The 144,179-nt window shown below is 37.6% G+C and overlaps 4 protein-coding genes across 6 annotated transcripts; all 4 read right to left on the bottom strand.

The window, feature by feature from the left end:
* Positions 1–5,272: 5,272 nt before the first annotated feature.
* On the bottom strand, positions 5,273–10,624 carry GJD2 (gap junction protein delta 2). The gene is made up of 2 exons (XM_036384789.2): positions 10,094–10,624; positions 5,273–9,394 (listed from the first exon to the last, which is right to left on the bottom strand). The coding sequence occupies exons 1-2, from the start codon at positions 10,162–10,164 to the stop codon at positions 8,551–8,553; spliced, it is 915 nt and encodes a 304-aa protein (XP_036240682.1). The 5' UTR covers positions 10,165–10,624; the 3' UTR covers positions 5,273–8,550.
* Positions 10,625–28,914: 18,290 nt separating this feature from the next.
* On the bottom strand, positions 28,915–33,955 carry ACTC1 (actin alpha cardiac muscle 1). Its single transcript, XM_036384376.2, has 7 exons — positions 33,897–33,955; positions 33,196–33,344; positions 32,099–32,423; positions 31,296–31,457; positions 30,992–31,183; positions 29,577–29,758; positions 28,915–29,237 (listed from the first exon to the last, which is right to left on the bottom strand). Exons 2-7 carry the CDS (start codon positions 33,322–33,324, stop codon positions 29,094–29,096), a joined length of 1,134 nt encoding a protein of 377 aa, XP_036240269.1. The 5' UTR covers positions 33,325–33,344; positions 33,897–33,955; the 3' UTR covers positions 28,915–29,093.
* A 31,712-nt stretch (positions 33,956–65,667) lies between these two features.
* Positions 65,668–112,706, bottom strand: AQR (aquarius intron-binding spliceosomal factor). Its single transcript, XM_036383966.2, has 35 exons — positions 112,580–112,706; positions 111,637–111,693; positions 110,787–110,827; positions 109,748–109,783; positions 108,583–108,703; positions 107,194–107,334; positions 105,559–105,627; positions 104,979–105,079; positions 104,249–104,325; positions 102,973–103,037; positions 100,985–101,101; positions 99,411–99,524; positions 98,539–98,642; positions 97,929–98,031; positions 96,791–96,911; positions 94,892–95,033; positions 94,008–94,186; positions 92,062–92,229; positions 91,464–91,633; positions 88,112–88,353; positions 86,467–86,610; positions 85,878–85,947; positions 84,846–84,956; positions 83,587–83,696; positions 82,032–82,167; positions 80,131–80,340; positions 79,183–79,320; positions 78,242–78,313; positions 76,616–76,803; positions 74,829–75,000; positions 72,400–72,570; positions 71,575–71,660; positions 70,596–70,770; positions 69,189–69,302; positions 65,668–66,191 (listed from the first exon to the last, which is right to left on the bottom strand). Exons 1-35 carry the CDS (start codon positions 112,673–112,675, stop codon positions 65,946–65,948), a joined length of 4,407 nt encoding a protein of 1,468 aa, XP_036239859.1. The 5' UTR covers positions 112,676–112,706; the 3' UTR covers positions 65,668–65,945.
* Positions 112,707–122,548: 9,842 nt separating this feature from the next.
* Positions 122,549–139,698, bottom strand: ZNF770 (zinc finger protein 770). 3 transcript variants are annotated; one of them, XM_036384626.2, is made up of 2 exons: positions 139,681–139,698; positions 122,549–126,560 (listed from the first exon to the last, which is right to left on the bottom strand). In XM_036384626.2, the coding sequence occupies exon 2, from the start codon at positions 126,416–126,418 to the stop codon at positions 124,223–124,225; it is 2,196 nt and encodes a 731-aa protein (XP_036240519.1). In that variant the 5' UTR covers positions 126,419–126,560; positions 139,681–139,698; the 3' UTR covers positions 122,549–124,222. The 3 variants fall into 3 exon arrangements, with proteins under 3 accessions (XP_036240519.1, XP_036240517.1, XP_036240518.1); XM_036384624.1 differs by lacking the exon at positions 139,681–139,698 and adding an exon at positions 131,309–131,484; XM_036384625.1 differs by lacking the exon at positions 139,681–139,698 and adding an exon at positions 131,330–131,484.
* Positions 139,699–144,179: the final 4,481 nt, after the last annotated feature.

Raw genomic sequence — 144,179 nt, 5'->3', positions numbered from 1 at the left:
GGGACATTTCTAAGAAAAACTCTAGTTTGAGTAGGACTGGTATTCTAAACACAGTTCCATTTTTGTATTTTCGTATTTTTATTCCAGAAGCTCTCACATTTGCTAAGGAGACAGCCTGGTCAAGGACCTCCTGACCAATAATATTGGCAGAATTCCTTTCTTTCTCCTTTATTCAAAGCAAGGTCACTGTAACAAATATTCATAGGCTTTTCAGTACTGAAAGGAATCAAATATCCAATGCTGCAGAGTTCCTTGGCACACTGTATTGCTATAAACTCTAATACTGCAAAGTGTAAGGTTCTATTCCAATGGTGCCACAGTTTCAATGTATCAAATTTGACACCTTTTCAATAAAATAGGCTAAATTTAGATAACCATATGCTCATGCTGACAAACTAGCTTCTCCCTGATATATGTTTTCATGAAAGAGTACAAGAGGGCCTCAAAGTTTAATTAGTCTTAAATTAATTCAAAATATTGTATTAATTTACAGTAGAAAGGTCAAGTTGTTGAGCAAACAGCAGGAATGAATATTTTTTACTCAATGCACAAAGATTCAGCTGTAAAAATTCCATTAATGTTAATAGGAGTCATGCTGCCAAATTCAAGAATCACGCTATAAATATTTTATCTGTCTATGCTCTTACTGCGGTCTAATAAAACTTGTACAATTAGGGCCCCTTCTCTCTTGACTACCTGCTAAGCAAAGTTGAAGAGTACACATATATGAACAAAGAAGCACTACTCTGCACAGGGGAAGCCTCACCTTGAGTCCTGTGTGCAGTTTTGGGCACCACAATACACAAAAGACATAAAAGGTTGTTAGAGAGTGTACAAAGAAAGGCCACGAGGATGGAGAAGGCTCTGGAGGGCAGCTGTATTAGGAGTGGCTGAGGTCACTTGTTCTGCTCAACCTGAAGAGAAGGAGACTCAGGGGAGACCTCATTGCAGTCTGCAGCTTCCTTGTGAGGGGATGAGGAGGGGCAGGCACTGATCTCTTCTCTGTGGTGACAGTGACGGAACCTGATGGAATGTCAGGAAACTGAGGGGAAGTTCAGGTTGGATATCAGGAAAAGGTTCTTCACTCAAAGGAAGGTTGGGCACTGGAACAGGCTGCCCAGGGAAGTGGTCATAGCACCAGCCTGACAGAGTTCAAGAAATGTTTGAACACTGCTCTCAGGCACAGGGTGTGACTCTTGGGGGGTCCTGTGCAGGGCCAGGGGTTGGACTGCATCATCCTTATGGATCCCTTCCAACTCAGCATATTCTGTGACTCTGTGAAGTATTTTATCAATAGAGATGTATTTATAGTTTGTGCTTCAGCAACTTAAGATGGGCAAGTGTCACAGTTACATTTCAATCTTTACATCATTTTAAGAGATTTTTAAACAACTATTTGAGAAACTAAAAATGCAATGATTTTAAAAAAGTCCTTCTTATTAGTAACACTGGCTTTTTCTTAGTATGACTCCCAACAATATACAATGATAATGTATTCTAATAACACTTATGTGTTATTAGGCCATAAAGACTGATTTAATTCAGTGTATGTTATATATAAGATCAACGTCACTCTAAAATTCACTTCTTGTTCAATGTGCCTCATTAAGCTTTATTATTCTCTTGATTGTTCATGCTCTGTGGTCCTATTGGTTCAAAGTAAGCTGAAATTAGAACTATAGATCACATAGGTGAAGGCAGATAAAATTTTCAGTCTCTGCTAACATAAAAATTACATTAATAAATGCAGGAGATATAATTTCTAAAATTGGAATAATAATTAAATTAGTTTTAATTTTTAAACAAAACTCCCACAAACTAAATAAAACATAATTGGATGCCTTGTACATGTTTTTTGAAAAATTCTATATTTGCTGATACTTTAAGAATTATAATACTTTAACATATGTGCAGAATCTGAGTTAATAATAATAATAATTTAAAAAGAAAACCAGAAAAATTACAGTTCCCTGTAGTTGTATGAGACACAATCCAAAAACCAACCAGAATATTAAATTGAAGAATACATCAAGAAAATCTGCACCACACAGAATTTAAAAAAATAAATAAATAAAAACCCAAACCTCAAATTATGACACTAATATAAACATGTTATTTTTTTTTTAATGTGCTTCAACCTTTTTATAAACAGAGGAACTTTAGAAGTTTCATGAGAGATAAATATGAAGAATTTCACTTTTGGAAAATTAGCACAAACATATATAGCAAAATTAACAAATTATTTCCTTGTTCCTACAAATTATGTTTCCACTTGCACGTGAGAAAATGGTGGTAAAGAGTTGAAGGTGTTATCTTTCTGTATATGCAAACTAAATATTGCTCAATTAACACTTGCTGGTGGGCATTTAACAATGTCAGATGTGGACTCCTCTCAGAGTTGTACGTATGTAGAATTATACATGTTCTTACACAAAGAACATTGCTAGAACAGGTCTTGTCTTCTTTTTTCAAAGGAGAAAGTAAAGAAATTCCTACATCCCTTCTCTTCTTCAGAACCCCTGAATCTCTTGCACCTGATTATCACATGCAGTGCAAACGTGGAAGCTCCTTTATTTAAGTTGTTTTGGCCTTGCAGTAACTCCATTCATAACATGCTCATCACAAGTCACCCTTTAATGTGCAGCTTTAAGTCTGGTTGCTCCTCTAAAGCCTGCTTGATATCCATGCCAGGTACCAACTGTTTTCTGACAGGCAGGTTTTCTGGTGGCAAAATGGTTTTCCTTACAGAGCAGTGGTACATTTTCAAAAAAACCCCAGAAATTAGGGGTGAAGCTAGGGACATCACTATTCATGATGGCTTTGGACATTGTAATGCACTATTTAAATTATTCAAAGTAAAACTGGAAAATAGTTGGAAATAATTTCTAGAAACATTTTGCTTACATAAGAGATAATGCAAAGAATCTTGTATATTTGCTCGGAATATGTTCTGAATATGCTTTAATACCTAAACTATTAATAAGTAGGGGAAAGTAAGTCCATAGCACACCTACTTTTCTCTAATGCCCACAAATCCTTACTTTTTTCCCCCAATTTTGCTGTTATACATTTCCTTAAAGTTATCTCTTCACAATATGTACTTCTAATATGCTAAAAAAATCTCTGCTCAGTGCAAACTTAAAAGTATAAAGGATTTGACAAACAAAGATCCTAATTGAAAAGGAAACCATCTCTTCCAAATGTAAGGTTGCTTTACGGGTACAAATAATTTTCTATTTTAGCATTCCTCAAACAAAAAAAATGAAAACATCAATTACGATTTCATTGGAAACTTCACAAAATATTTCAAAAATTAAAGTTACACTTAATTATGTGCCATGAAATATATTTATAGATAAATCATATGGAGAAAATGCTGTCTCCAGTGAAAGAAACAAAAGTCAAGATTTGTGTCATCACTTTACGGTGTATTAATCATTATCCAAATACTGGTAACCCTTCTATGTCCTTTTTTGCCACACTATATATGCAAAAAATAGGTGGATTAATACCTTACTTTCACATTCTGTTGAATACAAGAGTAATTCTCACTTTGAGGGAATATCAGAAAGTCATTTTATACGTGAGTCTCCATAACCTAGAGATCAGATTCATGCTGTGTTTCAGGCACCACCACAAAAAAGCTGATAGATTTTTCTGTTGTGAAGACAAGCCTCTTAAAAGCTGTCACTTGGAGAGACACCTGCTCAGCAAAACTCTCTAAAGCAATTGGTACAGCCCATAGCCCCAGAAAGCAGAGGAAAAGGGTGATTGTTGGGGGTTTTTGCATGGTAAATACCCAGTCAGGTCACTGCATCTAGTTCAGTTTTTAACTGTCTCTGGATATGGGACTTCTGTATCCATCTCTGCAATTCAATCTGTAACACACTAATTCAGCTTAGGCAAAATCTTTTAACGATCTTGCAAACATTTGCAAGATATACATATCCATATGCATGGTTTATTTTTAATGCAGTGCCAGGGAATACTCCATATCTGCACCTATTTAATGGAATGCTGACTCCTGGTTGACTTCTTCAGTACATTTTAATAGACATAATACAAAGCATTTCCTAGCCCAATTTTTCTTCATAAAGATACTATCAGAATTTCATTGAGAGAATGGTGATGTTTAGGATCTGGTATTAGTAGCTGATACTAACTTAGTGTGTTTTCTGAAAGCTTACAATAAAATAGAATTTCTGGAAAGAACATTCCAAAATACTGAGGGATAGGTGTGCAACACAGAAATGCTGTAATCTTTCCTGTTAATCTCATGAAATAAAAATGTTTCACCCAGCTGGGAATTGACTTGGTCCCACAGAAAATGAAGTCTTGTCATTAAATTCATGAAGTGCCAGACCAGACGCTAAGTACTGAAAACATATGCCTGTGTTCTCCTCATATGACCCAATTTTTTAATTCCCATTTCCATACTTGTACACCAAACAAAGGCTTCTAACCTTTTTTGCTGAAGGAGCAAGGTGAAACAGTTATATTCAAGCAAAATAAAGCCAAAAGAAGGCAGGCACGATGTCCACCTGATCCACCCTCTTGCCCTGAAAAAAAATGTAATCTTTTAAAAATGCAGGAAAATAATTCTTCCTCACATTTAACATTTCATGTACATCTTTTCCTGCGGTTCTCTACATAGCAGCAGTTTTGTCCTACCCTGTTAGGTATAATGCCAGGAAAACATTGCACCCACTCTGAAGATTCTGACTGTTTCATACTTCTTTCGTGGAAAACAAAGTAAAATCCATCTGACCACTTCTGTAATTCATTCATCTCAGTTGATCTCTCTGTTCTTCAGTTTTCCCTTGAAAAAGATGAAAACCCTTACATTTTTTCAGTCAGAGGTCTCTAAAACTAAACTCTTTATGGGACCAGTGAATTCAACTTCCCTGTGCAAAAATGCTACACATAAAAATGCAGCCAGTTTTCATTATGAAAAAAAAATTCCTCTTTTAAAAAATATTTTAATCGACTCTCCTTGTACCTTATACATATCTGGTGAAATGATTCATAGCTCCTATGTAAATAGTTTTTGAAATTCACACAGGTGTGGAATGCACAAGATCAAGTCTATATAGAAAGGAAATAATTTCATTACTTTATGTACATTTTAAAATTCCTTGAAACTAATGGTTTATTACATTCTGTTGCAATTTTCCATAGGAGCTTAGTGAATATGCATTAATGTTTGCACTTATCATGACACATAATGTTGTCCACGAGTGCAAAACAATGTAAACAATGAAGAAAACAAACATTAACTCAATTTTCAATTTTAATGTCCGATCCTTACAGAGATGCCAATGGTGAGACTAACTTATTTCACTGAGGCAGGAGCAAGACCTAAGTAGTCAGCAATGTGCTCTTCAGCTTCATGTTCACTCAGTTCTGTTCAGTTAACACACTTTTCCATTGCTGTGACAATTTTAAAGCATTTATTCTGTAAATGAATAGTCAGCTTTCATGCAAACAGTCCATTAGCATTAATCATATGATTCTCACATACATTGACAAAAAAAAGTGTTTGCTATGTTTCTCTTGTCCATGACAAATGAGTAGTTGGTAAGAAATGAAAAATAACAATTTAAAAGGAAGGTTAGAATAACTGATCTCTTGACACATTTAATCTCTCATTTGAAATATGAAAAGCCATATTCCAAGTATGGTGGATGATGTTTCTGTTGATCAAAATATAATTCTTTGCCTACTTCATCACTGATCCTGTTACATAAATCAGCATTTACATTTCCTGATATTCTTCTCTTTGGACAAATCCAAAGAATCTCAACTTACTGGATTACAAATGTGCAACTACATTAAAAAAATTTAAATTAACTGATTCACTTGCATTGACTAATATAAACAGATACTTTCTATATATTACCTTAGAATTTTAAGGTATTAAAATCGTATCGCTTTCAAGACATGCACCTTCACTAGAGTTTGACTGAAAACTGCTATGCAGCCACTGGAAAAAACTTGCATTAGGGCTTCTGCCTAACAGGAAAATATGCTGAACCTGAAGCAAAGCCCACTGAAGTTGTTTTTTCAACTTTAATTTGCACTGGATCAAGCGCTTTGTACACAATCTCTCATTTCTTCAAAATTAAAGGAGTGTTTATGACTGTCAAAGAATATTTTCTCTTTCAATATCTGTTCAAAATGAGATTTTGAAAACCATCCCAGGACTCTGCAAAATAAAAATCAGACTTGGATTTGTGAGTCAAATAATAATCTTCAGAAGCTTGTTATTTTGCAGATGGAGATTTTAGCTGCCATGTTGTCCTTCTAAAAATAACATGCAGTTTTCCAGTGAGCATGCAGTCAACTAGCAATATCAGTGTGCGTTTTTATCACAAAGAATTTGAGAAATCCATCTTTAGAGGTTTCTATAATCAAATCAGGAACACTCTTAAATTTATACATAAGGAAAAATATATTTAAAATCTTTAAAAACATGACACATCTTTGATGCTTCACAGTGGGAGAAAAAAGACAACAGATGAATGTGATAATGGATAGACTATCTAAGAATTAATCAACATTTTTTAAAGTGACAATGCTGGCAAATGACAAGAATGGAATGTTAAGGTATTTGTTGTAAGCCAAGAGGAAAAGATTTATATGCATCATCTCCAAGCCAATATATAATAAAATCCATTTTCAGGCTTGACAAAAAATACAATCAAAAGGCCATTTGTGACTCTGAGCCCATGTCTCCTTCTTATGTTATAAAGTACCCCCAGATTTTCCAGCACCATTTTGGCCCTTTTCTTTAAAGGGCAGATACTATTTAGTTAGAAATGCACTTGTATGTTTTTTAGTCCTGATCCAACTCCTACTGTTGCCAGAGAAATATTTTCTGTTGAATTCGAAGGAATTTTAAAAATGTTAAAAAAAATCATTAAGTAAACCTTAGTATTCTATTCTATATTAAGATAATTGCTGTTAACAGAGATTCATTTGGGACTGCCCCAGTGGCTTACCAGTAAGTTGATGGGACATGAACAACATATTTCTTAAACCAGCTGTAAGGCAGAAAAGCTGAGGTTACTATTTGGATTCCCTGATGAAAAGCTGCAATTGTTCCATTTATGGGTAAATGTATTCTGGCTATTCCTAGAGTGACCTTGGCAGCCGACTGTGTTGCCCTAAGTGTCAGCAGAAAGAAGGCTGTTGGTGTCAGTGGGCTTTGGATCAGGCTTTAAAGACAGAGGAAGCTTGCTTAAGGAGGAAAACAGGCATAAAAAACAGTCCTGATTTCCCAGGTTTTGTTGCTTAGAGTTTAGAATACCAACAAGACATTTTAAACCCTGAAGAATAATTGTTGTAAGTCAATTATTTTAACCCTGTAAGTTTTTTTACAATTGTATACAAGAATAAAGAACAAATTTCTCTGGCTTACAAAAAAAAAAAAAGGCAAGTATTTATTTATCAATAGATACTTTAGCTGCTTTTTACACCATTGCGATGACTGAACAAATAGCATAAAATAAACAAAAGAGAGTATAAAATCGATTCACTCCAGCTGGTATCGCAAGACAACCTTTTGACTAAGTACAGAGTTAGATGTTTCAAGTATGGCACTTATATAAATAAGAGCAGAGAAAAGATGATATATTCACAGTTAAATGCAATGAACTCTCTTCCTTTGGTATGTGTGTCATCATAGGTGATTGTAGGTAAATGCATAACTCAGCTGGCATGAACCAACTCTATCTTATTCATGCACATATTAGGGAATCAATCAAAAAGTACTGATATATTCTGCAGGTCACAACTAATGCAAGATGTTTAAGGTCTCTGGTGTGTGTGTGTGTGTGTGTGTGTGTGCGCACATGTGTGTGTGCATGTGTGCGTGTGTGTGTGTGTGTGTGTGTGTGTGTGTGTGTGCGGACAGGCAAAGAAAAAATGGCAAAATTATATTCAGCATTTATTTTTAGCATGACTAATTGATGCACAAACCATGATAGAAAATAGCTAGTAATACACACCAGGAATAAAGTCTGTGATTTAGACAAACAAAATAAGACATCTGTGAGATACGTGAACGCAGATATCCTGACTGAGCTGTGGTTAGGTTCCTTACAGTGTGCTTATCCTCCTTTTAAAACATGCTTATGCCTGCACATTGCAACAGTGTCCCCCACCCCACCCCACCCCATATAGAGTATCCTTGCAGAGTTTTTGATATGAACATTCTACACATTTACGACAATTAGTCAGACAATTCAAACTGTAAACATCCTAATGACGACCAAAAAGCTGCTTCACTGACAGATAAAACCCAATCATTAGAAAGAAAAGTAGGAATAATAGTAGCTGTGCTGTAAGGCTAGGTCAAGCATGGTTTTATAGCTGTTTTTTCAGTCTTTTATATAGCGCTGCATTTTGCAGCTAGTTCAGTATGTGGAGATCCAATACCTTAATGGCTTTCTTGGTGGTTTGATAAAATGCTTGCCTAAGCAATGTACCTTTCTCTAATGGTATCTGGGTCTGTTCCACCTGGCACAGTGTTTCAGTTCTGTCACAGCCTCACACATAAGCTGAGTCACTTGACTGAGTCCTGCCGAAGTTAGGCATGCTCATTCTTGGCAGGTCCTTATTTCTGATTTCATATATGGATTTCCTTTTTGCCTGTACTCCTCTCACTGCCATTTTGATCTTTCTCCAGCCCAAGTGGTTCAGTTCTGCCAAATTAAGCACCACACAAATCCCACTGACAGCAAACATGAATACCAAGAATACAGTCTTCTCAGTGGGTCTAGAAACATAGCACTCTACTTCTTTAATGCAAGGGTATCTGTCACATTCGTACATGGAAGGGACATTGAATCCGTACAGAAAATACTGTCCCACTAAGAATCCAATCTCTAGGGCATTTCGAAAGACCACTTGGATGATATAAAATCGAGAAATGCCTTCTTGCCTCCTCATCTTTGATTTTGTAGTTCTGATAGCAGGATTGGGGATTTCCTTCACTTCTAAGCAGTCTGGTTCTGCCTCTTTGGTGGAGTTCTCAGTGTTTTGCAGCACCCCATTGACAATCGTGTTCTTGATTTTCTTACTGTCCTCACGCTTCATTGAATCCTGGTCCCTTTCCAAGGTAAGGAAGACAGTGGAGTACCTCCGTTCCCTTTGTTTAGCAGACTGGTGAACGGAGTACGTTATGAAGCACAGGCTGGGAGTGCACACCATGATGATCTGGAACACCCAGTACCTTATGTGAGAAATGGGGAAAGCCTGGTCATAACAAGCCTGGTTGCAGCCTGGCTGCAGCGTGTTACAGACAAACATCGTTTGCTCGTCATCGTACACCGTCTCCCCTACAATGGCCACAATGAGAATTCTGAAGATCACCACCACGGTCAGCAGGATCCTGCAACAGAGAAGCCCGTCAGTGCGCGCCGCCGCCGCGCGGCCGGGAGCTGTCCAGTGCTGACCGGGCCCCGGCCCCGGCGCGGGCACCGGCCCCGGCGCCGCGAACCTGCCCCGGCACCTCGATCCGGCCCCGGTTCCGCGCGGGGGGCGCGCAGGCTGCGCGGCATCGCCTCGGGGCCGCCGTGTGCCACAGAGCGCGGCCGGCGGTCAGCGCTGGCCCCCGCCTGGCCCCTCCGGCCGAAGGGCGGCCACACGGCCCTGGGGCCCCCGGGAGCGCGGTAGGGAAAGGAGCGGGGTTGCGCCGGCAGCGGGACCCCGATGGCAGTGGGGTCTCCCCGACGACCACCTGGTGCCCCGTGGCTCCTCGGGGACAAGGACGGCTGCGCTTGCGGTGTCCCCGCGCCTCCGCGCCCCGTGCCGCATACCAGCCTCCCCAACACACACACACACACACACACAGAGAGCATACACACAAACACAGAGCACACACACACACAAACACAGAGCACACACACACACAAACACACTCTCACACACACACACACAAACACAAACACACTCACACACAGAGCACACGCGAGCTCCAGTCACACCCCGAAAGAGCCCGGCCGAAGGGCACCGCGCACCTCCCGGGCGGCCGGCTCGGACAGGAGGGGATCCCCTCCCCTGCTCTCCGGAGCTCTCCCGCGACCCTTACCTCCCTATCATAGTAGAATGCTGCTGCACGGCAGCTTCCAGTAGCCTCTCTAGAATAGTCCATTCCCCCATCGCTGTTCATCCGGAGACAAAGACTTTGGCAAGCGTAGGGGATCTCTTCACTTCTGCCTTTTTCACCCCTCCTATTTTTTTTATTTTTTTTTTCGGGGGAGGGAAAACAAACCGAAGAGCAGCTCGTCTCTACTGCCCTCAGTCCGGTGGCGGGAGTGCGGCTGGAGGCGGCAGCCCTGCCGAGGGTTCCCGGCTCGGCTCGGCTCGGCTCTGCGGGGCTCGGGGCCGCTCGGCAGCGGCCACCGGCCCGGCCCGCTCGGCTCGTGGCGCGGCGCGGCGGGCGGACCGGCGGCGTGGAGGGAGGAAGGTTGGCTTTAATGTCTTGCTGCCTCTAATCTGCCTTTAAGTAGTCTCCGCTTGCGTCACTGACAGGTTGGTGGAGAGCAGCCAAAAGCAGCGCTCGGATTTTCTCATTTTTATTATTCCGGTGAATACAAACAAATAAATGCAATAAAAATAAATGAAATAAATAAACGGAGGAGGAGGAGGAGGGAGGGCGGAGGAAGGGCTGCCCCGGCAGGCACGAGGCTCACTGTGCAGCCTCCTTGCCGGAGCGCCCCGGCCGGGCGCCCGCTGCCCCTCCGCCCCCGCCGGCCGGCACAGCCCGCTCCGCCCGGGAGCGCAGCCCCGCCAGCACCGGGCCCCGCTGCCCCGCGGCCCGTCCCAAACGCTGCTCCAGGGCGGGAGCGCTACACGGCGCCCTCTCCAGCCATGGGGCCCTGGCCGGGGGTCCCTGGGGTTGCTGGGCTTTGCCTCACTCCTAGAGATCAGAACAGCGGTGGAATACAGCAGTGACCTTACTTGTTAGAACTGCTAAGCTCTGGAAGATATCTGACTTCAAGTTGCATCTTTATTCTCGCCTGATTACAGTTATAAGAATCACTGCGGGGAAATGAAGCTCATTTATACCCATTTCAGAGAATTCTGAGACTAAGGTTGTATTTATGCTAGAAAAGACACCAAATCTTCATGCAAAGCATCTCTAAACAGTACAAGAAAAAAGTATCTTGAATAAATCCCTGCATTATAGTCAGTCTGCACACTTTGTTCTCATAAACTGTGTTTAAAATGTATTTTTTTCATCTTACAGATACCCTTACAGACTGTACCTGAAACATCACCAAACATTTCCACACAAAACATTGGTACCAATTGGAATTGACTTCTCCAGTGAAGCAGTGTAAAATATATTCTCGTATTCTGTATATTTACAAAATAATCAAGTAAACCTTCACACCTGCTCAACTAATCTCATTAAAGAACAACATAACAAAAATTCTTATTGGTCTTACCATAATATTCCTACATTGAATTCAGTAAAATCAAATTCTTTCTAAAGCAGAACTGCATAGGTAATAATAAATAATGTAGTCCTTTTTTTTTTTCCAGTTCATGAACCAATTTCATGTTATGTTAAAGATGTTAAGTGTTTTCTGAATAAATGGGACCATGCTTCATCTGTGCAAGAAGGCATCTGTATGCTTTAGACTCCCCAAGGTTTGTTGTCTTTTCATTAGGACTATGCAGATGGTCTCTGCTTCACGTGATACTGGGTCAGTTGACTGATTGAATTAGGAAAGTATCAAACAAGAGAGGATCGGTGAATACACAGAAATTCTGCACAGAAATTGAGAGATTTTTATTCTCTCCCAGTCAAGAGTCTTTTGACTTTTGTATATTGTTTCTAAAAATTGCTTCTGCAACACCAAAGCTAAAAAGAAGAGGTTGGAGTTTGGTTTGGTTGGTTTCAAGAGGACTGTGTTATCTATCCAGCTATGCTGATAACTGAGTGTCTCATATAGACCAAAATTTTCTGTTTGCAGATGGATCTGAAAAAGAGAAATCAAAGCAGTAAGGGAAGCAGTAAGGCATGTGTAGAAGGAGAGAGGGCAGGGAATATGCTAAGAAGCTAATGATGATAATCCTATTTAGCACACCAAACAGAGGGGAAACCCATGATAGAAGCTACTGAAGAGAGCAGAGAAGATTTTTGTTCATAGACAAATAACAGAATTTCTACAAAGGAAAGCTGTTCCCTGATACTGGGATAGAAAACTCTTTTATCTGAGCTTTTAGGACCCTTAAATGAAAAGGAATTACATTCTGATCATATCGAAAACTGGCCTATTAATTAACAGCTATTCAGTGTTTCCTGTGTTCCTGATAGCCCAGTCATGAAGACAAGGAGGGGAAATATCATAAATGAATGCTGAAAACATATAAACATTGTTATTCAATTGCTTTTGATTTAAAAATAGTTTAAAGTCAAATTCTTTCAGACCTTCTTTTACAGGAGTGGCATCTCATTCTGGAATACCTGATATCTCTTTTTTCCACAGTAACCTCATATACCACCCTGCAACCACATTCACACATAGCATACTTGGCCTTCCTCTTGAGAAAATTTACAGGACTTCAGACCTTGGTGAGTTTTGAAAAAAAAAATTCAGTGAGAAGGCCAACATTCATTTTACATGGCTAAAAATTTAAAAGGAAGTTTCTATACCTCAAATTTACATATATGATTTCTGAGGCTTTGAATTTCTGTCCTTTATCTGAGGCCTGACTTGCTGTCAAAATAGAAGTAATAAGAATCAACGTGATGTTCTCTGAATGTTTTACACAACAGTGAAAAGTGTATGAAGAATGCAATTAACTGCATTTCCATTATCCTTTATATGAGACAGCAACCTCTGGACTTAGCTTGCAAATTGTCTAAATCAAAAAGTGCTCAGACTATGTATAGTCATGAGTGTAAGTTGTAGACATAAGAAGATTTTCAGCTTCTAAAGGTTCATCTTAGTTTTTACACCATTCCCCTGAATACTTCAGCCAATGGCAAAGCCAGGATTTGCAGAGCAGCAGGCTGCCAAAGATGCTGTGGATGTATATTGCACAGTGTACATATTCAGATTGGAAACCCATGCCTACATTTCATTAAAAAGCATTCAGGATTATCAAAACTTTATGTCTCCTGTTTTATGAAGAACTGTTTCCTAATAAAGGAGCAATAACAGTTTGCAACAGGGCTAAGCTTGTCTTGTTCAATATTTTTATCTGTTGCATAGAAAGGAAACAAAATCAACTTGCTATTCCACACATAGGCTTTTGGGTGGTAGGGTGTATTTTTGTTCCTCTTGGTTTGCATTCAAAGACAATAAGTATTCCTGATCCATCCAAATTCAGCATAAACTCTGTCATTCCTAACAGGATCTCAAACAATCTTTGCAAAAGGAAATTCAGTCTGCATGTGTTCAAAGACACCAGTGCCGTGATATTAATTTCTGATGAAGTAATGTAGACTAAGTTGATCTTGGATTAGGTCTGGAGAATGAGACTTGAATGTGTCCTCAGTTTGAAGCCAAACTGAGGTTAATCTGTCTGTAAGAAGCTGTAGGCCAGATTCTCTCTAAGAAATCCAGCCCTTTTGCCCTGATCTGGTTTTGTAAAGGGTCTGGAGAGCAATCAAGTCTTGCAGGATGCACATTCCTCAAGGAATATACATACTGAATATAGATACAATATGCATAACAAACTGAGAGCAGAACTGATACATTTGGCTTGTCTGTCAGACCCCCTGCAACCTGGACATGGAGAACATGAAAGGGTCAGGATGAGGCAGCCACATGGCCAGTGCTGTAATACAGTGTGCTAAACAGCATTATTCCCCTGCTTCCCTGCTCTCTCTGCTGAGCTTTACTAATGTAAAAACACAATACAGATCTTACCTGAACCTTCCACACTCACTGCCTCCTTTTAAAGTTACACATTCATCCTAAATTTACACTAAATATTTTATCTTAAAATGAATCAATTATTAGTACTATGCCAACAATCTCCCTCAATGCAATTTTTTGCAGCTGCTTGCAGTGGATCCATCATCATAGCATATGAATATATGTCATATTTATATTCTAAAATTGCATGGCAAATGACGGTATTTCATTGTTACACTGGAAACCACTATTTCCACCATTTGTAGCAAACTTGAAGCAAATTACTTAAATAAATTTAAATTAAATTAAATAAATATAGGATAATAATAAAGAAAATAATGGAGTTTTCTTTTCGCAGTTTGTGTGAAAAAATTACATTGCTCTATAGCTATATAATGTATAATGTGACTGCATTTTCTAACTAGTGTCACAAAAGAGAGATTTTTCAGCATTACTGTCATAAAGCTTTAGAACATTCTTTGGAAGATTCTACAATAAATGTTTCACTTCTGATAGTATTTGGTGTAGTCCATGAAATATAAGTCATTAGCTACTAAACTGAAAATGTCTTTTTAAGACCTCTCATAGCCATCTGCTATGCTCTGTTTTCATTTGGTGCCATGTGTGTATTAATGAAATGATTGCATCAGATTAAATCTTTTATTCATAAAATCATCTAGGTCATCTGCTTCTACCTACACTTTCTCTCTCATTAAAATAAGCATTTGTGTGTACATTCCCTCTCCACTGTATGAGTACAGCTCTAGCTACAGTTAGCTGCTGAAAGTAGATCTTAATAAGAAATCCCTCTCCACGTCTTTTTCTCAAATGAAATTCCCTCAAAGGATAACTCTAGTATATCACAGCAGAGAAAGTGTATTTTTCCCACAGTTTTGAAAGTAATGACTTCCCAAAAGGTAAAAGATTTGGATGTGCTAATGACTTCAGTCCTTGACATTGCAAGAATATTATTTTTGCTGCCATGAAATGGGTAGCACACTCTTCCCATCAGCCAGCAGTGTTTGTGTCAAAGCTGTCAATTGCAAGGTGGGCTCCTGTGGTCCTTGTTGCGAGCATGGAATAGAGCTTGCATTTATATCCTTCATGCTTGACAGTAGTTGTGCCAAGTGCACAGAATTCAGGGTTTCCTGTAATGCATAAACAAACAAAACACTCTGATAACTTAATAATCAAATTAAGACTCTATTATGCATCAGTCCATATCTACAAATGAAGATTGCAATAAATGAAAAGCTATTCAAGAAAACAAATAATGTAATCAGTGAAGAAGGAATAAATCTATGAATAGTCATTAACTTTGAAAGTGAGAGTTCATAAGTCATGTTGAAGCTCCATAACTATTCTTGCAAGAGGGTAAGGGGGCTATCATAAGAAACATTCACAATGGGGGCAGGTACTAAGTAAATATTCCACAATCTTGTGAACTAAGGGGATTTAAAATATCAAAATAGAACTGCTTTAAAGAAAACAAATTAAGTATCATACTTTCTAGTTACAGAATATTTTATTTCCTGACAGAAAAAAAAATCACCTAAGTTTTATGGGGCTCTTGTAAGCTGTCCACAGGGACCTTTCTATGCACAAATTAACAGCTCAAATCAATTTCCTAGGAAATAACTTGGACCTATATAGTGAGTTACACTTGCATTTACTTCTGGCATATTTACAGCTCCTAATGCAGCAGCATTTGCACTTCTTGCAAACTCAGATTTATTTGCAGGTAGGATGCAGCCAGGAGAAGGAAAATATCTTTGGAACAAATACTTATTACTAGACAGGCTCTGCAAAGAAATACAAAAGTAAAATATTCTATTGACCAGATCATCTGCTGCCAGTCTGTTGAGTTTCCTTTTTGACTCTCACCAATCTCAAAAAAGCACTCACATTGTGCTAAAGCATCCAAACATCCATTAATGCAATTTCATGGATTATGATGACTTAAGTGTAAATTTGTAAGCCAATCTTATGTGAGTTTTTGTTTCAGTTTTCTTTTTAAGTTTTCATATACACTAATAAAAGAGCCTTTCAAAAATACCTTGGACAGAAAAGAGTATGAAGTATTCCTCTATAAACAGATTTAGTACACATTTTAAGGATGAAAAAGATATCTACATACTGATATAATAATTAATTCAATATGGGAGTGAAAATTTTTCACTATTGAACAAATGATTTTATTCCTAGAGTCTATCATCTTTCAAAGATACGTATTACGAAATAAATGTAGCCTAATATAACTGATTAGGGCATTGTGGCAAAATACCAGCCAATTATACCAGTATGCCAGAGCCAATGCAGAATATTGTTAGACTCAGTTTGGCAAACCTTATTTTTTTCTTTTCCATCAAAAAGAGTTACAGATTGTCATCAGAAGAAACATAATTTAATTTAACTTTAATAATACCTTTAAAAATGTATATTATATCATAATATCTTCATTCTGTGGTAGTAAATTTTCATTGTACTAATAGTAATTCCCACTGGCTTCAGATGAGCCAGAATTTTAAAACCTTGAAGATATTTGTACCAGAACATTTTAAAAATTTTTATGGCAGAATATGAGTTATGAGAAAGTTATTGAATGCTTCAGAATATCCAGAACAACAGAAAAATAAAATCCAGTAATAAGAAAAGAGTCCTCTCTACTGGAACTCCTGGCAGCATTTTGATGCTTTTCCTATTCCATACCAAAAATAAAACAAAAAAAAAAAAAGAAAATAAAGGTTGAGAAATCATGCTTCAGTATTTCAGCATGAATGCATTACATCAAGCACTTTTTTTCAGACCTACTGCTTATCTCTGCCCTGTCTACATTCGCCTTCAACCAAATGCTGAATCTCTGCACTCCCAGCTGCTTTCAGTTCGATGACGTGGTTTACTAAGGAGTTCTTTTCCTTTGTTTTGATCACTACACCACCATATGTCTTCAGCATTCCTGGTGCCCCCACTCTTGTCCTCTCCCTCCCCATCTCACCAGCCACAGAATGGAATTCACGTTACATTAAAGCTTCCCTTCAGAAGCCAGGCTGAAACAATCCCTTGAAATAACTAGGGCATTCAAGTGATTGACTTGAAAGTAAACTATGTCAGTGAACGGGAGTGAAAAGCAGGAGCTCAGTAAGAAATGCAGATGGTTTTTAATCCTTCTGTCATTCACAGATTCTACAGTTGTAACAAAAATTTGTGAAATATATTTGATATTAATTCTATTCCAGATACATAAGGTATAAATACATATTCCAGGGTGAACGAATGTATGTATTTATGCATGTGTGTCCTGGCTGGGGAGTTCTATGTGGTGAGACAGAAACTGTTGAGGGGTAAGGTGGATCAAGCCAGGTTGTCAAGCTGGGCCTGGAAAAGCAAGTACTATGTAGACATGGAACTCCAGAAAGACTTGAGCTGGACAATGGGACTCATTTTCAAAATAACCTCATAGACACCTGGGCCAGAGAGCACAGTATTGACTGGGGGTGTCATATTCTCTATCATGCACTGGCCTCTGGAAAAATTGAGTGGTATAATGGAGTGTTATAAACCACACTGAAAGTAGTGGGTGGTGGAACTTCCAAACACTGAGATTTACATTTTGGTGAAAATTGGTTAACACCTGATTAGTTAACACCTGATTAGTTAACACTGCAGGCTCCACCTCTTGAGCTGGCCCTGCTCAGTCAGAACCTGCTTACCACAGAAGGGGATAAAGTCCCCCATAGTGCACATGAGGAATGTGTTAGAGAAGAGTGTCTGGATTAAGCAAAGGCAAACCCATCCATAGGAATTATCCAGGAATCCTCCTCTATGAGATTACTGAAGTGAGTTAAATTGGTTCTGTGGGGAAAATATATTTGAATTTCACAAGATTTTAGACTTTGTCCCAGGTAAGATCCTAGGTAAAAGCTATTGAATTTTGGCTTTCAGTGACATTAGTACATATGGACCAAGAATATATAGTCATGGATTTGAGAAAAGAATCTTACATACTTTGTGGAGGTCATTAATTTTTTTAAAAATTATTTTCAAATTAATGCGAGTTTATAAATATTCAGTAGTATCAGTTTTTTAGTCTAGAATCTTTAATCTAGTATATAGAGCTAAGCACTTTTACTGGAAATTACCAATTTATAGAGCCAGAACGTTTTCTCAGACCCATTCCAATCATGCACATCTGAAATTTCACAGGTGGTGATTAAAACTGGCATTTTTGTGAGTTCCACAACTGTTACTAACAAACAGCATCTGCTCAATGCTGTGCAACATGCTTTGTTTTCATAACACCATTTGTTAATCTTTCCTAAAGAAAAAGATTTCCAGGATGAGTATTTAATTAAATTTTGTAATGTTTCCATTTCAAAATCGAGCAAAATCAAATTCAGAATATCAATTTCTCTTATGTCACAGGAAGTTGAATGCTTACCTATAGATTTGCAAAATATTTCATGTTCTGAAATATTCAATTCATAACTATATTTTTCAGAATCTATAGAAATGGTGTACTTTCAACTATAATGCAGGAATCTGTGACACAAGAGAAAAAGATAAATTCAATCATTCATGAAACATTGTAGGATAGCTGCAAATGTGTGTGATTTATTTATGTTTTTAAGAAAAGGACAAATCAGCATTATGTGTAATGACACTATAGATTGGAAGTTACAGTTTATTTTTCTAGATGACAGTGAAACTCATAATTTCTTGCATAGGTTAGAGTTGCTCAAGGGCTGCACTGATTTATGAACATCCTATGCAAATCTGTCCTTGTTTGAATCAAGTATTTACTTGGCATTTTAGATTTAGAAATTCTGCTCTGCAGTGTTTGCAACCTCTTTCACACTTTTCCTGCAAGAACCTGAGGATTGTTTTCCTCTGATCAACTTAACCAAGCTATCACTGATTTATAGGGGAAAAAAAAAGGAAAGGGGCTGCATTACACACCCTACATTACACACCTCTTGTGTGGATAAACACCTAAACCAGAGCCTGAACCACAGAGTCTTTAAAATATTTGTCAGTTGAACTTCAAGGGATGCAACAGAGTGTGAATGTCATATATTTATATTTATATGCAAATGGATAAATATTTTATATTGTAAACATTTTTACCAACTATTGATTTTTTTACCAGTTACTAAGATGTATTGCCAATAATAGATCAGGTTTTACCTATGTTTTCTGGGTTTTTTTCAGGTTTTTCAGGCATCTCTTACACCTGTAAGAGTGTAAACACACTATGTGTTTGTATGTCTATACCTGACAAAACACAATAAAAGAAATCTCTTTTCTTCAATAACCCTCTACATAATATCTCCATTTCACACACAAATTTCTCAAGACAGAGTCACTCAGACTGTATTCAAGCCCATAAGGAGGTCATACCTCCTAACATGGGACAGTAACTCTCCCTTTCCCCTTCCTGATTTTCTACACAGAGGCTGGATGAAACACATTCTTCCTTGTGGAAACTTCTAAGAATGAATCTGTGAAGGACTTGTTGCATCCCAGAGACTTCCCTTTGCCTAAAAAGAAAAGAGGTTTTACAGTGAATTAAAAAGCCAGAAGGACTAGGGCCCTCAAGCTTTTGATTTAATTAAGATTTTTCAGTGCTTAAAATAGATGAAAATTACACACAGCTTTCAGATGGGAGTTTCAAGATGCCATGGTGAGACATAGCTCCCCACTGCTTTCTCAAAATGGACCCTCTCCTGATCTTAAAAGATAGAAATCAGTTGATTTCCAGCCCTGGTTTCACTGTGTAAGTATATCCATCCTACAGTTTTAGTGGACAAAAATCAGGCAAGGTGATTCAAGTATTTTCTGATAAGCACTTAAAGGCTTCATCTCTTTAAAATGCATTTCAATCAGTAATATGTAAAAAAAAAAAAACCATGGATAAATTATTGGTCTGCTTTGTTTCATTAGTGTTTTTTGATACACTTCATCATTTTAACTATTTCCTTGACTTGAGGGATCAGTCTTGGGACAGAAACTGTATTACAAAGGGAAAAGGCTCACAGGAATGCTAGTGCAATGGGGAAGAGAAAAAAATGTCAGCCAGTCTCACAGGGTTTTAATAAATATTTGTGAAGCATATTCAGTTTAATTACACCAACTAGTTATCAAAGTCCAAAGCCATGCTACCTGAAATGTCAGTGCAAACTGTACCTTGGGCTTGAAGGCACAATGCACAGCAAAAATAAATGTGTGAAATCCAAATATGACTGCCACAAAAACAAACAAAATATGAGAGAAAACATGAGCTCAAAGATAGATCAATTAATCCAAAGAACACCAACTAGACAGGTGGATGAGTCACACACACAGCGTAGGCACAGCTTCTGCTGAATGGAAAATACAACTTAACACCACATGTTTCACTCTGAAAGACAATGAGGCCAACAGGATAAACTAAATTGGGTGGCAAGACTCCCACCTGCACCATGACTGCAGAAACATTCTTAAACAGGGAGCTGGGTCTGAGTTTCCCCTTTTGAAAGGTCATGTTTCTTATGATCAACCCTTCTCAATAATGTGATTTTCTTCAGTTTTTAAGATTGGGGTGGGGGCGGGAGCAAGTATAATGTAAAGACATTGATTTTGACATCATAAATAAGATGCTATGCTTTCTTTTCACTGGGAGGATTGTTTAGAGAAATATATCAAGTGTATATATCAAAATAATTAAATTAAAAATATTTAATTGTTCTTTTCCCAGCAGCAGGGGAAAACAGTCTTTCCAGAACTGAAAAATGCCAACATACTTGCTTCACAAGGCATGATGATTGTCCTGCAGAGACCTATCACAGCTGCCTCTGAAACAAATCAAGCATGCTGCTACAATGGCTGTAATTAACTTGTTAAAATATTTTTATTTTTCATTAAGTGAATGTGTAGATAAGAAAATCAAATACACACAGAAAAGGCAAAGTTAAAGAAGTACATAACCCAAATTCTAAGTGGACTTCTGTGACTGGGTATTATTACCTTCTAACTTAAGAGAGCACAAAAGTGTTTCTTATTTATGATATTTATTATGATAATCATTTCCTCAGAAGTCAGAGAGTATATTCAGAGGTATGCATCAGGTTGCACTAGAATCTAGATTGAATCACACAGTGTGAAATATCCACACAAAATGCCCTTTCACAGAGACAAATATCCACTTGATTATTTTTAGCTGCTATATTCAGTGGTTGATTGGAAGCATGCACTGGAGATTTACAGCATAGGAAGGAATAAAAATGTTTTGGAAAATATCCATACCCTCACCTACTTTAGACAGCCCTACTAGGATCATCAGCTTCTAAACAAGAGCAGTGTTTAGATTTATCTGACCTGAGATTTTGGCCCTCTTTTTTTTGGCCCTTTTTTCTTTTCTCTCTTTTTTTTTTTTTTTTAATGGACCTAAGAATATAGTGCAGCCTTTTTGTTCCACATTTAAGGTATATCTGAAGTTCTAGTCCTCCAAAGAAATACTTACTGAAGCAAAATATATTAGACTCTTCAAAAGATTTTTCAAAAGGTAAATTTGTAAATTTTAAATCATTACAGAAATGGCTGAAGTTTGATACAGTACCCTCTTTCCCTAGCTGCTTCCCTCCGTTGCTTTCACCAGGCAAATTGTGGTTTTAGAAAGACCAGTGAATTGGGAAGAGAATAGCAAATGAACGGGAAGAGTTCATGCCATGAATTAACAGCAGGAGTGACTTGTGACACACAGGTCTTGCTGATAGCCCAGGAATTTCATTATATACTCTTCAGTGCCATCTGCTGTAACCAGATGCATTCAAAAATTTCAGAGATAATCAAATAGCCAGTCTCAATAGCTGCATGGCAGGGAACTCTAGGCTTAGGGTTGTTCTATGAGGCTAGAATCCCATTAAGGAATCAAGCACACATCATTGTAAAAGATGAACAACTTGGTCTCAACTATGAACACATTCTTTCAACTTTTTGCCTCAATTTCTTAAGCTGTAGCAAAACACCCTTTACACAATTTAGGAAGAATTGTTGGTTTTGGACCACAACACCACCACCAGCCAAGCAGGGACAGAACTGCACCTGCTGGTGTGACTTGAGAGCAGCTGTCCTGAGAGCTTGGGAAAGAGAAGTCAAGAAACAATACCTTCCAAGGTACAAGGTGGATTTGGGTGCCTGGACTCCATAAACCTAAACTCATAAACTCATAAGACAACAGCAAAGCCTTTATCTCCTCTACCACCAACCATCAAAGCTGCTTTGTTAGATGAAGAAAATATAGCTCCGTTAAACACTAATCTTAAGGACATCTTAATGTCCTTTCTGCAGTTATTGCAAAGAAAATAATGATGACTTTTGTGTGCTTCTTAGAGCAAGTGTACAGTGTGATTGATTATATTAATTCTGTCCTTCAGGATTTAGACAGAGCTCTAAAGCTCAGAGTCCTAGAGAACAACTATCTGGAGAAAAGTAATTTTTTCCAACAGGAATTCCACAATTGTTCATCACAAGTTATATAATGCATTTTCCAATAGAACATTTCATAAAATTCATGTACTGTCATGTATATTTTGTCTTTGTAAATTATATGCCACAGCATCATAGAATCATAAAGTTCGGAAATGATCCCCAAGATCATCAAATTTAACCTTTGCCCAAATATCACCACTAAACTACAACACAAAATGTTACTCCATGATCTGTTTTATGTTAGCTTTAGGACACTAAAACTTACATAGGGACTTCATTTCTCTGGAGGCTACAGACAGACACACAGAAAAATTTCCTATACCTAAGACCTTTTAATCTAACTAGTCAAAACAAAGGAAAAGAAAATCAAACCAAACATCTTTTTTTCTTTTTTCATACAGAGAAATTCCAGCCAGTAGCACCTGCACTGCATTTCCAGAATGGGGAGTGCTGTAGATTTAGGAAAGAACCACCAGCAGTTTGTTGGGTTTTGCATAGCAGTATTTATCTGTTCTGTGGTATTTGTGATATTCTCTATACTTAGATTGGCAAATGCCACAAATTCCATGATAAATTTAAACACTGTGAGTGATAAATGTCAAGCTTTTAATAGCACCCACTGTCCCTCTGTCACCACATGACCCTATTAGGAGATTGCACAATCACTATCTCTGTATAATTTCTTATGCAAGAAATAGCCTCACAGCACTTTCAATGGCAAGATATTTGCTTTGTATGAGCAATGGAGCTCTTCGAATATCTCCTGCAAAAAGAAGAGCCTGCAGGATACTTACTATTCCTGATGATTTCACTTGCTCTTTATTTACAAAAATAAAGTCAGAATGTAGTTTCTTATTTTCATTAGGTGCCAGTACAATGGACAGAATTCATGATCTTAGCTGAAATGGCAGAAAAAGTTTGATGAAAGCAGGTGAAAATATGTTCCATCAGAAGGAAAAGTCTACAAAACCATTGCTGCAGCCATTAAAATGCAGAATGTGACACCAGACGTCACAAAAGTTTTCTCCTGCCATTTTTTACACTTTTAGCAGTATATTATCTCTGTGGCACTTTTTTGATTGTAAGAAGGAAAGAGTATTTCACATTGTCACTAAAAATACTTAATTCTGATCTCAGAATTCCAAAGTTCTGAGGTTTTCCTCTGAGCACAAAAATAAATCAAGAATTAACTTCTGCCTTAGGAACAAGGCTACAAAATATTCACAGTTTTGTCTTACTAAAATACCTCTGTGATGTTTCTGACCAGAAATATTTTCCTTTCCATTTGCTGTGTGGTACAGATGTGGTCTCTGAAAGTTGTTACCAAGTCAGTTGTATACTCTGCTATGGCAAAGTTAAACAGAAGGCTTAGGGAAAATATTGGTATGCATATATAGGCACAAATATGTAAAAATATATTTTGGTGTGCATGTATGTGTCTGTGTGTGTATATATATGTATATATATATACTTCTAATATATACATATAAGAAGTAAAGTGTTTTTTTCTTATTACTTGTTCAGTGGTTTGTCTTTAAAATCTGCTGAGATTTCTAGTTCTGCAAGAACTCTTCTCCTCCATGACTTATCAGAGAATCAGAGCATTGTAAACACATATATACATACAGACTTAAAGTAGACAATTTTCTTGTTTAAGGTTAATGGTTCTTATTCTTTTAGGTTTGGGGTTTGGTTTTTTAATATAAAATAGTGACTGTTTTTGAAGATGGAAGTCTGTGTCTTGGAAATAATTTATATAATCAAAATTAAATATAAATAAGATTGAATGTGAAATTTAGTGTCAGAACTCATCTATTACATGAGGATATGGCTTGTATTTCCTAAATGTTGATTTTTTCCTTGATAGCAGATACTGTAAAATTGCTGTACTTCTGGATGCTGTGGAAGAGCTCCCCATAACTATTGGCCCAGCAATATGTGCCTCCCAGACCCTTTCCTCCCCAGAAGGCATCAGCTGCATGTTTCACCTGCTTGCTGTCACAACCAGCTGCAGGGAGCTGAAGAGGGGGATACCTGTGTGGCAGGAGTTGCTGTGCTGCTGTATTTCCACTCTCTCTAGAAGAGCTGGAGTTGGAGTTGGAGGCCCCCTCTAAAATTCAGGTGCTCCTTGATCTCCCTTTGAGCACCACCTTTTTTTATTTTTTTGCAAAAGCATGTCCAGAAGCCACACTGCAACTCCCAATGCACTTGGGATCCTTTGGAAAGAAGGGATCATGTAGCCCTCATTATCATTGACAATGATAATGTCAATGACAATGTTAATCACCCTTTCTGGTGATCTAAACCTGAGGGGCTTAGAGACTCAGAACTAATCTTTAAGCTCTTTCTTACTTCCTTGCTACCTTCATCTTGTTTGTACCTTCCCAGACTTATTATATCATTTACATGTTACACAAATCTATGTCAGTAAAGTTTTAAGCTATGCCTCATCCACTTTTTTCTCTGTATGAATAAATATCTCCTGGTTAAAAAAATGTTTCTAAAATACAGTTCATCTCCTCTACAAGAGCATACTACCCTGCTTTTGGTAGACAACATATATATTGCATTTTGTGAATTCTACCTTTATGATGATGGCAACATAAAATTGCCACCAGATATATTAATTTTTGTTAACGCCTACTATATTAATTTCATTCACTATTATTCACAATGGACAGTTTAATCATAAATTAAATCCATCCTTTAAATATATAACAGCATTAGAACATTCTTCCAATAATTAACATTTCTGATTGCTTACTTTTTATGTTTCAGCAATTGTAGCCATCCTCGGGATAAAAAGCAAAGGTAATTGGTAGTATATTAACTGCCTGAATTGCTTCTTTGTGAAGGGTAATGAGTGAGATTAAATAATCACTCATTTTTATAGTCTTTTATTCTCTTTCTCATATCTTGATAATGTAGAGACTTCTGCCACAGGTTGCTTCAGGGTAGGACAGGATTCAGCTGTTACTGGAAGCAAGCATCATTCTCTGCCCAGGCCTCATATACAGTTATCCAAACAGCAGGAGTTTATCTATTGTTTTCTATTTTAGTGTTAGTATTGTAGGTTAATCTGACTGTCACATATATTTAGAGTCACTTGATGTGACTAAGTATAAAACCCTCTCATTCTATATTAAAAAAATTACCACTCTACAGAATTCAATTATTCAAGCCAAAATTTTTCCTATTAGTGCTACCCCTCAGGCTGACTTTCTTAACGCTTTAGCTAAAACAGCCTTTTAAGAAAAGATTACTACAAAGTAGACAACTCTATCAAATTTATGACTTTGCTACCAATTTTTTTAAGGAAACTTTAAGCACAAACAAACATCTGAAATATGTCTTTATTTCCTGTAAAAAAAAAAAATCCATCTTTTTAAGCAGAATCACAATGATTCCTTAGCACACATCTAGTAGAGATATTAAAAGCATCATGTTTTGATGGTAATTGTCAGTACTCCTCAAATGCCAACATGCTCATCAGTCTACAAGGAAAGTTTTCTGTAAGATCTGAGGGTCAGCCAACAGTGGTAATACCTCAATGCCTTTCAGTCAAAAGCACAAGTACTGGGCAGTGTTTTTCTGGCTGCCAGAACAGGCAATAAGATTTTGTCTCAGCTCTTACTATGTATGTCAGTATTTCTTAATACTATTTAGCCCTTCCTACTGAATAAACCTTCTTTATGTAGCTTAAAAATCACACCAGACTAAGTTCCAGAAACTCCTTCCTCTCCATTTTATATACAGAGCAGCAAGGAGCTACAAAGTCAAATAACCAGACACCCTTCAGTGTGGCAGACAGACCTTTTTCCACGTATTCACACTGCTTTTCAAAATATGTGTGTTGGAACTATAATTTGGCTAAACATTTGTTCTTGTTCTTCCATTGAAAAGGCATCTCATCAAAAGCTGTGAAGGTTGTCTGGGTTCCTTTAGTCTTCAAATTAATGTCAATTTCTTCATTAGGTGAGGTGTTTCAGAGGTGAAGATTGTTTACCACAGTGATCTTGGGTACAGATATTTTTAAATCTACCTTTTTCAAGGAAATATCCAAAGTAATTTTACCTATCATATGGGTGCTCTGCAGTTAGTTTCTGCATCTCATTTCACCATCTTCATTTTACATGCAAAATGTACAACACATTAATTCTTGTAAAATGTAAACAGAAGGCAAAGTTTAACAGAAGCCTGTCTTATCAGTATTCTGAATCCTAGATTATGACTTAATATTCAATTTTCAATCAATCAATTTAGATCTAGCTTTGCTTCCAGAGATAGTTATTATAATTCCCATATGAATGAATTACTAGTTTTCACTGCATTGAGTGGGAATACATAATTTTCAATGGCCAAATATGGGATAATTGCACTAAAAATGAATGCATCTGGAAAAACTCTGTTAGACGAAGAAAAGGGTAAGGCATTGATACTTTTTTTGTCCTGTCCTGCCTATATGCAAGCACATGCTATTTTGTACAATCCTTGTTGCTCCTATCCATTTCCACAAACTGTGAATTACAAGCCCCGAAATGCCTGTGGAAGGAATGTTTCCATCAGTCCTAGAGTCAGTGGCTTCCCTCAGTTCCCTGCTGATGCCCACACGCCCAGCAGTGAATCCCTGATCAGAGTGAGTGTGGTGCCAAGTGCTGCCTGCCATTCCTGACCTGTCAGTCAGAGCCGGTCAAGGCAGGCATCCACTGGGGCTGACTTAGCATGCCCTTTGCATGCTTGCTTAACATTTTAAGCACCAATTAGTTGCAATTTATGTCCAGTATCACCCTATTAATTCACACGAATACCTGAGATAACCTTTCTACCCAGCCAAATCTTTCAAATTAGCAAGCAAGTCAAGTGAAAAAAGTGCAATGGTTCTAAACAGCAATACGCAAAAGTCATCAGCAAACATCTGTGTTGGTCAGACATCTGGAAGAGTTCCCATGTTTTCAAGACACAAAAAATTTCTTCATTGTATGAATTTCAGAATATTTACCTTCAGTAGGAACGTTCTTGAGAGCAGTGGAGGCTGTTGACTATTCCTTAACAGATTCACAGGTTAATAAAGTTGTATTTTATTATATGAAGGCACATTTGCAGCAACATTTCAGTAATACTGTGTGCACTATTAAAATGAGTATTTCATGTTTATGTTTAAATGTTGTTATTGTTAAAATTTAATTTTTGTTTGCCTAAAATATGTAAATGAATGTCCATATTGTGAAATGTTTTATATGTCATGTTTATGTTTAAATTTATTTATAATTGACAATACCATCCAACTTCTCTGCCCAACCCCAAAAATATTGAGAAATATTTTAATATTTTGATTGCAAGGAGATGCTAGGAAATTACAGTGGTCCTGCAGTAAAATGCCACCTAATGATACGTAAATTAGGGGCAAACATTAAATATATCTTCATCTTTTTGAAAAGAGTAAAATTGGTTCAATATAATTACAGATCACATCTAATTACTATTTTTAATGCCTTTCAAGAAAATAAGAGCAAAGAGGAACGGAAAGTTTCCTAAAAAAAGTGTAAATTTTTTTTTAATTAACATTGGATTATAAAGTTAGCATAAAGTATTATATTTTCAAACAGCTCCAATGAAACTCAGCTAACTACATACACAGTTCGATACATGCTTTAACTGATTTCCTAACTCAAACTTGGGCATATTCCAGTCTGTACATAGTGGAATGTAAGACACTGACTGGTTCCATTACTTTTATGAAAATGTCCGAGATCATTCTGTACTTCCCTTTTTAGCTACTACTTTTTGAAAAAAAGTCAAAGAGCTCAGTTTAAGAAGTCTTGGTGAGGAACACAAATGGCCACAGAAATGTGCAGTTTATGATTATAGTATCTGGGTCAAATAGCAAAGAAAGGATAGCAAAGATTAAGGATTAAAAATCGCCTAAGATATATGAATGATGATGTGAAAATAATTGTGATTGTAACAATTCTGGGTTTATACAATAGAAGTTTGATTCCTGCGCATTAGTACAATAAAGATTTCACTTCTTTATCTCTGGCTTTGAAGAGATAGGGGAAGATTAGTAAGCTGTCAGTTTCAATTAATGTTTTGTCATAAATATTTATAGCCCATGGAAAACAATTGCATGAGTCTTTAGGATTGAGCTAATTATTTATAAATCACACTCTAAATGTATTAACATAATTCTTTTACAGAAGCTTTGGCTTTTAATAAATGAATATTAAAATGTCTGGCTTACAATAAATGGCATAGAAGAATCTTTCTTAAGTGAGTGAGTGAGTATGAGAGGTTTCCTTTCACTTTTTCCACTTACTGGGTCAGCCCTAAGGCTTTTTCTTTATAAGCCTTGAAATATATTGCTTCTTTCGTTCCAAATTTCAAAATTAAAACTATAGGGTGTAAATTCTTACTAACAGAAAACCATGACCTAACATGCATACATCAGTTAGGACATGGATGCAGTAAAAGTATTCATAGGTCTGATGGGAGTTTCCAAATCCCAGGGGTTTAGTCTCATTTTTCTGACCAAAAAATACTTGAAATAAGACAGAAGACAATATTTTGTAGGTTGCAAGTCCCAGATCTCGTTTATTTATAAAGCAATAAATATTAGAAGCACAAATAAATTGCACGGGTGTGTAAACAAACTGTACAATGACTGAAGAGTTCGGGAAGGTTTGCCAGAAGACTCCAAGAAGCATATTGTCGTCATCCTGAGTGGGAAGTAAATTGAGGGGGGAGTGCTTAGAAGCACTTGCGGTGTACAATGGATGGACCAGCTTCATCATACTCCTGTTTGCTGATCCACATTTGCTGGAAGGTGGACAGAGATGCTAGAATGGAGCCACCAATCCAGACAGAGTACTTGCGTTCAGGAGGAGCAATGATCTAGGATAAAGAAAAGCAACAAAATCCTCATTTCTGAACAGTGAATGCGTATTGTCATTGCTACACACCACTAGATATTTCCTCAAGCAAGTAAAGAATATTTCTATAATGGTATTGATCTTCAGCAGCTCTTAAAATACATGTAATGTATTAAAAAAATCTGTAATCATATTTTCTTCTCTTCTAACCAAGATAATTATTCTGATTAAATGGAATTTCTGCTCATCTGCCCATCAGCTCTTGATCTCATTTTTGAGTTGTTCCCATATCCCAGTTTAATGAAGCTGACATTGTCTCCACCTTTATCCACATTTTATAACACAGAGTCAAGTTCCTTACCTTGATCTTCATAGTGCTAGGAGCAAGTGCAGTGATTTCTTTCTGCATGCGGTCAGCAATGCCAGGGTACATTGTTGTACCACCCGAGAGGACATTGTTAGCATAGAGGTCCTTACGGATATCAATATCACACTTCATGATGCTGTTATAGGTAGTTTCATGGATACCAGCAGATTCCATACCTTGAGGAAAAAAAAGACAGTAGGCCAGTGAATTATACAAGGGGTCTCCATGAAATGAAACGTTGGCATTCCTGATCATCGTTAACTTGAACTTCTTTGGCCTTTTTCTTGTAAAAATGTTTCCTGATTATAAAGTGTTACAGAAAAATATTAAAAAAATAGAATTACAAAACTAATTTAGGAAGTGAACATTATTTGTTAGAAAAGGTAAGAATCATAATGCATGTGCAAAGGCAAGAGACTCAAAATATAACAAGTAAGATAACAAGTAGACATGTGAGATAAACTCATTTAGTAAATGTCAGTGGAAGAAGGGTATCAAGAACAGAAAACGTGACTATTGGTTTATGTCAGTCTCACTGAAAGCATTAGCTGAATATAGTAAAGACAGCAAATGAAGACAATAAAAATAGTTGAAGTAGAACTAAAGAAGACAATAGTAACTTCTTCAGTCTACTCAAAATGTAGTCTATACCACTCAGAATCATCAAGGCAAGACATAACCGTGACACAGAATAAAGATATTAGTACTTGATGGTAAGAAAAAAGAAACAAGAAGCAAGTGGTTGTAGGTTGCATTCCAATTTGTTAATTTTAACAGGTGCTTCCTGAAAGGGCTGACACTGGATCCACAGTAAGAAGTCAGCTGATGAACAACTGCATGTACTACTTGGGATTAAAGAGTGTAACATTTGCTGCATCCGTCAGCTGCATGCATGACCAGCAAGGCTTACCATCTCGACCATGGCAATGTTAATTAGAGTGTATATAAATACACACACACCTTCACTCCATGTCCTTCCCCTCTCTGACACTTTACTTCTTCATGGAAGTAGATACTGTTTCGAGTGTAAGCCTTACAAATACAGCTCTGAAGGCTATTCTTGCCATCAGTGACACAGAATCATAAAATGTCTTGAGCTGGAAGGGACTCATAAAGATCACGGAGTCCAACTCCTTAATGATGGTATTGTAACTGTATGTTTTATCATTAAAAAACTGTGACCCTAAAACTTGATCTAAACCTTGCAGCAAAGAGCCTGGAACTCAGCTAATTACCACATGAGCTCACATCAAGCCCATCTTACAGGAACCAAATGATCTAAATTATTATTCATTCATGTCAGATTTTGTGCCAAATTTAGGTAAGCAGGAAGAGGAGCAGGGCACCTTCCAAATCTTCTGATTAATTCATACCTCCTACAGAAAGGAGAATTTCCTGGGAACACTTACCAATAAAGGATGGCTGGAATAAGGTTTCAGGGCAGCGGAAACGTTCGTTACCAATTGTGATCACTTGACCATCAGGCAATTCATAGCTCTTTTCCAGAGAGGAGGAAGAGGCAGCAGTGGCCATTTCATTCTCAAAGTCCAGTGCAACATAGCACAATTTCTCTTTGATGTCACGAACAATCTCACGTTCCGCTGTAGATATAGGAGAATCAAATCAAGCTTTGGATTAGCACAACACCAGAGAAGATGGTGGGCCAAGAGAGACGTGAGGATTTTCACAGCAGAGAAAAGCTGAAGGACTGACCTGTTGTGACAAAGGAGTAGCCACGCTCCGTGAGGATCTTCATGAGGTAGTCAGTCAGATCCCTGCCAGCCAGATCCAGACGCATGATGGCATGAGGCAAGGCATACCCTTCATAGATAGGTACGTTGTGGGTGACACCATCTCCAGAATCAAGAACAATACCTGGGAGAGAAATGTCAGAGAGCAGCTGCAATCACCTACTGAATGCTTAGAGCCCTTACACACAGGAAGCAGCAAGAAACACAACAAAATAAAGGATTTTTCAGGCAGTATAAAGTAGCATAATTCTTTTTCAGTCACAAAGATCTTTCCAATTCTTTCTGCCTTTGCTTGCCTGGACATTCATGAGGGGTGTGAATTTTCACACAGAATACTTGGTCCACACATATTTCAGGATAATCCATAAAACCTGCCTTCCACCACTACTACACTGAGAAGTAAGAATATTTGCAATAGTGATTGTCTTGGTCTGATAATGGGCATCTTTGGTCCAGTCTAAACCCTTAAACAGGTTTAACACTTTTGTGACTGCAGTATCCCTACAGTAATGTCTCCTCATTTCCACCACAACAAGCAGTGGCACAGCCAGTTCCATGGTGCCTCTCCAAAAGCAATGCAAATTGTCTGTGGAAAGAAAAATGTGGACCTATTTTGTACTGGCTTTTATGCTACTGTTATCATTAATTGCTATAAACCAAAAAGACCTATTTTTCTGTAAATTTAATGTGTTTTCCTATTTAGAATGGAAAGGAAGAAGAGTTCCTGAAAGAAAACAGAATCTAAACTGTGTTTGTTTGTTTTACCTGTTGTACGACCAGAAGCATACAGAGAGAGGACAGCCTGGATTGCCACATACATAGCAGGTACGTTGAAGGTCTCAAACATGATCTGGGTCATCTTTTCACGATTAGCTTTAGGGTTCAAGGGGGCTTCTGTGAGCAAAGTAGGGTGTTCCTCAGGGGCCACACGGAGTTCATTGTAGAAAGTGTGGTGCCAGATCTTTTCCATATCATCCCAGTTGGTGATGATGCCGTGTTCAATTGGGTATTTCAAAGTAAGGATACCTCTTTTGCTCTGAGCTTCATCACCCACATAGGAATCTTTTTGACCCATACCAACCATAACACCCTAAGAGAAGAAAACAGAGAAAAGCATTATTTGAGGAAGACGACATCACAGAGCCCAAGCAACTACCTCACAGACAGCTAGCCTGAAGCTGAGTCAGAAGAGGTTTGGGCTGGATATTAGAAAAAGGTTCTTCACCCAGACAGTGATTGGGCACTGAACAGGCTCCCCAGGGAAGGGGTCACAGCACCAGTCCTGACAGGATTCAAGCAGAATTTGGGCAACTGTCTGAGGCACATGGTGTGACTCCCAGGGCTGTCCCATGTAGGACCAGGAATTGGACTTTGATGATTCTTGTGGGTCCCTTCCAAGTCAGGATATTCTATGATTCTGCAATTCTAACTATCTTATTTTCAAGAAAGGTACTAGCAGTCACACCCCTGAAAGGCTGTTTGGGAAAATAAATTTAACATTAATAAAATATTAAGTCAACAGAATCTGAGGTGTTCTCATAAAATCTTTTTTTCCTTCCATGAGATTAATGGATTTTCCCCCATTTATAATACATCTCTTATATTCATATTCTTTTTTCTTATTTGTTTCTTTCTGATTTCCAAAAATTTGACTGAAAGTAAACTGCACAATATCATGAGCAGGAAAAGGAGTTTCTAAACAGGACAATACAGAGGGAAACTAGCATTCTACTGATCAAAGATACTTCATATTACTATGCAACCTTAGCAGTAATTTATCCAGCATTAAAAAAAAAAATACAAATTGTAAATGTTTTCATTAAAAAACCCATTTTTATGGAGTTTCCTGCCTCTGAATTTACCTGGTGCCTCGGGCGACCGACGATGGACGGGAAAACGGCCCTGGGGGCATCGTCCCCGGCAAAGCCCGCCTTGACCAGCCCCGAGCCATTGTCGCACACCAGTGCGGTGGTTTCCTCGTCGTCACACATCTTCGGGCGGAAGCACGAACCTGGAAAACAGCAGGGCGGCACGTTCAGAGCCCCGCGGGCAGCCCCTCCGCGCCCTCCCGCCCGCCATCCCGGGCAGCACGGCCGGATCGCTGCGGCGGGAGCGGGAAATTTGAGTCGTCCCGGGAGGATGCTCGACGGCTCGTGGGCAGAGCTCTAAACCGGATCCGTCAGCCGCTTTCTTCTCCGCGCTTTGCAAGCCGCCCCAGCTTGCAAGACTCTCAATTAGGGCGTCATTAGCGGATCCCTCCGGCCGCAGATCGAGAAGGGAGGGAAAGCTTTTTAAATCGCAGGGATGTCGCTTCGCGGGCGGCGAGGCGGCGCGCCCGTCGGAGCGCGGGCGGTGTCCCCGGCAGGAGCAGCGCCCAGCCGGGAGCTGCACGGCCCCAGACCCGGCTGCGCCTGCACGACCGGCGTCCGCCGCCCGGCGGTGCCTCCCGTCCATCCCTCCCGTGTATTCCATCCCTCCCGTGTATTCCATCCCGTCCCGTCCCGTCCCACCCAAAGCCTCCCGGCCCGCCCCTCGGGGCTGCGGGCGCCGCCGCGCTACTCACCAGACCAGCACCGGCGGCGGGGGGGCAGCGGAAGAGACCCGGGCTGCTGGCTCGGCGGAGACGCCCCAATTTATACCCCCCGAGGGGCAGCGTCGTGCGGGGCCGCGGCGGACCGGGGCAGCCACCTTCTCCTTATTTGGTCGCTCCCGCGGCCCCGAGCGGCCGCGCAGCCATGAATGGAGCTGGGCCAGCCCCGGCGCGGCGCGGCCTCCCGGGCCATGTAAGGCAGGCGCGGGGCAGCGCGGCCCCGGCCGCCGCATGGCCAAATAGGGAGCCCAGCGCAGCCCCCGGGGGTCAGCGCCGCCGGGCAGGGGCTGCAAGGGGCCGGGAAGGGGCCGCAGCCCGGCTCGGCCCCCGGGGTCAGCAGCCGCCGGTGCCCGGCCAGGTGCGGCGCCTCCAAGTCGTGATGCTCGGGCTTGGCGGAGGGTGCGAGGGAAGCCGCCCGGGTGTTCTCGCCCCCGGCTTTTCATTTTTCCATCGGAAAGAAAAGGCCAGTCGAGCTTCTGTTTAATCAACGAGTGATAAGGTTACTTCGGTGCCAACAACTGAGGCTCCTCTCCTGCATGGGGGCGGCATCTGCTCTTCTCTGCTGCCTTAGGAAGGAGCAGTGCACCCTCAATTTCTTTTAAACTTTGATGAGCACATGCTGTAAAGATCACCCTTTTCTCTGCTTTTGGCTGACATCTATAGCACAAAATGGGATGTACTCACTTAGGTTAATATGCATATGCTGAAACTCCTCGTCTTTGCTCTTTTAATGCACACCAGATCAGCGACAGATAGTGATGTGTCTAGGGCAGAGGACGAGATATGGAAATAGCTTGGACAAAACCCAGCTATGGTATTAATGTAATGTGACAGTTGTTTTCCTGCTCAATTGTTGAAACATCCACATTGATAATTTGTTGCAGCAGTGGAACCCAGCAAATCCATATGTCTTCAGGACTTTTTTTTATTTGTTAAAAATAGAAAGACTGGAGAGGCATCCCTTGAGTGGGTTTGGCCTGGTATGTGAAAGCAGAGATTGTCAACTCATGTCCCAGAGAGACTCATTATAATGTGGAGTACAGTGTCCTCCAGGAGCTCATCTTGTAAAGTGCCCATGTCTGCCTGTGAAACAATGCTGCGATGCAGTGGGGAGAACTGAGGTTTGGGACAGGAGGGAATGGTGAGATTCAAAGTCAAGAGAGGAACAACACTCAAGTGGATCAGCTGCTTAAACACAGGTCCAGTTCATGAGATGCCATACAAAGGCTGGCAGACATCACATGGGTGTATACATCTTAAATTATGTGGAAGGAAAGAGCTTGTGAATGCTACACAACCTTCAGTCTGGGGGCTTTGAGAAATGTTGAGGGAAGAGCAGTCTGTGCGGTGGTTTAGCTCTGACAAAGCATGCAACAACTGGAAATCACTTTTTGTTTCTAAAAGATATCCAAAGGGGGCGTCAGAGACCCTCAGACTTTGATTTCTTCTGAAATCAGCAATTGTGGCATCAGTTTCCTTGTTTCTAGCACAATTAATGAGGTGGTTAGCTCCACCCCAACCCCAGTTTATCTTGGGTTTGTGCCAACTTATGAGCACAGCTCTGAAAGAGATGGTAGCAGCAAACTTCTTGGATAAGCTCCTGCTTTTCTTTAAGTGCTGCAAGGAAAGAGAACCTGTTCCAGGTGAGACACCATTTTTGTACAGAGTTGTGTATGTTTATTTAATACATCAGTATATATAAATATATATGCCCATATATATTTTATATGCATGTATTTATCTGTGTGTATATGTATTTATTTATATATTGTTTTTTTTTTCTTTTTCTTAGCTACCTAAGAAAGGCTGTGTAGGACTGTGAAATGCAGTGACCTCAAAAGGTCAAAGCAGCAAAACACTGTGATTCAATGCTTCTGCTCTGGACAAGCTTTGGCTCTTTCTTTGCTTTGTCTTGATGGAAAATCAACCAAAATCAATACTGGTGGGATAAGGACCCCAAGCAAAAATATGTTTATCTAAATTGATCAGGCCCACGTAACAGACACTTGGAAATGTTTTGGTGATAGTGATGCCTGTTTATACAAGAATTCATACAGATGCAGGGATTTCTAAGTATATACACCCTGGCACAGAGCACCTTTTCAAAGAGAAAAATACCATATGCTGCTTTCAATTTTAAAAAGTCAGCATATTTTACCCCATGGTAAGTTGCCATATATAGTTTAAATCTGCTTATTTTTTTCCCTAGCACATCTTTTCTACAGAAACCATATAATGTGAGGGATTGACCAGCTTTGCCAGCACTAGAGATTAGTTTACAGTGTTATCTCAGCTGTTGCTCAGTTCAGAGGTGTTGCAGTATTTACATAGAAGTCCACTGCTGATAACTGCATTGAATTCCTCCCCAATCAGACCCTCTGTGACACATCCTACATTCCCTCTGGCTAGGGAGAGACAGACTCTCCTGAAACTGAGACAGAGCCAGCTCTCACTGAAAAAATCTATGAAACAGATTGTATTTTCTTGTTTACTGCCTAACCAATTTTGTTTTCTGTACTATCTCCTCAAGTTTTACGTTTCTAATCCAGCAGGACTCACAGTTAGGATCCCGGTGCACTTGAGAACTCATCAGTCCACAGACCAACACACTCCCATTTATTGCAGGGTCAAATGAAAAGGGCACAACACAACATATGTCATCGCAAAATACCATTTCCTGCCTTGTAGCCACTTGAAAATTGCCCAGCTAAAGTTATTACTTAGGCCAAAATAATCCACAGACTTGAGTAAACCAGAGAAGGAAAAACCTACTGAGGTATGTTATGCAATGTCATCTACAGGAATAACACTCCAGCAGCTCTGGCTGACCAGGGCCCCCACATGCTGTGTACACTTTTCATGACTTAGCTGTTGGGAGTGACCCCAGGGGCAAGGGAAACACAGGCAGTACAGGGTGTTGGAGAGCAGACAGACATGATCTGCATGTCCCTAGAACAGCCTGAACACACAGGAGCATGAAGCCTCAATGTGTATGATTATTAATAGGAGAGCAAAATTAAATACATGTATGTCTGTATATATATAGAGAGATGTGTATATATATATATATAGGAGACACATGCATATGGGCAATACTGGATGTGGTGTTCAACCAACAACACACTGTTGTGGCTGCAGCCGAAATGAGAGCATGAGTCCTTACCTCTGCATCTCTGCATGGTAAAAATGTGAACCAAAAAATCACACTGTGATCTTATGATGCCTAGAAATCTCACAACTGCAATTCAGCTTTTGACTAAAAAAAAAAAATACAAAAGCTTAAAAATATAGCCATGATTCTTTAAAGGTTTTACAGCATAGAACACTTACTACAACAGACTTCAGATTATTTACAGTATTTAGCAATGCATTCAGAAATTGGAGATGTGTAGGATTGGGTCCTCTCTGTATTTTTAGTTCTGCCTTTCAGCTTTTTTTTTTTTTTTTTGTAAATTTCCCAATAAAATCAATAAATTTTTCATAATATACCAAACAATTTTATGTACAGTATATCCTGACCTATCACATTCTACAGCAACTTCTCACTTAAAATCTGCTCTTTCTAAATCCAATGGATGTTGACATATAAAATCTGTCCTAGCACAGAGCCAAATGTTACCTCTCTTAAGCCTCAGGCCAGTGTAGTCTTTGAAAGAAACTTAACATTTTCAAGAATAAGAAGCAAATGCCATTCTGACAGGTTTTCTTTTGTCTCACAACAGCTGTTTGGAGCTATATGGTCTTTAGAAGTATAAGCAGTATTGCAGTAAAGTCTTGTTGATGGGCAGAAGTCCTGATGAGATAAGAATGCCAAACATGCAATATATGATGAAAATCACTGTCATGAAGGAGTCACTGTCACGAAGGAGCCATGGGTTGTTATCAGTGTCTGTGCAATTATGAATCTCCCTGTGAATGCAGACATACCAAGAGAAGCCAGAGAAGACAGTTCTGCAGTCACCACAAATCTGAAATTATTCCCTATGAAACTATTGAAGTCTTGAACCTTCCAAGTGAGAAATCTTTCTCCTAGAAGAGTCTCCCAGTTTAATAATTACATTGTCTAGTAAACTTTTCCAGAGAATTCACTGGGTGTTCCCTTTTCTTAATTATGTCTCATCCACCCAAGTACTAGCCCATGTTTCATGCTTTATATATTCCTTGTCTCCTCAGCATTTAAACCCTTCACATAATTGCAGGCTCTTATCATCTCCCTGCGAGTCTCTCTCACTCGCTCATGTGCTGCTGCACTTCTATAATTACCCTAAAACATCTTAAGTGTGTGCTGAAAGGGTAAAATCATTGGGTGGGCACTGGGAGTCAGATGTGCAGCTGAAACATGTTGTTGCAAAGCTGAGAGGTTTAGCCACGGGCAGCCTAAGTGGAGGTGAGTGGCAGTCAAAGGAGTTCATTCTTCTGAGTCTCTCATCCTCCAGGAGTATTATTTGCCATATGTCAGTTCCAAAGAAAGGATGAGATTCTTACTTCCATTCTGCACCTCTCCTGTGAGGAAAAGCTGAGAGAATTGGGAGTGCTCAGCCTGAAAAAAGGAAGGCTTCGGGGTGACCAAATTGCGGCCTTCCTTCTTGCGGTTACTTCCTGGAAGTAACCCAAAAGAAAAATAGAGAGGGACTTCTTACAATGGCCTAGAGTGACAGGAAAGGGGGAATGACTTCAAACTGAGACTAGATTTAGATTACACATTAGGAAGAAACTATTTTAATTTGAAACTAAAGAAACCTGAATCTATCACCTGCTGCAAAATGAGGTGAGACTATCCAGATTGGTTCTCAGCTGCCTTTTCGTTTTACAGAATCAGAGACAGATGTCTCATGATTACAACAAAAGCAGCACTTTAAGACTTTTTTAATGGCATTCTCACTAAAGAATTACCCTTTAAGAGAGGGAACCATCAAATCCTTACTTTTCTCCTGACCATTTTACATACATTTGCTCCACCTGTGTATGAAAGCAGGCGGACCAACACTTCTTAACCTGCATAGACTAAGGAACACACCATGGAGGGGAAGATACAAGGCACATTACAGGGATAATAAAAAAAAAAACAAAAAACCAAAAAAATCTTCCCCAAAGACATCAAAAGGCAAGGCATGCCATCAATTGCAGGGACATGCACCAAAGCATACCCAAAATGATCCGTGCTGAAAGCCAAAAGAGAGAAGAAGGACTTCCAAACATTCTGGAATGGAGATACCATCAAAGGAATTGCAATTGGAGGAGAAAAAAAAAAGAAATTTGGGAAATTTAGTGACTACAAGAAAATGAACCCGGATTATATCCAGTGCAGTGCAAAGGACCAAAACAGGCCAAAACTAAGCTCACAGATGCTGCAAAAGAAAAAGAAAAACTCAAGGATGAAGAGAGAACTAGAGGGGAAGATATGGGCAACATGGCATGGATACTTAAAAAAAAAAAAAAAATCTTCCCAAACTTAAAGCCCTGCAAAAGCATGGCATGGCATCAAGTGCAGGGACATCCACCAAAGATTCCCCTTTTGGTGCCCATTCAAATTGCAAGATTCCGTTTCCCTACCCGAAAGGAAATGCAACTTCATATCGGGAAGGGAAACGGAATCTTGCGACCCTGAAAAGAAAACCTTCCAAACACTCTGGAAAGGAGATACGGTCAAATCAAATGCAATTGAAAAAAAAACCAAAAATACAAGAAAATCAGGAGATTTGGTGTCTTCAAAAAATGGTCCTTGGGGAAAAGAGTTCCAGAGCAAAGGACCACAACAGGCCAAAACTAAGCTCACAGATGCTGCAAAAGCAGGAGAAAATGTCAAAGAAAAAGACAAACCCTGAAAGGGAAGATATGAGGGACATGGCATGGATAATTAAAAAACAAAAGAAAAAAAAAAAGGCTGTCCCAAAGTCATCCAAAGGTATGGCATGCCCAAGAAGTGCAGGGACATGCTCTAAAGCTTGCCCAAATTGATCCGTGCTGAAGGCCAAAAGAGAGAAGAAGGACTTCCAAACACTCTGGAATGGAGATATCATCAAAGGAATTGCAATTAGAGGAGAAAAAAAAGAAATTTTGGAAATTTAGTGACTACAAGACACTAGCCCGGGATTATATCCAGTGCAGTGAAAAGACCAAAACAGGCCAAAACTAAGCTCACAGATGCTGCAAAAGCAGGAGAAAAACCTCAAAGAAAAAGACAAACCCAGAAAGGGAAGATATGAGTGACATGGCATAGATAATTAAAAAAAAAAAAAGACTGTCCCAAAGCCATCCAAAGGCATGGCATGCCCATCAATTGCAGGGACATGCTCTAAAGCTTGCCCAAATTGATCCGTGCTGAAGGTCAAAAGAGAGAAGAAGGACTTCCAAACACTCTGGAGTGGAGATACCATCAAAGGAATTGCAATTGGAGGAGAAAAAAAAAAGAAATTTGGGAAATTTAGTGACTACAAGAAAATGAACCCGGATTATATCCAGTGCAGTGCAAAGGACCAAAACAGGCCAAAACTAAGCTCACAGATGCTGCAAAAGAAAAAGAAAAACTCAAGGATGAAGAGAGAACTAGAGGGGAAGATATGGGCAACATGGCATGGATACTTAAAAAAAAAAAAAAAATCTTCCCAAACTTAAAGCCCTGCAAAAGCATGGCATGGCATCAAGTGCAGGGACATCCACCAAAGATTCCCCTTTTGGTGCCCATTCAAATTGCAAGATTCCGTTTCCCTACCCGAAAGGAAATGCAACTTCATATCGGGAAGGGAAACGGAATCTTGCCACCCTGAAAAGAAAACCTTCCAAACACTCTGGAAAGGAGATACGGTCAAATCAAATGCAATTGAAAAAAAAACCAAAAATACAAGAAAATCAGGAGATTTGGTGTCTTCAAAAAATGGTCCTTGGGGAAAAGAGTTCCAGAGCAAAGGACCACAACAGGCCAAAACTAAGCTCACAGATGCTGCAAAAGCAGGAGAAAATGTCAAAGAAAAAGACAAACCCTGAAAGGGAAGATATGAGGGACATGGCATGGATAATTAAAAAACAAAAGAAAAAAAAAAAGGCTGTCCCAAAGTCATCCAAAGGTATGGCATGCCCAAGAAGTGCAGGGACATGCTCTAAAGCTTGCCCAAATTGATCCGTGCTGAAGGCCAAAAGAGAGAAGAAGGACTTCCAAACACTCTGGAATGGAGATATCATCAAAGGAATTGCAATTAGAGGAGAAAAAAAAGAAATTTTGGAAATTTAGTGACTACAAGACACTAGCCCGGGATTATATCCAGTGCAGTGAAAAGACCAAAACAGGCCAAAACTAAGCTCACAGATGCTGCAAAAGCAGGAGAAAAACCTCAAAGAAAAAGACAAACCCAGAAAGGGAAGATATGAGTGACATGGCATAGATAATTAAAAAAAAAAAAAGACTGTCCCAAAGCCATCCAAAGGCATGGCATGCCCATCAATTGCAGGGACATGCTCTAAAGCTTGCCCAAATTGATCCGTGCTGAAGGTCAAAAGAGAGAAGAAGGACTTCCAAACACTCTGGAGTGGAGATACCATCAAAGGAATTGCAATTGGAGGAGAAAAAAAAAAGAAATTTGGGAAATTTAGTGACTACAAGAAAATGAACCCGGATTATATCCAGTGCAGTGCAAAGGACCAAAACAGGCCAAAACTAAGCTCACAGATGCTGCAAAAGAAAAAGAAAAACTCAAGGATGAAGAGAGAACTAGAGGGGAAGATATGGGCAACATGGCATGGATACTTAAAAAAAAAAAAAAAATCTTCCCAAACTTAAAGCCCTGCAAAAGCATGGCATGGCATCAAGTGCAGGGACATCCACCAAAGATTCCCCTTTTGGTGCCCATTCAAATTGCAAGATTCCGTTTCCCTACCCGAAAGGAAATGCAACTTCATATCGGGAAGGGAAACGGAATCTTGCGACCCTGAAAAGAAAACCTTCCAAACACTCTGGAAAGGAGATACGGTCAAATCAAATGCAATTGAAAAAAAAACCAAAAATACAAGAAAATCAGGAGATTTGGTGTCTTCAAAAAATGGTCCTTGGGGAAAAGAGTTCCAGAGCAAAGGACCACAACAGGCCAAAACTAAGCTCACAGATGCTGCAAAAGCAGGAGAAAATGTCAAAGAAAAAGACAAACCCTGAAAGGGAAGATATGAGGGACATGGCATGGATAATTAAAAAACAAAAGAAAAAAAAAAAGGCTGTCCCAAAGTCATCCAAAGGTATGGCATGCCCAAGAAGTGCAGGGACATGCTCTAAAGCTTGCCCAAATTGATCCGTGCTGAAGGCCAAAAGAGAGAAGAAGGACTTCCAAACACTCTGGAATGGAGATATCATCAAAGGAATTGCAATTAGAGGAGAAAAAAAAGAAATTTTGGAAATTTAGTGACTACAAGACACTAGCCCGGGATTATATCCAGTGCAGTGAAAAGACCAAAACAGGCCAAAACTAAGCTCACAGATGCTGCAAAAGCAGGAGAAAAACCTCAAAGAAAAAGACAAACCCAGAAAGGGAAGATATGAGTGACATGGCATAGATAATTAAAAAAAAAAAAAGACTGTCCCAAAGCCATCCAAAGGCATGGCATGCCCATCAATTGCAGGGACATGCTCTAAAGCTTGCCCAAATTGATCCGTGCTGAAGGTCAAAAGAGAGAAGAAGGACTTCCAAACACTCTGGAGTGGAGATACCATCAAAGGAATTGCAATTGGAGGAGAAAAAAAGGAAATTTGGGAAATTTTGTGACTACAAGGAAATGAACCCGGATTATATCCAGTGCAGTGCAAAGGACCAAAACAGGCCAAAACTAAGCTCACAGATGCTGCAAAAGAAAAAGAAAAACTCAAGGATGAAGAGAGAACTAGAGGGGAAGATATGGGCAACATGGCATGGATACTTAAAAAAAAAAAAAAAATCTTCCCAAACTTAAAGCCCTGCAAAAGCATGGCATGGCATCAAGTGCAGGGACATCCACCAAAGATTCCCCTTTTGGTGCCCATTCAAATTGCAAGATTCCGTTTCCCTACCCGAAAGGAAATGCAACTTCATATCGGGAAGGGAAACGGAATCTTGCGACCCTGAAAAGAAAACCTTCCAAACACTCTGGAAAGGAGATACGGTCAAATCAAATGCAATTGAAAAAAAAACCAAAAATACAAGAAAATCAGGAGATTTGGTGTCTTCAAAAAATGGTCCTTGGGGAAAAGAGTTCCAGAGCAAAGGACCACAACAGGCCAAAACTAAGCTCACAGATGCTGCAAAAGCAGGAGAAAATGTCAAAGAAAAAGACAAACCCTGAAAGGGAAGATATGAGGGACATGGCATGGATAATTAAAAAACAAAAGAAAAAAAAAAAGGCTGTCCCAAAGTCATCCAAAGGTATGGCATGCCCAAGAAGTGCAGGGACATGCTCTAAAGCTTGCCCAAATTGATCCGTGCTGAAGGCCAAAAGAGAGAAGAAGGACTTCCAAACACTCTGGAATGGAGATATCATCAAAGGAATTGCAATTAGAGGAGAAAAAAAAGAAATTTTGGAAATTTAGTGACTACAAGACACTAGCCCGGGATTATATCCAGTGCAGTGAAAAGACCAAAACAGGCCAAAACTAAGCTCACAGATGCTGCAAAAGCAGGAGAAAAACCTCAAAGAAAAAGACAAACCCAGAAAGGGAAGATATGAGTGACATGGCATAGATAATTAAAAAAAAAAAAAGACTGTCCCAAAGCCATCCAAAGGCATGGCATGCCCATCAATTGCAGGGACATGCTCTAAAGCTTGCCCAAATTGATCCGTGCTGAAGGTCAAAAGAGAGAAGAAGGACTTCCAAACACTCTGGAGTGGAGATACCATCAAAGGAATTGCAATTGGAGGAGAAAAAAAGGAAATTTGGGAAATTTTGTGACTACAAGGAAATGGACCGGGATTATATCCAGTGCAGTGCAAAAGACCAAAACAGGCCAAAACAAAGCTCACAGATGCTGCAAAAGCAGGAGAAAAACTGAAGGAAAAAGACAAACCCTGGAGGGGAAGATATGATGGACATGGCAATGAAAATTAAAAAAAAAAAAAAAAGAAAAAAATCTTCACAAAAAATAAAGCTATCCAAAGGCATGGCATGCCCATCAATTGCAGGGACCTGCTCTAAAGCTTGCCCAAATTGATCCCCGCTGAAGGCCAAAAGAGAGAAGAAGGACTTCCAAACACTCTGGAATGGAGATACCATCAAAGGAATTGCAATTGGAGGAGAAAAAAAAGAAATTTGGGAAATTTAGTGACTACAAGAAAATGGACCGGGATTATATCCAGTGCAGTGCAAAAGACCAAAAGAGGCCAAAACAAAGCTCACAGATGCTGCAAAAGCAGGAGAAAAACCTCAAAGAAAAAGACAAACCCAGAAAGGGAAGATATGAGTGACATGGCATAGATAATTAAAAAAAAAAAAAGACTGTCCCAAAGCCATCCAAAGGCATGGCATGCCCATCAATTGCAGGGACATGCTCTAAAGCTTGCCCAAATTGATCCTTGCTGAAGGTCAAAAGAGAGAAGAAGGACTTCCAAACACTCTGGAGTGGAGATACCATCAAAGGAATTGCAATTGGAGGAGAAAAAAAGGAAATTTGGGAAATTTTGTGACTACAAGGAAATGGACCGGGATTATATCCAGTGCAGTGCAAAAGACCAAAACAGGCCAAAACAAAGCTCACAGATGCTGCAAAAGCAGGAGAAAAACTGAAGGAAAAAGACAAACCCTGGAGGGGAAGATATGATGGACGTGGCAATGAAAATTAAAAAAAAAAAAAAAAGAAAAAAATCTTCACAAAAAATAAAGCTATCCAAAGGCATGGCATGCCCATCAATTGCAGGGACCTGCTCTAAAGCTTGCCCAAATTGATCCCCGCTGAAGGCCAAAAGAGAGAAGAAGGACTTCCAAACACTCTGGAATGGAGATACCATCAAAGGAATTGCAATTGGAGGAGAAAAAAAAGAAATTTGGGAAATTTAGTGACTACAAGAAAATGGACCGGGATTATATCCAGTGCAGTGCAAAAGACCAAAAGAGGCCAAAACAAAGCTCACAGATGCTGCAAAAGCAGGAGAAAACCTCAAAGAAAATCCAAACCCTGGAGGGGAAGATATGAGGGACATGGCAATGAAAATTAAAAAAAAAAAAAAGAAAAAAATCTTCACAAAAATTAAAGCCGTCCAAAGCATGGCATGCCCATCAATTGCAGGGACATGCTCTAAAGCTTGCCCAAATTGATCCGTGCTGAAGGTCAAAAGAGAGAAGAAGGACTTCCAAACACTCTGGAATGGAGATACCATCAAAGGAATTGCAATTGGAGGAGAAAAAAAAGAAATTTGGGAAATTTTGTGACTACAAGAAAATGGACCGGGATTATATCCAGTGCAGTGCAAAAGACCAAAAGAGGCCAAAACAAAGCTCACAGATGCTGCAAAAGCAGGAGAAAACCTCAAAGAAAAATCCAAACCCTGGAGGGGAAGATATCAGGGACATGGCATTGAAAATAAAAAAAAAAAAAAGAAAAAAATCTTCACAAAAATTAAAGCCGTCCAAAGGCATGGATGCTGCAAATGCAGGAGAAAAAGTCAAGCATGATTTCAGAAGTGTGTCTTGTGTGATGGTTTACCTATGAGAAGCTAAGCTTCAGCAGGATGAAGTCTCACTGGATATTAGTAGTTTCTCTAAGAATTGAAGCCTGTTCCTGAGGACCAGTTCTGCCATTGAATAAGAAGCACTTGATTTGTCTCACATATGAGTACATAATATTTTCTTAATTTGTGGTGTATGCAGCGAGTTTTCTTTGCCCCAGCTCACAGATACACCTTTCTGAAGAAATGTTGTGTTACAAGACCCTTGCATCCTGGTGATGCTGTAAAGAACACAAAGATATTTTATGGGTCTCATAAACTTGTGATTGTTCCCACATACAATTTTTTTAAGGTATAAGAGGATTTAGATGAAAAAAATCTCAGTTATTAACAGAGTGTGTAGCTGCACTGTTTTACGTGGAGTTGAAATAAGTTGATCAGGTGTAGAACTGGATGATGCAGAGACTTGCTTCGAACTTTCTGTAAAAATTATTTATCTTGCTAGAAAACCAAAGTACCATCAAAATACATTTACCCCAGAAGTCTGTTACTCTATTTTTCAAATAATGCTCTCAAGTCACCTCATTTTACTTTCTTACAGTTTAAAAAAATCCACAAAGCTACAGATTTACTTCACAGGAAAACACTATCTGTTTTATGAAAAAAAAAATCATTTCATGGGAACTATTTTTTCTCAAATTTTGTTTCTAAGTATTTGAATATTTTTTCCCCTAGACAAATTCAGTAGAAAAATTATTTTTGACTCACTGTTTTCAAACATGAAAAATTAATAATAAAGAATAATAATTAATTCATAATAAACATAACAGTTTCAATTCCTTTGAAAATTGAACAATTAGCAATTAAGCAACTGGCTACAAGATTGAAGAAGCTTCCACAATGTTTCCTTATAAAGAGAGTCTATGTAATTGAAAACTAAAATCTTATAAGAGTAAACTGATGTATTGTATATTGTATTTTATGTAAATTCAAATATTTTATGTATGTAAATTCAAATATTTTATATTGTGGTTTTATATCATGTTACAAATGGAAATTTTTTCCAACTTTTCCCATTTTTTCTCCTTATGCCTAGTAAGAGAGAGAGAAAGATTGAGAGAGAAAGCGTAATTCAAAAATCTACACTTACCAGGGAAGGAATGGTTATGTAATATGGGTTCCATTTCCTGAATTTTCACTCAGCCACTGGATCACAGATTTTACTTTCACAGGGAACCTATAATATGGCTGCATTTTTTGTGCAGGTATGGCTTAGGCTTTTTACCAGATTTTATCAAAAGTTACTTGCATAGCGTGTTTTATAAAGAACACCCAAATATTTACAAAATCCATATCCTACAGTGAGCTGTCTTCAGTAATGCAGTCTTAATTCCAAGCCAGAATTTCCATAATATATTCAGTACAACTAATAAGAATCCATAGCAGACTGACATTTTTCATTTTACCCATAAAATATACGTGCAACATTTTAACAGTACTGACAGACTTTTAACATCTCAGACAGAATTTGAGTTACTCCTATTGAGTACCTACAGGCTAAGAAAACCAATACCACAACAAAACATCAGAGTGAAATGAGAATAGCAAACCCACATTTTAAGCCATTATAAAATGCTTGGTGATGGAAACAATTTCAGTGGACTAAAAGGGGACTATGTCCAGGGTCTAATAATTTTCTAAATAGTATTCTAGGATGACAGTGGGAAATATTTTCTACCAGTACTTATTGTGTCACTTATTTATTCAAAGTCCTGACTACAGAAAAAAATAAGTCAGGGAGTCCCTCATTTTTCTTGCTAAAAAGCCCTGTTTTATACAAGACTAAGCATTTGCCAATATTTCATTAACATGATAGAAGACGTGGCATTTCTGAGTTAATTGTAGAACAGAATACTGGATTTCCAATGTATTGCAATACTTTATTCGAGGTGCTGTCATCCTAAACATAGGAAGTTATGTTTCTGGCTCATCAAACTTAGTAATTCTTTATGCTTGCTACAAAGGTGTCTAAAATTCAAATTTCAATTAGCATTTTGTATAAAGTTGTCCAGTATGTACTACAGGTATGAGTTGTAGACAGCAGCAAAAAAATTTTCCATTTAAAATACTGTTAAGGCATAGCTAAAATTTCTATTGATTGTCATTCATCCAGTAAAGAATTGACTAACAGGAACTATTCTAAGCTTGGGAACAATGATCCATTGCAGGTGGGGGTTTGAATCATTGCAAAACCCTGGAAATCTTCTGGGAAAAAAAGGTCAAATTTGAAAGGTTCAATACATATTCAAGGAACAGGTAATCGACCTAAAATCTCAGTAACTCAAGATCAGAGAAAGTACCAGATGGAAATCAGTAAAATCTCACTGGCAAAAGTTCATCATTTAAGTCAGCTGGGGAAAGTGTTGCTGAAAACACAGTTTTAATAGGTTGCTTTAAGCATAGTAGATGTTCAGGGGAAAAAAAAAGAAAGGTCAATTCAATGGTTCATAAAGCAATTATTTCCCCATAAAATATTTTTGAAAATAATATACATAGTACAACCAAAGGCAGGGACCACAAGGAAAATCTAAATACTCTGCAAAATGGTATATAAACTACCAGGTTGCCAGGGCAACTACAAGGTTGCCCTCAGAGGAATTACCAAATGATAAGCATTTGTTTCCCAGTGCCAAATGTCTTATCTTGGATTGTACTGTCTTCATGACATAGCTTGACATGAAAAAAAATTCAAATATATCATAGTGCATTTCAAAATGAGATAAAATGGCCTTAAAACAAATGATTCAGCAAAAAGTAGTAAAAAAGTGCTGTTACTTGCTGAGGGTTCCAAGCCATCTCACATATTGCAGGTGGAACCAAGACACCTATGCCAATTCTCTAGACTCCTGCTGAGTGAGAGGCAACTAAGAATTAGGTATGCAGCACCTCCAGCCTTCCTTACATTTAGCACACTACACATATTTTTTGAAAGCAACAATTAAAATCTATGATGCTTTCAAAAAAGATACCATTTTAAAGGTAAAGGCCTGAAATACAAGAATCTCTTCTGAAATGTAAATTCTGTTAAAGCTTTTGGAAACTGAAAAGAAATACTTTGTATTCTGTAAGACTCATTTGCATTGTTTCCTTTTTCTGTCATTCATGGTCGAGGAAATTCAGAAGCATGATATGTTTGAGAAAATCTTTAGAAGAAAGCTTAAGGAGTTCATAAAAACTGCACCAAAATTCTTAATAAACTCTCACTGAATTTACTGGCTTTGGAATAAGCCCAAGAAGAATTTTCTACGGTATATTGCTTTCCTATCAATTTAAGAAGGACACAACAACTATTTATAGTTAAATAGAAGGTATAAATGCCCAAGGATAAAGAAATATTTGTTTGGTAGAAATATAACTAGCATATTTACTCTGGCCATTAATTATGAATCATTCTGTACCCTACAAAACTGTTAATTTAGGTTGTCACCTTGAAAGGATACTGGAAGAGTTCAAACCACAGCAGAAACTGGACTATTCCTGTTGAACTAAGCAGCTGACATATTATTTTGCTGAGTCAATTTCCATAACACCAGGAAGAAGATGCATTTCCATACAAGAATAAAATAAATTCAAGATTAAATAAATAATAGGATGAATATTGAAAATATTGTGTCTAAATATACTCTGAAAATTCCAGTTGGCCTGGAAGTATATACACTAAGAAGTTTACATACAAACTAAATGAGTTCTCAAAGCCTGAAAATTAAGAGAAAAATATAGAGTATGCACTGTAATTACATTCTTGGGCTAGCTAACAGCCTGCCTCTGTCCTAAAGTCAGTAGTTCTCTGGATCTTCAGAGGTCTTCTGGCCTGAGATAACTATGACGTTCATGCTTCTTAATGAATTTTACATTCTCAAAATTCCTATGAGGCTCCTATGCATAAAGCAGTGAGGTACAGGTTAAATGATTTATTGATAAACAAATTGTTCATCAATTGTTTATCAACCCAAAAATGGAAAAAAAATCTTAGAAGATGTTTTAAGTGTTTTAAGCATCAGTCCTACAGTCCTCCAATTTTCTAAATATACCCCATTCCTTCGAGTGTTTTGGGGCATGCAGTTTTACAGATGACTTTAATATGATGACATAGTTGTCAACATGAGGAAACTCCTTTGCTCGGCGATGTTTTCCAAGCTGATATTCTTGAAAGCCCTAGAAAGTACTGCTGGTTTCAGCAGTTATACCCACCTGAAGCCAAAGAGCAGTAAGATTCTGCATTCAATTTTTAATAAAAAGGAAACTAAATACTGGAGGCCTTACCTTTAGGAAAATTATCTCTGCATTATCCAAATTAAAAAAAAAATCTTGAGCACAGAAACACAAGGGGTTTGAAAATCACAGCTTAACATATATTCTTGGTTTATCTCCTAGTTCTGGAACTGTTGGGAGAATGAAGTTGGATATAAAAATGTCACTGCTAGCAAAACAACCTGCATGATATCATGAGAGATTAATTACTTAGAATGGAAAAAACATGTGAGATAGGTGAACTCTAAAAGGAAAATTGAAGAAATTGTTCTAGAAATTTGAGTAGGGAGAAGAATGTTACAGAAGGTGAATTCTATGGGGTCCAAATGGGATACAAGGACCGAAGGGGGTGCACAAGACAATCCACTGGGGTGCAGGAAGAACATATTCATTGTACCATTAATAGATAAGATAAAAAATATTTTTAAAATTATGTTTGTTTCATTTTTATCTCATTCACTCTCTAATTTTGTTTTTTTTAATAGGTTTTATAGTGTACAGAATGTGTTATTACAGTAGCATTCATACATAAGTTATACATTAATAAATATACATAGATTGGATATGCTCACTTAAAATTTTTACTGACAGAGGTGTGCAATCAAAAAAGTTTGGAGACCACCAGCCTGGAACACTTAATGCTGGAAGCCCATTCCAACTAGGAAACAATAAACAATAGGTTGTAGTCCAAAATCTGATCGAGGATGGCTGAACAAGAAAACTTAGTAACATAAGGTTTAACAGACTGTGATCCAAAAAACACAACAAAAAACCAAAACACCACAACACAAAACAAAATGCAACAACCCCTTAAGACATACTCAGCACAAGGAATTCTACAATTGCTATGTCAGGCATAAAAGCAGCTTTTTAAATATAAAAGGGACTTTAACAAAGTAAAGTGTGTAATGGAGAAGGTAGAAAATATAATGAAGGAAAAATAAAATCTATTAAAAATCTCAAATTAAAAAAACCATTAAAAATCTTACAAAGAAAAAAAAGAAGATTCAAATTACAATGAACTAAACAAAAAGCCAGCAAAATAGGAAAAGTAGAGGAAAGACTTAAAGAGACTAAAGATGGATGGCACATTAAGAGTGAAAGGGAAGGAAGGCTATTCTGACCAACATTCACATCTGTCTTGATTGGTGGGTTCCAAAACTCATTGCAGTCCAAAAGTTTTTGAGCAATTACCTACTAATTTTTAATTTGAGGGAGATGGGGAGGGAAGAGCAAATTAAAGAGGTGCTCATAGAGATCACTCAACATTCTAATTCCCAGTGTGTGTCTCACAAATGCTCCTGGGACTCTGGGCCACAGACACAGCCTTGACACGTTGGTGCCCTGTGGGTGTGTAACTGGGTGTGTGACAGAAGTGACACAAAGAGCCAACCAGCCACTGCTCCCGTGCTCCCAAGCAGCACCTGCTAGGCTTGAGTAGCTAAAAGATGTTTTTGTACATTGGAGGTTCCATTTTACCAGCCAGTGCAATCACTGTTGGAAGTCACACAGCAACATTTGTGATTGAGAAGGAAATCTAATTACAAGATTGATTTTTAGAAAGTGGACTTCTATGCAGAACAAAACTTAACACATACAGATATTTCAAAATCAGCTTTCAACAAAAAATCTGATTTTTCAGAAGTTTTTCTCAATTCTGTTTTATCATTATGGAACTATAAAAGAGAGAGAAAAGAGAAAATATCTGAGTCATCCTGTCTGTGCTAAATAAGTCAAACAAAAAATATGCTTTCATTCCAGCACTTAAAAACCAACCTATAGGGAGTCCCTCACATGAACCACTTACTAAGTTTAGGGTTTGAGTTTGGGTGTATTTATTTCTCTTATTTTTAATATCAAAAACACATACTGTGCCCAATCTCTAAATCTCATATTTCCACCTGATGTATTAACATGAGTGTTAGATGAATGTTTAACGTCTAAGTTTTATCTGTCTGCTCTGCCCTAGCAGAATTCACAGCTCCCATGTTAATACACAGGGGAAGTTAAATGTTTCAGAGATTCTGATCAGCAAAAAAAAAAAACCCGTGAATCACCTCAGTCAGCATTGTGTATTCTCTGATCCTATCCTCTAAAATATTAAATTTCTCCTGTGTATCATCACCCAATTCAGCATAGGATGCTTGAAGGTTGAGGCTAAATGAGGACAAGGGTATTTCTGAAATACCATTCATCTTCAAAGCTTAGATGCTCTTTTTTGCCAGTTTTCAGTATTCACAGCCTGAAATCACTTTCTAAAGTCTAAAAATGCATCAGTTATGGCCAACTTTATTTTCCAAAAGCTTTTTAATTGCAGTAGCTTATTCATAAATAGCTTATTCTCAAATAGTGTATGTAATCCTTTTGTGTTCCTACTGAGGTAGAAATACATATCACTGCCTCTCAGAGCCAAGTTCAAGGCAGTTCTAGACAGAAGCTCTTACAAGAGTTATTATGGATAGCTGTACACAGGATTGAATCTCTCACTATACCCTGATGATAAGGTGCATCATCAAAAAGAGGTAATATTTGAGATATTAAGAGAGATATTTGAGGGTTGTTTCTCTATCTATTCTTCTCTTTCAGTAGCTAAAAAGTAACTGCATAACATAAACACTGTAAACAGCCATGGAGATGGTTCTCTAAGCTATAGGCTGGAGAAGATGGACTCTGGTTTCCTCAGACATTTTCCTGCACCCTACTTCACCACAGAGTTTTCCAAGGGTCCTGCAGAACAAGAGGGTACATTAATCTCCACATATGAAAAGCTCTGGAATAGGTTTGAATAAAATTAAAGTCTGAAGCATCACATCCAAAGCATATCCTTGTAGTGATAACAAAACCCCTGCTGAAGAGAATATATGCAGTCATTTAACTTCTACTTAATCAGTAAGAGAAACATTCCTGACTTTAGATTCTTTACTTTGCAAGCATGGTATACTTTCACTGAATGGTCTTTGCCCAAAGTTTTCAGGAAGATTTAAAAAAGGAAGCTGAAATTCAGAAGTGATATTATATAGCACCATAATGCTTTTCCCCCAGTGAGGTTTGTGTCTTTACTTTCACCAGTATTACTGCCACAGTAATATGTGTGTTTTCCACAACCATGTTGGAGATAAGTACCATTCCTGGGTGCATTGTTTTCCTCTAAATCTTTCAACAACATCTCATCAGCCCTATAACCTCATTCTTTCTTAGTTACATTCAAGTCTATCTCCACCTTGGCTGCCCTATCCTCCTGTTTTCAATTGTTTCTAATTAATTAGGTTTTGACACTGAGTTAAAAACCTGACAAATGCATATATATGCCCACCTTTTCCAAGTAAGCTACCTTCTAAAAGTACAAAGTATCATTACTCATTTTCACTACAATAGCTTCCACTGTAAATTTTAGGAGACAAACCTCTGGATTGTTAAGGTTTCTGTGACATGCTCAAGAGAGAAAGGTTGTTCAGACCTGAAAAACAAGGATTAACAGAGTAAACTCTGAAATCCAACGGACTACAGCTGAGAGCTGGTCTGATTTGAGGGACAGTGCAGAGCTGTCTGCACTGCCTGGCACAGGAGCTGCCCATTGCATGCATTGTGAGCACGCTGCCTCCCCAGCAACACTTCGCCCTTCAGCGACACTTCGCTTCATTCATCACCTGCTGAAGCCAAGGGAGGAGAAAAGAATCCAGGGAGGGCACACAAGGCTACACCTATGGGCCAGCCAAGAAACACCAGCAAAATAAGGCATGAGGCAAACTAATCTCCATGATATGCAGATGGAGTGGTTTCTGCCATCTGAAACCACTGATGTGGAAAAGAAGGGTTGATTTTGACTGCAAGTGCTTATAGGGATATATAGATAGACCACTTTTGTTTGAATTTTTTTTTTTTGAGGGAGGGAGTGAAAGATATTTTCAGCCAAGAAAGATCTGTTTCCTCTATTTAACAAAAGTCTAATTTAAAAAATACCAAGTCACACACGCCTTTTGGGATTTCTTCCTGAGGAAGAAATGAAAATACCAGATTCACTTTAATGAGTAGCATTCTAGAGCAGAATGACTTAGATGCAAACTTTTAACACAGCTCTACAGAGATAAGTTTCAATGTCTCTTCAGTGCATGATAAAATATGGGTATAGATGAAGAATAAAATTAATGTATGGAAGACAATACATTTGGAATATAATACATTATTAAAATCCCAAGAATAAGACTAGGGCTAGTCCATAAAGCTGCAGAACATTGCAGGCTGACAACATTTCTTACTTTCTGGCTTAACGAGGAATAGGTTGCACACAACCAGTAGCAGGTTAATTAAGTTTGCATATCTGCTGATTCTTTTCATTATTACCCACTCCCTGTGATGAGCTTTGAGACTATGTGCTTTATTTAACAGATCCATCAAGCCTATTATCCACTAAGAATATTAACAGCTATCTCCCCAATGACTGAGATGTGTTGTGAGCTGTCAGAGTATTTTATTTATGCCTTGCTCATCCTTTCAGCAGACTGGAAAATTGCAGATATATTTATGATAACACCACACAATTGAAAACACAACCTGCTGTTTTCTGATGGTCTTGTGAGAGGTCCAACAACTAAATAAACCTAAAAAAAGTATTACATGGAAAAATAAAGCATCATATCTAAAATACTGAGACATTTCTCAATGTTTCATTTTTAATAATTCATAATTGAGATTTCATGGTAAAAATACAAGCTGCTCAGGAAATTCTTTTAAAATTAGAATTCAAGAACTCTGTACACTCTTGGTTATCAGATGACTGCTGTTAACTAGTTATATATACAAGGTGATAAAGGGGTTAAACATCAAGGAGAGAGAAAGGGAAGCAAAAGTTGGGGTAATAAAAAGCAGTATTACTCAGCCTAATGAGAGATAACTGGATATGGTACAGTATTATTGGGTTAAACAGATTGCTCTAATTCAGATGTTAATGAAATACATGAACAACACACAGGAGACACCTCTTTAAAATCATGACAAAGTAAATAATGATATGAAAAATAAGAGTATCTCGGTGTATGGGCAACATACACAGTTCCATGTCTTCAGACAAGTTCTGCTTACAAAGCTTTCAAAGTATGATCAGAAAGAAGGCTTTCTTGAACAGTATAGCTTTACCTAGAGAGTGTTGCTCGTGGGCAAATTTCATAGCAATCACACTAATCATACTAACACAATCACACAATCTAACATGCTAATCTAACATACTAATGCAGTTTTCATCATTCCTGTTAATGCAAATGGACCAAAGAAGGGCTCAAAGATCAGAAGGTGTGGATTAATTACCTGAATTTTTACTGCCTTTTGACGTCATACTGTAAAGCATACAAATTTATCAATTATGAGTAAAACCAGAAAAACATATGGGAAGCAGCCTTCCTTGCCTTGACAGCACAGATTTATGGCTTTCTAAATGATCATATTTTCTCCAGTGGGCATTCACCAAAGCAGGAAACCAATGTGAATACAATGTTTGTCACCCTCCTGTTTCCTCTTGTGTCACCTGAACACCACCAACCCCACTGTAGCTAAAACACAGCCGTGCCACAGCCACAGGCATGGTCTCAGCAAGTGGCTCATGCCTCAGGAGGGCTGCAAGGAATGGAGGGACTTCTGTAGACAGCAAATGTCTCTCAGGAACTGAGGTGCTCCTGAGCCTGACATTCCCCAACGCTCACACCTGTAAACTGGCAACCATGGCAGGAAATATCTTTGTGCTGGCTCATGGAATCCCAACTGGTGGCTGGGCTATCTGGAGCTGCTGGGCAAAGACAGAAGCGTGCAGAAGTCACCAGCATCAGCCAGAGACTGCACATCCCAAGAGGCATTGATGGCTGCCCTGGTAAGACCCTTGTATGTCACCTCTTCTGAAGAGCTGAAGATGCAGCTTCCAGCCTCAGCTATGGTTTGGCAGATGCATTTCAGTGAATAAAGTAAGTTTCTTCCGATCTCAGCTACAAAAACATGAGGCAAGGAAACTAAAAACAGACACTAATGCATGTACATGCTGTGTTTTGATTAGTGAAAACTTCTGGAGGAGAGACATGGCACACCTGAAGATATTAAAAATTAGTCCCTCCATTCTTTCCATGACAGGAATAGAAAAATAAAGAGGGCTAGAAAAATTTTGCAGTGATCTTACAGAAAACTTCACTGTGATCACTGTGAAACAGCATATTCTTCATGTCATTCACATGGCACAAACTGGGTAAGGTTTAGATTGGACATCAGAAAAATGTTCTTCTCCCAGAGGGTGGTTGGGCACTGGAACAGGCTCCCTAGGGAAGGGGTCACAGCACCAGCCTGGCAGAGCTCAAGAAATGTTTGGACAATGCACTCAGGCACAGGGTGTGACCCTTGGGGATGGTGCTGTGCAGGGCCAGGAGCTGGACTCAGTGATTCTTGTGGGGCCCTTTCAACCCAAATATTCTGTGATTCTGTGATTTTGGTGTAGGCATAACAAAGAAACAGGAAACAACCAGACAGGGAGAAAAACATGTCCCAAAAACCCTATGTGAAAGTTTCTGTTTTTATTCATTATACAAGCACTTCCTCAAATCCTCCAATTAACTTGTCTTTGCCATCATTTTGCTAGCTGACAAGAACATTCTATGGCTTCCAGGAAATGTTCAGTCTGTATTTCTGTTAGCACATTTGGTAATTTTTTTAAAAGGCATTTAACAAATGCTTTTGTACAGACAGCTTTTTTATAATTCAACAATGTTTATGCTTCAGAAAATTCTGTTAAAATTCACTTAGACTATATTAAATCACATCAGAGTGAAACACTGTAAGATATTCTAAGCAACTTTCTTCTTGTGGAGATATCTCAAAGAAAGTCTCTGCCACAAAATGAGTTGAGCATTTAGTTTAACAAAACATCTTATAGTCAATGTAAATATATGTTGATTTGAACTATGTCAACTTTTTTTTTTCACAGTGTATATGAAGAAGTCAGGTTTATTCCATAAATTTATTCCATCACTGAAGCTGCAAAACAAATATTTTTGTTGAAAATCTAAGTATACGGATGTCATGATATTCACAGTTAAAATGCTGCTAGCAAGCCTGACAGCTTGTCAGCTGAAATTTTAAACACACAGTCAACTTAAGCAAAAGAACAAATTAAAATAAAGAAAATGCACTGGACACAGCAAAATAATGGCACTGTACCTTCAGTCTCATATTTGCTGAACAGGCCCTTAACATCAATTTGGAGATGGTCTGAATTTTTTCTTCCAATTGAAAACAAACAAAACCTTCACTTTGAACGTGTGCACACAGAAAAAAAACATTGGAAATTGATGCCTAATTTCTGATTGCTTTTCCTAAACAAGGTCCCAGTTACTTGCAGCCATGCAATCCCTAATTAAATCTGTCTTCAAAGTTCTCAGTTATGAATATATTTACGATGTCCCAAGTCTGGCTTCTAGCTAGAACAAGAGAAGAAAGTACAGTCTTTTTTCTTCTATTGGGTGAGGGAGTTCCCTATTTTAAACAGATTTTACAAGGGCATCTGAAATGGTGATAGTCAAAAAAATTTAATTAAAACATTATGAACACATTCAAGTCTTTTCTCAGAATTACCCAAAAGATTGTTATAAATAATTGTTCCTTGTCTTCAAGATTGCTGATTTGAAAAGATTCTGATACCCATAACAGCATAGAGGTTGATCTGAAAGGAAAAACCCCTATCCAAACCAAAACTTTTGTGAATAAAACAGCATGTAAACATCAAAATCAAAACCCATAACCTGAAAATCTGCACATATCTCTTACCTAGTGCAACAGGTTTGTGTGGCTTAGGAGAGACTTTGATGTACATGGCTGACATTGAGTCAGGCAGTGGCAGTTTGATGCTTTAGTGTTACAGTTGCTCTTATAAACCTCATACAGATTTCTGCTTATAAACAAATTCTTTCTTTTTTCACATTAATCTCTCAGAGACTCACCTTAAGCTTATGTCTTTCCCTTCAACTGTGTGTTGAATGCGGCCATACCTAGAGTGCAAAAATCTGTAAAACTCATTCAGCAAAGTTTCCAAGCTGAGAAGTTCCTATCAACAGCAAACTGAGGCAGAAGGCAGAGGGTAGGGGAAGATTCCCACTAAGGCTTTTCTGGTTGACTTGAGGAAGAGAGCTGGCTCTGCAGGCATCAGTGTGAAAACAGTAGCAAACACATTTGCCTTTTGCTTCTCAAAGGAGAAAAGTAGCCTAAGGTGCAGACAGGTGCCAACTGGGAAAATATTTTATCAAAGCAGATGTATTTATAGTTCATTTACAAGATGTTGCCAGAAGAAACACGGAGCTGTTGTTACATTCATAACTTAAAGCTAAACCACTGAGGTACACATTTAGCTCACTGGTACACATTACTGGGCATCTCCTCATGCTGTGCTTATGGCATATTATGCACCTCTGATCTAATGGTCTCACCAGCTTATACCTATTGCCTTCCAGGTCCCAGTTACTTGCAGCCATGCAATCCCTTATGAAAAGGTTTGGGTAGCGATTTTTAGGACAAATTTATATATGGGAAAATTTAGCATCTTTCTCTAAGGTCTAAGAGAATCAAGATAAATAGTTTTGATCCAAAGCCTCATTAGCTTGGGTGAAACTTGCATTCCTCTAGTACTCTCCTTTGCTGGCAGAATTCTGAAATGTAAGAGAGGGATTGCCTTCTCTTGCCTTCTTCACACTTCCTCCATGGTAGAGAAGCATTAGCAATAACAATAACTTGCACTGGCCCTTTATTCCACTGTATTCATTTGGGAACACTGTAAGGCATAATTTCTAAAAGTAATAAAATAAATGCAAATAGAATAACTTTAAACTTGCAGGACAAACCCTTTTATGTTGTTTAAATTGAAAGGCTTTTTGCATATTTACATATGAAGAAAGCATATTCACTCAGTTCCTTAAAATGAAATAGTATCAAAAAGCTGGTTTAAAATAATAATTTACAAAATAGGCTTTACCTTATATTTAGATAAACTCTCAGGCTTTATACTGGCAAAACTGAACACATTTGTGATAACAGTAAGAAATTCTCTTTAGAATCAGCTTGATATAAATTTACCACTACACAAGGTATGCATGTGTACTTCCACTGATTTTTGTGTTTCAATAGATAAAAATTTAAAGTATTATACCCGCTGTGTTTGCACAGTATTTGTTTCCAATTTACAGTGATTGTTTCAGCTCAGAGTTACAGGAAGGTACTGAGCACCGAGATGAGTCAGGAGCAGCAGCTGTCCTCAGTGTCTGCTCTCATTGCGCAGCTCAGACTGACAGAGTGCCAGTGGGTGAGCACTGCAGGAGCAGGGAGCAATCTAGGACAACTGTCCCATCACTGAAGTATCTGTGCATGCAGGAACAAGATTAGCTCATAGTACATTAGAGATCAAATGAGATAAAGAACTGAGCCTGTGAAAATTTCTTAGCATTTCTTAGCTCTGAGTAGAACTAGCAGGTGCCTCAAACATGGACAGAGTGGACAAGGAAAGAAACAGTATGATACTACATCTTTTACCAGGACAGGAAGGCAGGGCATTTAGGACAATTCCAATAGCTTGAACTTTATTAAGGTTATGGTGAATCACCCACTTCTGCACAGAGATTGGCCATTTTTTAAAACTGGGACACAAGTGGTAGTGCAGGAATGGTTCAACATCCAAACATATCTGACCAGAGCTGGTCATAGTTTGATGTTTTCCTTTTGTATGAAGCTCCAAATTTTAAATTCCTTTCGGTGCTATTTGGATCAACAAACAAAACAAAACAAAACAACAGAAATTTTAAACAATCAATTATGTTGAGGTGCTTTTTGGTGTGGGTGGGGTTTTTTGTTTGATTGGTTGATTTTTTTGTTTGCTTTTGGTGTTTTTCAACATTGCACCTTTTACTTTCTATTTCATCCCTTGACTTCCTAAAGATCTATAATTCATGGAAGGGAAAAAAGTACACTACAAAAGGCAAGTGCTTGAACAGCTTCTATTTGTTGTTTGTTTTTAAATAAGTGCCCAACAAATTGCAACATTAAATTAACATTTTGGGGAAAGCATTGCTTTGGGAAAATTGTCATCATGTCTAGAACCCCATTATTTTCAAAAACAATATCCCACAGGAGTTTCCAAATAATGTAATTTATTTTCTGTTTGAAAACCCATAGCTCATCACTTAAAGTTTATGTAATACACATGTTGCAATACTTCAGATACAAAGTTATAATACAGAATTGAACTGGAAGCCATGGGTTCTGGCCTTGCTCTCCACAAGATTTCTCACTACTACACATCAACAGAGATAAGAGAATCCAGATCAATACACAGTAGGCTATCAGTAAAAAAACAGTCTGCAAAATAAGAACTCAAAATTTTCTCGAAGGTGAATATGTAGCATTCTCCTCTAGAATCTGTATGAAACCACAGAACTCCTAATAGAAACTTAGTAAATATTTTAATCAAAGAATAGTAATTTTCATTATATCTTTCTCAAATGCAAAACCACTATCTCTTCTTATTTAAATTTAGTGATTCTTAGGTTTAATTCAGAGCTATACAGATGCAATATTTGGATTTGCATGAGTTCTCTTCAAATTTAGATCATACATTACATTGCATAATTACAATACAGCAGGTTTTTTATTTAACCCTGATCACATTTCCAGGGGTTGTCAGTGACAGACAGCAAGAAAACCTTTCCAGTCCAGTTGGATTTTTTCATCCCAGTTAGTGCTGTTCCAGTGCTCTTGAATGTGTCCTCAGCAGAGAAAGATTATCGATGAGTCGATTTCTCCCCTCTCTGACTCAGCTTGCAAAACATGGTCTCATTTTAGAAAACAGGTATTGCCCAATAGGACATGACTGCTGCTGCCAAAATTCAATCTGAAAAAATAGGGCAAGCTTAAACAGCTGTGGCTTGTGGTCAGAAACAGAATCTTTGTGCCTCTGTACTGAGCTTCTCTCTGCTCACTTCTGCTGCCCCTGAACTACTTCCTTTCTTCCTTTACAGTAGTTAAGACACGTTCTGTCCCTAAGGACTGTCCCATCTAAAAATAAGTGCTCTTGACACACAAGAGATGTCAGACTAGCACAGCAGGATGCTGAAGCGTCTCTAGATGTGTAGCAGAGCTTCTCTTACAGTGGGTTGCAGCAATTTAGGAATTCACACTTGATAAATGCAATACGGGCGGCTTCTTTTTATCTCTTGCAAATGGTGCCAGGACTGATGTATTCCTGATCCTTATTTGGCAATCCAGCTTGCTTCTTCTATATTGTTCTTTGGAATCACAAAATTCTAAGCAAAGTTTGATTGAGCAAACATGCACTGTTATTGTATATAGCTTTTCCACTGACATCTATAGGTGAATTAAGTCATTGTCAGCTGCTGGCTCAACCTTTTGTTTGGGTCTACATTTTGTTAGAACATACTTACACAGAAACATACTCTGCTCTGACAGTATTTCTAAAGCAGAAAGATAATGCCTGAACTCTGGGAAGTTTCTTACCTATAGCTGAAACAACTCCTCTTCAGCTTCTTTTCGAATCTCGTTTTCCAGATACAGCAACAGGCTACTCTGTATTAAACATAATTAATGCTATTACTTCATTCAATTATCCTTGCCCTTGCTCCTTTTTCAAGGTGAGTGAAAATCATAATGGCAGCTAAATAAAACACATTATCTTTCTTAATAGCAACATATTACATTGTCCCTCATATTGTTTAGATTAAGCTAAAGCCCTGCCAGAGCAAGGCCTGGAGAGATGATCTGTCCTTCTTACCTACCATAAGTGTGGGGGAAAAAAAATCACTTTCTCATTACGGTAGTAGTGTTCAGTCAGAAATACTACTATTTAGAAACTGAGAGGGAGTAACTACAATATTGTTTCTATCTCTTCTCTTCAATGTAGCCATTTTGTAGATGCTCATGTTTGCAAGGTTTGGAAGTTTGTGTACTGTACTTTTTCAGATACCTCCCAAAAACTTAGGAAAATACATAATTTACAGAGGATACTTAGCTGAAAGTCTTTCAGGAATGTTCTGCAATTTGCAATGGAAACAGCATTCTTTGAAAACATTATAGCACATGAACATTACACTGTTATTGGGCTTTTCCAACAGGTACCTAAGCAACCAATACTTTGAGGAAAAGGATTGCAAAAGAACTACACCTGAGAAACTGCATAGCAAAGGAAACACTAAGGGCCATAAAAACAGCTTCCAAAACTCCCACAAAAACATTCATTTTCAATTGATTTTCTCTCCTGAGAGCATCACCATATTTGGCAAAGGAAACTATGTTGTCATCTATATTAACAGCACTCACAGCTTCTTGACTGCTGTGGGTTGTGATTCATTTGTTGACCAGGACATTCCTTTTTGTTTGCTTGCTACAGGATTTCAAACCTTACCTACTTCTCGTTTCAATAGAATTTTATGTCACCATGTTTATCCAGCATGTGATTGTCACCACCTCTAGGTCTTCTTTCAAAAGAATTCAGTGATTTCAGAAAGCTGGTCTCCCTTGTCCTGTCAGCAAAGCCATTCTGTTAAAAAAAAGAAAATCTTAATTTCTACTCCTTGTGAGAATACTTTCCTTCAGGATTCATAGCCTTTCACATGTCAGGAAATGGCAAGATCCATTCCAAGAGGGAAGGGAAACTGCCAGTGCTTGCCTCCCCTCCAAAGGAAGTTAGGTTCTACCTTATTGAACACACAGAGCAGTACTTGGTATACACTACTAAAGCAAATACAATGTAGGGTTGCAAAAAGTAATGGCCCTGTCTTTAGAAGTTTATCATATATTATTATATTTAATATTACAGATTATATATATTGTATGTCTTACATTTACTTGTCCCTTCTTTTCCCCATGGCAAAACTGCTCCTGAATGTTCTAGTCCTGACCTACTCACCACCTTTGCCAAGCCCTTTCAAAGTCCATACTAAAAACTAAAGCAAAAGCAAACCGTGCTCTGAGTTACCAAGGAATTTTCTTTGATAATAGCAAAACCTGCATTATTTCAGTCACAGACAGAAAACAGCCTGTATTTATATAGCATTGTTTCACCTATATACAGATGACAGAGCCCAAAGTAAATTGCTCTTTACCTTCCTTTTTCTGGCTATTACAGAAATGAACAGGACCTTGCCTTACAGTATAATTTTTGCATTAGCACTACATCAGCACCCAAGGGTTCAGCTCTTTCCAAACCAGTCTCTAAGCAAGTCTGGAAAGTAGTAACTAAGTTGTTTTACAGGTTCGGTGTAAGAGGAAAATGAGGCAATTCATGTAAGGGCTGGATAAATAAATATGAAGAAAAATCCCTAATGGTGCTTTAGTTTCACTCAAATGTCCTTAATAGATTTCTTACTCTTTAGCTTTGGAACAATAAAATAAAGCAGTTTTCTATCTTTTCCTCCAGTTCATACTCTTAGGGGATCTTGCCCTCAGAAAGATGTTAATTTTGTTCACTAGGTTTTCATGCGCTGCTATAATCTTTGCAATAATGTTTGAAAAGACTTTTTTTTAAACAATTAAAAATGATTTTGTTAAAGATTCTTTTTTTAAACTTTCAATACATTTAGTTTAACATCTGGATATTGTTGTTCACTTGAATAGAGATGCTAAGTTCTAAGCAAATATTGTCATTGGAAAGCAAACCACATAGATTAAAATTACAGTTTTAGACTCTTTCACTTCTCCCACCTAATCCTTCTTGAAAGAAAATGTGAATCAATCATAAAAAACTATTTTGGTGGAAAGGACAAAATTCATCCTTTACAAAAAATTAAAAACAGAACTAAAAAGCTTTGGAAGTAAAAGGCCCCAAACCCAACCTCACACTCCAAATCAAAGCCTTAAGAACTTTCCAACCACTGCTAGAATGACAGCATGATTTTCCCAAATTCCCGAGGATGTATTCTCCTAATATGTCTCTGAAAAGAAGTCAATTTTAATATGTGGAAGATGGCATTAAGGATAATGAAGGACCTGCTCTGTTCAAGTTACCTCAACAAAGCTTTCCACTTTTTTATAGGTGGCGCATCAGAAAGCTGCACATTAAAGCTGTTCAAGCTTTTACAATTGTTTGCAGTTTCACTGCCTCTTCCTGCACTTTAGCCAGAAACAACCTCCATTGCCACTCCTCTTTTGCCTTCAGGGCACCACTGAGGTCTGTCTGGGACAGCTCCATCCTTGGCTGCTGCTCTGCAAGGACTGAGCCAGAGGGACCAGGCACACCTAGGGCTGGCACACAGAGCACAGCGCGGCACAGCCAGCTGTGGACACTGTCCCCTGCAAACTGCACAACTCAAAAAGGTCTCTGCAGCCCCCTTCAGCTTCAGGTGTTCATTAAGAGTCATTGTGCCCTAATTTTTTATAGAACCTCTGTCAGTTAAATTATTCATTTTAGAAAAAAAATCCCAAACAACTGGAGAGTCCTTTTCAAATTCCTAAAATACTAAACCAAGTAAATTTTGTCAAACTCAGCATTTATAGAAAATTTGCTGGAAAACAAAGATGACAACCCTCATCTGAGCTAGTTGCTTGTGGCCTGAAGGCTGATTATTATTAAATTCTGCAAGAACATGATTGTTACTGCATGAAACTTAATACCCATATGTTCAACACAATTAGTTCTTCCAAGGCAGGCAATTCAGTAATAAACAGTACCATCCTTTAAATCAAAACACAAAACAAGGATGGAACAAAAATTCTGCATTATTATTAGTTTCTTGTTTGAGAAAACTTCATTTCAGCAAAGGAAGAACATAAAAGAACACCATGTACTGAAGGTAAGTACTTAGATTTGCTACTCCTGAGCTTCCCTCTGAGAGAAGGGAGAGAATGATTTCAGGAGGAGGGGCAGATGAGATCCCAGCACACAGACTGGTATGCAATAGATGAACTTCAAGGAGCTTGGCATACATTTAACTTGATACTGGTTTTTCCTGTACTACACTTTAAAAATATTAAGGAAAAAAACCTAAACATCAATGCTGTTAAAAAAGCTTGGAACTTAATTATTTTCTAATCATTCTAGCAAGTCCATCTGGCAGCTTCACAACTGCAACACTTGAAATCCAAGAGTTTTTCCCTTTGCCAGCAAAAGGCATTCTTATGGCTATTGCTGTGTTTGAAAATCTACTTGGAAATTCCGAAGTCTGATTAAATCATTGGCTAATTTGACGTCATGGCAAGTATTCATAATGAATACAAATAATTTCTCTGATCACTTTATGAAATGTGCACACTCAGAAGTTACCCTAAAAAAACCCCACTCAACCATTATGTCATTAATATAAATATTGAGTGTTTTACATATCCTGCATTCAGGGAACTACTTTCTCTTTTCTTCCTTGTGTGGCTTTAGCCTGGGCAATTACTATGTCTTCTTCAAGCAAGAGAAATTTATTTCAAAACACTGATTTAGAACCCAGTGGTGTTGAAAAGCTGCATCCTTCCTTCTTCTGTACAGAATAAAAACATCAGAAGAATGATACGAATGATAAGAAATTGCTACACATATGTGGATCCTGAGAATCCAATAAGGTAAAAATTCAATAAAGCTTTTGATCACTTCTAAGTCCCATGACAATTCACATTTCTCAGACATACAATCAGATATCTCAATGAACTTGAGCCTATGCCTAAAATACCATCTCAGTGTATACAAGCACAGCTCTGCATAAGGAATTATCCATGGAAAAATACTAAGGAAACCATAAAGCATGTCTGACCAATACTGAATATACTTAGTGAGGTTTACTGGGTCACTGAATTAAGAGTCAAATATTCAAACTTGGTATAAAAAGCATCTTTACTGAACAACTTATAAAAAGGAAAATGCATATAATTTGAGGCCAATAAACAAATCGCATTACCAATAGTGACAAGAACTCAGTAGAATGTTTGCCAAATATGTTGCTTGTCCACAAAGTATTCAGTGAAAAATATACCAACCAGGTATTACAGAGACAACCATTTAATGAAAGTCAATGTAAAAACAGCAATTATTTTTCCAACTGCTCTCTTCCCTGCCAATTTCCCAAAATGCATTAAGGACAAGGATTCCACCAATCACTTTTCAGTCTCATTCTCAGGTTCACTGTCTCCACTATCACTGTCTCTTCCAGGGTGTTCTGGCATTTTTCGATGTTCATCAATTTCATCCACATTCAATTCTCCTTCCTTCCTCATTTCTTCCACTACTTCACTTTCTTCTGCTGCATCTTCCTGCAGGCCCTGAACTTCACCTTCTGCTTCAGTCTCTCCAGTTTGTGCTGGTTCTGGTTCTTCAATCATGGCAGGTGGGGGCAGTAAATGCTGGATGATTGAAAAAGGAAGGATTTTAAGTTTTTACACTTTAGCTTGAACTGCTTATCTCATATTTAGAATTTTGCATTAACAACAAACACCTAAAATTTAGAAGTCATAATGATCTGTAAGCAATTCATGCCTATATATTAAAAAAATTAGAATAATGGTCATCTTAGATATTTTTTTTTAAAGAGGGTGTAAAAAATCTCAGGACTTCCAATTTAAGGACATTTCATTATCTCAAACACTCAGACAAGTAATAGGGTTATGGTAAATCCCTACTTGGAGCCATATGCGTATTTCTACCTAAATCTCATCTGTCACCATTGCAAACTCCATGTTTAACTTGGTTTTTGATGCCTTCAACAGGCCTGTCTTTAACAACTCATATCCATAATTTCCCCTTGCAGCATCTTATAAAATACTATGTGAATGTTATCTGTACTTACACAATTCGAGTTTTACTAACAGTTAAACAATGCTTAAATATTTTCACACAATACTTCTGAAAAAGTAATTTCATGTATTCACAGTGTTCTGCTTACCAAAGAAATAGTTTGTAAAACATTATAGGCTGGAATGGTAGCCAAGTAACACAAGTGGACAAAAATACCAGGAATACATTGAGCTGATGAGTATGGATGAATGCTATACAACTGGAGGCTGAATAGAAGCACTCATACTTCTTGCAGCCTGACAATATTCAATGACATGATGGATACTTCTTTAGAATACTTTGGATCATTTTAATGAAATGCAATCTTGAAAAACTTGACCATTTGTTTTGCTCAAAAAGCAACTTTGTATCACCTGACAAATGAGGTGTTTAATTACAGTGAAGTTTTTACCTTCAATTAGATGACACTAATATTACAAATTTGCATAGGCAAATCTACAAATCAATTATGATTACCAGCAGAGATATAAAAAGTATTTTCTATAGACCTTGAAGTTATCAGACTGGTCTCTATATCCATCTGTACACAGGAAAGTGTAATTCCAAACCAAAGATCTTACAAAAATACATTCCTGATGTATGAGACAAACTCAGACTTCTGTGACTTACTTAGATGCATGCTGCGCTTTTTGACGACTACTGTAAGGACTAGTGTAAAAGAAAAGGAAAATAATAATGTTGTACTGAATAGAGTAAAAGAAATTTAGTGCCAGCTTTGCTTTTTTCAGTAGTTCACTTATCAGCTTCTCCTGCAAGGAGAATGTGATTCATTGTCACAGTAGGAAAACAGCAGTTTTGTAACTAATTTTAGCTAGCAATGGATAAGATTAGGATGCCAAAAAGAGTAATGGATATTAGCAGGAGAACTGTGTCCACATTTGATTAAGGTGTCAAGCAAATGCTTTTTGGTAAAATTTAGGTGCTAGCATCTGCTTTTCAGGACATGTATACACTTCCCTGTTTTGACAAAGCTATTAATTTACACCTAAATGTGGCCAATCTACTGCACAATCTAGTAAGTCTTCATCACATAACATTTGGCATGGTTGAAAGATCACCAACTATATTAGACAAACTGGCTTCAAAGCAAGTCTCGCCAGGTGCTTATAGGACTGGGTTTCTAAAAAACAGTGTGAGCTTACTTCACTACTACTAAAAAAAATTACAGTAAGAAGAAATTCTAATAGCGTCCTCTTTATATATCCTCTTTTTTTTATAGCACACAGGTAATTACAGCATTTCTTCAAAATAGTGAGAAAGTATCCTCTCTGTTCAGACAGCCTGGAAAAGGATTTTTCGGGGTAACAAAAAACTTCAAATTTGGCTGAAGCTTTAAAATCCAGAAGTCACTGGGTAAGAACTGCAGAGAAACAAATTTTTGGGAAGTCTGACATTCAGTTACTTTTGGGTTCTGATCTCTACTGATTACACCGTTCCATATTAGATGAAATATGGAAGTGAAAGAAAAAAAGGAAGAGGATGTGACAGAGACATCCCTGCATTAAAGAACAGGATCTAGATCTCTTAGACTATCTGTTCAAGGACAATCATGTTCACATTCTCTTCTCACAGTCAGCTAACACAGAGTAAGCAATGTCCTTTTACATCAATTTTGTCCACTTTTGGAAATCTTTCAGAAGAGCAAAAACCAATAAGGGAACTTCAGAGAACCATGAAAGAATAAATTATAGGTAATACAACATATAAGTATTGTATAATATATGAAGAATAGTATATAGGTAAGATGACAGACCCTAGACACTGTGTGAAGCTGATGCAGCTAAGGGGGAGCATTTAAGACCATTCCCTTTTGGTTTAACTACCTCTAGGCTTTACAGCTCCAAGTATGCGGAGTAAAGGCAGCTTTCTGCTCAGCACACTATCCAAGCTACCTTAATTCTCCACTCACTTACATGAGACTACAAAGACTTTCTGATGGGTTCTGAATTCAGCTTCAGGGATTAAACAATGACAAAACTAGGTACAGAAGTGTCTACAACTGCTTCCAACCCCATGCAATTCTCCTTAATGCTGAAGTATGGCTGAAAAAAATTGCTCCAGGACAAAAAACACTACAAGCTGCAAACCAGCCTGGATAATAGGGAGATTCAACAGGATCAAAATGGTTTCAAGACATGATCTGGTGTTTCCCTTACAAAACATTATTACATCATGCAGTGGTGTTATAATCCAACTAGCTGAAATCCCACACTTACCTGAAAGGTAACACACAAGTTTCCCCCAAATTAGTACTGGACAAGCTAGTTCTATAGTATTAATGAACAGCATTTTTGGCCCAGAGAGAGCCATCAATGCACTTGTCATCAATTACTGATAGGTTTGGGGCCTTAAACTGGGGCTTAAACTACTAGAAGATACATCTTTTGCTACTGCAACATTTTACAAGACCTCAGTATTCTTTCAGTCATGAATACTTCTTGAATTTTCAATGTAACAGAAACAGACTCAAATCTCAACAGCTTCTCATGTCATTTACAAAAAAATGATTTATGTTAAATGCATTCCAAAACTTAGAAGTTCCTTACCTGTTGATGGTGGTGTGTACTCTGTATCATGTGCATATACATATTGTACACAAAGTTAGCCATTTGAGGCATGTTCTTAATAACATGTATTTGGTGAGCTGGTCTTTCTCCATTCTAAGGAAGGGGAAAAAACGTTGACATTCAGCAAGCAAAGCAAAACAACCACTATTCAAAGGTTATTTAACTATATTAGAAGTCAAAAGCCCCAAGAAATTAAATAACGCTTTTCAAAGAAAAAAAGAATTGGTGAATTCTTTGGAAAGTTAGGAAACATAGGTCTTACATTTTGGGGAACTGCATCAATCATGATACGGTAGCCTGGAGAAGAAACTTCAAAAGGGGAGGCTGGGTTCTGATTCTTACTCCATGAAGTACATTTTGGACATGAGTAATTTAACATATTAAAGGTACAAATTGTTTATGATCAGATTAGGATTTAGCCTCTTGCCTGTCGCAGCCCAGCTCCTCGCTCACACTCACTGACCACACTTGTTGCATTCTTGTTGCACAGTTGATCTGAAAGTTTAAACTGAAAGGGCTCCCTCCCAAACCTGTCAACAGCATTTAAGACCAGGGAAAGAGCTGTAACTGAGTTGTGGGTGCATGCAGGCATCCCTTCTCAAAGCTTCAGAAAGCAGAGCAGATACGCTCCTTTGTGTCTTCATTTAGCATGCTGCTTTGTGCCCTGTGCTTAGACCCTCCATACGAACCTTTCCCCTAAAGATCTAGTGCAGTATTACAAATTAGGTTTTTGTACTTATGAACCTATCTCAGCAGCAAAACTCTCATTATATTGAAACCAATTTAAAGAGAAAAAAAATTAACTTGTAATCCTGAATTACTCGGTTACATGTAATTTTACCTCTTTAAATAAGAAATGAGTAGCTTTATGTAGCTTTGTTTGAGAAATAGTGTAATTTAGTTTCATAATAAGACCAAAAACATATAAGAACTAAAAAACTATTTTGATCACAAAAAGAAGAATACTGAATCATTCACACAGGCAGAACTCAGGAAAAAGCAGGCCCAACAGCTAATGATAATTAAATTATACTGATAATTAACTTTTGTGGAAACATCTGGTGTGTATCATGACAAAAGATAACTCCAAGGAGTTATTCATAGAATATTAAGGTTGGAAAAGACCTCTAGTATCAACAAAATTCAATCATCAAGTGGCACTGTTGAGTTCACCACTATACCCTCAAGTGCCACATCCACACCTTTTTTAAAATACTTCCAGAGATGGTGATTCCATCATTTCCCTGGGCAGCCTGGTCCAATGCCAAGAAGCAAATGCACCAGTCTGGCAGAGAAAACAGTTTCACCTCTTGCAGCCTACTCAAAAAAAGTGAGCAAACACAAACACCCATTATAGATACCAAAATCTAGGGCAGCTGTTCCTACCTGTCTTGCCGTTGGAAAACATTCAGTGGGAACGATATGGAGGTGAAGTGGTCGAGCTGTGAGTTGGCTGAAAGCTGGAGTTAGCTCAAAACAGTTCTGAAATAGTGATACCCTTGCAAAGATATAAAGTCCAAGTCTGGCTCTTGACATGGCAACGACTAATCGTCGGACATCCCTTGGGAAAATAAAATCAAACGTTGTTTTCCACCAATGATATACTTGCAATAAAAATAACTAGACATACACATGAGTCTTAATTAAAAGAAATATAAAATCCTTTGCCCAAATACTATCTTGTCTTTAGTTTTTTTTTCCTACACATTGTTCCAGTAACTAGCAAATCCTAGTACCATTATATAGAAACATAAATGTATTGGTTCACTGTACCAATACCACTATGAAAAACCACCCTCTACTGTTTTCCTACACCTCAGAAGTTGAGAGTAAACATTGAGAAAAAATCCCAATAGCAATTCTGTATCTGAACAAGTAAAGATCAATTTGATAACTCATCTACCTAAGATTAAGTGTTTCTCCATCACATCCCAAACCAAAAGCGCAAACATTTAAAACTACACAGAATAATGCAACTTATGCAATGATCAAACACTTCTAATGCAAAATAAATAAAAACCTTGATTACAGGAAAGGATCTATGAGAAAATTTGAGCCGGCATTTGCTCAACAAATACTACAGTCTTATCATTCAACTAGGGTGAAACCAAGGTCAGCCTATCTGCAGCAATATAAACTAATTATAGGGTAAGAGCCATTACCAAAGGATAAAGTGCTCGAGAAGAGGGTACCAGGCAGTTATAAAAGGAAGTCTGTCTGAACTTCATTATATACATAGCAATGAACTTCATTTCTACTAATACTCATACAATAGATTTTTTTGTACAATGTACCATAAACATTTCTGTATCTGATACAGAGTACAAGTACTGCTACAGCACTACAGGAAGATATTCTTACATACCTAAGGTGGCCTACAGCTTTGGTACGCACTAGGGAAAGCAGGATATAATCGTTCTGCTGGCCTTGAAACCTGTCCACAGTTGTTACCTAGAGAATGAAAAAATAAGGAAAAAACTCTATAGGTTAATCTTTGCCATTTCAATTAAAACATGACACCAAAATTTTAACATTGACTTTGGACTGAGATTGCAGTAAACATGAAGATTCTTAAGATTCTTAACATGAAAATTCTTAACTGATTTAGCTAGCTTCTAACAAAAAGCCATATTTTTTTGGAATATGTTGGGAGGAGCTTTTGTCTGACTGTATCCTGTTTCTTTTACCTCTTTTTGTTTAAATTTGGACAGAGAAGCAAGGTGCTAATTCCAAAAGATTATGGAAAGCCATTAGCTTTGTAAAACAGTTTTAAGCTGCAGAATTAGCACCAGACATTTATAACTATATTCTTAATTTGTTTCTTCAGATTCATGATCATACATCCTATCAAATAATTTCTACTCTGGGTGGATCTTTCTAATGATGTGATTTTGAGGAATGATGTTATTATCAAGGACAAACAAATGATAAAAAAAGTTATTCTGTCCCACATAGCCTGTAGACTTTTCACCTTCACTGATTTCACTCTGTCAAATTATCAACGGGCAAAACCAAGGTCACTAATCTATGAAACTACATAGAATGTAGGTTCATAAATATGTGGTTAAACAGGAAATATTTCCACAGATACCTGTATAAGTATAGCTTAAATTAGCCTGATTTGCAATATGACAATTTAAAACCACAGAAACCAGAACTAGTGCAATGACTGATACACTTTCAAAGTCACCTTGTTTGGCCTTCCAATCAGAGGATTGTTTCCACATCGCTGATTAATGACATCACGGATCAGGTGTTTCTGTCCATTATATGTTGTCAGGATACTTATTCTGTCTGCAGGATAACCAAGCAGGCACATATACATGAAAACTGCCACAACATACTCCGCCTCACCAAGATTCTAAAGTTTAAAATAAGAGAAAAAGACATGAAGAAAAAGACAAAAAAAAATGGTTACTCATCGTGTAAGGTTACAAAGAATAACACCTGTAACACTGTCAGGTATTTAGACAAATATTTTAGTACTGAGAGAAATGTCCCTAGATCTGATGATTCTTTGCTCACTTCACACAAGCCACTTTGAAAGACTGAAAGAACCACAACTAGGTTTAATACCTTCACTTTCATTCCTTTTCAGACAGCTGCTAAAAATATCTGTATTGATATTATTGTTAGGCACTGAAGGGAAACTTTGTAATATTTACTCAAAAAAGCTGCAATGACTCACTCCCCAGTAAACTGAAAGTAAGAACTAGTTGCACTAGTATAAATAAAGTCCTTTCAAGTATTAATTAGGAGACAGACATCTGGATTATAAAATCCAGTTATTTCCACTGCAGGCCATCCTATTCAATTACAAATTACCAGCTGTTATTTTGTATATTGTAACTTTCTCTCTCTGTCATTACTTTATGAGTCTGTCCCAAAGTACTACACTTCTGGCTATGGGAAGCTTTGTTCTATTTCCAGACTGATGTTATTCATAGGCTATTTAAATCCATTTCCTGTCAACAAAAATTATCTTTCAGGTTAAAAAGTTGTTCTCAAATACTGACATTTACTCCTGCTCTATTTATACAAGGAATTTTATCCCCACTTGGCATTTGTTTGAATAGGCTGGACATACCAGCCTCATTTATTTTTTCTTACTAAGTGGGCTCTGCATTACTTGAATAATGCAGTTGCCAGGCATATCAAACATCTGTGGGTGTAAAGCTATTCTACAAATTTTAATCCCCTTTAACTCTGGAAAGAAAAGCCCAAATTCACAAAGAGAATTATACATGACAACAAACTGTTATCTCATGAAAACATCTTGAATGCCACCAACATACTCTGCTAAATATCATTCAATTATCAAGATCACCAAAAAAAAGGTAATGGTAGGAAATAATAAAAGAGTGTGCACACGAGAGTGCTGATATAATGAGAAGTGTGTTCTGTGTCCTCATGTCAGTGTTCTTAATCTTCTTTAGCTGAAGAGTGGTCTAAAGCAGTGCTAGCACTCCCAATTATGAGGCACTCATTTCAGCTGTTTGTGTTCCACTGGACAACTTTTTACTATTTGCATGTTAGAGTTTCAAAAACAAAACCAAAATAGTATCTCCAAGCTATTCTGTCCTCAATCTAGCAATGGGATAAAGTGGATTATGATTAACCATTGCTTTCTTCTCTAGTAGCACATTAAATTTTTACTGAAAAAGCATTGAGAAGAACCCAAGCAAAACCTACAAATATATTTCATACCTTCTTAAAAACAGAGATTCACATAAGTCTCAGTGATCTTCAGAGGAAAAAATGAACATGAATATTATCATCATAAAGTATATTGTTTGATTTCCATAAAATTCAGCAAAATATAGGGTGTTGATTCCATGTTTGAATTAAACGCCTTAACTTGCACATCACTCCAGCTCTAATTTTTCCAAAGCCCAGGTTTGCTATTTTAGGCACCATAGTTTGTTTCACCAGTTTTTAAAACAAGAAAAATAAAAGGACTGAAAATATAAGCATCTCATTAGAAGTGTCAAATGTTTTCCTAATTTAAGAGAAATAGATAGAGACTGTTGATGATGGCTTAATTCCAAAATTTCGTTGAAAGTTTGAAAACTTAGTTGAGAAACTCCAAGATTAAGGTTTTTTTGGCAATTTACTTCACCCTCAATGTCTCTATGCCTCTTATGTATATTACTAGCAGTACTGTTTTATTCTTTAATAAATGGGCATTTTAGCATTCCTACCTATAGCACAAATAACACAATGACTCTTCAAACTCAGGTATGAGCAACCAAGCAAGCTTCCATTCATTGTGTTCAGGGGAAGTGCTACTGTTTTTCCACTATCATGGCAGTACAGCTGAAATACAATGAACTTTAATTTGCCTTAGGTCAAAATTACATTTTGTAATGAATTACACCAAGTCTCATCCTTCCCATAACAATGAGAAAACAAAGTAATTCACTGAGCAAAAACCCCAACACAATGTTTTCATTTTCAACATTCAAAACTCATTAAAAGGAGGAAAAAATCATACACGTGACTCAGATATCAGAGACCATGAACTGAATGTCAGTTTACTGTTTTTGATAGTCTGTCTTCATTGCAGATCTAACAAACCCTATTGAGGTTAATAAATAACACATGTAGTACTTCCCTTACCTGATAGAAATAAGGATTGGGTTCAGACTCTCCAACACCGTTGAAGTCTTCTACATTTATAAGCTGGAAGTCATACAAGAAGCCAGCATTGGCTGTTCTGAACTCTGGCAGAAGCTGCACGTGAGGCAGGTTACCCAGGTTCTTGTAGCGCCAGTTGTAGAGGTTACACAAACTGTCCAAAACCACACAGACACAAAGCACACAGAGTGAGCTACAGCAGGCTCTTCTACTCATCCAAGAGAGTTCACATGCATATGAGATCAAGGCTTCTGTAGGTTTTCAGTGAAAAGAGTAATTCTGCTAGGCAAGCTGTACATATATAAATGAACACACCCAAACAATCTATCCAGCAATATTCTTTTTAGGTCGTGATTCTGTTTTGTTCTCTCTCACTGAAAACTTTAGATGCCATGTCAATGTGGCACACTTGGGTTTAAGTCTGTTCCTCCTGATCAAGCTACAAATTTTGAGAGTATTCTAGCGAAAACTTTCATGGATAACAAAACTTGAGGAATATTAGTCCTTCTTTACAAAACAGAAGGAATAAGGAAAATAGTATTTTCTGCGTTAACTGTGGTAAAGCTTTTTACAGTAAAAAGAAATTTATTTCCTTATTTATTTTGTGTATTTCTTAGTATTAACAAAAGACATGAATAGAAACAAACAAAATCTACCTAATTCTGAATGATCCCTGATATTTCTAGGGACAGTAATACTAACAAAATGCCTCATTCACAAATGCCGAACAATATCCAGACCAGATCAAGAAGCAGATAACTCATGGGGAAGCTACCTGTGATCACAAAAGACAAAGCATAGGAAGTAATTTCTTGATCAAGAAATTAGTTGTAATGTGAAAGACTTTTGCTCTCTTATCACTAAGAAGTTTACTAAGATTTTGTAAAATAAACTTTATTCACTAACACATTTGAATAAAATCTTCATTTTAAAAATCATACTGAACTGTCATTCATAAGACTAGAAAATAATATTCTAGATTCCAAACATTTCCTACATGAAAAAATTGAAGTTATCCTTTAAATTGTTGACTACACTTTATGCCTAAAATAAAGATTTAGAACTAAACCTTGAGTAGCAAGATTTTATATGAAGTAATTTTCTCTTATTTGGTTTTATTTTTCCTTCTTAACATGACACCACAAATATACAATTTACACAGTCAATAAATCTGGTGTTTAAATTACTACCATGAAATGACAAATACATAGATTAAAAAAAAGCTATTACACTACAGAGTTGCAGTATCTCCTTTACTATAAAAAAGGCTTTTTGTTCTCATGAAGACAACCTGAATGTGCCCAACCTCTGGATGCATCTCTCCTGAAATACTACAGAAAAGCAGCCTTTTACAGTCTTTAAGGGAATTATTATATATTCAATGTTAAATAAATCAGATTTTTATTTAACTTTGAATATACTAAACATTAGTTTAGAAAAGAAAGCTTCTGTAAAGTTTCATTTGTAAAAAAACCCTCAACACTTTCAACACTTAAGATGATTAAGTACCTTGAAATATAATTTTCATTAAAGTACTCATGCAACAGCAGAGTACTACTATATAAAAATAACAATGAAGAAATTAATCTGATAGCATTTCAGAGAAGTAAAATCTGCCTTCCTAGTCTAAGCTGAAATTAATGGAACTAAATTCCAGTTTCGCAAACTCCTGTCCTAACAATAAAAACCAGCTTCCCTAGCTGTGTGTGCTCTTCTCACTTTTAACTTGTTACTTTCTTACAAGCTAGACAAAGGATTTCCTGTCTTACCTTGCTCTAGCTCTTCCTTGTGCATCCAAATCAACAGTTGGCACTCCAACACGAACAAACCGTGTAAAAAGAGACTGTTCCATGTTGGAGTACTTCTGAAAAGCCATGTTCTTAATGACTGGGGGCAACTGATGATGGTCACCAATCATAATCCACCGCTTCAAACGACTGAATCCATCCTGGGGGTTCTAGAATTGAACAGTTACACCATTGCAACCATTACAATATAATCAAGGCACTCAAAACACATTGAGAGTCAGATTGTCTGCCTTTGTCTTAGCCCTTCAACATTTCTTTTTAAGTTACACTGAACTTCAGTTTTTTTAAAGACTGCTAGCTTCCATCCAATCAGAGAGTAGAATTGTAAATAAAGTCTCTTTTCTTATAAGACAATAAAAACCAATAAAGTACCTTTATCTACTAAAATTAGTGGAGAAATATCAGAAGAAAGATCCTATTATATTGCTTTAAAGACCAAAACCCCTGATTACTTCACAGAAACAGCAGTTAACCCAGAACTGTCCTCTGAACTTTATTTTTGGATTCTGAGGTAGTGAATATAAAGCATCTGAAACAGTTTTAAGTGTTCAGATGTCTGAGGCAACACTGAACCTGCCTTTCAAGTGTCTCTGTAGTTCATGCTTACTTCTGTAATTCTCAAATAGCCTCTTCCATGACCAGGATGTGCCCCTAACTAATTCCCATCTTGGCTCTTGGACTGAATGCTCTTCACAATTAGCATCCTGGAGACTTCCAGCTGTCAGATCCTCATTACACACTCCTGTGATAATTCCCTTTCTTATGGGAACACTATTTGAGACAGAGCATAAACTCCTTTTCCTGACACTTGAAGTGGAAGAGCTCTGAAGCAGTTTCTGATCAGACAGCAAGGAAAGAAAACTGAACTCTGGACTGTCCAACTCCTCAAGCCTGAAAATGCCTTAGAAAGAAAGTAAAAGGATGGAAATAATTTTTATTAGCAAGAATAAAAAAACCCACAAAAACCCAAAGCTTACTGTCTTTTTTTTTACTCACTCCTGGAAGTTTCTTCTTTGCAGATGATGAAGCATTCTATATAGTTTTCTGTATGTATCAGCCATTTAAATCTTGGACAAAGAGGCCCCCCCAGAATTCTGTTTTTAAAAATTTCTCACTGAATTGCAAGTAAAAAAAATCAAGTACTGCTACTCTGGAAGGCTAGATCCTTAGGTTTTGTTAAAATTAAAACCCACTCAATTTTCAAAGACTATTTGGATGTCTCACATAAATAAACTCCTAGAATATCCCTCAGAATATGCCTCTATGGTGAAATCGTCTACTCTAATTACTCTAATTATACAAACTCTTCAGTTTCTGCATTGCTCACATATACCTACTTTCCCTCAACTGCCAGATGCAGCTGGTTAATCAACGCTCATTTGAAAGTTTGAAAAAAAATGTAAGATGGTTACTTCATTGCATTAAATAATTTCATAATTAAAAATCAAATCAGTCAAATCAATGTGAAAGGTCTTACTAGCAAATATCAGTTCTGGGTTACTTCCTGCACATATTTTTCATTTTAATATTCAATAGTGTTCAAGAGCACAAAGTCTTATTTAAGATCTTTTATGTTTCAAGTCTAACCTGCAACAGGAGAGGTATAAATGTTTCTATCTCCAGAATCTGAGCAGACTCTTCCATTAAGATGTTGTCATACTGAGAAAAAAAAAAGTAAAGACATGTCCATAAACACAGTAACACAAATAAAGGTATTTATTCAGCCTACCAAAAGAAAGCATCTATTATTCCTTCAGATTTTGCCAGGTGGGATGGTTACAGCAGGATTTCACCTTATAGGCAAAATATCAGTATTAACAAGTAAGTGAAGTCCTACTACACCAATGGCAGATCTCTCTGTACCAGTCAAGGTTTATACCTAGAAGGAATCCAAGACTGAATTACATTACATGCTTCCTATATGCCATAACCACAAGAGAAAAGTTTTCTGCAGCAGAGCAAAATAATTTGGTATCTCTGCACTGAAGCTGAAGAGAAGCCATTTTGTGATCCAATACAGTACATGATCAGTGAAAAATAATACTGAAAGAATTATTGGTGGCTGGCTTTTGTTAGAAACAAAGACTGCACTAAATTAACAGTTATAGTTACCACTTCAGAATGAAAAAAGCATTGCATCATAGTTATTTTTCCTCAAATTGTTAACTTTTTAGGTAAACAAAGCTGTAAAGGCCATGTTTACTGGCCATAGAGGCCAGTTCCACCTCTATTTTATTAACCCTATCACTGCTGTTTATCATGTAATATGGCAAAAATGACTCTTAAAAAAGCACTATTTACAATTTTAGTATATACAGTAAGTTAAAAGTGATTTAATCTTTCATTTACAGAAGTTACATTTTTCTTCAGTAAAATTAAAAAATTGAAACATACAGGTAAAAAAATGCAACTCTAAATAATCTTGGTGGCCTAGATTTGGGGCAGATAAAAAGATTCATATGGGGTGGGGAATAGGAGAGAACCAGCACCAAAATCAAGCAGTACAGTAACACCAGTAAAATCATTACTTTGAAACCTAATTCAACCAGGTCCCGTCGTTTCAGAGCAGCATGAGTACAAGTCATTGCAATGATTTTTGCTTCTTTCACCAACAGGTATTTTGATCTATCCAGGCCACTGCGGAGAAGTTCAAATGCTCTGAATTCCTATGGAGGACAAAAGAAAAGTCTTGAAAGTCAGAATATAAAAAAAATATCACTTATAGAGTAAATCCACTCAAACTCTATGGCTACCTTCTTGATATAATTAAACAAGAAAGCTCTGAGGCTATGTACTGTTAACAATCCCATCGGAATAATTTGTTGTCGTTTCCAGGTTTAGTGTGTTTTGAAAAACAATCTTGTAAAAACCTATGAAAGAATTCTTCCAACCTGTAGGTACGTATAAATTTACCGACAAATATTCAAATAATTATGAAGAACCCTCTCAGAATCCCACAACATTTTCTTTTACTATATCTTCTTGTTTCCTACTTTACTGCATCATAACATGACCTCAAATTCAGTAGTAGAAAGACCATTACAGTTAATAAAATCAAATGATCACAAATCACCTTTATCCTAATATTTAATAGCCTCTTAAGCAATTCTGGCAAAACCAGAAGATAATCTGTTACTTTTAGGTTATCTGATTAAAGGCAACTCACTGTAAATACAAAGACCCTGTAAGGATCACAGGAGTAGTGATAAGGTGTACCAATCCTTGTAACCTCATTAGTGAAAACGGACGCAGAATGGCTGCTTCCCATGATCCAACTAAAAGAGACCAGACCCTTGCTCCTACTGTGTAACATACCTATATTACTCAAAGGTGGAAATTCTCACCTTGCCAAGTAATGAAGCTGCCTAGACATGTATGTTTCTTCTAGGATGTAGAGAAAATGAGAATTTTGGAGTCGTGTAATTTTTCTACAAGATTAGCCAGATTCACTTGCCTTTAACAGTTACATGTCTTACCTCAAGCTGAGTGAATATTTTCTTAATATGTCTAAAACACCCTTCAGCAATTTCCATATCTTCTTCATATGATTTGCCTTTGAAAACTGGTTGAGGAGCATTTGCAAAATACTGGTGAAAAGGAAAGAAACTGGAGACATCTGCAACATCTGGTGATTTTCCACCTTTGACCTTCACTTTACTGATATACTCCTCCCAGCGAGACATTACCTACGACAAAGCAAGATAGGTTTATATCATAAGGTATTTGGCAATATACAGCCTTGCAGCATACCATTAAAAAAATTATCACAGAAGTAAGGTAAGTCTAGCATTCCACCTTGTGTCAGAAAGACATTTTTGAAGTTGTGGTGGGTTGCGCTTGGCTCAACCGTGGTTGGCTGCCAGACTCCCAACCCAGTTTCTCCCACTCCCTCTCTTCAACAGGACAATGGGAGAAATTAAGATAGAAAAGTTTATGGGTTGAGATAAAGACAGGGAGATTGCTTAGCAAGTAGCATCAGTGACAAAACAGGGAAAATTAATTTCATTTATTGAAAATTAAAAACAGAGTAAGATGGTGAGCAACAAAGACAAAACTAAAACCATCTTTCTTCTCCACTCCCTCTTTGTTCCCAGGATTAATTTCATTGTCAATTTTTTTACCTCCTCCCTACCCTGACCAGTACGGAAATAATGGTGCTGTCATTCAAGTTCACAACACCACATCTCTGCCACTCCTTCCTACTCACACTTCTTCCCTGCTCCAGCATGGGATTTTGACAGGCTGCCCCTTCCTTCAGCATATACCCACCTGCTCAGCATGGGGAATTCCATGGGCTGCAGTGTCAGTATCTGCTCTGCCACAGCCTCTCCACTGGCTGCAGGTGGAAAACCTGCTTTACCATAGCTGTCTCCACAAGCTATGGGGAACCTGTGCTCTGATGCCTGGAGCACCTCCTGCCCCCTCATTTTCTTCTGTCCTGGGTATATGGGGTTGTTTCTCAAACTTTCCTCTCTGCCCTCAGCTGCTGCTGGTTTTTGGCCCCTTCTCAAAGAGGTTTTCAAAGAGGCACCACCAGTTTCACTATGGATTCAGCTTTGGTCAGCAGTGGGTCTGCTGGAGCTGCCTGGGTCCTGCACAGGGCAGTCCCTGGCCTCTACTCCAAGGTCATTCCTACAGCCACCTGCTACCAAAACCTTGCCACATAAACCCAGTACAGAAGTAAACTTCTTTATTATCTTTACTTACACTACTTTGATTTAAATACCAATGGGATTCATTTAGGAGGAAACTGAACCAGAAGATGACCTCTAGCAGTGTTCCTTGCACCCTTCAACATCTAATGTCCATTTAATGTTAAGGTCCACGCTAAAACTAGACCAGAGTAACTTCTGTAAAAACATACACAAGTAAGTGCATTCAGTCCTAAGTTCCACTCTGTAAACCTCCTTATGCAACACTAATTGCAAATGTAGACCACATCACTGAAAAATACATGGAGGAGAAATGAGGGACATGCAACATACCATTTTGTACACTGTACATTTGATTTCACACTGGCATTTAATGCTATAAAAGCCTCCTATGAGGACCATCAAGTAGCTGCTCTAATGCTTGTCCAAAATATAAAGCAGCCCACAGATTTTCCTATCTGAAGGAGAAGCTTCAGGTTAGAATCTTTGCCGGCATTCATGAAGGGCAGCAATGACTTGGTGAGTCAGCAGGCAGGATTTAAAACAATAGCAACACAAGCAAGTCATACTGCAATTTTAACTGTAGCTGTTACTGTATTGTGAATCACCAAGGAAAATGCTTTTTGCTTTTACTCTCAAGTCTGAAAAATTCATTGCAAGTTTTACAAAGTGTTTCGTAACATATTTAGGTCATACAGTCTCTACAAAAGTATTTCAGTCCTTACTTGGTATAAGAAAAAGTGGCCAGCTGTTTCACAAGTGTAAGATACATCTCCTGGGACTCCAAGACTCTCTTGTAATCGCCCAACTTCTCGCAGAAGTTCAAGTCTTCGAGCCAGCACATAATTGACTCTTCCATACCTTCAAAACAGATGATATATAACATATGTAATATATAATAATAATTTTTATTAAACTCAAAATAGTATCTCAATATCACAATGAGAGATCACAAAAAACCCCAGCACCCTGCCAAAACACTGTCACAACTACAATCCTGTTCCAAAGCCTAAGAATTTGTTACATGATGACTATTTTTATCAGTTGAACAAAACAAAACACTGTCACAACTACAATCCTGTTTCAAAGCCTAAGAATTCGTTACATGCTGACTATTTTTATCAGTTGAACCTTAACAATTCACAAAGCCAAGCTAATGAGAAATAAAGTTCTCAGAGTAGTGCAGCCCACTTTCAAATATATTCCTCAACCTTTACCCCTCCCTCTTGAACTACCAGAACCCATAGTGCTTGCACAAATATTCCACGGGTCTGGAGATTACCTTGAGAAAGTGTGAAAACAGACAACATAGTGTCGGAAAGAAAATTCCTTTTAACAACGAATGCTACAGTTCAAGGAATACACTAAACTATGGATAGTACTAAATAAATATCTGCTATGGCATCATTCAGTAAGTTTTTTGCTATCAAATTTCTGGAATAATTTGACTACGTCAAAGCATTCAATTTAAAGGAAAAAAATCACAAGGCATTTATTTTGCTAAATACTGAACTATGTATATGTGGGTAGCTTCTAGTGACTATATATAATTTTTACTACAGCTTTTGAAGTCCAAGTATTGCTATGATAATCCAGTACTGGACAGTTCAGATATTTCCAGTGCATGACCGTTATACCCCGCTTACACTCATGAATGTGTGTAATCCTACTGACGTCAATTGGACTAATGCATGACAAACATACAAATATTTAGAAGAACAGGTTCTTAAGTCTTTGTACTGACACAGAGTTCATAGCTTTCCTTACATACGTATACTTCAAAATGTGTTATCAATAAAATAAGCAACTTTGATGTTAAGCAAAGTTCAAGAAGAATTCAAAACAGAAAGTTTAATTTCCTGTTTATTAAAGCAAAAATCACCATAACAGTAGAAGTGATACCGTATTTGAACAAAAAAAACCTGTAGCTCTAAGAATCCACCTTATGATTCTAATTTCTCTCACAGATTAATTGTACAAAAGGTATGAGGGTCAAAAAAATATATAATTATCTATTATTCAAGCAGTTGATTTTGTGAAAAAGCAACTGACTGTCTCTAGAAGCTCAAGGAAGCACAGCTTTTGTACAGAGTAAGAACCAAAATTAATAAACCTGGTACTGAAAAATAGTGCAACCTGTGTTACTGGGATTGAATAACATGGGAAGGGTAAAACTTGTCCACCACAGCTCCTTTGCCTGGGAGGCAGAGTGGGTTCAACAGAGACATCTTGCTGCCATGTTTATACAAGGGAGTTTATCATTAGCATCTCCTTCCTCACCTGCTGAAATCTTTCTCTGTCTCTAATTCCTCTTCTCCGTGACCCAGACGCAGAAGGTGACGCTCATCAATGTCTAAAGCCATGATTTTTTCGAACAGCTGGTTCAAAGCCTAAAGATTGACAAGAACAGGAGAAAAGGTAGTTTTTAGAAGTTTAGAGGCTCTTGCAGGGGAAAATGGAGGAATTACTTGTAAGTAAAATAAGAGATTTTTCCTATTTTAGTATAAATGGAAGCTGAAACAAACAAAAATAATTTGTTTTAACAAAAGAAAGTTAATACTGAAACTCCTAATCTTGACAACAAGGAAATTAGCTTACTAACACCCTTTTATTTGCATACTTTATACAACAATCATATTTGATTTAGAATTAAATTTTGAAATTGTAATCACATAGTTAACTTAGTTGATAAAGCTATCAATTTACAAAACTGTCTCACAAACACCAATTTTTGTATGATGACATTAAACAATTTAACTTTTACTGTACATGAGAGAAGTATGATCTGGTACTGGCTGTCAGGTACTGGGACTCAATCCCATTTTGGATAACTGAATTTTGCTCAACTAAACTTCTAGGTGTGCTACATCTTCTACCTTAAACTCTTCAGTTCTCTAGTGGCTTACTATCAACTAACTCGTTTATTTCAAAGGAGCAAGCTTGTAAGCACTGGATCATCAAGTTTTGAAAATAAGAATAAACACAAACAAGCTCCACTTGCAGTTGCAAATGATGTAAACATCTTAAAATGCAGCATCAAAGCATGGGTAATGTACCCTGCTGAGATACAGTTAATTTCCCAGGGTACAATTTCAAGTTAATGTCCTCATTAAAGTCTTGTCTAGTAAGAAGTCTTCTATCTGCCTCAAAGTATTTCCTTCTTTTTCTCCTCAATAGACATGTTCACAATGTTCTCAACCCTTTCTCCCAACTGTCACTCTCCTGCCACCCATTGCAGACTGGCCTGTATTATTCCACGCTGTAACTCCACACCAAAATGATACTTTTTCAAAAATACTTTCTTGTTTTTGACCTCCAACCAATTAAACACATTGAAAACTTCAGATAAATAGTTTAGAACTACACACCTGAAATTCAAAAATTTAATTTCTCATTATCAAACTGGCAAAACTGCATGTAAGCTGACTCAAGTTTCTATTGTTAGGAGACAAATGCAATTCCCAAACTACTGATCTCAATACCTACTCCTCTTCTACATTGCAATTACAAGAAAATTCCACACATGATTGACACTTTACCTGATTAGAGTGGGTAACTATTAGAGTTCGTTGTTCTGGGAAATTATGATAAAGGTTGGATATTATCTGGACTGCTACATCAGTTTTTCCAGTACCAGGTGGACCCACTACCTAAAATCAAACACACACACACACAAAAATTAAAACAAACAAAAATCAATACACAATTTATCAGAGTAATTCAAAATAAAGAAAAACAGAGTTGGCTGGGGAAGAAAAAACCCAGAACAATTTCACAAGACACTGACATTACACATTGCTTCCTGGCTCTGGTGAACTTTCAGACCAAATACAACATACTATAAAAGATTCCTTTAGACTATTTTGGCAGATTCCTGACTAAAAGGAATATGGTAATCCAGCACAGGAAGTACTAATAAGAAAACAGATGTTCTCAGAGAAAAAAAGGCAGTTTAGCCTCAGAACAGGCTTAACAGGGGGGAAACAGTGAAAAGAGAATCAAGACACACAATTGAAAAACAATAAGGTGAAACAGACATAAAGAACAGGAAAAATTTTAAAAAAGAGAGAGTTCATTCCTTCTATTTACTCAGAAATCTACAACTGATGATATAGACATATAATAACAATTAATGTTTTCATAAGCTCAATTCTACAAACACTCCATTTTAAAGGTATCCAAGTATTATAAAGAAAGCATCTCAAAATAATTTTTGCATGATTAAGAAGCACAGAATAGCAGTTTTCATAAGCATCTACACATAAAATTACAAATTCTTATGAAATCATTCCTGCTTTATTTAAAGACTCTCCAACCACTTCAAAAGTAAATTCAGTTGCTGTGGAAAGCATTCAGCCACTGAAACACAGGATATAGAGATGTGTTGCTCTATGATTTTGTGAGGATTGGAGCATGTTGAGCCTCTGAAAGTTAATTTTTCATATCCTTAAACTATTAATAGAAATTACCTCAGCAAGGCTACAGAAAAGGGCATTACTAGGATTTCACTGAAAGTACCTAAGGCCAAAATTAATAAAATAAGAGTATAGAATCCTTAAAAACATCCTCACCATAGTTAGTCCAGGCTGCATTCCTGCACGGATGGCTTCAATCTGAGTATGGGTAAATTGAATAGTATTGCTGTAACAAAGCAGAATGATATCAGATAATTGATAGATTCTGCCAACAATTTTGATAAAAGCAATCGTTTTAACAAGTTTTATTTCAATTAATTGTTTATATCTTTTCTGAACTAGACATTTGCAAAATTTTGCACAAATTAAATCAGCATTACAACTATATTTTTTATAGATACAACAGTCTTGAAATTTCTGAGCAAGACAGTAAATCATGTTGTCCATGTGACAACTCTTTCCATCTAAAAGCCTGTTTGTCTTTAGTCATTATTTGCAGAGAATGTTGTAAAATTATTTAGGTATTACTTTCCTAATATTCAAATTCCTGAGACAACAATCACTAGAAGACAGTATTTCTCACTGTTCTTCAAGGGACTCTTTTCACAGATGGGGACAATAGAATAACTTTTTCACAGATGGGGGACAATTTTGATTCAAATATAAAATAAACCAGTCTCATTTCTGAAAATGAACTGCTATGCATGTGTTGTCATTTGAAAAGAAGTTCCCATCCATTTCTTACCGTTTTGGTTGATTATATGGATATGGTCCCCTGTTTGGGATAACATGAGGCTCTACAATCAGTGTTTTAGCTTCTTCAGGGTTCTCTTCACTTCCATCCTCTTTTCTTTTCATTCCTTTACCTTCCTTCATTGGAAAAGTTATTCTGCAACACATAATTTAAGGTTAAAGTTCAACATGTTCACTATGACATGGACTGTCTCAGAAGGTGATAAAGATTTTTTCTCACCATTAAGACAAACTTTCATACAACAGGAAAACAAGTGCTGCAAATAACAAAGTTTTAAGGAGAATAAAGAAGAGAAATGCCAAATGAATTGATGAAGCTGATTAAACAAAGTGTGTCAAAAGCACTCTTTTCACAACTGGAAAAGCCAGGAGCAGTGCTGAGAGCCAGCTGGAAGAACACTGAAGACAAGTTCATAAGTGAAAATGGAAGGGACAGGAGAAAAGTTATCATAGAACATAAGCTGTGTCAGTGTTCCAAACTATTCCAACAGATGAAGGGTTTTATCCTCCAATTTCAATTTTTTTTAGCCTTCTATATATATTAGCAAGCTTCTCTAATTCAGAAACAAATCACAGGTGAAGAAATCTCAATGCCCATCCAAAATGCAGATATCTATAACAGTAATAATCTCTTACAGGACAAATGTAGCAGTAGGAAGAGCAACAGCTCTTCATAAAGAGCAGTATCTCTCTTAACATAGGAACTGAAACTGAACAACAGGTCATTGAGGAAAACTGAGTGTGAGATCTTTTCCTGATATCTTCAGATGATTTTTACATCATTATATAGTGTTAGTGCCTTCTTCACACAAATTCTTCATGTAGTATTTCCAAAAAAAGCTCAGGAGATTATCTCCCTGCTTTTCAAGATTCAGTTTAGCCATGATAAAAGCTGACTGGTGCAGGGGAAAGGTGTCTTTTCCCTCCATACATTTATTCCTTCACAAGGAAAAGATGTAGTCTCTTCAGCTGAATGAACTGTTCTCCAATACTATGCACTGTGAAATTCAGTTGTCAAAATTCAAGGAAGTGCACCAGGAGGGATAGAATTGTCAAGTCTAAAAATGCTGGACAACAGCACCACTAAAACTAAACGAGTAAATCTTATTTAGCTGCCAATGGCATCCTATTTCAGAAATAATTTCTAAAAATAAGCATTATGGGATTTCAGACTTAATCCTTTATGTTGATTGAACAGTGTTTCCAAAAGCTCAAATTTTAACTGGTGTTGAAATTGCTGGTCTTAGCTTGTTGTAATGAGACATGTAAGGAAACTATGGAATTAAAATTCTCTAGCCTGATCTTGAGGAGGCTAGATATGATAATACAGAAGAGAGTATTATGTGTCTTGATTCTATCTCATACTTTGTTTTTTGCATATATTTTGTAGGCTGATCTACAAGCAATGCTCTGATGCATTTTTATACAGAAGAGAACACAAGCTGGTCCTGGGTCTTGCTGTCATACAGTTAACTCTATCATGTAACTATCTAAATCTTACATATCTAAACATAATCTAAACATATTTCTATCTTTTTTTAAAAGAAAGAGCATCTCCTTTCAACCCCTGAACATAACTCCACCTGAAAACACTTTTTAGCAAGAATATCAAGAAGTACTTGAAATATTGAGATCACCTGAAGGGGGGTACATGCAGATCTGGATTGTCAACAGTGACTTTAACAGTGTACCCAGGAAAGCTAGCTTTTAAATGATCAATGGACAGGAAAGTGTCATTAAAATCCAGAGTTGCAATCTGATTGGGCATTTTTGAATAGTGTGCACTACTTGGGTCTCCATATCCAAGAATGATGTCATGCAGCCAGTCAGGGACCACACAATCTGTGTTCATCAGGTTCCTGATAGTCTCCAGAAGAGCCTGTAAATAAGAAAAGCCAGAAAAAACAGGATTGAAGAGACTGACTTTTTACCAAGTAAAAATCATACTGAAGATCAATCAAATCTGTTTTAAGATTATAGAATATAACTCTTTAATTGACAGTGTTTGGTTTGATTGAGTCAATATATGGACAGTGTACATATGCAACAAAACACCAGTATCAAAGCACAGAATTTTTAAACTAAGAATAAAATAAGAGCTAGTAAAGATGACCATAATCATCAGTAAAGTTTTCATCCCAGAACACTCACTGCAAGGGAAAAACACATAGAAGATCCTCATGCAGTTTAAGGTTTCCTCTTACATGCCTATAAACTTCACCCTTGCAGTCAGCTTAAGCCTCCCTTCAAGCATTTGCTTTTCACCCACAAATTAATTTATCGAATCATCTGTGGTTATGCAAGTTTTCTCTCCTTTCCCCTCTTATGAAAATACCAATGCTCCAGACCCTAGACTTGCACAGAAGGTGTGCTTTTTAACTAAGAGGTAGCTGAATTTTAGCCTTCCTGTTAAAGGGTTACTTTAGTGGCAAGTCTTGAAGAACTCTCTCACTTGAACCTTGGCATTTGGTCACCATGTATCTGCACTGATTTCCAGATCCTCTGACTTCCTTTGCCACCAAACATGGACACAAATGAATGGCAAACATGGTGCCTCAGCCGTCCACACCAGAATAAAATACAGAACCTCCAAATGCCAAACTTGTAAAAGAACAGTCAGTCAAATCAAAGTACAGAATTTTATTCAGATAGTCTACGTTTATCTATCCATCTCCAAAGGGTAGGTTTTTCTTTTCCTGCTTGTGTTGTATCATTCAAAGAGTCAAGTAATGCGATCACTATCCCTGCTTAGTCAACCTCTATTAAGGTCCTGGTTCTTCCCCACTACTCAGCGTTGGTGAGACCACATCTGGAGGCTCTGTCCAGTGCTGGGCTCCTCAGGACAAGAGATACAGACATACTGGAATGGGTCTAGCAAAGATCTACTAAGATGATTAAGGGATTGGAGAAGCTGTTGTATGAGAAGCTGAGAGAGCTGGGATTGTTCAGCCTCAAGAATACAAAACTCAAGGAGCATTGGAGAATTTGAGTGATTTGTATAAAAAAAATGCAACGGGATGAAGTAAGGTCAATGGAATGAGAGTCCACTCAGTAGTGCCCTGTGAAAGGACAAGGGGCAATGGACACGAACTGAGATATGGGAAATTCCACCTAAAAACACCAAAATATTTTTACTGTGGAGGTAATGCAAGATTGAAAAGGTTGTCTAGACTGGCTAGGTAGTTTCCATCACTGGACATATCCAATTCCAACTACATAGTGACAAGATCTTGAGCCAATTGCTCTAGCTGACTCTGCTTTAAACAGGTCTTGGACTAAATCATCTCCTAAGGTCCCTCTAACCTTAACCATTCTCTGAATATGTTTCTTCCAGTCACAGTCATGCTGTGGATTCTGTGACAGACCTGCAAAGCTATGAAGTTGAAGGCATCTTAGCACTTCTGAAGCCTGAATTACTTCAAAGATATATGGATGGACAAGCCCCATATTAAGTAACATTTTTTATATTTTTGTTGCAAATATAGAACAAGTACTTCTGGCTCAAACATATATTAAGCACAGCAAAATATGTTTGTGCTAAGAAAAGCACAAAGAAATCAGAAAATGTCACATTTTCAGGTAGTATTTCTAAACCCAGTGATCGGTTTTCAAGAGGAAGCAAGAAATATGTTCCTAACAGCAAATGTGGTGCTTCTACATCACAAAAACTTGGCTTCAGCTTTTCAAAAAGTAATTTATACACATGTAAAAATAGTAACATTCATTCTTGTAAGAACTAACACTGCTGACCAATTGTAGTGACACAGTGGTGTCACCTCCAGCAAACACACTGTATTTGCACTTTCTCTGCTGTCTCATCTGCTTAATTTACAAGGACTGCACAAGAGCTCTCTTGTCTCCTCTCCTACAAGCTCAGCTTTAAACTTCAAGCTGCCTTCCATCTGCTGCATACATTGTCTACACTAATCACAGCATCATCTTGTTTTCTTTTCTCCAGCTGAAGTTAGAAAGGTTTGCAAATGACATGGAATGCACACACCTAAACTGGCAGCAATGTGATAAATGTGGAAATACCTTAGATTGCCTAGAAGATGAAGGTATGAGACTTTCATAAATGCCAGCATAAAATGGCTTGCATTGGGATTTGCCTGTAAATTAGCTGAAAGAACACAGCACAAATGATGGCACCACAATGGTCTATGCAAGCTGCTGCTTCACACCAGAGCTATCTTTCTAGATACAGAAAGAAAAAAAGGTCCAAGTCTTCCTGCCTACTTGTTAATCCATTTACACAGAACTTGCTACAGAATCCCTCAAAATGAAAATCACTTCAATTATGCAGTGCATGATTTTAAGGCACCAAAAGAAATGTAGTTTTTCATTCATGCTGCATTTTCAAAATGGAAAACTCAAGGAACATTAATGATTCAGAGGTCTAAAAAGCAAAGAAACTGAGTAAGAAATATTTTAGGTGTATAAAATTATGTACCCTCACACTGAAGGTGGCCTACAGCACCTTGTGCTACAGTACAAATTTGCCCAGCAGGTGAAGGGAAGTGGCTCCTTCCTTTCTGCTCAGCACTGTGGAGGCTGATTGATATAACAGTTTTGGCTGAAAGGAACCTTAAAAGCTCATCTAGTCCACCTCCCCTGCAATGAGCAGGGCCATCTTCAAGCAGATCAAGTTTCTCAGAGCCTTGTCCAACCTAACCTTGAAAATTTCCAGGGATGGGGCATCTATGACCTCTTGGCAACCTGTTCCAGCATTTCATCACCCTCATCATGAAATAGTTTTCTTTTATCTGGTCTGCATCTACCATCTTTTAGTTTATAAACAATCCCCTTGTACTACCACTATTAGAAAGTTAGTCCTCATCTTTCTTATAAGCCCCCTTACTGAAAGGGTGCAGTCAGGTCTCCCTGAAACCTTCACTTCTCCAGACTAAACAACTCCAACTCTCTCAGGCTTTCCCTGCAGGAGAGGTGCTCCATCCCTCTGACCAAAGAGCTAAGAGGCAAGTATCTTACCTTGAAATTGTTTTCTTTTGGTTTTCTTCTCATTATTATATTAAATGTCTCATAGACATCTTCTGCTCCATTTTGGATTGTGTTGGTCATGTCCTGCTGATACTGGTTTGGGTCCAGAAATACTCTGTATGTTCTGCAATCACCTTTAAGTCTTGGTTTCGGTTCAGGTCCTGCCCATAATGAAACATCAAAATTAGAATTTGACTCAGTGGTAAAAGCGAACTATCATTCAAATAAGTGATCCATAATTGTTCCTCAAATGAAATTCAGACAAATTTGTATGATGAAACTAATTTCTGCGTAGCAATGGACACATTTTCACTGCATTATTCCAACAGTTTTTGAACAGAATCTCTTTTACTCCTTAACTCAATACTGGATTTATTTAATTAATGTAGCTACATCAGATTTTACCAGAGGAAACTAGCTGACCTTTCTCAGGCTGCTTATGGAATTGGTTTGTTTTTTTCCATGTATGTAACTAATTCAATGAGCATTCTTTAAAAGAGAGAAAATTATCAATTAGCCTGTTAAATATAAAAAAAAAAAAACAGAGACAGAAAGACAAATCTCTTGAACAAGTTTTGGGATATCATACCTTCTTCAATGACACGCCCCTTCTCATCCAACATGCCCTGAATTTCACAGCCTCTGACATACACCAGGCCAGTCTGCTCCACGAAAGGCTGTCTCCTGTCAAACTTGGTGCCGTAGGGCTGCATGGGACGCACCGTGATCAGGAAGCAGACGTCGTGCTTGCGCAGACCTGAGCCCCAAAAGGAACAGGCAGAGATTTGATTGAATGGCACTGTCCTCATCAACTCCTTAACATATGTATATAAAAGAATGCACTCATATTTCTTTTATAAAATCCCACCTGTATAGATTTTGTTTTGCTTCAAAATACGCCTTGAACTTAGAGAATACAAAACCATAGGACACTGTGATATAATAGATATGAAAACTAGAAGTTGAATGCTTTTTTCATAAGAACAAATATTATTTCAAGATTATTCTTCTCCCAATAATCTTACTCTAGCTATTTTTACCTAATTATTTTCAATTATCTCTAAGAAGTGCGGCATTAATCTCTTATTCTCATTGCTTCCCTCTGGACAAACCTCCAATTCCTTTTTTTCTGTTTTTTACAACAAGTTAAGTGCAGTGCCTAGAACTGGGCACAAAATCCTAAACCAAGTTACTTTAGTTATCTATTTAATAAAGTAAAAGGTTGCTTAAACAAGTTACTTGCTTACTGTTACATTCCAGTTTATAAATTCCAATATAACTTGAGATTTTGTCTTTTTCCCTCAGTACTAACACAATGTTGGGAATCACATTCACTTGTGAGCAATGATGACCTCTGATCCTTCTGTTCTGCAGAGGTACTGCCTGTTAAGTTATTCCCCCAACATGTATTTGTACAGTGACTTGTTTTTGCTTAATAATCATCCCTGTTGAACTACGTGCTACTTGTAAAATGCTGCTTCTCCAATTCACTAACATAATTCTGAACACTAAATTTTCTCTCCAGTACACCTCCAGAGTCTCAGAGATCTAAGACACCTTCAAAGTTCAGAAAACATGCTGTATTTTTCATGTTCCTCATTAAGCACCAGATACTGTTCAACAGAAGGCAGTTTCATCAAGATCCTGTTAAGTCAGGCAATGATTTATGAATTCTTCATCTCAGTTTTCATTTAGTTAAAATATTATTTTTTACAAATCATAAAGGCTGTTTTAGTATTTAAAAAGCTAAGTGCATCACTATATAGATACCTTCATTATAGTGAATTCTCTGCCATCCTCCTAGATTTTTTACTTTAAGAGAAATCTATAGCCCCAAAGCGGCATCTGCTCATTTATCACACAGTCCAGCTTTAGCATTTGTGCTATGTGACCTGCAATCACACTACGCAGCTCCAGCACATTTATCAGGTTTCTCTAACAAAAGAGAAAGGAGTGACATTTACTGATAATACAAGTACAACTGCATGCTTCTATGTCACTTGCCAACACAGTCAACTAAAGTTCAAATCCCCAAGCCAAAGAAGTGTCGCCTGTGGATACTTACAAGAAACAGTATTTGGTACAGTCAGCACTTTATAATATTCAAACATACTGTAAACTGCTGAAATGCACTGGTTTGAAGTAAATAAAAATCTGTCCTCTCCACTTCTGTATGAGATAGATATCACCTTCCCCATACTTTTCAATATGACATTTTTAGCTTAAAATGCTAAGTTAACTTTCCACAGTGCTGTAAAGGACAGCATTTTACAGTTGGTCACTGACTGACATCAGTCTGAAGTAATAAACATTCTGTTCCCAATGAAACGTCTAAGTAATTATTTCAAACTTCACTTTATGAAAATATAAACTCCTTAAACTTGGAGTTTGAGTAATTGTCTTCTAAACAGTGTATTAGGATTGACAAATCTGTACCATGGATTAAAACCTCCTTTTCTCACAAATAAGACTACATCAAAATGTATTTTGATGAGCACCTATTCTGAGCACTTTATTTCAAAGCATGTTAAGTACCTTCCCATTCATCTTTGATGTTATCTCGGACATTCAAATTAATTGTAACGTCTGCTCGCACTCGCATGGGCCAGTTTTCACCAATGTTGGGCTTGGCCACCTCCACCACTGTGAAAGAGACAATAGGCTGTGCCATCCTAGCCCATCCACCAAAGACCACACCTCCATATTCTGATAACCTAAGAAATAAACACCAAAAGTTTTTTAGTCATTAGCTGATAATAGATTCAATTCTTTTTTAAACTATGAAAAAATTAACCCCACAGTAACTTTTAAGAAAAAAATAGAATTCTTAACTTTATGTGCTACTGAATTAGATTCATGCAATCCCGCATTTTAGAATCGAAGCATAACATGACTTATATTTCAAAAAACAAAGGCAAGTTATGCTAGCATTATTCAAAAAACTCACAGACACAGAAGATAAAGGAAAGGTAACAAAAAACAAGTACTGAGTATAAAAGATATCACACCAAATAAACCCTTTAAACCAAAAGAGGATTAAAATGTGGCAGATGGCCACAAATTCAAGAATATTCAGTAACATCCCCCCAGACAGAGGAGTTTATGATGTTTGCATATTTTGTCAAGTCAGCCATGGAAAATTAACTCGTCCATCTTAACACAACTAAGGCTTTTTGTTAGCATCCAGCATGCTGCCTTTAACACACCTGCAGGGATACATAACCACAAACCCCTAAAATATCAACCCTTGGCATGGCAACACCTTATGGAAGGAGTAAGTACAAACCACAGTATCGATGCAATAATTTTAACACATTTGTTACTATGTACTTAGTATACACACAGTATCAGTGTTTGATTCCTAAACACACTTTGATTAGAAGGGAACTGACTGGTTTGCACCAGTTAATAAGTATTACCATGGTTTCATCCTACTGACACTGTCTTCAATGTCCTGTCTGATCTCATAGGTGGACTCCAAGCGGAAAAGATTGAAGTTCCTCAGCAGGTAGTCATGGAGAGTCAGGAACTGTAGATTCAACTTGGGGAGCGCAAGACAGCCTAAGGATTTAAGGGAGGAAGGAAAGAGGTATTTGAGGAACAAACAAAAAAAAAAATTAATTAATACACCGTTTCTATGAATTCATACATGCATGCACACTTTACTGCACAACTGCCATTGCTGTTATCCTTGGAGATTCTAAAAATTACCCATTTTATTAATATACACCTCTAAAAAGCATGTATTTTTAAGGTTCTCTCTAAAAGAATGTGCATAAGATTGAAGGTATTTTCATCCTTCTAGCACTAATACAGTGAACTACTTAAATATTGAATCCATCAATGTATTCAGACATCAAAATGAAGTTTAGGAAAATCAAATGCACAACAAAGTAATGGTCTTTGGAAATGCAACACTTAAGTTAGCATTAAAAAATTATGAAAAAGGCTAATAAAATAATAAAAACCATCCAACAATTTCCCTATTCCCATGCCTTATGTTTATTAGATGCCATAAAAACCATTAATGTAGAAAAAAAGCTTTAAGTCAAAAAATCAAATTTTAACACGCATCTCTAAAGTCTGTATTACTGCTTTGTTTTTTAAATGAGAAAGAAAAACATAGGAAGATTAGATCCTACTACACAAGGAGTATTAGAACTCCTAGACAGGTTCTAAAGCTTTTTCCATTGTTTTAGGATAGTCTTGGATGAAAATTTTCCATAATTTTAATTCCTTTAAGTTACTCATCTAACATTACTGCACTACTATTCCGGTTCGATACCTATGTTTAAGACATGTGAAATCATCTTGCTTTTAAAACTTGCAATATCATTGTTGAAACCTTTCTCTGGTATAGGTACTACATATTGACTTTCACATGCACTGAGAAACAACAGCAATGAAGAAAGGCAGCAGAACACAGTAATTTATATTGTGGAAAGCCTGATGGTGATAAAATACTTTAACACATTTCCCAACACCAAGTAAGAAGCCCTGTCCTGTTAAGCTAGTTATATGCACAAAGGGCAAGGTGTGAAGCAACACCTCTTTAAGGCTGCACAGTGTTCATCAAAGAGACATTCTTCTTCCCTCATTTTCTAAAAGGAAACAGAAACAATACTCCTAACATTCTTGGGTTAAATTACTCTTACGTAAATTTTAGACCAAATTTATTTAATTACTTTTAAGAACACAAAAAAACCCTTGTAAGACCACAAAACCAACACTGTTTTGTTTGAAGCCAGGACAGGAGAATACATGGAGATGAAAAAGAGAAAGTGTAAACTAAACCAAGAGAAGCAAAATAGAAAAAAAAAATACTTGGAATAGCCTGACAGCAAAAGAAATACTTCACAACAGCACCATCAATACCATAATTCCAAAAGTGTTCACCACAGGAGGAAATGCTTCCACTAGCAACCAGTGTTACTTGACAAAATTACATCTCATCATTAACAAAACTTCTTTAATGCACTATTAAAAAGTCACAATGATGACCTGCCTTCTCCTCCTGCCCCCCCTTCCCTCCCCCACTGTAACCCATATTGCCATTAATATATTTGGCTGATCAGACATAACCACACAGCACACAGAAGTCAACCACCCAGAACAGGATGAATGACAGTAGAGCTGTCCTGACCTGCATTTAAGAACCTGAATGGTTCAGAGCGTTAGAACAACCTATGATACCCCCTGATCTTACTCTAAGATACTGGAAGATGCCAAAGTACCGTGTGTAAGTTTCTTGGACAGAATAAACAGAATACATCAGAATTTTTTTTTAATTGCAGCATTTACTGAACTACTAATCATACCTTCTCCAGAGTAATATTCAGTTGGCACAATATTTTCATCCCAAATAATCTTCTCTGTGGGATAGAGAGGCATCTGGTTGAGCTGTTGAATTTGAGATATTCGTCGTTCATGACGGGAAACCTAAAGAAAGGAAGCATTTCAAATCTCTGAGTCAAAGAGGAAGAATAAAGATATTTTTGAAACAGATAATAATTCATAAGGTGGTCATTTGAGTTTTCTCCATCAATATTTTTCTAATTAAATATTTTAATATAACTAAATGCAAACAGTGACATCAGAAGATGAACAAAGACATAGTCCAACTACTGGTCATAGTACAAGAATCAAACAATCCTTTGGGTATTCAGCAGACCAAAAATGGCACAACAGAATTGAAAATACTCAGTCAAGGCTCAGCAGAGAATCAACTTAAAATAAAACTTTTTTTACTTTCCATTAAAAATATGGTCAGTACCTAACTAATACTACTCATTCAGTAACAGTTAGACTTTGTTTCCTCTTTGGGACACAAAAAAAAAAATCTATCCAATACTAAAATATGTTATCTGAATAAATATCTTTCCATGGCAGCCATAGGCATATCACTACCTTCAATACCTTAGAAAACCACATAAACTATTTTTAAAAAAATCAACCACAAAACAAACTCATGAATGAGATTTCAAATAAACAGCTACTGTATTCTGATATCAAATTAGAAGCCTACAAGGTATTGCTATACCTTGAATATCCAAAAAACCATGATGTGCATCAAACAATATTTCAAATTGGTTTGGGGCCCAAATAGATACTGAATATCTAGATCTACTTTATCAGATCTTTTTGTTTTTAAATGGGACAAAAACTTTTTCAGAAGAACTCAAAACTGTTTCCAAGGCTCTGCTTATTGACCTAAAAAAACATATAAATACAGTTTCTCATGGAAACTATATTTATGAATAGGCATTTTCGAATACTTAATTTATATGGTTTTAAACCCCATCTTAACATTCCAATTACTGCAACAACACTGCTGTGGCTCACAGGTGGCTCAGAAAACATTCTAAACGACTGCTTTACTGCAGTGTAGCTGCTGGACGCAGCTATGCCTTGAGTTTTCAACAGAAGAAGTGCAAGGAGCATTATTCATGTTTTCACCAGCAATTCCAGCAGGAACTCCTTCTCGTGGCTCGTGTCCTCCCCCTCGGCCAGCGGCGGCAGCAGGCACAGGTACGACGCCACCTGGTGGAGAACGTTGGAGCTGCACGGCGAAAGGAAAACAAGAAGCCTCTGTCACACTGAAACCAGAGACCGCACCTACTGCAGCTGCCTTTTCCTTAAAGAAAACTCCAGCCGTCTGATTCGACCACAGCTAAGCAATTACGGATCAGGCTTTTAAGTGAATTTTGTGTATAAGGTGTAAGCTGAACCCCTCATCTACAATAAACATGGCAAGGGGTCGATATTTTTGTATTATTTCAAGACCTGACACAGAAGCAAGCAACAAAGCATACACTGCCTTTGTCAAAATACATACTGCTATCCTTTTACTCACAGCATTTACAATACAGTACAGTTAATACAGTGGCATGCTTTCATGATTTCTGTTGTAGTTCTTCTACAGAACAGAGTGAAAAAAATAAACTAAACAAGTTAGATGTTAACTACTGGCTATGCACATGAGAAGTCAGAAGAAAAAAAGGCTGGAAATTTGTTAAATTTAATCATACAGAGAACCAAGAACTTCAATTTCAATTTGCTAACTTACCTAAGAGGTCCAAATAACTTCACCAGTGCATCACGAGTATCTACTGCAGCTACATTTGAGAGTGCAAAGTCGTATAATTCTGGGAAATGTGCAAATGCTGCTCTCTGCAAAAGATTCATGCATGCAAAGTGGATATAAGCATATTAATGAAATGATTTAATAACAGTTTAAATACTTAGAAAAAAGCACAGTTTCTTCTGGTTCATAACATAAACCACTCTATGGACCCCACCAGGATAGAAATACAAGCCAGATTGAATCTCCGTTTTTCTTAACACCATCTATTTGTTACTCCTCTACTTCTGACACAGTATCTTCCTTATTTCACCCTTCTACCACCATATGTTGTCATTAAAATAAAACATATGGAAGCAGATACACAGCTTTGCAAGCAACTAAGAAAAGCCAGGAACAAGTTTAACTTAACCATGCTTCCTTGAATTGTTCTGTTAAAATTGATGCAAACAATTCTAAAAAGTGAGAGTGAATTTGTACAAGGGACCACTGTAGGCATATGTGCACACTGATCTTGAGGAAATGCTGCCACCTATTGCATCACCACAGGGTCCTACAGCATTCTGCTTTCCCTTCTTAACAGACTTAACAGGAACAGCTCATTTTGGTAACACAAGGTCAAAAATGCTGATGTTCTGCTAGAGCATATTAATTAGTCATAGTCTCATCCACCATGCTGAAGCATTACACATCTTCAATTGCTACAGACAGCCAAGCTAAAGTTATTCCTGTAACTCAAGAGGGAAAATAAAGGGTTTGATTTGGGAAATAACCTCCTGCCTATTCCAAATGCAAATTAGACTACAACACCAAAACCAAATCCTCTGTCTCCCATAAGTACTTTATCCTCTAGTTACCTGCAGAGAAGTAATTCTGTCATAGTGAATTGTAGTCATCTCATTCTCTGTCAAAGCATTTCCAGTCTGATCATTGATTTCAAAGCCAGTGTAGAATTTGAGCATATCTAAAAGCTGAGACATCAACAATATAAATTAGCGGATTAACAATAAGAGACACCCCATGAACACTACAAACAAAACGACAGTTTAAGAGGACAAATGCACAAACAAGAACTCCTCAAAGTTCTAGACGAATTGGGAGTAGTATCTGAATTTTATACTTGGCTGATGCACAAAATAGTTTTTGTTAGGTATCTCATCTGCAAGCCATCAAAATTTCAGTATAGTCCACAAGCAATACGGTTTCTTGATATACTAGGGCTTGAAATTGAAATTCATCACAGGAAGGTGATCTAGCCAGAGGCTGTCACTGAACCCAACTTACAGCTTCCTGCTACCAAAAGGGAGAGGCCTTGTGCCTTTCTGCCCTCTCTGATGGCAGCTCTGAAGTTCATCTGACCTTTCAATAGGACTATTCAATTTGGAGGAAGAAAATTATTCAGATGTGCTGCTGCCTTTGTGTACCATCAATACTGTGACCCTCAGAGAAAATGAACAAGTGGCAGAGATGGGGGACAGCAAGCAGCAGGAAAGGCAGCTGAGATGCAGGAAAGGGGACAGACCTTCAGATCCTGCCATATAAAAAACAATTTACTAGCTATGAGTGAGTAAACTGAAGGACAGAAGTGAAAAACAGCTGCACTGCAAAACAGTGTGAAGTCAAAATGAACAAGAGAAGAATGCAGTGGAGACAACTTCTGCTATGTGTGTGGTAAAGCATGCCAGAAGCTGCACTGCTTTCTAGCTTGTAATTTTAAGAACTCAAAATCAGAAGCAGAAATATTACTTTGCTCTTGTGAGACCCCACCTGCAGTACTGTGTCCAGCTCTGGGGTCTCCAACACTAAAAAACCTTGTTGGAAAATGTCCAGAGGAGTTTACTATAGGGCTGAAGCACCTCTTTTGTAACAACAGGCTGAGAGTCGAGACTGTTCAGCCTGGAGAAGGCTACAGGGAGACCCTATAGCTTCCTTTACAGTATCTAAAGGGAGCTACAAGAAGGATGGAGAAGGACTTTTCACAGAACATGTAGTCATAGGACAAGAGGGAATGGCCCTATACTGAAGGAGGGCGGGTTTAGATTGGACAGTAGGATAAAACTTTTCACTGTGAGGATGGTGAAGCACTGGAACTGGGCACCCACAGATGCCCCATGCCTGGAGGTGTTCATGACCAGGTTTGATGGGACTCTGAGTAACCTGATCTAGTGGAAGGTGTCCCTGTCCATGGCAGGGGCATTGGAAGTGGATGACCTTGAAGGTCTGGTCCAACCCAAGCCATCCTGTGATTCCATGAAATGCTATGTAAGTAGTTACACACATAGGTACAGGTAAGAAAAAATACTGTGTGAAAGATTTAAATAAAGATGTAGTTTGCATCAAACAAAAGCCTATTTTTAATAAAAAGAAACCAACTGCAGCATTCAGAAACAAAGGGAATGAAAAAGTTCTTTTCAAGAATTTTGTATCTCACCTGGCAGAAGAGATGACCCTCTTTTTCTCTTTTAGCAAGACTAGACAGGTAACAGTGAACAACAAGATGGGAGTCATCCAACACTGTATTAAACCAGCGCCGTGTGGGAAGCAAAGCCTACGGTAAATAATATCATGTTAATACAACCGACTCCTGAAAAAGTAGGAAGTCCTGGCTTCTCAGGATTTTCCATTGCAAGAAGGCATATTAAGATAGATTGCTGCAGTTATTTGCATATCTAATACTCTCACAAAGGTATTAAAGCAGCAGTTATGTATGCCAAGACACTGGGTTGATGCAGTAAGCTGCTATGAACAGTCCTTTATGTAACGGGGAGCATGGCATGAACTTGCCATGAGTGAGCATTCATCCTGCCAGTCAAAAAGTAAATTAAATAAAGCAATTATTCTACTACTAAATGTCTACAGAATGAATGTGTGCTACAAATGATAAGTCAAACTGCTTCAGCATTGTTTTAAATGTCTGTTTTCTACACTAATTTAATGAATTTTAAGCTTGAGGTCCTTAAAATTGCCAACTGCTTCTTCTAAATATGATAGGGTATCTTCTCTTCTTTGCAAAATACTCAAGTATTTTTCAAATCTTTAATAACAACACAAATAGAGATCTTTTCTTCTCAATGTAAATAGATTAAGCTGCTATATGTAGCAAATGTTGAACAGCATACGGTAGAAGACCACAACAATTTAAGTGAAAAATTAGCTGTTCTCTACAGACTGAATTTAGAAAGCCAAAAAGCCATCAGCATGATGTTTAGAACTGAGATGAAGAAAAGAATCTGTACTAGAAAATGTTGGTTGCCCTATACAATAATTATGAAAGCAACCTCATAAAACCATAAGAACTCTCCACTGAATTATTACTTTCAAATTATCAAATCACCAGTTTTGATATGCAGCATATACACTGTAATATGAAACAATAATATTCTGAAAAAAGCCAAGTAAAAAGAGCCCATTAACTCAGTACATGCTACAAAGGCAATAAGACTGGAATTTACAGCTAATTTCTTGTTTGCTTGTTACAGTAACTTGAACAGGCTTTATAAATCTGACTGAATTCTAATCTTTCTATAATATCTAGAGGGAACCAATCTTAAAAATGCTTCTAAGCATTTTAAGTCAGACAGACTTTAGTTCACCTTCCAACATGTTTTCTCTTACCAGAGTATATTACATACAGCAAGCTCTAATTTAAATTATTCAATCTATTGCAACTACAAGCACAGACTACTTCAGTGATTTAACAGAGTGAGCCTGCAGAAATTCACCACAAAAGCATTTTAAAGTTCCCTGTGATACTGTTTCAGAAAACACTTGTTTTATTTCACAATGCCTTCTAAATCTGAAGTTACTCTAAAATAATTACTCATGCAAAAAATTGCAAATGAATGCCTTTTAATACTGGTACTGTGGTGCTTAAAACTGTCTCACTTCCTCGGTATCTGCTGAAAAACTTCACAAAACCTTGCTCCACGCCTTATGTCTCTAATAAACTGCAGATCCCCAGACCTGGTACTTCTAAATAATGAAGTCTAGCCAAACAGGAATAGTTTGCATTTCAGACTACTGCTGCTTTCTGGGATTTAATCCAACAACACAAAAGAAACTTTAAGTGACCTGTTATGCACTGGGAAGAATAATTCTGAATTATTCCTACCAGATTAAAGCATTACACATTTTCAGAAATGGCCAGTATTATTACCTCTATTCCAATTAAATCCTCTTCATTAAGCACTTTAGGATCCTAGTTTTGTCTGCTGGCTTATCAACATTGCTGGTCAGTTCCCAGCATGCATGCAATGCTACAACCTCTTATTTACAGACGGAAAATCACTTTTAAACAACCATATGCACAGCTGTGACATAATCACCTCCTATTTGGAATAAGGTTGTAATAATTACGTTATGCACTTTAACCCTAGAAAAATACACCCAGAAACTGGCTGAATCCATTTAAAAACTTACCTCAAGGTCTAGCATGAGTTCAATAAACCTCTCACAATAATGAACTTTGTCCATAGAAATAGGACCTAGACAAAAAAATTTTAAAAAGTTTAAATTGATCCACATCACAATATACTTACACTTGAACAATTCCTTAAAAACTAGATAAATGCTACAAATATAAAAGTATTAATTTTAATCTTGTTAAAAGCTAATTAAATATTATTCTATTTTTAAAACAATCCTTTCTTATATTAAAAATTCTTCTGGTTAACAATTAAAGAGTAATAGAACCAGAATTTCAGGAGTGTTTTTATCTGCTTTGAAAAACCTTGAATATAACAAGCAAAATCGCTCACTTCCACAAGGTATCACTTCCCCATTATGTTTGTTAAGAACTTTTAATGCCAAGTACTCAAAAATACATTTTTAAAAGTTGCAAACAAGATGTGTGCAAAAGGCCTTGACCATATTCAAAGGTACTCATAGGTGACCACTAAGAAGCCTTTAGAATCATGTCAAAACACACCACATCTCCCTTAATGACTTTCCAACTCTTACAGCCTCCAAAGAAATGTTGAAGTCAATCTAAAACAGGTATAGCATAATTAGGAAAACAGAAGGGATAAGTATCCTTTCTGAGGAAGCCACATTAGAAAATTTACAGCTCAGGTAAGCACTGAAGTTTGCTACGAGTTTAACAGAAAAAGGAAAACTCTGGGAACTGATTTCACCCAAATTGTGCTGTGCTTAGAGCATAATAACCCTTTTCTGTTAAAAGGCTAACACCTTCCTCCACAAACACTTTTCCTTTCTAAATCAGGCAAGGAGATAATTTTGCTTGTCACAATGACTCAAGAGCAGTCAAATCTTACAGAATTTCACTTCACTTAGGCTTTTGTTCTTACTGTAAATCAACAGTATGAACAGACAGAGCCTTATGATATCCATTTATACCATCTATTTAATAAGGTACTTAAGTAAGTATGAAATGCTTTAAGGCTCTAAGCACACAGTAAAGAATATCAGTTCCCAGAAATATTGTTTTTACTAAGTACATACTGAATAGAAGGAAGTTTAAAGTAGCTTTTTACTGTTTAATTTTTAAAGTATATACAGATTTGAATATTCATTTTGATATGAAATCCATGCAGACAGGCATAGTGTTCACTACCAGCCTCACCTGAATAGGGTCCCCAACCTCAGGCTGACATCCTAAGGACTAGTTGCTTCAGCAACACAAAAAGATTTTCAAACAGATTACCAGATAACAAAGTAACATAAGAAACACAGTTACCTGAGACAGGTATTGACTTTAGAACAGAAATGAATTTCTGAATGAGCTGTGAAAGAAATCTTCTCTCTCGATATGCTCTAAAATTGGACATATGACAAAAGAATTAATACTCCTTAAATGCAGACTAGAAGTATATTGTAGCTTTCACAAATACAAAGTTGGCTGCTTCAAAATTATTATACTGATAATAGGTTGCTTTGAAACACACCTAAACTGTTTAGATGATAACTTTTGTCTCTGCACTCAAGAAGACAGATTAGCAGCCGACATTTTTGGCAGAGAAACTGGTTAACCACCTATGCTTCTTACTGTGTCAAGGAGAAGTCAGTCCCCTCCTACACCTTAGCACACTGCAGCACAAAGGCATTGGAACATTTAATTTTGGTGAGATAGACACACATTATTGAAATACTTGCATAAGCTACATACCTAAGAGTGAACACTTGCTAAAGGTCGTGAAAAAAAAGTGAGTAGCTATACAAATATTCTTTTGTGCTTTCATCCTTTAGTTTTAAGATTTGAAATCACAAATTCACTGACCAAATAAAATACGAAGTTCTATAACAGTATTTTGCATAAAGACTACTGAAAAACAGAACAGCTTCCAGGAGACCACGTATGATGAATCCTCACTGGCCACAGGTTTTCAAAAACCACCTTTTTCATTGAAACAATTTATTTTAGCTGAAACACAATGACTGCATTAAGGAAAAAAGGCTTCTGTACATACTGCATTCTTGACTCTTCATCCATTTTTGCATCATTTTTCTTAATTAGATTCCAGAATTTTCTTAGTTTTGGTGTCTTTTTCAACTCTTGCTCCAATCGATTCTGTAATGGTAAAGTGATATTCAGTCACCAAGGAATCTTGTTTTCATGAGATAAAAATACAGTCCAGTCTTTTTATTAAAAAAAAGGAAAAAATATGTAACAAACTGAAATAAAGAACTGTCTCTGGCTACTCTCACTAATTATCACTGTGAAACAAAAATGAAATAATGCTAGAGTCCAGCCATGACTAGATGTCAGCTCCATTGCCTCCCTGCGACCTCATGGCCTTGTCTACAAATTATAGCTTGAAGAAGCTATAAACAACAAAGCTCAGTTTTCTGAAAAATTACATAAAAAACATTATTACATGGAAATTTGTAACAAAAAAAAAAAAATATTTAGCAAAGCAGACAAAAATGTAATTCCATAGCAACGCTGTAAATATTAGAGTTCTTCAACAGTATTCCATGAGAATTTACTGTACAGGATTTGGACACTGCCTAGAAAACTGCTCTGCCAGTTAACAGTGTTATGCTTACAGGTTGTAGAGCCATCCACATGGGTAAGGAAATCAGCTGCTGCACCTGTCCTCTGATCAAATCCACTTCCTGTTAGAAAGTTACAGACGATAAAAAATTTTAGAACATTCTTATGTTTTCTGATATGCCCGTCTTACAAAATACATTTATGTACAGATCTGACAAAACTATTTATATTGTTTTATCAGATTTGACAACTTCCTAACAGGAACCTGCACTATAACCCTACCCAGAGACACCTCTGTATTTTAGGTTCTTTTCATGGAGTCTGTCAGTTCTTAACACTTCACCATGGGCCCCATCCATGCAAGTACTTTTAGGACAAAAGCTGCTGAGAACTGATGTTCCCTCTTCCATCATTTCTTATTCCTGAACTCACCCACCGTGCTTTCTCTACTTGTTTTTAAGCTGTTCTTTGTCTCCTGGAGCCCTTAATTTATCAAGTTTCTCTCACTTCTACACTCTTCCCAGTGGCTGAAACAAACCATTTTCTCCATGTCAGTTCAAATGTGCTCTCTCCGACTATGCCTACGAACTAGATCCACAAAGTTTTCCTTCTTTCCTGAGCTACTGAAAAATTTCAATTAACATCTTAAATATGTCTTCATGGACAAATACTCCATTCTCACCGCTCTGAAACTTCAAACTTCAGTGCTCTTCACTAAAAACACTACTGTACTATTCCATTCTGCCTTTCACAAAGAAGGGTAGCTTCTAATAACAGTGTGCTTTCACAGGCACATTTTCAACAGTTTCCCTATCATGTTTTATTAGAAATATGCTCTACAAGAAGGATTCTGTAGTCACCATCAAACTATGTAAAATGAAGATGCATTGTATCATGGCCAGTATAGAAAAATACTATCTCAATAAACTATATACATAAAGTTCAAGATGGTTACTGGCTCCCAAAATCAACTAATACACTTTCTATGTTGTTTTGTCTGAGAGACAATTTTATTTGTGCAGACCCTGATTTTGGATAATACACCCCACATGAAATATAAGTAAGGAAAAAGCCCAGTAGCAAGAGAGGTTAGTGAGCACTGCTACATATAACAGGTAAAGTGTTCTTCCTGCTTGCTACTTAGGACCTTTAACTCTGTTTTAACCATGGATTGAGAACACAAGTTGGTCTATTGCTTTCTTAAAACTAATTCAGGAGAACTGCAGATAAAAATTGTATCTAAACCTGGTTTCAAAAGTGAAAAAAGCCTCACTGTCTTTCTCAATAATTAATGGAAATAATTTTTGTGCTATTTCTTAGGCAAACTAAAAGAGGACAGTAGTAATGAATTGGTTTTAAATGTAAAGCATCTTTTCAAAAATAAATACATAAATTTTACAGTACCATTTTTAATACAAAAATTTATATTAAATCCTGTTTTTTAATTGTCTAACTGCCAATCCTTCAGTTGCAAGTCTCATCTATGACCTTATATCAGAGAAAAGCAAATGGGTAGAGAGAGATGAGTCAGAGTCAAAACAGAGGGTAAAAGCCCTCTGGTACTGTGTTTTCCTTAAATCCGAATTTTGCTTCATCTGTCTTGTAAGAAAAAATTGCTCAAACTAAACTGCTACAAACACAAAACAGCATAAACACACTGGAAATATTTACATTTACTTTTAACATACCAAACTATTGAAGCAGTGATCAAGGAAAAGCAGCAGGATTGTCTGTTCATGCAGAGAGTACTCACTCTCATTTTCAACCAGCGATGCTTCCAGTATGCGTTTGAAAAAGAAAGGAAAATGTTCTGGCCTTTTTTTGAATGTCTAGGAATAGAAGAGGAAGGTAACTTTGAGTCAGGTTGATAGAAATAATTTCAATCTTCATTCACATAACATAGCAGAAATTCTCTAAATCCATTTAAATCTATAAAAGAAGGGATTAGTTTTTTTCATTTTCATTTATTCTAACCAGGCAGCACAAGCAAAACAGACTAATGATATCCTTCTGACAAGGGATCCTCCCCCTAATACCTTCTGCATAGTCTAACAGATGATGCACAGGACAAACTAAACAAGAAGCACAGGTGAAGTCTTGTGGGGATGTTCACCTCATGACTGCACAGAAAAACTCTAACATCTCCCAGCTAGAAGATAAATGGTAGGTTTTGGCCAAAGCTATGGCAGCCTTAAGTGAGGTGCAAAAAGTGAACAAGTAAAAACCACCAGAGATTAATTATAGTCCCGGAACTTCCACTGAGCTACGTGAGCAGGAAAAAGATAAACTGAATAATCACCAAGATAAAGTCATTCCTTTACAAGGGCAGTCATGTACCAAATAAATTTAACTAAGCTGCTTGGAACATAACATGCACCTGACATTTTACTTGTAGTACATGTGCCAGAAGAAAAGCACTAAGATAATATACAAGCAAGTTATTAATCCTTTGTGCTTTGCCAACACGCAAGTAATGGCACACATATTGAACTAAGTGTGCTTCTGAAATAATACCAGCATAGAATGCATAACATAGGCTTCTGTTGTTGAGATAGCCTGTAAAACCTGGATTGTTTGTAGAAACATTAAATAACTTCTAAACCTATCATTACAAAAAAAAAAAAAAACCCAAACAAACAATATACACAAAAGAAGAGTAAGACATTGTTTTAAAATAAAGCAAAAAAGGTAGAAACCAATAGGCACATGTTTTAAGCAAGGCGTTATACAGATATAGAAATCCTTCTTTTTCCTTCAGTATCAGGAAAAGAACTTCTCTGTAAATACCCAACCTCTGTTAAGAGGCAAAAAAGTAAATGCTGGTGATAATGTTCAGCATCTCACAGCAGAACCAAGGACTTTCACACCAGAAGGAATCAAGTAATTTTTCACCTGTCCATTCCCTTCTCCAAAAAAACCCACAAAGTTTGAAACACCACATGAGGTATTCCAGCTGAGACACCATTTCCTTTTTAACACTACAAGCTCTTCTACCTTCTGTCACTGTAAGTGAGCATGCTGTAAAAGCTGCAACTTGCAGATCAAAGTCAATTCTAGCTGCAATTGAAATCAGTTACCTCCCACGCAGGGACATTCTCTCTGAACTTCTCATTCACCATACAGCAGATTGACATTAAATATGCCTTACTGGACACCTCTGGAGAATAATTCATCCATAGGTAATTTTCAAGGTACTGACTGTGAAGAGATAAAGAGTATTTCATTAGTTGCAGCCACCCACATAATCTGTCACTCATTTAAAAAAGCAGTTATCCACAAGGCTTTTTTTCCCCTCCTTCCCCCGAAAGCCATCTTCATAGTTTGTGAGTAGTTCCTCAAGTTACCTCTCATCTAGGTCACTGAAGCAAAACTTGTTAGACTCAGTAACTGATGACACTAACACTTTCACAGAAAGGACAGGAACCTCTAACTCTGTTCTACTGCTGACATAGAAATCCCAGAAGTCCATTGCATGACATTTGTTAGTGTCAAACCCTTAACCACAATTGGCATTTTTTTCTTCTGCACTTTTTCTAATTAAGATGCAAAAAACCAAGGGAAGTTTGTCCTTTGTAGTTACTGGTACTAACTTAGGGACTTGAGCCTTTCTGAAACATATAATGTATCTCAAACAAAAAACATCTCATATTTTTTCTTAAGATTTGAGAGATATAAGAACCAAATAGAACATAAAATACTGTGGTTTTAAGTACATATTGCTAATATTTATTTTACATCTTTTTAGACATACTCTGTAAATTCTTCCAGGAAAGTCTGAAGCAGTTGTGAACTACTGTTTAAACAGTTTTCCATTCTTTTTCAAGAGAAGAAAACGTTAATGATGCTGCTGCAGCACAATCCATTTTTAACCTCATACTAAGAGACATAATCCAAAAACTTCTCTGATTTCAGTGAGTTCTGATTTAAGGCTTAATGATACATTCAAAATTACAGACCCAAGTTTTTCACTTATTTCATTCATACTCTCTTTCTCAGTGTTGTACTTACACTAGAAATTGAGAATCATAAAACAAGACAGTCTGAGATGTCACTTACATTTATGGAATTATTTCCTCTTTAAACTAAGGTTCTCCTCACTTAATTTCCTCAGTACACAATTCCAGGCCTTACAAAGTATGAATGAATACACTACCTTCAAACTGTCTTACTGCCCTGCATTTGCTTCTCACCTTTACAGGTTCCTAGGAAAATATAACTCCAATTTCCCTCCCATTAGCTCACCTGAATTCAAGAAGCATTATCTTCCTAATCGCAAACCTAAAAAGGAAAAATTAATCAATTAACACAGGAAAGAAAGCCTCCCACATACAGCTGCATGGAAAATGACTATATTTTCCTTTATTTCATTATATAAGGAAACTTGTAGAAACACTCAGGAATTACTTCTGTCCTGACATTTCCATGCAATAGCAACCACTTGAATGCAGAAGCAACTGCTGGAACACTGGAGATGCTAAAATTCATAGAGAGTCATTAAGCAATTAAATTCACATTTAAAAGAGACTAATGTAGGCCTTTCAAATATAAAAACACCACTTCTAATAGCCTTGATGATACAAACTGCTAGCGGATGAGAGCGTCTCCTGGAAATCTACAATTATATATTTAATCTGTTCATAATGGTGTTTTGTTCTTAGTGACTGGCAATGAAAGTTTGCTTTGACTCCATATGACAAATTCTTAGATTGCTTTCATACAGGAATAATACAGAGAATTCTCTGCAGAGCTCAATCTTCCCCAAAAAGCTCCAGCTACAGTTACACCTCTTTTCTGCACAGAGAGCTGCAGAATGCAGTGTATCTCGGATTTGTCTCCCCCATCTAACAGTACAATTTACTGAAACCACTTTTCCTTCATGAATCTGGTAAGAGCAGCCAGAACAGCAGAGAAAGCTAGAGGCAGTGCACTCTGCAGCAGTTTTTCTTTACATTCCTTAGTGACAAAAGAAGAGATCAGCCTTCTATAACTACCACAACACAACCAACATAAAAGACAACAGACCACCAGGGAAAGTGTCTGAAAAATATTCACTCCAACCATCACATTTAAGGTTTATGGGCTTAGGAACTCTCTTGTTACCACATTCAGACTTTGAAATACCATCATGGTTAAATTACTTAAATGAAAATTACTTGAGTAATTTTCATCTGCTTTTAACATATAGACAAGTTTGAAAGTATTCTATCAAACATTAGAAACAACTCCAACATTGTTAATGTTGGAATGGTAGAAAGTAAGAGAAAGCAACCGGTCTACTTACTTTGACCTGACAATTTCTTTTGTGTATACATCTTCAATGACCTATGGAAAAAAAAATTAAGAGACTTTTATATACCCACTAATGTGATTCAGCATGCATTAAGACATTTTACTCTGAATTAGATACTCTCTGCTTACAGCTATAAAAATACTTTCAATAAATTTTTTCAACAAGAATGAAAGAACCTGCACTGTAAGTCGTAACAGACTTATAGTCTGGCACATTTTGACATCACATGACACAGAGATGCAGTTCAGCTGTTGATGTACATCCTAACAATCTACAGTTCTAACTATCACAAATATTACAAAATAAACTGAGGCTAAACGGAGATTTAGGCAAACAAGGAAAAGAAACTTAACATTTAAGTACCCTGCAATACACAAAACCTAACACACGATGCCAAATTTTAAACATTCAAAAGCACATATCCACCAGAATGGCAATAAAGTTGTCTGATGGAAGCTTACCAAAAAAGCTTTTAGAAAGAATACAGTTCAGTAATACCTGCATCTTTCATCCCTGTTTGATTTCTAAAAGTAGAACCTCTTCAAGCATCTTTTCACCTCAAAGGAGATGCTTGAAAGTCTTTTGCCCTCATAACTTCAGGCCAAAATAAACTGAATAGAATACAAAATAACTGCATGCTACAGCATACCTTCCTGACAGTGCCTACATTTATAAACTACAAATACATAACAAATTACATTGTCTCAAGCAACAGTTGACCTTCCTAGCAGTCTCCTAATAGTCTCATATAAAATAAGCAACACTAAATATTGGCACATCACAGACTGGTTGATCCTCATTCCTTAACAGCCCCCAACAAAATTCCAGTAGAAGTAATTACCTTTACATCAAAAGACAATGTTTTCTTCACATGTGGAGCCCAGTATTTATTTGCTAACTGCACAAGGAAAAAAAAAAGAAATACATTAAATACATACATTTTCATGTCAACGACACAACATCTCTACAACATATCCCATCTCCAAACTTTATTTCACTAGTATCTTGCTTAATTTCAGCTTATGCTAACTACAAGTAACAAAATTATGTTTTTAACAGCAATGCTTATCAACCATTTAAGGCTGATAAGCACTGCTGTTTATATAGGCTTTTATGCCTAAACCTCCTTCAACAGAAATGCGATTCTTTGGAAAAATTTCAGATGCATAGGCTGCTATCTAAGAAACATTTCCTATTCTTAACTAACGTCTAACAAATCCATCAAAAATAAGCCATAAACTTTTAGGAACTGCAAATGCCAAATGGCTAGAGATTATGCTTCCTTGAGGAATGTGACAAGTAACTAGAGGCAGTATAGAAAAGTCTATCATTTTAAGGCTCTTTGCTGCAGCTATCACTTCACCAATACTCCTGAGCAATGATGACAAGAGGTTCCTGTGCAACTTTATTCAAGCTTCTTGATGCTCTAGAAGAGGAAGAAGAGCAGATTTCAAAAAAAAAAAAAAAAAAAAAGAAAAAAAAAAGAAAGAGGACTTGTAGAAAATCACGTAGAACTTTAACCAACAAGGAACTCTCGGCAGCTTTTCACACACTAAAACACGCCTTACAGCGATGCGCAGTGTATTGGCAGCGCTGCTTTGTAAATCCCGCTGGTCCGGAAGCGCGGGGGGAAGCGCCCTCTCGTACAGGACAGAGGCGTACATCCCAAGACCCTCTCGCCATCACCCACGGCCTGCAAAGGCTATTTAAACACCGCCAGAACGGCCCTTCGAGCCCATGCTGCGGCCGCGGCAGAGGCGGCCCGGAGGCGCCGCCGGCCCTACCTGTGTCACGTACTCCGCGTTGATCTGCGACACCGTGGGCGCCACGATCTTCTTCGGCGGGCCCGAGGACGCCGCCGTCGCCGCGGCCGCCGCCATGGTGCCGCCGCTGGAGCCGCCCGGCACAGGCCCCGGTGCCCCGGCGCTGCCAGCCCGGGCTAGGCCGAGGGAGGGATCTCCGGGCCGGGAGCAGCGGAGGCGGGAGCGCTTCCGGGGCCGGGAGGGCTGGAGCGGCCGCGGGGAGGCGGGCGGCGGCCGCGCCATCTGCTGCTCCCTCCGTGCCGCTGCAGCTCCCTCTTCCTGCACCGCCACAGCTCCTTCCCTACACCCCCCCTCCATCCCTGCCGCCTGTCAACGCACCGGGTTGCTGCCACGCTCAGCTTTCTAACGCTTACGTGGACTCCTGTTTTATGTATCACTTGGAGCGCAGCTTTCCGTCCATCTGACGTGAAAAACCCCCACACTCTTTTTAATATCAAACTGTTGCCACCGACTCCTGAGCGTCGGTGAGCGCTCTGTCCCATCCACAGGTCCGAAATTAAGGCCTTTCACTCAAGAGTTGGCCAGGATGATTCTTAAGGGCACCCTTCCAACTCAGAGTACTCTGTTGAATCTCTTGAAATGCGTGCAGGAAAGGCAAAGATACAAGGGTAAAATTGCATGCTCAAGGAAGTCAACAGTTTGGTAATGCTTTAGAATGGTTTGCAATTAACTTCCTCTATTTGGTAAACTAATTAATTAAGGAGGATATTACCAGACTCCCCAGGGAAGTTACTGTGCTTTGTTTCTGCGCTCATTATCCATCACCTGCCACTTGAGTACTTTAAACTTCCAGGCAGGTCCCATTGAAGTCTGTTTGAATATGACCTCCTTTGTTTTCATATCAAGGTGATCTCCATTTCATTTCTTCAAGCAGAGGTTAAACTAAATATTCTTTTTGAAGTTGAATTAGAATGTACAATGGGAGTGGGAAAAGTAATGACAGTACCTTGAATAAGATCAGACAATGGCTGCATTCAAATAAATATGCCCTACTGCATGCCTTTACTTTAGAAGATCCAGGAAGACGAGAACTAGTAAAATTTAAAAAAGTACCAATAACAAATTTTGTAAATAACAAGGATTGAAATTGAAGCTATAAAACAGTGATAAAAAATGACAAAGGAATGTAAGGTTATTACGTATATATAGGCTGAAAATAGGAACGTTTCTGAACTGGCTTTCAGATGGAAGCCAAAAGTTTGATTTGTGCTAAGATGGGACAATTAGGAGAGGCAAATTCATTTTGGACTTTGTAAATTTTTTTAAAAAATTTGTGAATTTTCTCGAACAGCCTTGCAAGGCTAACCTAACCTGGTTATGCTCGATCATCAGGCCTGTGTCAAAACCCACAAATTTCTATATGCTATCAAAGCTATGAAACCTCAAGGAGGAATCCACATTTACCTGACTTTAGGTATTTGGGTGTCCCAGTGAGGAGGTCAGTTGTCTTCAGCCTCACTACAGTCAGTGTGGCAACAGATGTCCTTCCAAAGGGCAAGTCAGAACTACTCTAAGTGTTCTCATTCTCTGAAGGAGCTTCTGATATCAGAAAGTAATATTAGATGCCTAATGTTAGGCAGTAAGATTACATCCCTCAGTGAAAATGTCAAATCAAGTGACAAAGATCCTCTCCCTATAAATAATATATTAATTTTTTTCTCTATACAGGGTATTGTTTATTTAGAGAGTGCTGGGGACAGTAGGACTACAAATGAGTAGCAAAAGTATAAATTAGTGCTTTGGAAAAATACACTGCTTTCATCCTCAAGAGCAGGGGAACCTTTAAAGAATTGTGGGAGACCAAGCATAATGACACCCAGTGTTGTACCTTTGTCCCCATCTGCAAATCTCACCCCAGCTCACAACTGTCTAATAAGACTGGTCTCTTGAATTCCTACACTCAGTTTCCCCAGAGTGGAGGCACATCTGACACTTTCCACTCCAAACTCCTTTGTAACTGAGGAGAAATAAAACCCTGTACCCCATCATCCCAGCAGCCTTCTGTGAAGTTCTCCATATTTCTATACTCATTGGCTTAACATGTCAAGAAAATCAAACATTCCTTTCAAAAACCTGTTAATTCATTAATGAAGACATGTATTATTTAAAAGTCACATATTTGAGTAGATGCAGTTTTCAAGACTTTTATGCATTTCTAGGCTGCAGTCCTGGTCAATTTATATTCCATGCTGCTTTCTCGCTTAATTGGCTCCTCTTGTTTTGGATGCTTCCCCTTCTATATTATTGTAATTAGGAAAAATAGGCTTTTCTCCTTTTCTTTTTAAACTGTGTAAGCCAAGGTCATCAGTGAGCTGGCCATTACTTTTATTTCAGTTATACTCTCCTGAGCACAGTTCCACCAGAACAGGTGGATTATTTTAGATTCTTCCTAGAGCCACAGAAAATATTAATTCCTAGCAATGAAAACTCCAGACAATTCATAGATAAAGATTTCAAACATTTATTGATTTTGTTTGTTACTGTTACAGAGTCATCAGTGAGACATGACCAGTGAATTCAGCAGATTCAGCAGTGCCATAGATTTAGCAGGGCCATACTTCTAATGTAAACACTGTTTCACTTTTGACTGTTTGTCTATCCTGACAAGACTTACATGAAGATTTAGACTTCAGCTTCTTAGAGATAAACTCTGCTCTGAGATGCCGACTCTGTATGGATACCATCTTGCACCTTTGTATACTCTGGTGGGAAAAGCAGGTAAAAAATACCAGCACTGTACTCAGCATGCAAAATGGCATTATCTTACCCATTCTAATAATCAGTTTTTTTCAAAATTATGAACAGGCATCTTGTCTGGTGGACAACTGACTTGTTCTCCTCCAAGGAAGCATTCTCCTGGAACAGATGATTCCCCATGTGCCTCAGCCTGGTCACTGCAGCACAGCAGCAGTGACTATTCCTGGCTCTTTGATCTGGAATGATGGGGTGGCTACTATCACAACTTTACTGTCACCTGTCCAGGTGGCCAGGGGAGCAGAACAAATGTTCCCCTGACATTGATGGAATTGAAGATATCAAAACCTTCTTTCCAGGGTGAAGACTCTGTTCCCTCATAGCTGAGGGCATGCTAACACCACTCTCATAAAAGAAAAAAGCAGCTCACTGACAGCAGCACTGTTGTACTGCCCCATGCTCTCCCATCCAGGAGTTGTTTTGCTGCTGGTCCACCTGTACCGTTTCAAGCTAGGCATAAAGTTCCAGTACATGACCAAGGCTGTTGAGTCTTTGGCCTCAACTGCTTCTTGATAGAGACACTGGGGTCTGATAGATGGAGATTCTTCTTCCTTCCCAAGTCATTGACTGGGACTGTACTTCCCATTTCAACAGCAGTTTTTTCTCCTTTCTGCATATACTGAATACCCTTAGTGTTTCTTGGCCCATGTGCTCCATAACTCAGAGGCCAAGGGAAGTTTACATTCCCTTTTTGAAAGTGAACCCTGAGTGTTCTGACAGCCATGCTCTGTGTGCAGAAACCAGCTAAGTTTTGATGACTAAATTGTGCTTTCTCTGTGAACAACTTACAAATTTTGAGGTGGTTTTTAATAGAACTATGCTTCTCAGGACGGGGGTCGAAATACCTGGTATGCATCTCACTGCTTTATGGGCATGTGTTATCTGGCCTAGTGTCATTGCATCATACTACATATGTACACTTAGCTTTGGGGAGGTGCCTAACTGCACGCTGCACACCTTAATTTAAAGCAGATGAATCTCAGCCTGAGTGACACTAAGCCATATGTTGGGTAGGCTTTCTGTGAAGTGAGTCTGTAAAGCTTAGGGAACACATCGCTTTAAAATCAGCTTTTATCTTAGTTTATTGACTTTTGCACGTACACATGAGATTTTCAAGAGGCATCCCTCTGAAAAGCTCTGAAACCAAAATCTTGACATATGAGAATTTCAAGTGTCACTATGCATCATGTAAATATACCAACTTGCACGTATCCCTTTTCTTCTAATCAAAGGACAAAAGTAATTATTAATATGGAATATTTTGAAATATTTCATGCTAAGTTATATGAAATAAGTTTTTGAAAGTGATGAGGGGATGAACTGCATATAAATAGAATAATATGTACATTAAGCAAAGAAGAGCTGAAATCTCTGTATCTCTTACTGGTTGAAATTATAGAAAAAATATATTAATTTAAACCTGCTTTCAGGTAAATAAAATTTGGAAAATCTTCTCAAAAAAGATTAGAGGAATCCTTTAACATGTAAAAAGCTTAGGCACAATGACGGGGGGTTATTGCTTTGGTTATAGCTCATCCTTCATAGCAGTTAATATTCATATAAACTAAATGTTCAGTCTATTCATTACAGCTTTAATTCAATCATGTCACGTTGGTTTTACTATTTTATTTATGTGCATTCTTCTAGTCCAAGACTTTTGTCACTGTGTTCATCTCATTAAATATGTGTACTTCCACTCAGTAAATATGGGTACTTTCAAAAATGATGCCTCAGTTTAGTAACAGATGCTTCTTAAAATATTTAGAATTTTAAAGTGTAAAGAAGCCATCAGTAGCATTCTGATTTGTGTATAAATATTTATTTAGCACACATTCTGGCCAATGTACTGCCCTTGATTTTTGTGCAAAACTTACAGTAACTTTAATGGATATTCTGAGCTCATGACTAGAGGAAAATATGGTTAATTCAGCAACCCAGCTGCTTTTATATCCCAGAATAGCAAGCAGTGCCTCTAGTGAAGGAGATGGTGAAAGAGGAGACTTTGTGTCATTCTTAGCTTACTGTTGCTGGGCTCACATTTGGGTAACAGCTCAAGTTAGAGCAGGCTCAGGACTATTCTAATTCTCTTCAGAGACTTCTAGCTAGGTTCCTGTCAGCTGAGAGAGAACGGTGATAAGAAGTTGAGATCAATGGTCAGAAAAGCTCTGGCAATATTAATAAAAATCCTGTGAGGGGCTTTTATTTGGTGATGTTTCTTTGTGGAAAAAATTAATGTGAAATAAATCTGTTTGATGGAGAAATTTCATCACTGAAGTGAGATTTTTAAGGCAAATAATTTCCTTTCTGCTAGTGCTGGCATGAGAAGTGCTATAGAAATTTGGGTCCATTTGCAGCATCATTGCAAAAGTACATTCTTGATCACATCTCTTTTCTCACAATCAAGGAAAAAATACACATTGCAGACAAAACTGTAATATTTCTAATATGCAGCATAAAACTCAATCAAGACAGCAATTCTAAGATGCTAAGAGCTAGCTCCAGTTTCCTAAAGCTTTTATCCTTGCTTTTCTCTATATTTTCTAGGTTTTTGGTAGACTTTTCCATTAGCATTTAAGGATTTTAAAGGAGTATAAAATGGCAGTAAAACAGAATACATACGGAAAACAGCAAATTCACACCTGTGTAATACAAAAAAAAAGTTTTGACTTTAATAATTCCTTTTATTGAAAAAAAACCCTTCTACTGTAATATAAACTACAATATTACCCAACAAATCATTTTAGCTTATTGGCAAATAGACATTTTTCCTCCACTAATTGCATTAGCATCAGACACATTTTTCAACATCTGAGGGGATTCCTCCAGAGCTATTCTCACTACCCAAGTACCTGCTATTTTTAAGACCCAGAGTAAAAATACAAGATATAGTACACTATAGCAAACAACAATGGCAAGATACTGGTCCAAAGTTGCTCTCAGTGTCATGAAAAAATCCTAACCTGTTTTGATCTTAAAAATTATCCTCAAATTGGCTGCTACACTTGGGGTGTCTAGATAGCTTAGCAGATTTCTACTTCATTTAGTAGGTCTGTATTGTCACTAACAGGAATCCCTCTGCTCTGCTTTGTTTTCAGAATCATCTTAGAAACAAAATAAAGTAGAAATTGAGAAAATAATCTGATTTTCTGTGAGTCAGCAAGCTGCTTTTACAAACACATACTAGGGATCAAAATTAATACTCCAAAAATGCACCGATAAAATAACGCTACAGCATAATGCTACAGCATTACACATAGAGAGTATTTTCCTGTATGTCAATAGGATTTGAGTACAGTGCATTAGGAGTACAAAGGGGAGACACCATGCAGAGCTGGCTTCTTTAGTTTAGGAACAGTCTTTTACTTTTTTAAATAGCAGTGGCCATGGAATCCTGTTTCTCCTCCTTCCCCGTGTCGCAAGGCAGCACATTCCAGTGCCACAGGCAAAGCAGGACAGTCACCATATCCATGTGCTCCTACACACCCAGATGACTTTGAGTGGAGAATGACAGGCCACAGCCTGCATCATCACCAGTCCGCTTCTCACCTCTTCCTGCACTCACATCCTCGGGCACTCTTTTACACACCATGGCAGCACACGGGCACCAGCCAGCTCTGTGACTCTTGGACTGGAGCTCACAGATGGGGTTTAACAGAGCCATACACACTGGCACTAGGGACACTGGAAGCATTCCAGCAGAGAGGAAAAATTTCAGCCACATACCCAAATCATGTCAAGTGTGTAAGAGTCAAGCCACAAATAAGGATATCCTGGGAAGCAGTCTGGAATGGCAGACAGCAGAAGTAGAACAGCATTCAGAGACCCATGATAACTCAGCATAATGACACTTTCACGTTAGAACAGTAGTTTCTTAACAAGGAGATATCAGTTCTCTTGTGAGTCATTTTGTTGTCATAGGACTGATTTCTCCTTCACTTGCATGGACTTTGAAAATTCACTTTCTTAACAGATGCTAAAAAAAAGCTGTTTCAAAGCTGCTTGACAGAACTAGTTATTATATGAAGAAATACAACTTATTTGCTTAACCTGGAGAAAGAACATTATAGGAGAGCACAGAAAAGTCACTTCTGTAATTTCAATTTTCTTTATGATAACTGCCTCTCAGACACATCTCATCCATAGCCATCAGACCATAAAACCAGGCTATTAAGTTAAAACTTACACTTTAAAAATCCACAAAACCTTGTGCTAGGAATATGAACCATTACCACTTCAGTTATTTAGGAGGTCTGGGCATTTTCAACATCATTACAAGGGGCCATTAGATGGACTGAATTCATAGTCTTTATTGATTTAAGAGTCATCCAGCTGTACTTAGATAAGTGTTACTCAAATGAGCTACCATTGAGAGATTATGACTTTTGGAGTTTTACATTTATACTAGGAGGCAGTCAGGAAAACTAAACATTAGATCCAGCATCTTGGTTTGAAGTCCTAAGGTGTCAGTAACTTCAATTAAGTTTATTTTGTGTTTATCTCCCATTTGCCTCACTAATTATCTTGTTGGCTCTGGGTGTGTGAGAGCAGACCATAGCTGAGTGAGAAACCCAGCACACAGTGAAAAGCAGTTTCAGTGATGAAACAGTTTTTCTGTGGTTTATTATTGCTTTTTTCCTCTTTTGAATTTTGCTGTAGATATATATAGGAATACCTATATATGTATGTTTTGACTTTCTGCAAACCTTGTGTGGGGGTACAGCTGCCACCCCCACACATGCCTCAGGCCACACTATGATCTCAGAACTGCTCCTTGGGCCTTGGCCTTGACAAACAGCACTGGGGCTGAGCTACTCTTGAGCTTAACAGAAACACCGTCTCTTCCTGGGAACTTCTGTTATCTAACAAGCTCCTGGTTTTTAACAAACAGCCTTGGAAACTTATTTTTGTTTCCTGCATAACAACACAAGTGGAACAATTCTTTTGTACCAAACTTTCAAAGAAAGTTACTGAGCTGAATTTCATCCAGGATGAAGAGTTACTGTGACTAAAGACAACTCTCTGTCAGCCTTATAAACAGCAGTCCTAAGTGAGACCCTTGGAGCTCTCCTGAACCATAGTGGGCTTCAACCAGCACTTGCCCTCTGAGTGGGATGGCTCTCAGCTGGTGAGCTCTCAAGCTTGCTATACTCTGAGGACTGCATTGAACACCATTGGGCTGATACCCCCCAGGTAGCCCTTTGCCCGCTGAGAAGATGCAATGGCATCTGATGTGAGAACTTCACTGAACTTGAGGGAAGTTTTTCACAGGTATATCCCCTGGACATACTCCTTTAGTTCTCTGTGTATGTGAGTGTGAATCTGCTGAAGGAAACAGACCATGAATGTTGCTCTCTTGGATTCTGAAGTATGTTTATTTTGTGAGTTAGGCTAGTGAGTTACTGTGGTGCTATATAAATTCTACAGAATCTTTGGGAAATGGTTTAAATTAAGTGCTTTTAAACTGTTGGTCAAATCTGGGGCTAGTTTGGCGCTAAGTCTGGGGCAAGGGGCTCCCCCTCTGAACCTTGTGACCTTGTGAATTGGAGGGTCCCCCTTATTTCTTTTATCCTTACCCTTTTCCATCCTTTGCCTTTTCCCATCACCAACATCCACACAGATTATTTTAGTTTGATTTTAGTCATAGATTGATTTATTTTCGATTTTAGACTGTTTTTTTGTGGAAGAGGTTTTACAGCGACTGCTGTGAGCCAGAGAGAAGGTTGATAAGAGGATCCATGTTTACCCCTGAAAGAATTTTCTACCAAGGTCGTTGACATAGAAACCAAGAAAGAAAGGATAAATAAGAGAAACCTGCAACTGCCTGTTGCAGTAAGCACTTTGTCTCTCATGACCAATGAGTAAAGTGTAAACTTAGGAGTCTTTTAAGAATGTATGAAAAGCATGCATGCTAGAATAAAAACGGTTTGAAGCTTTCTGAAAATGGAGTGTGTTGCTTTGCATTGTCTCCGTCTCAACTACAACAATATTTGTCTGTGTACTTTAACCATCCAATTAGTAGTGAACAATGCCAACAAACTTAGTTGTGCTTTCACTTTTACATTAGACTGCTTTTGATGATACCTTTGCCAGTGATTCCTTGAGCCACCTAAAACAGTCATTTGTGACACACTGCAATGATAGTGCAGCATGAACATTTTAAAGGCATCCGTAGCCACATCTAGACAGCAAATGTATGATGTGATCAGTTAGTACTACAGTTGAATAATTTGTCTTAAAAAAATCCCTTTTACTTTTTTTTTCTGCTTGTTTTAAAATATTTGACCCTTCTTCTATTCCACACAGAACCTCAATGCTAAACCCATGCTGTTGGAGAAGTTCTCCTCAGCAGGAGCTCATTGTTAACACAGAAGAACCAACTGTTTTCCTCCGTAGAATATGCTTTGGTTCTGCATGGTCTCAAAAAATCCACTACTTCAGTACAATCAGATTATTATTATTAGTCATCAGTTCATTCTAACAAAACCACAGGCAATGTTTCTGCCACCAAAGATATTTAAAGAGTGATGGCTTGAACTTGCCTCGAAGCATTATGGAAAATGACTGACCTACTAATCAACAAGAAGTGTTACTGTGAACACGGAGAGAACTGTTCTAGTTCAAATTCTCAAAGATACTTGAAGAATCTGTTAACTGCAAGACACACAGGATTCCAACCTTGGGTTTTTTCTTTCCTGAATCTTAGAACCATTTAACCCCTTTCTAGGTTGTTTATGGAATAATCCCCATAAAATAATGAATTTACACTGACACAAAACTTTTTATGAAGGGATGGAGAGCCAGATAGACATTGTAGCTCTGAAATCCAAGCCCAAAGATTTCATTACTTTTCAAATTCATCAGACAGTAACACTTCCTGCAAATGTCTATTCATCCCTCAAAATATTTTTGTATTACTTTCCCTTCATTTTACTTAAATTGGTATTTTCAAAACATTAAAGTTTTGTGTTCTCTAAACATTACTCTCATAGCATTTTTAAATGACTGTAACTCCAGAAGAAAGATGTTATTATCTTTAAACATATTTATAACAAAAAATATCTGAAATGACACCTATTGTTCTATCATATAAAGTTATTTTGATGTGCAGTCTTTTCTGCATAATGAATGTTTGGTAGTTTCAAAACTCTGGTTTGCACATAAAGCACACTCTGAAAGTACAATATAAATAAAATAGTTTATTACCAGTATTTTAAAAGAGCGCTACAATATGCTTTCAAAATATTTTATACAGCATTTTGTCTTTCAATATGAAACAATTCACACAAGGAGAAAAAAATCTCAATATATAACTATCGTCATCATTAACATACTGAATTTGTCTGTCATACAAAAGGCAGAGTAACTACAGACTGTTTCCAAGTATTTTTCCTGGTTTTATTCTCACTGAAAATGGAAAATAACATGTATGAACATAAAACTCCTTTTACCCTTCATATTCACCAAGAACCACAACATTCAGGCCATTTCAAAAATAAAATAAAAAAAAATTACTTAAATAAATATGGTTCTATTTAAATACTAAAAAAATTGTCATGTATCTTACAGGTATGTTAATTTAGAAACAGGAATAAGAACTTCAGGATTCAGATATTCAAAGTTGCATAACAAAGGAAGTATCCTTAAAGGTAGTTTTTCAGAGGACAAAAAAGAAGAAACAAACTTCATTCTTGTTTGTGATGTATGAGCTCCACTGTACTTGTACTTCCAGCCAGCCCCACTGGCACAATGGACAAAACCATCGAGTTACCAGAAAGTAAAACTATTCTATTAATAGAAAGTTACCAGAAAGTAAAACAGATTCTATTAATACAAAATCAGAATTACTTAATTTCAGCTAAAAGTAATTTTCAGTCTCTTATATTTAATGTAATGAGAACATGACTTCCTGACAAAACTGCTCATCTGAGTTATTATCACATCTTAGAGAACATTTCTTTTACTGGTTCACTTTGTATGCTAGAAGGAGACCGAACAGAGAGTAAGCCCATTTTTAACCTTAATGATAATTTCTTGTCTTCTTTTCTTACAGAAAAATAGTTCAGTAAAGCATAAATTGGCCAAAAATGCTAGAGAAGGCAAGGGATTTACAAGGAAGTAGAGTTAATGAAGTGGTGAAATGAATAAATTGATTATAAATCCTAATATTATAGCATTAACTCCTTGTATTTTATATAAAAAGGGAAATTATCTAATTCCTCATGTATAGGTCTCCAGGCACATTAAGTTTAATAACAAAGCAGGTTTTTTTTCTATCCTATAAGAAATAGAATCTTCTATAACACCACATCAACATTCTTCTCACTGAATTTTCTCCCATTTTTCTATTTTTTCTACTCTCTTTTATCTAAAACTAACCTTTTTATTTTTTAATATGGGATAAATACAGCAATAATCCTTTGCTTGGAACATATGGGGAGCCAGAAGAAAGTAAAACGACCTTTTTTTCATATTCTCAAAATTACCTTTTTGTCTTTACTTTACTGATAGTTTAAAAGTGTTACATTTTCCCATATAGTATTTTCTGTTTAGTGATAATTATCTTATTCATGGAACATCGTAGATTACTGCAACACTACTGATACAACATGAATGTGTATTTATAAATTTAATCTAGCCAAAGGGAATGCAAAGAGCGTGTGGGTTTGTTGCATTTTAAAATAACATCTCAACATTAGTATCTCACAAACTATATTAGGTAGAGAGTTCTTTAGACAGCTAATTAACTTCACCAGGTCATCTCTGTAATAGAAAATATAATCCCCTTCAGTTAATTGTTTGGCCTAATATAAATATTTTATAATTATGCAACCAAAAAATTTAAAAATTATTTCATAGGACATTATCCTGTTTTGATAAAACTAATACATTCTCTGCTTGTTCCTCAGTGGAACTAAGCTTTAAGCTCTCTTTAAAGTGAATAAGGTGATGTCTTTTCAAATGTGGGGCCTGTCTGAATTTTTTTCCACAAACTAAACATTCAAATGGCTTCTGTCCAGCATGCATTAGGTGATGTCTTTCAAGCTTAGAAGGAGACTTAAAAGTTTTAAAGCAGATACTGCATTGATATAATTTGTTAACAGCTTCACTTTTTTCACTACTTTCAGAAAAACCATGCCAAGAGCTGTAACAGCTTTGCTTTGTTTCCAACAATTTACTGCACAAATACGGCTGTGGGTTTCTACTGCTGGTGTCAAGAACAAAATCCCCCGACTCAATTTCAACTTTGATTTCAGCTGCTTGGTTTGACTGAATCAGCTCAAATTCTTCAAAGCCAGATGGCTGTGAAGGTGCTTGAGAGTAACCTGAATAACCCACAGGCTGAGAAGACATAAATTCAGTGTGATCTCCCTGGTGGTTGAAAAGTTTGTTCAGGTTTACAAATTCTACCTGGCAAACGGGGCTTTTACAGGCTCTCTTTTCAGTATGGGTGAGCTGATGTCTTTTTAAGTGAGCTGACTGTCTAAATGCCTTCCCACAAACATTACAGCCAAAGGGCTTCTGTCCCGTGTGTATAAGATAATGTCTTTGAAGTTTGGATGAAGATGGAAAAATTTTTTCACATCTGTCACATTTACACACTTTGTGTCTGTTATGTGTATTTTTTGCAGAAGATGAAAAAGTAGAGTGAAGTACTTCTGGATTATCAAAAAAACTATCATTTGATGAACCATAAAAAGCATCATCTTTATTATCCAGTGAATCACCAACATTTAACATGCTTTCACCAGGAAGCACATCTTTTAAATTCCTGCCCACGTCAGGAGGCTGTGGGTACTCTTGCCAAGGTAACGGCACAGCAAACGTTCTTTTCATCCGACTGCAAACTGACTTGTGCACGTCACGCCGGCTCCGGCGCTCCTTGGAAGGTTTAGTGGACACATGCTGATCACAGCGCTGATCCCTAGCTGTAACCAGGTCAGGACTTCCAATGTGACCTGATTTAAATTTTTTTCTGTTAGTCAGAGAAAAATCTGTTGCCTTTCCTCCAGTATGCTTCAGTTTCATCAGGCTCTTATTTTTCCTGTTGACTGCATGTCTGCGTGCTGTTGTACCATTATTTGAACTTCTGCTTTCTTTTGGATAACAACATTTGTGTACCTTTAGAAAATGCTCTGTTTCAAAACACTGGTCACATACTGGGCACTGAAAGGGTACAATATAAATTGAGTGCACATCATGTGGGTCGTTCTCCTGTGACTTGTGTGTATCAGCATTCTCAAAACTATCCCATTTTCCTTCCAACACGTTGTGTGGTCTGGGATATTTAAGAGTCTTTGCTTTACATACAATATTGGGGAAAGTCTTATTTCTGGCATGGAGCTGTTTATGCTTCATGAGTTTGCTCTGTATTTTAAATCCCTTCTGACAAAAACAGCACTGAAAAGGCCTTTCTTCTGTGTGTGTGAGCTGATGAATTTTCAAATGTGTTGACTGTCTGAAAGATTTGCCACATGAAGAACACTTAAAAGGTTTTTGGCCAGTGTGAATAAGGAAGTGCCTTTCTAGCTTGGATCTGGATGGAAACGTCTTGTTACATGATTCACAAGTGTGAGTTTTCTTCTTTCTCCTTCTGGCACCATGTAGATGATCTGACTTGAGACACTGATGCAGCATCCACCTCTCTTCAGTTGCAAAGGGTTTCCAGCACACAGAACAATGAAATATGCCACAAGTGACCCTGTCTTGCTCAGAATTCACATAGTTTTCTGTTTGCTTTGTATCATTCTCATAATTTTCATTATGAAGCTGCTGATGCTTTAAGAAAGTGATTACATTTTTGAAGTTTCTATAACAAACAATACACTTAAAAGGCAGATTATGGGTTAACTGATGCCTCTCCAGGTGGACTAACTGCCTGAACGTTTTATTGCATACATGACATTCAAATGGCTTTTGACCAGTATGTATGAGGTAATGCCTAGCTAATTTTGATGGGGTTTCAAACTGTTTATAGCACATGTCACAAATATATGGCTTTTTCTTGGGTATCTTGACAGCTGCTACACAATGCTGAGTTTTTAACATTTTTAAATGGTAATTACACCTCGCCTACTCTTAATTTCTTCAGATAGGTATTTCAAGTGAAATTATCAAGTGCACACTAAGATGGAAAACCGTAGAAGCAGCAAATTTTCTTAGGAGAGAGATTCTTAAATCCCACTGGTTCCTAAAATAAGAAAAAGAGTATTATTTAGCCTATATTAATGCATAATTGCCTAAGTTTGTCTCTTGTTTTCTACATAAGATACCAAAAGTATCTAGATTAGCACACTCTTGATTTAATTTAGCTTAAAATACTTTCCTTGTAAGAGAGTAATCACTAGTTGCTATGTGATACAGAAAAACTAGATTACTTTCCAGAAGAAAAACAATTTTAAGTCATCTGTGCTATAAATGCATCTGTTCTTCCAAATAATACACAGTTCAACTACATTAATTAAAAAAATTCAAGAACTTATTGTAATAAATGTCTTCTCTGCAGCAGTAATTCTAACTCCCAAGTATAATATTTATGAAGATGAGAGAAAAAGAGAAGAACTAAGATTTCTTTCACTTCAGAAATACATTAAATGAATGCACTGTTAGTGAAAAGAAAAACAGTTAGCTTCAATATATTGTTAAATTTACTGTTCATGTTTCTGTATCTTATCAACGTATCCAGCAGTATAATCAATTTTGATTTCTCTCACAATGGCAAATGCTGGAGCCAGTCAGCAAAAGCAACACACGAGCCACAAACTATAACCATAACTAAGACAACTCCCAGAACATGGAAAAAACACAGGCTATGTTTGCTGTCTCACCATAAAGCTAGAATATCAGGGTTGTGATACCTAACCATGCATATACTGTGAAGTCATCATGAATACGAAGGTAGTTATCATAATTCATCATAATTATTGTTTTAGTCTAACCCAAAATAGTGACATAGTTCTAATTTTCTTTGAATTTTCAACACAGAACACAGTTGGGCACGCTACTGTGCCTCAGCTCAATGACTTGCAAATTATTTTTTCTTGTTTGTAAGTTCCTGAGTGCATGAAAAGTTATGAAAATATTCATAGGAATAGCTAGAAAGTACCTCAACCAAACCTTCCACTGTGAGGCCAACCCATGTCTCCATAGCCTCCAAAGTGGTCTTAAAAACTTCCACTGAGGGAGGTTCCTTAACCTCAGCAGGGCTCCTGCTTCGAAGTTTCACCTCCTCATGAAGCTTTTCCTTGCACCCAGCTGAGCCTTTCTTTACTACAAAGTTATTGTCAGTGTTCTCTACCACCACTTTATGTATTCAAAGTCTGCTTTCTCCCCCTTTGTTTTAAAACTAGGAAAATTCTGGGGTTTTCTAAGTATTGCTTTTAGGTTCACAAAAAACAAACAAACAAAAAAAGGTGGTTTTAATCATCTCTGGACCAATTACAGTTGGTCATTTCATTCCTAAATTGAAGCATCTAAGAAAGATTACATATTCCAGTCCACAAGCATAGTACAAACAGAATAAAAAACCCTCTATGATATTACCAATATAAAAGAAAAGGGATGAAGGGAGCAAACTTTAAAGCAAGAGCATAACAGTTAACACTTGAGTTGTAATATCAAACTATCACAAATTATAGTTAGTAGAAATGTCTTGTGTATCTCAAAGTTATTACAAGTTGAATATTCATTCAACATACCAGCAGAATAAAAAATTAATTTCACTGTCTCCAAAACACTTCACAAATAGATAATGTCCTTATTTTTAAAAAATCACAAATATCCAAAGTGTCTATTCAAAGTAATTGCAAAGAATAAAAGCCTACTGCATTTTAAAGCAAGTTACAACTTGGTTCAAGATTCAAGAAACATACACTAAGACTGAAAATATCTGGCAAATCAAGATTTTTCTTAAGCTTAATGGAAAGAAAACCTGGTAATGAGGTAGAATTGTTCCATCCCTGACAGATATGTTCCTATGTAATTGTGGGCCTTAATAAGGAACATTTGGATGTTTGCCTAAGATGTGATTGTCACTACACTGAGGAGTTTCTTAATCTCACTGAAACAGTTCAGGGTAGATAAAGCAGTTGAGAAAGTCAACTTTTCCTTTCCAATTCCCTTTTCCTGTAGAATTTTAACAGCCACTCAGTTTCAGTCTCCTTTTGAAGATGAAAGAAAACACAACACTTTTAGGAGAGCCCCTTTTCCTCCCAGTTGTCACATCATGTGGATGCTGGGAGTTTAGAGAGAGAAGTGTGTGACACCAAATGCTTTCTAGCTGGTGCTACCATGAAGCTAAAGACAGGCGGGCTGAGAAAAGGAGAAAAGATCCTCTACCATGCTGAATTTCTGTGCAGCTCAAGGCAGCCTCCATTAGCAGGGAAAGAAAATCTCCTGAGGAAGAACTGTAAAGAGTGATGTATTTCAGTTAACGTTCTGTCATGCAGATCTAATTTACACATCAGGAAGATGCTCAAACACTACGGTGACATGCAAAGAAAAGAAGTCCGAAGTAAGAGACAGCTGTGGCATATTACACAAGGGATTTTGTATTTAGCTTATAAATTTTTTAAGATTCTATCTGGTGAATGAGGAAAATGCTCTGTAGTACAAGGTGTCAAAAGCAGAGTAGAGCTTCTTGCTGTGATCTTCTTGCCCTGTGAAAGACTGAAGGCTCAGATAAGCTAAACCAAGGGGATACAAGGGGAGGAGAAAGGAGCCAAGACAGAGCATTACTGTGTGGCCCAAATATATTTTCAAATCCTATTTACTAAGGACAGGCATCTCCACATCTATTTCAAGGTGCTCTGTGCCTTGGACATCTAAGGAATAAACATGCTGCTGCTGAAGATCACAGAGCAAAAGACAAGCTTGGAATATTGCTTCCTGCTAGCCTTGAAAGTACACAGGCTAGTCCTAATTAGAGTTAGAAAACATACCTCACTATGTGATAAGGATTTAGTTTCTGGCAAAGCTCCAATTTAATATTACGCTGTCTCTATTTTTCATCTTAGCTGCAAGGTCATGCAGAAAAATAGAACCAAGGAGTTACACGGGCCACTGAAAGTTCAGAGAGGACTCTGCTAAGTAGTATTGTTTAATAATTAACTGTTTCCTTAATATTACAGATGGCAGCAAGCTGCAACAAAACAAAACAACGATGGAAGAAAATTCTGAATTCAAATCCAGTCTTTGCTAATCAGAAAAGTTTGCATTGTAGTGTTTGTTTGTTTTGTTGTTGTTTTAAAAAGCTCCAATAAAAAAGGAAACAACCAATCAGGAAGAGGGTACTTAAATAAGAACAGCAAGATCTACAATTTAGGACAGAATAATCCCCTAGTGCAGAAAAGACCTAGAGTCTAAGTTGGAACAGAAGGTGAATATGCCAAAGGCTACCATCCATACCAGGATGAGTGAACAGATGTAAAGCTTTGAGAGGACATAAATCTTCCTTCTTACTTACTACTGTTTAGAATTCAGCTAGAGTAGTCTATCCAGTTTTGAATACTGCCCTTTGAATTGAGTCAAACATATGAATTGATCAGAATGAATGAATTCAGAGAAGAGGATCAAGAATGATCTGAGCTTAAATGCAAAATATACAAGAAAAGATTAAAGTAACTGGGAACATTTAGGCTAAAAAAGAGGAGACACAATTAAAAAAAATAACACACACACCCCCTGCAAGACAAAGCAGAAGAATCACTTTTAAGGGAAACAGAAATAAGCTGTTCCCCAAACCACTTATTGTTGTGAATGAAAATGGCTTCAAATTACTGTAAAAAGAATTCAAGTACATTATTGTCCTTACAGCTGCAAAGTGTTTCTTAATGAGCATACAAATAAGTTCTATGGGAGATTGCTCTGACTACACTGGAGGTCTCCAAAGCAGGTTGTATGAACACTTCTCAAATTCCCACACCAATACAGCTGACCCTACATAAGAGAATATATTCTTGTATTGTTTTTTGGTGACTCCTTATTGTAATTCAAAACAACACATTTAGGAATTGAAAATTCAATATATTTCAAAATTTTCCAGGGAGGATTCTTCTGCATTATTATTAGTATATCTTCAAATCCTTGAGGCACGCTAATGCTTATAACCTCCCAGAAACAATTATATAAGAAAACAAATTATAATAATAGATATGTGAAGAAACATAAGGTGCCTCAGATAACAGTAATGACTCAAAAAGAAAGTGATTTATGAAACAGCATGCCAGAGAGAGGAACCTGAGCACCAAGACAAATATTTTTCCCCGCTGGATTTCCTCACCAGCTCTCCCGAGAGAAAAGTTTAGATTGCTACAATGGGAGGACAAATCACATCAGAAATGGAACCTTAACTCGCCACTTACACAGAAATCAACAACAGGCATTATGGCTCCTCAAAGTTAACACCCTTTATTCTCGCCTTTTTTCCTTGTAACTGTCCGATATACTCCCTGAAGCCAACCAAAAGATGTGTGGTGGTGAAGGTTTAAGGGCTGGTTTAAGAACAGACGTACGTTCTGCTTCAGGGGCCTGAGACCCCTGCGTGTCACCAACACCCCCCCAACAGGACTCACGTAAATCCAGTTAGAAACCTAAGAGCAGGTGTCGAGGGGGCCCTTGCGGACACGCGGACACACACACATACACACCCCCCTATACGCACATGCACACACACACACACACACACACCCCTATACGCGCACGCACACACACACACACACACACACACACCCCTATACGCACACATCCGCAGCACCCCGCCCGGGGCCGGCTCTCGTACAGCGGGTCCCTGCTGGGCCCGCGGCCGCCCGGCCCAGCCGCGCCTCCCCTCGCGCAAGGAGAGCCCCCCCGGCCCGGCCCTGGCCCCGCGGTGCCCCCGGAGCTCGGGACCGCGCACGGCCCAGGGAAGGGGCAGCGACCGAGGGCGAAGAAGGGAGCGACCTGGAGAAGCAGCTACCGCACCTCCACCTTCCTCATCTCTCCCGGGATTGCTGCCGCGTAAACTCTTCCCCCCGGATGGCACCGGGACAGCGGGAAACCCGGGCCGGTGCTTTCCGTTCCTCCCGCAATCCGGCCCCGCCCGCCGCTGGGCCGCGGCCGGGACCAGGGGCGGGGGAGGCTTTATTTATGTCATTTATGCCCAGGCAGAGCATGCCCCCGGCCCTGCTGATGAATTTTTAATTGGTGTGGCACGTTGTTCCGTACGAACGAGACACATTTTCTACTGCAGCCACCCAAAAGCACATAACCAATGCCCAGTGGTTGCAGGGTTGCAAGAAAAGCACGATGGCAGTTATACTCTTACTATGTGTTAAACGCACCCAAGGCCAAGCCAACTGGCTTTAAAGGCCAGGAAATGGTACCAGGAAGGGAAGGAGAGAAGAGACGCTTGCCCGGGAATTCTAAAAACGCCTCCAATTACGCGTGCACACAAACGTGACCGGTTTGGCTTCTCTGCAGGAGAGTGGGAGCCAACAAAGGCAGGAGCTGGTGGCTGAGGGATGGACGCCGGCCCAGCAGTGGTCAGATCTCCCTCGGTGGCCACAGCCCAGCTGAGGTTACCTCAGAGGAATGGCCAGCAAAGGGCTGAAGGCATACAGAAAAGGACAGAAACCATTTACAGGTGGGGCTTGCATCCAGTTCAGGGTTCCCCAGCCCAGGACCTGCTGGAGCAAGTCCAGAAGAGGCCACAAGAAGGGGCTGGAGCACCTCTCCTATGAAGACACACTGAGAGAGTTGCGGTTTTTCAGGAAGAGAGAAGGCTCTGGGGAAACCCTACTGCTGCCCTCCTGTGCTTAAAGGAGGCTTATAAGACTTTCCAAGGCGCATAGTGACAGGACAAGGAACAAACATTTTAAACTGTGAGAGGATAGATTTAGATTGGACATAAAGAATAAATGTTGCACAAATAAGGGTGGTGAGGCACTGGAAAAGGTTGCCCAGAAGCTGTGGATGCCCCATCCCTGAAGTGCTCAAGGCCAGGGTGAATGGGCTTTAAGCAACACGGTCTAGTGAAAGATGTCTGTATCTACAGCAAGGGGTTAGATTAGATAACCTGGGTTTGGTCCCTGCCAAATCAAATCACTCCTTTCTGTGATTCTGCCTCATAAAAGAACATGCAAATGACACAGCAAAGTGTAAGAGATTAATCATAAATGTCTGTTAATAAAACACAAGGACATGGATGAAGCTGGTTACGTTGTCCCCATTGGGACAGAGAATTTCTAGTCACGAGACTTTTGACTTAGCCACCTGCATTTACAGCTCAATATGAACTCTATTAGTTAAATCCCAAACTCTTTATCAAAAGCACAAAAAGACATATTGCAGATTTTTTCTATTTTTTGTAATTTGTTATTTTTAAGGTATCTGCCATATCCCAGGACTTACAGAGGACCAGCAGATGTCTTCTCTGCTTTCTTTTTTCCTTTAAAAAAGGGACAGCTCACCAGCCCCCACCTTTTTAAACACTGATGATTGATTTGACTATCTTGTGAGTGAAATTGCAATACTGAAGACAAAATAAGTCATTCCCTGTGATAAAGCTTATAAGAGGTTTAATTTTTTCATACAGATGCATTTTCCTAAGAGCTTTGCTTATTTTCTTTTGTTCATGCAGACTGAAATTAAAATTATTTGCACGTGCAGCATTAATTTCTTAGAAAAACATGACTGCCAGCTCACTCATCTTTTTTCAGCTGTCCTTTTACTGAGACTCCATCTTGGTACAATGGATCTGACTCTTAGCAGGAGGAACAGAAGAGGGCAAAACAAACAAAATATCAAAGATATAAATTAGTAAAGTTTTAAAAAGGCTGTGGTAATTTAAATTGTCTTTGTGCTCTGGGTGTTAAGCCCTCTCTCCCAGTCCTACTGGGAATTCAAGTAGAAATCATCTGTGCTGAGGAAACTCCAAACAACTGCTGTATATATAAAAAAGGAATTGTTTACTCATGAATGTTGTATACATTATTGAAAGAGAAGTTGGCAGCATTTACTAGCCTAAGGATAATTTTTGCAGGCCTTGGTGTCTGTGAAGAGCCGTTCTTGAGATACCTAGAAATGTCCTTTTGTGATACCTAGGAACGAATTCTGTAGAACAATCACTACTTCTTAGCTTAGCAACATTAAAAATCAAATTATTCTCATCACCAGTGGTATAAATAACATCTGACCTAATTTACAACACACGAGCCAAATTGTAACACTACAGAACAAAATTTATTTCCATTTAAGCTGAAATGCTCAAGCAAACAGCTTAGTTAGTGTTGCTTGTTGCTTTAGTAGCATACATATTAACCAGTTACTCCCTGAAAGGGAGCCAAGCCTTGTGGTTAAAATGGGGATTGGGACAGCCGAGAGCTGAAGGCTTGGAAACGCTATTTGGCCACAGGGAAGTCACTTAGGCTTCTACATGTCCATGGCCTAGCTATAAAAAGTGCATAATAATTGCCATGTGCATCTCATAAAGCTATTCAGAAATATTAGTCATCGTTTTATAACTGCAGATCACCTGAATATATATATTTTTCTTTTTAAAGCATCTATTTTATTTTAAAGTGTATCCAGCCTTAGGAGCCTGCTCATGAAACCCTGGTCTGGTCTGAAGCAAGTACACAAGCAGCTGAGTTCTGCATCTGCCTGGTAACAAGCTAGTATAGCAGACCCACAGCTGGTGTAGATTGTTGTAGCTCTCTTGATTTTAACAAAGCTGTTGCAATGAATACCAGCTGAGAATCTTCTTGTGTAGTTCTAGAAGTTACCAGAAAGTAGAATCAAAAAATACTAAATTCAGTCCTAGCCCAGTTATAACAAAACAGGTGAATTAATTCAATATGTTTTTGTGGAAAACACTGCAAACACATGGAGTCAATTATATGGTTTTATGATGCCAAAGAAAAAATAGGCAGGGTTTGTAGGAAGTCGTGTTGCAACATTGTAGCAACAATGCAAGACCTCCTAGGAGTGGAAAGTGGATTTATTTTAAATCTAAAATGATTTCAACTATTCACTTATGCCTTCTTCCCACATCTTGGTTGTGGATGTCTTTTTGTAACCTGACCACACTTATTTTCACAATCCTGTCCCACTTCAGCAAGTCATTGGGATTTACTCGCTGCCCTTTGCCTCATCTTGTGTGCTTCCAAGCTGTAGGTAGATATGTGCTGGGATCTTGATGACCTGTTAATCGAGGTGCTGTGGTACACACCATTCTTGTAACTATTCTCCAGCTGGTTTTTCTTTCTGATGCTTCCACACCCAGATGTTATTCATTCTTACTGCACACTAATATTAACATTTGTAGCAGTTTTCTACATGTTGAGAATATGCAGAATATTCAGGATGTGCATGCTTTTGTATACATATATTATCCTTGTTTTACTTATCTAAATAAGGTTACATTTAACAGATAATAAACCAGGAGCATATTGAAACAATCTGCATGATTGTTATCTAACTTGGCCCTTGAGAGGTTTTACAGAATTAGCTCTGGTGATAGCTATATTGTTATGTGCAAGATACTTTTTAAGTGTTTTCTTTTTCTCTTTCAAAGAAAAGGAAATGTAAAAAATAAATGAAAAAATAATTCCTAAACTTTCCTTAAATAAAAATTGTGCAATAGAATAGTTTCACTGGCTAGTGCTGAATTTCAAGATCCTGAAATGCTGTGTTCCTTCATTCGTGAAAGAAAATTTTACACAAGAACATAAGTTATGTAATTCTTTACATTATTATTCTAAATGCATATTGCTCCACTTCTTGTAGAAGGCACACTATCTAGAGTAGGTATTAACATCTCAGTCTCAATTTTAACATAAAATGAGTGATTAGTCTTTTTGTGGGTATATGCTGTAGTCTATTGATATGGAAAGCCAGATCTCATTCAAATAAATTTCTGTTCCCATTAATTTTTAGGAAGCATAATATTTTGCCTTAAAATATTGTGAAGATGCCTCTGCAAGCTGACAGTTGGCAATTCAATTGCATGAGTTGCAGGGACAGTCTGTGAGTTAACTGCAACACATTATCATTAATCTGCTCTTGTCTGCTTTTGTAAGGTATTCCCTACTTTAAACACAAGCTGTATATGCAATGTGTTACAGCGATTCCCCTGGTGTTATTTTTATTGTGTTATAGGCTAAATAGACACATAACACAGTATATAACTTGCTAATGTGTCAATTAATGCCACCTCGGGGCTGCAGTAAATTGCAAAGGCTTTTAAAACTGTGAATATGCATTTAATGTTAGTCTTAGGTTTCTTCCTTTTTCTCTTGCCCTATTTTCTGCCTTTTTTTTTTTCCCTAAATAGTCCATCTTAAAGCCCTCTGGTGCATAACAATGAATTGCCTTGAGGGAAGATAGTTGTTTAATGAATCTCAGAAATATGTATTCTACACATGCAAGTATCATATTGTATTTGATTAAGCACTCTGTGTCAAGAGCTCCATAAATTCTGTCTGTATGCTCAAAACAGAAAACAACTTGTAATGAAATTTTTGAGAAGAGTAAAAGTTATTCAGCCAGACTTACAAAAACATAGGGAAAAGAAAGAGAAATTTCCAGAGAATATGACGAAATTTTAAAGACAACACATTAACACTTAATTCTATGAGATGTAAGATTAATTACATTTCAATGCCTTTAAGAATCACTTTCATTAACTTTTTTGCTTTGTCTAGCAATATATTATGCTTTGTTTAGCAGTATATTTCAAAATAATTTTCTTATCTGGTATAATGTACTTGAAACTTATACACAAATCAGTGTATGTAGATGTTCATTTGTTGAGTGAAAAACCCACAAATTGCTGGCTCACAGCTCTTAATCTCTTCAATCCCTTAAGAATCCCTGCTTTGAAATTAGTTGCAGGCTCTATCAATTTTATCTGTTTAAATGGACAAACCTAATTACTACAGAAGAGCAATTGATTTTTAAATTACCACTGATTGCACAGTGGGTATCTCAGTGGGAAGACAGGTACATTCAGCCTCTCAAATGGAATCAATGTATTAATTAATCTACAGATTGACATACTCCATAGAAAGTTCCCCTTCTCTTCACCTCCTTCCTGTAGATTCATTTGTTTCATTTTAAAAGAAATTTCTGATGATATAGAAGTGAAAAATTAAAATGCAATATAAAATTACACATGCTGTGTCTAATGTGTGAGTTTCGAGTTTCTGACTTTGCACATCCAGTGCCATTTGCTAGCTTAGGTGGACACTGAGTGATAAAGTATTCCTTACATCACTGAAACATAATTGTGCAATATAATTCCAAGGTATATGTATGCATGCAAGAGCTAAAAATGACCTTTCATTAAATGGAAATTAATTCCTTTCATGGAATTAGTAAAATTAACATAAACAAAAACAGATATGGAGAAAACAAAACATGTGCTCAGTACTGTGCCCACTGCTGGCCTTCCTAGTAGAAGGTAGAGCTGGAAATACTGGAATGAGTCCAGCAAAAAGGCACTAAGATGATTAAGTAGCATCTGCTCTGTAAGGAGAAACTCAAAGAGCTGTGGCTGTTTAGCCTCAGAAAGAAAAGACTTAGCAGGGATCTTATAAATGTGTTTAAATACATTTTGAAGTGGGAGGCAGGGAGGGAAGAAACTGGAGCTGGACTCCTCTCAGTGGTTGCCACTGCAAGAGCAGGAGGCACAGACTGAAATCCAGTGCTCCCCCTAAACATGAGGAAAAAATCCTCAACTTTTTTGCTTTAAAAATGGTAAAACTCTGGAAGAGGTAGATGTTGTGAGGTCTCCGTCACTAGAGACATTAGGGACAAAATTAAAGGTAGTTGGAGCTGATGGAGGTTTGAAAGACAATAGGATCTAACATTTAAACTTGTTTATAGGTCTGTGGACCATAGCTTTAGTTAAGGAGAAATATACGAGCTATGAAAAAAATAGTCAAAATTACTGCTGGACAGATCAGTTTCAGTGTCATTCCCTGGGAGAAAAGTGTCAATAAGAATATTCAGAACCAGTTATTCCCAGATTTGGTAGACAATAGTGAATGATTACTGAATCAAATAGAGCTGATTCTATTTTAGAACTGATTTACATTTGATTTTTGAAGTGGTATGTGCACTAAAGAATAGCTAGTAATAAAAACAACCTTTTAAGTGATGACGTACAGATAACATTTTGATTAGCTGATGGTTTAATAGAAGTTAGTCTTCAGGTTTATTGATTTCAAAAGAAAGGGTGAATTTAGCGAAATTAGAATTAATTAAACCAAATAGTGGTCAGCAAGGAAAGCTAAACATCAGTGATGCGAAGTATAGTGGTGAAATAAGATTTACTGAAAATCAAACATCATAAATCTTAAAAAAATAGATAACAAAAGGTTCTTCATCCACATAAATTTAAAAGAACATTAAATGACATCCCTGTTCCCTGAATGGAGGATAAACCATGCATGGTTCAAAATGCAATGGATATTTTGCCTCAGTTTTCAATATGGATCGCTAGGTAGGTGAAAAGAGAGGGAAACTGAGAATCTTAAGTAGCAGCAAGACTCGTAAGACTTGAAGTACGACAATTAGGAAAGCTGTATGTTTATTTTTCCAGAAATACAACAGCAGTAGAACATGAAACACTTGACCACCTGTAGCACCAGGAAATTGGATTTGATGAGCTACGAAATCCTTTCCATTCTTAAACTCCAGTGCCCCTGTATTGACTTTCTCAAAAGCTTCTGTCTGTCAATACAATTAGTTTTCTCTACACTGCAGAGAATCTTGACAAATCAAATTGTCAAATCATCAAATTATTTGATAACTCAATAAACATGCTGAAATTTAATAAATGCGCATAATGTCAACTAAAGTCATATTGCAGGAAGGATACAGTTAGCTTGGAGAAAAATATACTTTTGGCTTCTAAGGCTAGATATTTACTTGCATAAGGATTGGATATTAAGGTAAAAGATATTTTCTATCTCACAGTGCTTTACCCTTCCAACTTCAGCTTTAAATTACCTTAACATGAGTAATAAAAAGAAGAAAATAGAAAATTGGTAAATTCTACACACCCCCAAGTCCTCTAGTTATTAAAATGCATTATGGATACTCATGTCAGCCTACACATTTACTTGTGTCTCCTTGACTACTCCAGAACGGTTATGAGAGTGTAACACGTTTAACTATAACAGCCTACATCTGTCTATTTCCCCTTTTATTGGAGAGAGAGGAAATGCTGATTTTTCAGAGTCCCATCCCTTACTTCCATAGATTGTCTGCCTTTTACTATATGTTATGTTGTGTTTCCATTTATGACAAACTGAATTTCATCTGTTCACCATCCCTGTCTATCCTTGCCCTAGTGGGTATGTTGGGTCTTTTCTAGGACAAAGTCCAAACTACTTTTTTTGCTTGACATCATTCATCTGATATCAGTACACAGTCTGATGGCATAAGTAAGCTGCTAGGCTTAGGCATGAATTTCCAGGACATGTCTTTACCTAATGTACACTCTTGAGTTAGCCAGAAGAAGACACTTTCTTGCTAGTTGTACTGAGTGTGCTGCCCACAGCTAACCCTGAAAGGTTTAAACAGTCAAACAGTATGGATAAATGATGCATTTGCCTTCAAAACTCACTCTGATACTTCATTTGCCCTGCAGTGTGATCACCACTGCACAGTTATTCTGAAAACCCGGATGCATTCTTTAGTTTCCAACTTTTGCTTTAACCCTAACTCAGAAAGCAAATAGTATTATGAACAACTTCCTAGGCTCAGTGGTCTGAGGGTAGCTTTCCATTAAAACTCTTGTTTCAGTAATTTAAAAGCTGAAGGTGCTTCACTATGTAGGGTCTGTCTTTGATCCAGCAAAAGCATGCCACATCCTATAATGAATTTTACTATCCTATAATTCTGAGCTTACATGGTATGGTTTTTTCTACATCTACTCATCTTTTGTATAGTAAAAACTTAAAAACTTCAAAAAGATGAGACTTTATAACCTCTAGAAGGTCCACCAATGAATAGATAAAGTAAACCATCCCAGGACCTAAAAGTCACCTGACAGAGATCAGTACAATATATAAAAATATTAGAAACCAAAGAACCAGTCCAAAGAGAAGGTTTTGTTTCTGTTACTGAATGCTGACAACTGGAGGGAAAGGAAAATGGTTCCATGTATCTCATTTCTTGCCGTAGCTCTTTTTGGAAAACCAATGACCACAGAACCTCTTATGTTTTACCCAGGTTTATGAGTTAGAGAAAAAGATGCTCACTCAGTAGTCACAAACATCTTAATTTCAAGATGAATGATTGGTTAACAAAAAAGCTGTAATTACCTGCTAATCAGCACTAGTCAATGTTGGCCGATTCATAATGGCTTTACTGCTCTTCACAGTCTTGCACCATCCTATGTTTTTGTCTGAGTGGACCATATGATTCCTCTCAGTTCCACTCAATATTTGCTGAGGCATGTCTTCATTCATATCTTCAGCATCTTTGTTTTAATGTCCCAGCACAACTTCAGATCTTTGTTCAGGAGTCTATCTATATTAATCACCATAAGGAATAACAGATCTCTAGGCCACCTGCCAGTACCTAGCAGAAAGAAAAACAACAAAAGAAAAATGATAGAATGAAACAAGAGAAGTTATAGAAACTGTTTAGTTTCATTCCTGGTCTGAAATTCTATCATTTTCTGATAGGGGTCCAGCAGTGCATGACATCATAAATCCAGCAATGCATGCAGTAACAGCAGAAAATTGTGATGTATGACTATGGCATTCAGCACTGTTTTTAAAACACTGCAGTGCAGGGTAATCACAGAAATGCAAAGGAAAGATGTTTAGATATGTCCACACATCTACAGCATGATGCGACCTGGTGTTACAAATCATTTAAGCCTCAGAAAAAACCTGGCAAATTTTAAAGGTATATGTAACCCTGGAAGAGCATGAAACTAAAAAACTTAGGATACTGTTTTGATGCACTCAAGTAAAGTATAGGACACATTTCTAAACTCTCTCACAGAATGAAATGTTCTCTCCAGCCTGGGTATTGTAACTTCTCATTATATTCACTTCTAGTCCTGAGAAGGCAAAGATGCATAAGAAAATCTATACTGCAACACAACTTGCTGGGTTGCTTCAGCATCAGTGAGCAGTATTTATTTAACAAAATACAAGTATGTGTAATGTATTTTATTCTTAAAACTTACAAAATACAAACAACAAACAGCCTAAATTGATCCTCATTTATTCTGCTTACAGGCTGTCATCATCTATTTTCCTGTTGAACAACCAGCTTGTGACAATACACGTAATGGATGAGATAAAATAGTTTTTAAATTTGATTATACTCTTTGCACTTGAAGTGTGGAGGTTGTGTTAGCACTTCCACTGTGAGCTCCTGTTTTGGCAGGGTTTATGTTGCCACCATAAAAACATGTTTCTGACTTAGTCTGGCTACCTAAGATTGCTGTCTGAGGAATAATTAGATTATGCATAATTAAAAATATATTTTTATGTGCACTTCCATACATTGGAACATAGTTAATAAAGATTTTTAGTATCATGATCAAAGGCTGACTAGTGCTCCTTTCTTTACAACCACGTATCTTTTTTTTTCCTCTGCATCTCCTATTATGATTAGCTGATAGAACATTTCAGGTATCATTATCTCCAAGAGGATTCCAGCTATGTACTAGAAAAAAAAAATGAACAAAAAAGAAACTTTGTATGTTTCTAAATATTCTCAGATATGTAACCATAAATTCCTTTCAAAAAGGGAGAGGTTAAGTGCTGTGTCAGTTTTCATGCTGAGGATTATGAAATGATAGTGATACCTCAGGAAATATTTTTAAATAAATTTAATTAATTTTTTAATGTATTATAAATTCACCAAAATTTGTGCAAAGCTTGCATTAGTGGAACTAGTCAAGAACTGTCTGAAGAAACCACCTTTTTATTAGAAAATACTCATTCACTAAAACTATTTTTTGACCCATCTATCAGTTTTAACACAACCTTTTTTTGGTGAAGTTATCTCATGGCAAGCGTGTGTTTTTCCTGACTGAAACTGGAAAGTGACACTGCCCCTCTTCCTGAACAAACAAATATCTAAGACATTCATAGGGGATGTAGAAAATCCCACTTCACTGCTGTGCTCTGCAACTGGCAAAACTGGAATTTAAACCCATGTGTCTGTATGTGATATGTGCCTGAGGCATGAAGCTGCTGATTGTTGCTGTTTTGCTAGTTAAAAGAAAACAGCTCAGAGTTAACCTACTTTGCTGTAAAAGCTGAGATATCCTGAGATCTCCCCAGCTCTGTGCATGTAGCAGCTGTTGTCAGTGTAAATTAAAGCACTGTATGTAGTCCCATAAAATATTGTGCCATGTTTCCACAGGTACAAGTGATCCCACATTACATGAAGTGCAGAAAGGCTGCCTCTGGAAGGGGCTGGACTTGCTTCCATTGTGCACTTCATACAGTCAGATCTAAAAAAACCAGAGGGCAGATTAAATGCCATTGAGTGGATATATTAATATTTTTAAAAACCCTAACATTTAAATGCCGGTGTATGCGAATGGCTCAAAGTACACATCCAGTCTTGCAATGTCTGAATATATGCTCAACATACACACTGCAATCAAAAATCAGTTTGGCAGGGAATTCCTTGACAATTCTGGCTTGAAGCTGAAAGATATATTAAACCTCCTCCTTATCTCAAAACAGAAAGTGCACAAGCCAAGATTTGTCAGTGGGCCATGCCTTGTGCTGTGCCCAAACTGTGATTGTGTTTATGGCTATGAAGTAGATGATGAATGTGCTTCTTGTCTTCCTGATGAATTTGCTGCCTTATGGTTAATGATGAAGATTCAGGTATAAAGTGTCTGGAATTTCTGTTTGTAAGTTGAACCATTATCTATAGAAAATAATCAGAGTGAGGATTGGGATTTCAGGATGCTGTGGTTTCTAGGGCAGCTTCTTATGAGGAAACAATGAGATGAGGAAGATCACAGCAGAAGACCTAATAATTCCTTATTATCTTCTCTTTATTTTTTTTCCCTTGTCCCCTTGATTCTTGAGAAGGATTTATTTTCAGGGGGAGCCACCCAAAACCATTTTTTTTTTCTATTTTTGGGAGCCATATTTCCTACTTTCTCAGTAGGATAAGTCAGCCAGTCCACCTTCCCATGGAAAAATAAAAATAAAAAAAAAATATTTTGAAAGTTTAAAATTTTAGTTATGAGGAATATCAAACTTTCTATTTTCATTTTATTTTTGAACTTTAGTCAGATGACTTAGTAATGAAGAGGTTAAATCTCCCATGTACCTAAAATATGTTCTTAGGAATAGATTTCAGTTAGGTTAAAGCAGGACAAACATATCAAGTCTCTATACAACTCTATACAGTTCCCTTTCAACATATGGCTAGGAAAGGACATTGATGAAAACAGTGACCTAAGAATTTTGAAAGCCTCTGGCATAAATACTTCAGTTATAAACAGAGATATAGTGAGAAGTATGGGGAACTTAGGAAACCACTTGGGGTTAATATTCCAATAAAGTACATGAAAGATTAGTCTGAAATTAAAGGCACTTTTCACATCTCTAATATAACTGAAACAACGAAAACAGTTGGTGAACATGTCACTCACTTTTTAGACATGTCTCAGCTGTCCATGTGCTTACCACATCACCCTGTTAAATTTTTAGAGTTTTTAATATGAATATCAATCCTTCTTTTCATAAATGTAACCCATAAATGCCAGAAATCCCTTAGGAGTTTTCTCAGACTTTATTTAATGCCCCACAAGAAAGGATGTAAAAGAGACCTTTCTTTTGTAAAGTGATCCTATAATTCTGTTCAATATCCATCATTTTCAAGGCCAAGTAATCATATTTAATGGATCCTAAATTACTTTCTGTCAGGCAAGGATTCCCTCGATAATATTAACCAGTGCAGAGGGCTGACACTTGGAGGGCTGAAACTAAGAGGTTTTTTTATTGCAAGCAGCTTACAAGTACTTAGACAGGGGTGATGATCACTAGCCCTGCAGTAGGCAAGGGTCAGTGTTTCCATTTTGACCTGCGCTTTCAATGGGTTTTAACTTGGCTGTAAATACTCAAATTGGTTTCTGCCAAAAAAGCAATGCCTAAGGTGACCTGCAAAGGATTTTTATCCATTGCTGTGTTTGTCTTCCATTTTTTTCTCTCATTTTTTGAGTGTGTGGGTTATGATTTCTTATGGCATTTGAAGATATTGTCTGAGAACAGCAAGAGCAGGATGTTCTCTAAAGAAAAGGGAGCCAAGGGTGACCAAAGGCAGGTGCAGGGCTGTGATTGCACTAACAAAGGTCCAGTCCCATAAAACCCAAAGCAGAAGACAGCAAGTCTGGTGATGGCAATGAGGGTCAGCCAACAGTCCAGGGGTTGCCAGACAAATCTGTGGTGGTGAGACAAGTGCATGTCCAAGCTGTGAAAGCAAGTCAGCGAGTCAGGATCAAGTCTGGATCACCGGGGTGCATGGCCAGGCATGGCCAAGGACCCTTGGCAGGGATCAAGTGAAAGAACAGGGAATTGAAAGCAGCTTCTGAGAAAGGAGGGTTCGAGCAGCCCCTTCTTACAGTTTTTTCTCATGCAACTCTTTTCTCAACAATCTAAACCATGATTATGCAGCTGCACTGTGTCTGTGGTGCCTTGAGAACAGACAGAGAAATCCCTTGGAGCAGGGGCCTGAGGCTGCTCTCAAAGTACTGGTAAATGCAAGTCTGCAAGCTTTTCCTATCTCAGACATTTTGTTCCTTTTTTCATAGACTTTGCTTTTTCTGCTG

This window comes from Molothrus ater, chromosome 6 (assembly GCF_012460135.2).
Source record: "Molothrus ater isolate BHLD 08-10-18 breed brown headed cowbird chromosome 6, BPBGC_Mater_1.1, whole genome shotgun sequence".
Classification (NCBI taxonomy): Eukaryota; Metazoa; Chordata; class Aves; order Passeriformes; family Icteridae; genus Molothrus; species Molothrus ater.
The sequence above is the reverse complement of the archived record's forward strand: the minus strand, read 5'-3'. Positions and strand labels throughout refer to the sequence as shown.

What these genes read in the sequence shown, in the direction of transcription:
- GJD2 (XM_036384789.2), bottom strand. Translation starts at nt 10,164, where the DNA reads ATGGGGGAATGGACTATTCTAGAGAGGCTACTGGAAGCTGCCGTGCAG. An exon ending in CATTCTACTATGATAGGGAG is followed by an intron (nt 9,395 to 10,093) that starts GTAAGGGTCGCG and finishes TCTCTGTTGCAG; the next exon opens with GATCCTGCTGACCGTGGTGG.
- ACTC1 (XM_036384376.2), bottom strand. Translation starts at nt 33,324, where the DNA reads ATGTGTGACGACGAGGAAACCACCGCACTGGTGTGCGACAATGGCTCG. An exon ending in TCGGTCGCCCGAGGCACCAG is followed by an intron (nt 32,424 to 33,195) that starts GTAAATTCAGAG and finishes TTCTTCTCTTAG; the next exon opens with GGTGTTATGGTTGGTATGGG. An exon ending in ATTCCAGCCATCCTTTATTG is followed by an intron (nt 29,759 to 30,991) that starts GTAAGTGTTCCC and finishes TTTTTCCTCAAG; the next exon opens with GTATGGAATCTGCTGGTATC.
- AQR (XM_036383966.2), bottom strand. Translation starts at nt 112,675, where the DNA reads ATGGCGGCGGCCGCGGCGACGGCGGCGTCCTCGGGCCCGCCGAAGAAG. An exon ending in ACGCGGAGTACGTGACACAG is followed by an intron (nt 111,694 to 112,579) that starts GTAGGGCCGGCG and finishes TTCCTTGTGCAG; the next exon opens with TTAGCAAATAAATACTGGGC. An exon ending in AAAGTCAATACCTGTCTCAG is followed by an intron (nt 103,038 to 104,248) that starts GTAACTGTGTTT and finishes TTTTTTGTCTAG; the next exon opens with GTCCTATTTCTATGGACAAA.
- ZNF770 (XM_036384626.2), bottom strand. Translation starts at nt 126,418, where the DNA reads ATGTTAAAAACTCAGCATTGTGTAGCAGCTGTCAAGATACCCAAGAAA.